Source organism: Microcebus murinus, chromosome 4 (assembly GCF_040939455.1).
Source record: "Microcebus murinus isolate Inina chromosome 4, M.murinus_Inina_mat1.0, whole genome shotgun sequence".
NCBI lineage: Eukaryota > Metazoa > Chordata > Mammalia > Primates > Cheirogaleidae > Microcebus > Microcebus murinus.
The window spans coordinates 97,881,056-98,022,025 of record NC_134107.1 but is presented as its reverse complement, the minus strand read 5'-3'; the positions used below and the strand labels follow the sequence as shown (position 1 = coordinate 98,022,025).

At 49.7% G+C, this 140,970-nt stretch overlaps 5 protein-coding genes, 1 long non-coding RNA gene and 1 pseudogene across 10 annotated transcripts; 5 read left to right on the top strand and 2 right to left on the bottom strand.

Moving 5' to 3' along the window:
• The first annotated feature begins 55,193 nt into the window (after positions 1-55,193).
• On the top strand, positions 55,194-60,216 carry THY1 (Thy-1 cell surface antigen). Its single transcript, XM_012773530.3, has 4 exons — positions 55,194-55,259; positions 57,391-57,451; positions 57,920-58,255; positions 58,768-60,216. The coding sequence occupies exons 2-4, from the start codon at positions 57,415-57,417 to the stop codon at positions 58,878-58,880; spliced, it is 486 nt and encodes a 161-aa protein (XP_012628984.1). The 5' UTR covers positions 55,194-55,259; positions 57,391-57,414; the 3' UTR covers positions 58,881-60,216.
• Positions 60,217-64,955: 4,739 nt separating this feature from the next.
• On the bottom strand, positions 64,956-112,046 carry LOC142870645 (uncharacterized). Its single transcript, XR_012919003.1, has 4 exons — positions 111,887-112,046; positions 72,344-72,590; positions 71,638-71,817; positions 64,956-65,190 (listed from the first exon to the last, which is right to left on the bottom strand). It is a non-coding gene; the product is annotated as an uncharacterized LOC142870645 (long non-coding RNA).
• LOC142870644 (small ribosomal subunit protein eS17-like) lies at positions 83,239-83,642 on the top strand (annotated as a pseudogene).
• USP2 (ubiquitin specific peptidase 2) lies at positions 95,569-120,623 on the top strand. 3 transcript variants are annotated; one of them, XM_012773524.2, is made up of 13 exons: positions 95,569-95,666; positions 103,476-104,290; positions 115,898-115,948; positions 116,449-116,572; positions 116,720-116,831; positions 116,927-117,037; positions 117,224-117,288; positions 117,490-117,593; positions 117,681-117,761; positions 117,911-117,989; positions 118,215-118,322; positions 118,498-118,618; positions 118,870-120,623. In XM_012773524.2, the coding sequence occupies exons 2-13, from the start codon at positions 103,517-103,519 to the stop codon at positions 118,955-118,957; spliced, it is 1,818 nt and encodes a 605-aa protein (XP_012628978.1). In that variant the 5' UTR covers positions 95,569-95,666; positions 103,476-103,516; the 3' UTR covers positions 118,958-120,623. The 3 variants fall into 3 exon arrangements, with proteins under 3 accessions (XP_012628978.1, XP_012628979.1, XP_012628981.1); XM_012773525.2 differs by lacking the exon at positions 95,569-95,666 and adding an exon at positions 97,777-97,844; XM_012773527.3 differs by lacking the exons at positions 95,569-95,666; positions 103,476-104,290 and adding an exon at positions 112,224-112,552.
• Positions 120,624-128,834: 8,211 nt separating this feature from the next.
• MFRP (membrane frizzled-related protein) lies at positions 128,835-133,843 on the top strand. Its single transcript, XM_012773531.3, has 13 exons — positions 128,835-129,040; positions 129,127-129,229; positions 129,341-129,454; positions 129,557-129,703; positions 129,822-130,035; positions 130,449-130,579; positions 130,707-130,832; positions 131,088-131,164; positions 131,532-131,680; positions 132,171-132,301; positions 132,444-132,572; positions 133,170-133,297; positions 133,398-133,843. The coding sequence occupies exons 1-13, from the start codon at positions 128,987-128,989 to the stop codon at positions 133,620-133,622; spliced, it is 1,728 nt and encodes a 575-aa protein (XP_012628985.2). The 5' UTR covers positions 128,835-128,986; the 3' UTR covers positions 133,623-133,843.
• Positions 133,844-134,298: 455 nt separating this feature from the next.
• On the top strand, positions 134,299-136,274 carry C1QTNF5 (C1q and TNF related 5). Of its 3 annotated transcripts, none has more exons than XM_020286744.2 (3): positions 134,299-134,507; positions 134,761-135,034; positions 135,373-136,274. In XM_020286744.2, exons 2-3 carry the CDS (start codon positions 134,821-134,823, stop codon positions 135,888-135,890), a joined length of 732 nt encoding a protein of 243 aa, XP_020142333.2. In that variant the 5' UTR covers positions 134,299-134,507; positions 134,761-134,820; the 3' UTR covers positions 135,891-136,274. The 3 variants fall into 3 exon arrangements, with proteins under 3 accessions (XP_020142333.2, XP_012628986.2, XP_075858700.1); XM_012773532.3 differs by having other exon boundaries at positions 134,300-134,507; positions 134,771-135,034; XM_076002585.1 differs by lacking the exon at positions 134,299-134,507 and having other exon boundaries at positions 134,578-135,034.
• Positions 136,275-137,952: 1,678 nt separating this feature from the next.
• RNF26 (ring finger protein 26) lies at positions 137,953-140,747 on the bottom strand. Its single transcript, XM_012773536.2, has one exon. The coding sequence runs from the start codon at positions 140,161-140,163 to the stop codon at positions 138,862-138,864; it is 1,302 nt and encodes a 433-aa protein (XP_012628990.2). The 5' UTR covers positions 140,164-140,747; the 3' UTR covers positions 137,953-138,861.
• Positions 140,748-140,970: the final 223 nt, after the last annotated feature.

Here is a 140,970-nt window from a genome sequence, read left to right as displayed (position 1 = left end):
GTGTTTAGGTTATTAAAATATTTAAAAGATCTGGAAAGGATGCAATTTAAATTATTAATGGTGTTTAATCTCGGGAAGCAGGTTTCGCAGGCAGGGTTGAGGGGGGCTAACGAGGTAGCAGGGGTTTCAGAGGGGGACTTCCAGCGTGTGTTTTATGTTCCTGTGTTCTTTGAATTTGTAACATGGAGCAATATCTGCTTTTGTAATTGAAAAAAGCAAGAGCCAGCTGTGCCTTCCTGGGGTCCATCCCTCCCCTGGGCCAGGGGACCCTGGGTGACCAGCGTCCTCCAGAGTTGGAGTCCAGTCAATGTGTCCCTGGAGATGGTGACAGGGAATTAGGCTCAAAAAAAGCAGGCAACACCTCCAGCCCCCAACCCCCCGCTCCTCCCCTGCCCTGCCCAGCTGCTCCCCTCCAGCCACTGCCCTGGGGAGGAGGCATCTGACCAGTCCTGGGGCCAGAGGTGAGGGGACACTCACCTGGCTCTCACTCTCACCAGGGACCATTCTTAACAGCCCTCGTGTACAAGCTCACCCCAGCTCTGGCTTCCACACTGTTACTACCCTCACTGCATAGCAGAGTATTAAAAACACAAACAAACAGGAGACACAAAAAAGGCCAAGTAATTTGCCCACGGTGGCCCCGCCAAGGCTGTGGGATGGGCACGCCGACCTCTGCCACCCACTGCCCCACGAAGCCACAGTCCAGGAGCCTCCTCTGCCCTCTTCGCGCCCCCCCCTTCCCACCCCATCCCCCTCCTCTGCAGCCCCGGGTCGCAGGATGTCTGATAGGTTCAGTTGTCCTCCAGGACAAGCCTGCGGTGTCCTCAACACGGGGTCCCAGCTTCCGGCATATGCCTGGCACCCGGGAGGCGCTCAGCACACGTCTGTTGAATTAACTGTTCTGCCACCTGTGTCCCCTCCAGCACTGTCCCCTTGGGCTGGGCCCTGGTTTCCACATCGATAACATGAGGGGTGCATGTCCCAGCTGACAACCATTTCAGGAACAAAATTAAGGCATTGCTAAGAGAGGCCACTGCTCACCCCCCCCCCAGCTGGGACAGGAGGGCCAGAGAGGGAGCTGGGAGCGCCCCTCCTGGGATTCGGGCTGCACTCACCTGCAGGGCAGGCAGGTGCCTCGCCTGGCACATTCCAACCCACAAGCTCCTCAGGAACAGTTTCCTGGACCATGCACTGCTCCCTGGGCTCTGCAGGGGACACGCCTACCCAGCTGGGTGTCAGGGGGACCAAGGAGGCTGGCTGCTTCTGTCCCCAGATCCAAAGTGTTGGCATGGAAGTGGCCACTGGTTGAGATGAGTTCACAGCCATGTGGGCAGCAGGCGGCATCCCCATGGTGGCTCTGTGTGGTGTGGCTGCCAGGTGAGCCTGTCTGTGGGCAAGGGGAGGGGAGGGGATGCTGGCCAGCATGGCTGGCCAGCCAGAGGCGAGTCCTCCCACAGCCCCCTTTGCCCAGCCTGGACAGTGCCAGGACAGTCTCTTAGTGAATAAAGGGCTTGAAAAGGAAACTGCCTGTCCACAGTTTGTTGCTTCTTAATGTATATCAACAAAGAGCAGTGGGAGGAGGGAGGAAGGAGGCAGGAAAGAGGGAGGAGGGAGGAGAGAGGGAAGAGGGAGGAGGGGGCAGAAAAGGGAAGGGAAGAAAAGGAGGAGGAGGGGAGGGAGGAGAGAGGAAGAGGGAGATGGGAGGGAGGAGGGAGCGGGGAAGGAAGGAGGAGAGAGAGAAGAGGGAGGGAGGAGGAAGGGAACTAATTTTTCCAGACCAGGCACTTTCACCCAGGGCTTCACTCAATCCCCAGAACAACCCCACAAGCTACTGTCACTTCATGCTTCACAGTTAAGGAGACTGAGGCTCAGAGAGGCCAGTGACAGGGCTAAGGCCACTGGCTGGGACCTGGCTTCACTCCGCAAGTCCAAAGCCCCACCTTCCGACACCTCTTGGAGAACCGGAGAGACGGTGAGCTCAGACTCGGTGAGCTCAGACTCAGTGTCCCGGCCTTGTGCCCCCACTCCTGGGCTTCCCAGGCGGCAGCCCCAGAGCCCACCCTCAGTTTTGAGGCAGCGGCCTAAGGCCTGTGGCCCAAGGGGGCCTGGGCTAGACTCTGCAGGAGGGTTCACATAGGGGGAGCTTCTCTGCCCCCACCCCCCAGCAGCCCCATCCTCCAGGGCCACACGGCCAGCCCAGGGGTCTGTCTTCACAGGAGGTACAGGTGACCCACACAGCAAAGAGGTACTCGGCCTCTTCCCCGCCATGCCAGAGGTTACCCTTCACGTTCTCCAGCCCCCTCCCCTGGGATGTACTTGGAGCTCTGTGTGTGAGTGCAGGGGGCCCCCCTAGCGAAGTGTTGGGGAGATCTGTGGTCCCTGGAACAGCTCCGGGCTGCCAGCAGAGCCACAATCCTGAGGAGCTCCAGAAAGCTGCGCCATCCCTCACCCTACACCCCGCTCTCCCCACCCCACACAGCCACGCTGAGACACACCATGCCCCAAAAGAGGGCTCAGGCTACAAGTGTCCCCAGCCCCACCCCCCAGCCCTGGGCTGCTAGGACAGGACAGGACAGACGATGACAAGCAGACAGCAGACAGCCCTTCCCTGGGCCAGAGGCCAGGCAGGAAAATTCCTGGGAACGTCTGGGGCCTCGTGCACAAAGATGCTGACAAAGCAGGCTGGGGGAAAGCAGGATGGGAAGGGTGGGGCTAGTGGGGTGCAGAGAGGAGGTTATCTGACCTGTGGGAACCACTCCCCACTGTCCCCGCACCGAACTCCCACCCACCCAGCCTGCAATGCACCTGAGCCCCAAGGCCTGATTCACCTCTGCCCCTCAGAGGTCCCTGCAGCGGCCTCCTCTAATCCCCGAGGCACCCCTGGACAGGAGAGCCCACTGTCCTGGGCGGAGCTGGCTCTTGCTCTAGGTGAGGGCCAGACTGGGTGCGGGATCCCCTCCTGTCCTGTCTCCACTCCCACCCTGTCAAACAAAGTCACAGACTGTCCAGGGAGCACTCAGCGCCAGTGAAGACTTTCCGGGGAAGCTGTGCGTGCATCTGTGTACGTGAGTGTGTGCCTGGGGGTGCACCTGAGTGTGAGCACGTGTGTGTTTGTGCAAATGCAAGTGCGTGTGTGGTGGGCCTGACCACCTGATCCCCTCACGGCAGTCCAGACAAGGCCAGACGCTTGCCCAGGAGCCCTCTGGGGTACTGAGTGGGGAGCAGGCCCTGGGGACAGAACGGAGGTGCCACTGAGCTCCTGCTCCTGCTCCTGCTGGCTCAGGCCCCTGTCCCTACCCTGGCCACCCTGGCTGTCCCGGCCCAGCTGCTGCTAACCATCTGTGTAGGGGAGGGGTGGTTCCTTCCAGGCCTGCCTCGACTCCTGTCTGCCCTGGGCTGGGATGGACTTGGGCCTCACAGCTGCTCCATCCCTGTCCCAGTGCCCTGGCCCCCTCTTGGGGCTCAAGTCTTGGGCCCCTCCATCCATTCAGCCAGATAGCCATTCATATCCATCCATCCATATATTTATCCATCCATTTATCCATATATCTATCCACCCATTCATCTATATATCCATCAATCCATCCATTCTGGCTCCCCCTCCCCCAGTTATTCACTGCCTGCCACCGTGGCTACTTCCACCCTACAACGCAGCTTGGGTGCTCACTCTGAAATATGAGGTCTCCAAGCCTAGCCCTTCAGTCCCTCACCTTAGTGCAAGAACCCCCAAGTTCTTGTAGCCCAGAGTCCCCTGATGGTCATTCATAAGTTCAAGTTTTCAGGTTGAGGGTCATCAAAGGCCCTCTTCTCATTTGCAAAACCTGGACCAGAGTAACGTCACAGACCAGCAAGAGGGTTCACCTGGCCAGTTCAGAGGCAGCTCTGCCCCCTTCCTGGGTCCCCCAGGGACTCCTGTGGCATAGGAGTTTTGAAAATGCATCCATCCATCCATATATCCATCCATCTATCTATCCATATATCCATTCATTCGTATATTCATCCATCCACCCATCCATTTATCCATATATCCATCCATCCATCAATATATTTATCCATCCATCCATTCCTCTATATATCCATCCATCCATTTGTATATCCATCCACCCATCCATTCATCCATATATCCATCCATCCATCCATTTGTATATCCATCCACCCATCCATTCATCCATACATCCATACATCCATCCATTCGTGTATCCATCCGTACCTCTATCTATCTATCCATCCATTCATATATCCATCCACCCATCCTTTACCCATATATCCAGCCAGCCAACAAGTGCATATCACCTGACACGCTGGCCCTAGGGATCCTGAGATGGACACGTCATGGCCCTACCTTCCCTCTGAGGGTAGGAAAGTATCTGAGGAAAGGGGTGTTTTCCAAAGATTGTTCTGGAACAGAGCTGACTAATGGAACTTTCTGGATGCTGCTAACATTCTCTATCTGTACTGTCCAATTTGGTCAGTAGCCACTTGCCACACATGCACATTGAGCATCTGATATGCAGTTAGTGTGACTGAGGGGCTGAGTTTTTCATTTTATTTAATTTTAATCAATTTCACTGTAAACCATCGCATGTGACCAGCGGCTACTGTATTGGACACCAGAGTCCTAAGAGCTGTGGGACACGGAACAGGAAGGGGAGGCTTCCGGGAGGAGGCGGCATTAGGCGGGACCAGGGAGACTCCAGCCAGCTCCTCATTCTTCTTCCCTGACGCCTGCTGGAGCACGCCCAGCCCTGGCTGGGCCTATAAGCATGTTTTGGAAAAATCTCTTGTCACAGTTCCCAGCTCAGCCAAGGACTCCTCTGACCTTGTGTACCCTATCTGAGGTCACTGCTGGGTGTGGCCTGAGCCCTGGTCCCTCCAGGAGCTCCTGACGCGTTGTGGAAAAAGCAGGGAAGCCCCAGTGTCTTTCAAGAACCAGCTTTGATGTTAGGGAGAGGCAGGCGTGACCCCAGCTCAAGGACACAGGGATGGGGGCAGGGAGCGAGTCAGAGACAGACAGACAAGCAAAACAGAGAGCCAGGGCCAGGCAGAGCGTGAGGCAGAGAGGGATGGAAAGAGAGACAGAGCCAGGAGAGGCTGGCCATGGACGCAGAGGAAGAGACAGCCCGAGCCAGCAGGACAGACAGAGAGAGAGAGGTACACCAGGGAGCCACGGCTACCACAAGCCAGAAACAAAGGGACACGCAGCTGGAGGCAGACTGACAGACAGCCAAAGGCAGGACCAATTCGCCCAAGGACCAGGAAACAGGCTGAACAAAACGCAGCCTACACCCTGAGCAATAGAGAGACCCCTTCTCTACAAAAAATAGAAAAGTTAGCTGGGGGCATGGTGGCACACACCTGTAGTCCCGCTACTCAGGAGGCTGAAGCAGGAGGATCACCTGACCCCAGAAGCCAGGATGACAGAATAAGACTCTGTCTCAAAAAAAAAAAAAAAGAAAAGAAAAAGAAAGAAAGAAAAGGCAGCCTGTGGCCCAGGAGAGGAGAGGTGGGGTCCCCCAGGCAGGCTCTGAGCTCTCTGGCACAGCCACTGACTGCACTTGCAGAGAAGACCACTAGAGGGCGGCCTTGCTCCAGCCACTACCCACTAGCCAGAAGTCCTGCTTCCAAGATGGTCACAGCCAGACTCCTCCTCTCAGGGGCAGCAGACATGGCTTCACCGAAAGATATAAGAGGCTTGGATAAGGGGGTTCAGAGCATGCACACCCTAGCCTGGAGAGTCCCCTCTCCTCATCTCAGGATCTTCTCAACTGACCCCTTCCCTCGACACTCCCAGTCCCCAGCTTTGTTGTCCCTTTTCTGACACCCCCTGGGGATCCCAGAGCACTTCAACATCTGGGGATGCTGTCAACTTTCCTGCCTTTGCTGGAAAGGGCACTTGCAGATCTTGGGTCTGGGAATTGCCCTGGGTTCCTGCCGAGGGCCCCGGCCCCCTCCTCATAGGCTCTTAGGTCAAAGCGCACTTTCGCGTAGATCCCGAGGTCCTAGTGGACCCCATGCTCAGCAGCAGCTGCAGGGCTAAAAATGCAAGTTCAGGCTTGGGCTGCATTAACAGAAGTAAACATCTAGACTGCATTCAGCAACGAGGCCCAGTTCTCTGGTCACATCTTAGGAACGGTTGTTAATAAACCAATGTTAACTCAGGAGGAAGAGCAATGAGGAAACACGTCATAGCTACAAATACAGACATCTGCCACACACTGACATTTCGGTGAGCTCACATATAGTTGTAATGCCATATTTTTACTGTACTTTTCACGTGTTTAGATATGTTTAGATACACACATACTTACCATTGTGTTACAATTGCCTGCAGTATTCAGCGCAGTAACATGCTGTGCAGGTGTGCAGCCTAGGAGCAGCAGGCTGTACCACCTAGCCTAGGTGTGTATAGGCTGTAAGGGCACTCTGTGATGTTCCCTCAGTGACAAAACTGCCTAACGATGCATTTCTCAGAAAACGGCCCTGTCGTTAAGCAACACGTGACTGTACCAGCAGCGGAGCACCAACACTTTATGTACTTCTCCTTCTCGATCCTTACACCAGCGAACACAGTTATGCCCATTGCACGGATGAGAACATTCAGAGAGGCGCCTCCTCTAATGACTATCTTATAAGTGTGGATATTTCTCAAGGTTTCATTTCAGGCCTCTTCTCTTCTTCCTCTGCACATATTCCCTAAGCCACGTCTGTTCCCATGGCCTACCCTTAATTTCCAGATTAAGTCTCTTGCCCAGATCTGTCTCCTGGGTTCCGGACTAGTCCATCCCCTGCCTTCAATGGCCCTCCGCCAGCCTCATCCTGTGACCCCAGCAGCCCCTACCCCGGACTCAGATCCCAGCATGCTCTCCAGCCCCGTCCCCCCTCCCAGGCTGTGCTTCACCTCCACCTGTCACAGCTCCCAGCTGCTCCCTGCTGCCACTCGTGCCCTTACCACCGCAGCCAGGCTGGTCTTTCCAAAACATAAACCTCATCGCACCACTCCCTGCCAGCAGCTTCGTGTTGCTCTCAGGACAGTTCAAGGCCCTCGCTGTGGCAATGAGCCCTCACGACCCTCCCCCCTCTCCACTGCACTTGGTGTCAGGCCTGCCGGCCACCACCCCTGCTCCCTCCAGCTGGCCACGCTGCCCCCACGCACGCTTTCTCCCTCCGTCTACCCACTCTGCCCTGCCCTCAGCCCTTCCTGCAGCCCCAGCCTGGCTAGATGCTCTCAGCGCCCTCCGAACCTCTCCCTGGCAATTGTGACGCGCTGAATGACGGTGCAGTTATGTCCTTGGTGTCCGCCACCTTCAGCAGAGGGCAAGCCCCCAGAGGGTCAGGGTCACCTCTGTCTTGGCCACTATGGCTCCTAGCCCTGGACCTGAGCCTGGGAGAGGTGGGTGCCGAGTAAATATCTGTTGAGTGAATGCGTAACTACACGCCTCCCCGCCTCCCGAGGGAGCCCGCCTGAACCTGGACAGATCTGACCGTTGGTCACTTCTTCCTCCTGTTGAACTCAGTCCTCTCCCTTTAACCTTCCATTAGGGCAGCTCAGAGGTCCTGGGGAGGGCGGAGCAGCCCCCCCTTGGCAGTGTCCTGCCTTTCCTCCACCCATGCTCCCTTTAGCCACCAGAGGGCGCCCGTGCCACGGCCGGCCCCTCCCAGGTCGGGAACCATCACAGACACCAGGGTCACGCTCAACCGTGTGTTGGGGTGGGGGGGGGCAGGCAGTGCTTCTTCCCTGCCTCCCGCCCCACACGCATGCACATGTTGGCACTCAGAAGCAAAACTCCTCTGACCTCCTGTCCTCCGGTCTCTCAGTCCCATTCTGCCCCAAGGCGGGTCTTAGAAACCAGAGCCCTTTCCTGCAGAGCTGCCATAACCCCTAAAACTATTCTGCATAAAAACTGGCCATATGGCCGGGCGCAGTGGCTCACGCCTGTAATCCTAGCACTCTGGGAGGCCAAGGCGGGCGGATTGCTTGAGGTCAGGAGTTCGAAACCACCCTGAGCAAGAGCGAGACCCCCGTCTCTACTATAAATAGAAATAAAATTAATTGGCCAACTAATATATATAGAAAAAATTAGCCGGGCATGGTGGGGCATGCCTGTAGTCCCAGCTACTTGGGAGGCTGAGGCAGGAGAATTGCTTGAGCCCAGGAGTTTGAGGTTGCTGTGAGCTAAGCTGACTCCATGGCACTCACTCTAGCCTGGGCAACAAACCGAGACTCTCTCAAAACAAAACAAAACAAAAAAAAACCTGGCCATAAAGAAGTTATCACACCCACCTTGTTTGACGGTAGCCACCAGACCCTCGTTGCAGAGAGGGCCCTGCCCCACGCCCAGAAGGAAGGAATGCTCCCCGGAGAGGCCGAGAAGAATCCAGACAGACAGGCCTTGCTGGGCTCCCCCTCAGTCTGTCAGCATTAGGTCATGCCCTTTTTGTCCAATCATGTGTCTACACGGCTGTCCGTACTTTGTTGAACCTAAGCATAAAAATCGACAATTTCCCCTCTATCTTTGGGTCTTCGTTCCGAAGGCTCCTGTGTACGCATGTTAAATAAATTTGTGTGCCTTTTCTCCAACTCATCTGCCTCTCATCAGCGATTTTTCAGCGAAGGCTCAGACTGCACCCTCTCGGGCTTCTCCTGCTCTGCGCACGCCGTGCTCTCCCTGCCCCAAGAGGGGCGACTCCCTTCTCCCCGACCTAGGTGCCCCTCCCATGTCCTCCCGCCCAGGCAGCCCTGGCCTGGGAGCCGGTCTCTGGCACTTCCTCTTGCTCCTCATCTCCCCTTCAGTGAAAGGAAGCAGGTGGATCAGGAGATGATTTCTGAGGTCCCTTCCAGCTGACAGATCCTGTAGTCCTTTGCCGACGCTGCCGTACAAGTACCACTGGCTGTGTGGCTTAAACAACAAACTTGTATTTTCTCAGGGTTCTGGAGGCTAGAAATCCAAGATCAAGGTGTGGACTTGGTTGGTTTCTTCTGAGGCCTCTCCCCTCGGCCTGCAGACGGCCGCCCTCTCCCTGTGCCTTGACCGGCCTTTCCTCTATGCATATCTGCCTCCCAATTTCCTCTTCTTTAAGGACACAGTCACATAGGCTTAGGGCCCACCCATAGGCCCTCCCATTAACTTGGTTGCCCCTCTAAGGGCCCTGTGTGCAAATACGGTTGACCAGTGCAGTTCAAACACGGATTTGAATCGCACTGTCTGCCCATATGCAGATTTTCTTTTGCCTCTGCCACCCCTGATGCAGCAAGACCCACCCCTCCTCTTCCTCTTCCTCCTCAGCCTGCTCTATGTCTTCACAGAGGATGAAGATCTTTATGATGATCCACTTATACTTAATGAATATGAAATATATTTTAGCTTACTTTAAGAACGCAGTATATAACACACAAAACATACAAAATGTATGTTAACCAGCTGTGTGTTACGGGTAACAGTTGGCAGGCAGTTTAGCAGTTAAGTTTTTGGGAAGTCAAAAGTTATACACGACTTGTCAACGGCAAGGGGGTCATCACACCTCACCCCTGCATTGTTCAAGGTCAACTGTACAGTCACATTCTGATGTGCTGGGTGGTAGCTGGGACTTTAACACATGAATTTTGTGGGGACACAATTCAGCCCAAGGCACTGGGGAGACGAAATCTACACTGGATCATTGCTGAGTGCTACCGAGTACTGGTAAGTACGGCTGAGTACCCTGAGTACTGCTGAGCACAGCTGAGTCCTCTTCCCTTTCAGAGTCTCTTCCTTCCTCCCGATCCCCCTGCTGCCTTTTCCACTGAGACCCTTTTCCACAGTGCCACTGTCCTTGGGCAATGGGAGGCAGCCCTGGGAGGAAGGGGAGGGGGCTCTGGAGCACAGGCGGGAGGGGGAGGGAAATGCAGGGGGACAACCAGACTGGGTGCAGGAGAGGACACCCCCAGGAGGCCACCTAGGGCAGGGTTTGCTCTGTAGGAGCAGCAAAGGGCGGGGGGAAGAGAGTGCAGGGTCCTGAAGACACAAATAGAAACAATGTAACCAAGGACGCTAACTAGACAGGAGCACAAAGCCGGGAGAGGACTGAGGGGGAAAGGAGGCGCTCAGGACACTGGAGGGCAGCAAGCCGGGTGGGATGTGGGATGACAGGGTTGATCACAGACAGGGAAGGGGGAGGCGGGGCTGGCTGTGCCCTTAGCAGGGCAGGGGTAGTTCCAGCAGGACATCCTGGATCCTCCGGATCTTCCCTGGCAGCTCCCAGAGGCAGCAGAGCCAGGGAGAGGCAGGAAGAGCAACGCCGGCTGCTGGGGGGCGGCCTCTGGCGTTGCCGCAGCCCTTGAGGCTCAGGGAGCAGGAGCCTGAGTCAGGAGAAGGGGCAGCCTGACTGCGGCTGTGGGCACAGGAGAGAGGCAGAGCCCGGTCAGGAGACGCCCAGGTGAGGCCAGGTCTCTCCTCAGCAGGCATCAGAGCCTGGAGGGACAGGGACCAGGCTGGGTGGGAGCCTACCAGGCGGGCTAGGGGAGAGGACCCGGGACACTCTACATGGAGCTGGGTGGCGCCGTGTATGTGTTTTCTAAAGGAAGTGCTTCCCCAAGCATTTCAAAGACCTGTGTGGCCTCAGATAGGTTAGGAGCCAGTGGCTGAATGACACTTGGGACACCAAGTCCAAACTCAGGCCAGGGGCAGCATTCCAAAGCTTGTGGGAGGGGTGTGGCACCGTTTTCCTGGAACACCCGCCAGGCGGGAGGGAAGGTGCTGGCAGGAAGGGGTGCAGCAAAGTTTCCCAGGCAAACCACACCCCCAGGCACTGAGCGCTCCCCTTAAAGCTGCCCTCAGTCCAGAAACATCTGTGAGCCCTACTGTGTGCCTGACAGGAGCCTCGCCCTGGAGATGCGCATGGTCCTGGGGGGACGCGTTTCCGTCTCCTCAGCTGGCACGCACAGGGCGGGGCACAGATGGGGCCCCGGGCCTTGGCACATGCTCTTCCCGCAGCCCTCCCCAGCCCCGGGCTTGACAAGGCAAAGAGCAAGCTCATGTCTTTGGGGGAGGGGACGGGGTGTCCTGGAAGTGACGCCCTTGGGACCATTTGGATGTTCCCATTTCCCTGTAAGGACTGTGGGGGAGGGAAATGCACAGTGCACTCTGCACTATCTTTGCAGAAAAGTAATTCATTTTTCACTAACTTCATGGGAACGTGATCTCTTGTTTTATAACTGAATTATGTGGGACGTGCTCAGAACGCGATGGCAGGGATTGGATCCTAGTGCACCTGCCTGTACGAGCGCCTGCATCTCCTGCTGCCCTGCAGGGTGTGAGTTTCCCGGGGAGGGAGGCTGGTCTGGGCTGTTCAGCGCTGTATCCCCAAGATAGTCGGTGCTCCCTGGGGCTGGCAGCTTAACTTGAGAAAATAAATAAGACCTTCCAAAACCAGGAACCAACGCATGAATGTCCAGGCCTGGCCAGGTGGCCATGTCTCCTCATCCTCAGCTCAAGGGAGACCCAGAGGCCAGAAAAAACCACTGTGATCACAGCCTCTTGAAAAGCCCAAAGGGAAAGACCACGTCCGTGTTCTAGAACTTGCATCTGTCCCGTCCTCCCTCAGCCCTGGGGGGGCTGGCTCACTCCCCAGGGAGGCAGCTCGCTCTCCACATGCCCAGCGGGGCAGGGGCGGGCCCAGCGTGGAGGGCTCGACCTCCTTACTGTGATTTTTGGAGACAGCAACCCCAGGAAGGAAGCCTCCATCAGGGACCTGCCAAGAAACTTTAAAAAAAAAAATTGTCATTGAAAAGCACCGTCATGAATTAAGCTCCATTTTTTGGCTGGTTTTGGGTTTTTTTTTTTCCTCTGTCACATTTGGATCTTGCATTTCTAGTGGTGTCTCTGGTGAGGCCCCCAGTGAATCACAGCTTGTCTGGTTTCCGAAACAATTTGAGAAATAAAATAGTAAAAGAAAAAACACCAAGATGCAGCAACAGGGACCTAACACGTGAGGTCCCAACACGTGACCTCACGCCCCCGTTCTGCGGTTGACGCCAGGGAAGCGCGGGCACCCCCAAGTCCAGGAAACAGCTGGAAGGTCACAAGACCGACTAGTGCCACTGTCCCTGTTTCTCTCTCACGCGGGTTCATTTCGTGCTGTCTGAGAAGGCTGTCCTCTAGGGGAGGAGAGGGGAGGTGGAGAGATGTGACCACTGTCACAACGTGGAGGGCGAGGGGCCAGGGACAGAGCCCTGAGCAGGAGGGGGACCCTCAAGCTGAAGAAGCTGTCCTTGGACCCAGCACGCATTCTGGTTTCATGTTACTTTCTATTTATTTCCCCTTTGTCGTTCCTGAACCGTGAACAATATTTTGTTAAATACCCCAATCTTGACTCAGCAGTGTTTAGGGAAATTGAGGCAATGATCCCAGTTCAGGCCCACATATAGCCAGCAGGGAGTGGCCGCGGAGCTGTTTATCGGCAAAGCGAAGGGAGGCAGAAAGAATCCTGGAAGACAAATGAGGTTGCAGAATCCAGTCCTGGGTCCCGAGTGCCAGCCCTGGGGGATTGGGAATGGATTTTGTTCGGAGGCAGTTCCTGTACAGAGAGTCTCCCGGCAGCTCCGAGCTGCTCCCTGGCTGTTCTCCAACGGGAGGTCTCCAAAAGGGCGAGTCACTCAGAGGGCTTCCATTCCACACAGAGTGAGGCAGGCGGGGCCTTTTCCATTGTTGGGAAAATCTTGTCTTTATTTACAGCCCAACTCTGCTGCGCCCAGGAGCAAGCCCGAGGTCATCCCAGCATGACCATAAATCCATTCCTGTCCCTGAAGCTCTCCCACCCTGGAACGGGTCTGTGCCAACAAGGTTATACGATCAGCGCCCCATCTCCATGGGCTCTGCCATCTGTGGCTTCCACCAGCCACGGACTGAAAATATTTGCAAAAAACAAGTGTCTGTACTGAACATGGACAGACTTCTTTTGTCACTATTCCCCAGGTGATACAGTATGAATTATTTATTATACATTATATTAGGTGTCATAAGTAATCTGGAGCTGATTTAAAGTATATGGGAGGATGTGCATTGGTTATATGCAAATATTACACCATTTTCTATCAGAGACTTGTGCATCTGTGGATTTGGGGACCCGCAAGGGGCCTGGAACTGGTCCCCCACAGATACTGAGAGCCGACTGCATATGGAACGTGAACAGGGTTTTCCCACTGACTTCCATGAGGCAAGCAGAGATGTGTTTCTCTCCAAGAAAGGAGGGCAGAGCAGGGCCGAGAATGGGAAAGGAAGAAGCGGGGCTATGTGGAGCTCTGATTACTGCAGGATGTGGTTTTAATTCCATTCTTCTCTTGCAGCCTGTATTCCATGCCCAGTTTATTAAGGGTTCCAAATTAAGTACAGAAGATGTAATTGCAACATGGAGATGCTGAATTGGTCTCCAAAGACTGTCAGGCGGTAAAAACAAAACAAACAGACCCCAAATCCAGGAGAGAGAAAGCAGATGTCGGTGCCCATTGGATCATCTTCAATGAGGGGCCATGACCAGCCCTCATGAGCACTGGGGTGGGGGTGGGGGACTTGGGCCCACGGAGCCACCTCAAGCCCTCCAGGGTCCAGGCCCTGCGGGAGTGACCAGATCTGGCCATCCATGCACTCCCTCCTTGCCCCGGGACGTGAGCATGTCCTGCGCTGTCAGGCCACCTCTCTGCAGTCCAGCTCTGCAGAGTCCAGCTTTGACCTCCGGCCAAAGGTTTTCCACCTCCACGTCTCATCCCTACTTTTCCAGAATGCCCTTTGGCCCATCCATTTGATGCTTTCCCCTCCTTCAAGCTGCAGAGACGACCAAGACCCCACGGGCAGTCGCCACTAACTCCCCGCACAACCCCCCACACACACTCTGCCTCTGCCTCCCTGCCTTGTCCCCTCCCTACATCAGAGCCACTCCCTGCCCCGGCACAAATAAAATAAAATTTATTTTATTTTTAAAGCACCCTCTCCCTGACCTTGCACCTTCTCAACAACCTGCCCCGCCCCCTCTGGGCCCTCCTTTCCCCGCTGCGCCTTGGAGAGCACCTTGACCTTCTGGTGCCTGGCCCAGCGGCTGCCCACCGTCCTAATGACCGCTCTGCGACACGCCGCGCTAGTCATCGCCATGCCCTGGGCTTGCGTGACGTGGCTTCCCCTGCCTCCTTCCTGCTTCTCTCCACATCCCTTTTCCAACTTTTCAGATCCTTCTTGGACAGCTCTTCAAATGCGTTGTTCTCCAGAATTTTGTCCTAGACCCTCTTCTCTTCTCATGCCACCGTCTTCCAGAAGGACCTTGAACCCATCCCCTGCCCCCACCATCACCTAGATGAAGAGGGTGCCCCAGACCTCCACATCCATTTATTTGCCTGTTGGGACAGTCCTCCTCCCACAGTGCCCCCAATCCTCCATCCACCCCCCCATTCCCTCTCTCCAGGCCTGGAAAGCCAGCCTCCCACCAGCTCCTGCCCAGAGACCCTCACCCAGACCCCTCTCCCTGTCCACCAGCTGCCACAGTCATACAGCTAGGGAATGAAGGAACCTTACTGTATTGAGGGCCACTAGGTGCCAGGCACTGTGCCAAGAGCTTTCTCATATGCCATCCCATTTAAGCTTCCAACGCCCCTGTATGTTAGATACTGCTACACTTACTTTCGCTCATGTGGAAACTGAGGCTCAGAGATGTAAGCAACTTGCCCAGGTCTTAAAGCCACTAGGGGCAGAGCCGAGTGCATGTGGAGCCAGGGCTGGCCTGAGTTCCACACCCCACCCCAATTTATTTCCTACCTGCTCCCCAAAATGCAAATCTGGTTACACCACCCATTACCTCCTCATTGCTCTCCAGGCAAAATGCAAACTCCTCAGCCTGGCATGGAAGGCTGTCCCCAAGCTGTCCCAGCCCACCTCCTACCCCAGCTGGACAGAACAGCCGTGCTTGCCTGCGCCAGCTGAGATCTTCCCCACCCCATGCAGCCTCCTCTGCCTGGAACAGTTTCTGCCAGTGAACTTCTCGCTCGTTCAGAACAGCCAATAGCTGCCTCCTCTGGGAGGCCTCCTGGTCTCTCTAGAGTTCCCAGGACACTGTGCATTAGCTGGGTGCTGGCACTTACCACCCTGCCTTGTAATCACTTGTTCAATCTTCCAGTGTCATTTTCACCTTTGTACCTGCAGGGCTCAGCACAGGTCCCGGGTGCATCAGAAAGTACCCCAGTAAAAGCAGGAAGAAAGATGGAAAGAGCCCCTCTGTCGGATCTTCTCAAATTGGGGTCCCCAAGACCAGCAGTGGCAGAAAATAGCTCCACCCCACTTCAGACTCTTAGAATCAGACTCTTAGGGGCCAGCATCTGAGGATGTGTGGATTTTTTTTTTGAGACAGAGTCTCACTTTGTTGCCCAGGCTAGAGTGAGTGCTGTGGCGTCAGCCTCGCTCACAGCAACCTCAATCTCCTGGGCTCAAGCGATCCTCCTGCCTCAGCCTCCCGAGTAACTGGGACTACAGGCATGCACCACCATGCCCGGCTGATTTTTTGTATATATATTTTTAGTTTGCCAATTAATTTCTTTCCATTTTTTAGTAGAGACGGGGTCTCACTCTTGCTCAGGCTGGTTTCAAACTCCTGACCTCAAGCAATCCACCCGCCTCAGCCTCCCAGAGAGCTAGGATTACAGGCGTGAGCCACCGCGCCCGGCCAGGATGTGTGTTTTAAATGAGCTCCCCAAGAGATTCTCCTACACGATAAAACTTGAGAATTTCTGATCTAGACCAGTGCTTGGTCCCGAGCTTTTCTAGGCCAGCCTCGAAATACCAATGAGACACTCAGCGACTGTCTGATTATAGACCACCAGGACAATGTCCTCCAAACGTTTTAGTATCAGAACATGCATAGAGAACAACACTTTTGGGGCAGTCTGCAGGAAACAGACAAAACCACTCAGAGCTGGAGGTGAAAAGCCTGGGACACCACGCTGCCCCGAGCTCCACCGAGCGTAGGCGATCAATACCTCGGCAGGTCTGGAACCCGTTCCCAGCACCCCACTTGGGAAGCTCTGATTGCCGAGAACTAACCGCAGGCACAGGAAGCCAGACACTGCGGCTGCCTGGCACTCATGGCACGCTGGTGCTAACGAGCTTGGAGGAATCTTTGGTGAGGCCTGGGCTGAAACAGCACCATGGCCCTCCAAAGCTTGGAACCATTCCCACCACAGGACACTGGTTTAGGGTCTCCCAGCCCTGGGAACCACACAGGGAGGAAAGAAAATGTGACAGCTCTGAGTGTCCCCTGCTGGGTTTGAGATCATCATATCCGAGGCAACCCCTGGGGTCCTTCCCTCAGACCTCACCCTTCCCTTACCCTCCCTGGAGGTGGGACAGGTAGCCAGTGAGAGGTGACGAGAGGTGACTCGTGAGTAGGCACTAAGTTTTCCCCTGCCAGAGGAGGGCTGCTGCAGTGCTGGGACAAAACCTCCTGGATCAGTGAATTGCTTAGTGGAATGAATGGAGGGCGGGGCTGGAGGTAAAAAACAACTTGCAGCGGCTGTGAGCTCTAAAATCATCCTCCAAAGCACTGCTCCTACCAGATAGAGTGTAGCCTCTATAGGCCCCACACTCACCTGCTGACCTTTCTGGAAGGCCTAAAAATATAGAAAATTTACAAAACATTAAGGAGGATCTGCAAGCTGAAAGGGCCCTTAAGTCACTGAATCTTTTTAGATAAGGAGCTGGTACCCTGCACGATCCTGGGAGTTCTCAGTGCCTGATTGGGAGATGCAGCCTGGCCGTTAACAAAAGACCTATGATGACGTGCCACGTTGGAAAAATTCCTTTCTCCCCAGGATTTACACAGTGAGCAGGAGAATTTGTATTCTGTGAAGAGCCTGGGAGCTCTGAGTAAAGGGGCCATCACTGGCGAGGCCCCTGGTGCCTAGCAGTATGAAACATAAATGGGCATTCAGCAATTTGTAAACCAGTGGTTGGACGGATGGTTGGATGGGTGGATGGATACCTGGATGGCTGGATGCATGTATGCATGGATAGATGGATGGATGGATGGATGGATGGATGGATGGATGGATGGATGGATGGATGGATGATGATGGATGGATGAAGGTGAAAGGGTTTCTCTTTTTGGGAATTCCTCCTGCATATCCCAAGAAGGGTCAAATCACTGTTGTGATGTTATATACATGTTTTTGTCCATGGTTGCTGGCTCATAACTCCTACAGCCCTTGTTATAATGTTAGGTAACTTTGGGCCTCAGAAGCAGGCCCCAGGAAACAGAATCTCTCTCTGATCTTCTGCCTTCCTTTCACCTGCTCCTTTTTCTCCCCAAGGCAGGAACCTTCCACACACTTTTCTGTCTTGCAGTTGGCCATAAAGAAATACTCTGACCTACCTTGCCTGACTGTAGGTCTTAATACGCCCATTTCACAAGGGGCTCTGCACCATACCCTGGAGGAAGGGACGCTGCACAGAGAGGCCAAGATGACTCTGAATAGACAGGCCTTGCTGGGTTCCCCACTCAGTCTATTAGCACTAGATCACACCCTTTTTGTCCTGCCAACCTGAAATCATGGAAAGGAGTTTATTAAACAAAAAGCTGGGAGTGACCATTTGGGGAAAGACAGACTCCAGAGAAATGGGGTCAGTGCCCTGAAGTTAAAAGTTAAGGTCTTGCATATATAGGCAGAAGACAAATTTAGTAGGCTTATAACATTTTCTGTGCAAGGCTGGTTTATGAGTTACAAAAATTTGATTAGTTACAGTTTGTTTTCTTTTCCCTTCAGCTCTTTTTCCTTTCCAATTTAAAAGGATGTATTTAACATTCCGTCGAATGTCTTTGTGTGAGAAAGAGTGAAGTTAATCTGTAATGAAGATCAACAGCAAGAGGGAAGGGGGTCTTCTCTGGCACCGCTTAGCAGTTTATATCATTTTACAAAACAATGTATGTTTTATATAATGTAATCTATAATCAGGGAAACAAAGGTTACAGCCACCTAAGTTACAGCTGCCTGTCACATGACTCAGGGGCCATAATCACATTCCTTTATGGCTCAAAATAATTTAAAGTTCCAACAGCCTGATTTGGAATTACTTATGTTCACAGTCCAATCACATTTCTGCATGGTTGTGTGTGCTTCAGTCACGCCTATCCAATGAAGTCTTCACAAAAGCCACAAGCGGACAGCTTCCTGAGAGCTTCTGGACAGTGGAACCCATGGAGGCTTCCAGGAAGATGAACAAGAACTCGTCCTCACGCTGGGAGGGGGGCACACCCCAGCTCCATGGGAACAGAGCTCCTGTGCTCTGGACCCCTGCCAGATTTCACCTTATGTATTTCTTCACCAGGCTGTTCATTTGTATGCTTTAAAATACCTTTATTAAGCCAGGTGCAATGTCTGTAATCCTAGGGCTTTGAGAGGCCGAGGCAGCAGGATCATTTGAGCCCAGGTGTTCGAGACCAGCCTGGGCAATATAGCAAGACCCCAGTTCTACAAAAACTAAAAAAATATATATATATATTAGCCAGGTGTGGTGACACACACCTATAGTCCTAGCTACTTGGGAGGCTGAAGTGGGAGGATCACTTGAGCCCAGGAATTTGAGGTTATAGTGAGGTATGATCACGTACTCCAGCCTGGGTGACAGAGCAAGACCCCATCTGAAATAAATAAATAAATAACCCTTTATAATAAACTGGTAAACATAAGTAAATGTTTCCCTGAGTTTTGTGAGCTACCCTAGCAAATTAATCCAGCCTAAAAAGGGGTTCATGGGAACTCCAACTTGAAGCAGGTCTGTCATGAGAACTAAAAATAAAATCTTAAGCCCCTCAACCAACTGAAAAGACCCCCTCATGGCCAAGAGGAGCCAGAGAAACCTTAAAAACTCAGTTCCAGGCCACGACAGGATGGTAGGTCAAACACACCTCATTATACTCTCTCCCTTTTACAGTTTAGACACAACTGACCAGCTTTTATGTTAAAATAGGGTCATAAGACTGATGAAACAGACACTTTGTGGCAGTAAGATACCAAATTATAAACAGGACCTAAGGCCATGCCAGGCAAGGGTTAAGTCATGCACCCCTACATTTAAAGAATAAACTATGTTCTTAACTGCCACAAGGCTTTTCTTTTTCTCTAGCAGCTAAGCAAGCACTGGCTTCTAGATAAGCAATATTGAAGCAATTGCTGCTCATCCACCTCCAGACTCTAACTGACTCCCACTGTTCCACAAGCCATAACTACAGCTTTGATGATTGGACAAGAGCCTGATTTCAGTAACTTTCTCCTGATAAGAGACCACTGATTACAGACTGGTTCTGTCCAGTTTACAAGGGCCACACGCAGACTCTTCTCGTGTCCTGAAAAGACCTTTAGACATATAAGGCCTAATTATAATACATTTAAATGATGAGTCTCCACCCCCAAAGTGAACATGGGACACATGTAACATGCATGTTTGCTCATCACACCTGCATGCATTCCCCCTTCATGAATATTCATAGCTCCTCCCATAACCTGTTGAATATGTATACTTAGCCAACCTGTTTAGCATAAATTCCTGCCTTCTGCTCCCTCCTCCAAAGTGCCTGCCTTTCAACCTCTGCTGGAGGCTACATTTCCCAACCTGTCAGGATGGCCATCCTGCCGTTTGTAACCTTCTATAAGAAATAAAGTTCTCTTTTTCTAGATTTAGTGATCTCATCATTTTTCAGTTGACAGTCAGAAGTTCCAGAGGCTCAGACTTGTCACGGATGTCTAACGTAGGAGCAGTCTTGTAGGACTGAGCCCTCAGCCTGTGGGATCTGACACTACCTCCGGATAAATAGTGTCGGAAGTGAATTGGATTGCAGGACACCCGGCTGATGTCCACTGCAACACTGAGCACTTGCTTGCCGGTGGTGAGAAACCCACACGCATCTGGTCACAGAATTCTTCCAGTTGGTTGTTGTGCCTTGAGAGCAGAGGGAAAACTTGCTTTTTCTACACTCTTTTGGACACCCCTCCCCACCACTTTGGCACAGACACAGATTGGTTGAGCAGAATGGAGACCAAGCAGCCTGTCGGGGGATGTGAGGGAAATTAGGGGGACATAGGCAGTCTCCAGAGCACATGGAAAGGAGGAGCCTGTTGCCAGATTAACCCACCTCTCTGTGTATCATGCGTTCGAGTTTTTTTTTTTTTTTTCTTTTTTACCACCATGTTTTCCCTACCACCTACCTCCCTTTGCTAGGGGCCACAAGAGACTAATGAAGCCAGAAAGACCTTACAGACCACCTAGTCAGAGGGAGCACACTGTCCCTTAAACATGTTTTATTTGGCCACGATAGACATTTAAAACTTTGCATTGGGCTGGGCGAGGTGGCTCACGCCTGTAATCCTAGCTCTCTGGGAGGCCGAGGCGGGCGGATCGCTCGAGGTCAGGAGTTCGAAACCAGCCTGAGCAAGAGTGAGACCCCGTCTCTACTATAAATAGAAAGAAATTAATTGGCCAACTAATATATATAGAAAAAAATTAGCCGGGCATGGTGGCGCATGCCTGTAGTCCCAGCTACTCGGGAGGCTGAGGCAGGAGGATTGCTTGAGCCCAGGAGATTGAGGTTGCTGTGAGCTAGGCTGATGCTACGGCACTCACTCTAGCCTGGGCAACAAAGCGAGACTCTGTCTCAAAAAAAAAATAAAATAAAAAATAAAACTTTGCAATAGATATTAGCATGTAAAAATCAGATCTTATTTAAAAAAAAATACAGGTTTTTGTTTTACTAGGAAAAAAAAAAACAAAAAAACAGAAGACCTGGCAATATTTCCCTGGCACTTTCTCCTGATAAAATTTGACTGGCACTGGGCCAAAGGTTGCCCAGTCAGGTGGGGTGTACATTCTCTAGTTTGCCACAGTCCCCACGTTGCCCTATTGTGCCCCCCTGCCTGCTTCACTCGTTTAACAGTTGCTGTCCATTTGGTTCTCAAAGTGTGTGAGTGCTTTGCACAAATCCAATTCTATTGAATAAATGAATGCATTGTGAATTCAATAATTAAATGTCTATTTCTTTCCCAACTCATCTTGAAGTTTGTACCATCTGTGCTATTCAAGCTCTATCCTCCATGACAACTCAAAACACCCACCCAAGGCGAGTACTCCTGGGCTTGCCTTCCCTGGACCAGAACTCGCTTGCCAATCTCCATGCCCTGAGCCTTGCTGCTGAGCACACAGATCAGCCCAGAGCTGGGAGATCCCAGCTGGAGCAGGGCAGGAAGGCTGGATCCAGGTGCTGGGGCAGCAAGCCAGAGACTGCACCGTAACCAAGGAGGACGGCCAAGGTCGTGCCTGCACTGTGGGGCTGAGAGCTGGGTGTGGGGGTTTGATGTCACCAAATACGGGGCTGAGGGCTGAGGGCTATGCTTGTCACAGCTGCCCTCACCACTCCGCTTCCCTTCCTCGCCTAACTTCTCCCACCTCCCCCTCAACTCTCGGCAGTCTTCTGCCCCATCCACATGCTAAAATGGCCCTGCTGGGTTCACCAGTGACCTCCCAGCTCCCAAACCCAGGAATTTGACCACCTCAGCCGGATGGCACGCTGCCCACCACCCCTCTTTCTCCCTTGGTGACCTTAACATAACCCCACCCCCTGCTCTTCCCTTTCTGATTTCTCCCATCTCCCACCTTCGCCCACCCAGCATCTCCCACATGACTTGCAAGTGTACTAAACCAGTCCCCGGGAGGGACTGGATTATTTGGCCTGGCCTCTGACCCGTGCCTTGCAAAGGGTGGCAACCCCCCCCCCGCGCCCCGCCCCTAGTGACTTGTGCACGATGCTCCTCAGAGATCTTCTTGCCAGGTTCCTGAGACTGTAGGACAGCCGCAGCCTTCTCACATCCCTGAGAAGATATTGGTGACTCATTACGGCCAGGAACTGCAAGGTAAACACAGTGGAGTTGTTACATGCGCACTCCACTTACGTGAGTTTAAATCTTTGCGCTCAGAGAGAAGGGAAAGGGCCAGCTGAAGTAGTGTGGGCAATTATGCTCCCCTCTGACACAGTGAGTGTTTGTCCCACAGCAAGTCTCGGAGCCCAGAGACCAGAATTTGCTCTCCCCATGTGCCTCCCATCATGCGGGCATCTTGCTGAGCTAAGCGTCATTCTAGTGTTTAACAGTCAACGTTTTTCAAACATGGCACCTATTAATGCCAATTCCCCTACTCAGTAAGAAGTATTCTTCTTACTCAGCTGAAGAATAAGCAATCTGCTCCACACTGGGGGGACGTTGGCTGCGTTGTTGATGGACATGAGTTATTTCCACCTTTTGGCTATCGTGAATAACGCTGCCACGAACATTGGAGTGCAGGCATCTGTTTGAGTGCCTGGTTTTTATTCTCTTGAGTATATACCTAGGGATGGAATTGCTGGGTCATATGGTAACTCAATATTTAACTTTTTGAGAAACAAACTGTTTTTCATAGTGGCTGCATCATTTTACATTCCCACCAACAATGTACAAGTGTCCCAATTTTTCCAAATGCTGCCTGATACTTGTTATTTTCCATTTTTAAAATTATAACCATCCTAATGTGTATGAATTTGTGTCTCATCATGGTTTTGATTTGCATTTGTTAGTGACTAAGGATGTTGTGCAAGTTTCCTGTGTTTATTGGCCATTTGTATATCTTCTTTGGAGAAGTAAATGTCTGTTCAGGTCCTTTGTTCATTTTTAATGGGGTTGTTTGTCTTTTTGTTGTTGAATTGTAGGAGTTCTTTATATACTATGGATATTAAACCCTTATCACATATATGAAATTTGTAAATATTTTCTGCCATTCTGTAGGTTGTCTTTTCATTTTTTGATATATATCACTTGATGTTCAAAAGTTTTAAATTTTGTTGAAGTCCATTTTATTCATTTGTTGCTTGTGCTTCTGATGTAATATCTAAGAATCCATTGCCCCATGTATTTACAGATCTTATACATCTTCATTAGATTTATTCTTAGATTGTTCAATTTTTTTGTTATTGTTACTATATTAACAAAATTTATCAATTGTTCTTCCTAATTGTTGCTAAGATCTAGACACACAATTGACTTCTATTTATTATGGATCTTATATCTTTGCCAAATTCTCCTGTTATTTCAAAAAATTTATATTTTCTTCTTTTTTCTTTTCTGAGACAGGGTCTCATTATGTTGCTCTGGGTAGAATGCAGTGGCATCATGATAGCTTACAACAACCTCAAACTCCTGGGCTCAACTGATCCTTGTGCCTCAGCCTCCTGAGTAGCTGGGACTATAGGCACGCACCACCACACCTGGCTAATTTTTCTTTTTTCTTTTTTTGCTTGTAGCGATGAGGTGTGTTCTTGCTTAGGCTGGTCTCAAACTCCTGGCCTCAAGCGATCCTCCCACCTCAGCCTCCCAAGGTACTATAATATATTTTCTTTTGGATTTTCTATATAGAAACTATACCATTTGTAAATAATAACAGTTTTGCTTCTTCCCATCTGATCCTCTGTGTGTATGCATGTGTGTGCTTGTGTGTGTGTGTGTGTGTGTGTGTGTGTGTGTGTCTTAACATGCTGGAAAGAGCCTCCAATACAATGCAGAACAGGAGTGGGATAGTAGATGTCGTTGTCTTCTTTATGATTTTATAAGGAATGCATCTAACATTTCCCCATTTAGAATGAAGCTTATTGTAGAGTTTTCATCAATTCCCTTTTGAGAAATCCCAGTCTATTTGTATTTACTGTGTTTTTATCAATAGGTGTTTAATTTTATGAAATGCTTTTTTCTATATTTATTAAGAAGATCAAGGCTGGGCATGGTGGCTCGCCTACAATCCTAGCACTCTGGGAGGCCTAAGGAGGAGGATCATTTGAACTCAGGAGTTCCAGACCAGCCTGAGCAAGAACAAGACCCTGTCTCTACTATAAATAGAAAGAAATTAATTGGCCAACTAATATATATAGAAAAAATTAGCCGGGCATGGTGGCACATGCCTGTAGTCCCAGCTACCTGGAAGGCTGAGGCAGGAAGATCGCTTAAGCCCAGGAGTTTGAGGTTGCTGTGAGCTAGGCTGACACCATGCCCAGGCAACAGAGCGAGATTCTGTCTCCAAAGAATAAGAAAATAAAAATAAAAGAAGATCAAAAAGTTTTTCTATTTTATTTGTTTAAAAAACATCTTGGTTTTAGAATTTTATCTTTTTACCACTATTTTACTCAATTTGCTAACATTCGGGTTGATTGTTTGTTTGAGACAGAGTCTCACTCTGTTGCCTGAGCTAGAGTGCAGTGGTGTCAGCCTAGCTCACAGCAACCTCAGACTCCTGGGCTCAAGGGATCCGCCTGCCACAGCCTCCCAAGAAGCTGGGATTCCAGGCCCACACCACCCCACCTAGCTAATTTTTTCTATTTTTAGTAGAGACAGGGTCTCACTCTTGCTCAGGCTGGTCTCAAACTACTGAGCTCAAGCAATCCTCCCACCTCGGCCTCCCAGAGTGCTGGGATTGCAGGTGAGCCATTGCACATGGGCTGAACATTTGGTTTTGTATTTCGCATATATATTTATTATTTAAACGAGTATGTAATTTTCATAAGCCATCTGCTCTTATCTTTGGTATCATGTTATACCAGTTTCATAAAATGAAATGGGGAATGTGCTCTCTTTTTCTTTCTTTTTTTCTTTTTTTTTAAATTATTATATCTCACCTCCAGCTGGGACCTCTTTTTCTACTATCTGAATGATTTGCATAAAATTGCAATTATAACTTATTTGGTAGAACTCTCTTGTAAAAACACATGAAACTGTCATTTCAGTGTTACAGAGCCATTCAGAATTTTTACTTTATTCTGATACAGTTTTAGTAAGTTATACATTTTCTAGGAACTTGTCCGTTTTTCCTAATACCTAATTTATTGATGATATCATTTGTTGGCAATATTATATTACCTTTTTAAACATTGTTATGTCTGCAGTTACATCCCTTTTTATTTTTTACTCATACTGTTAATGTTTTCTCTCTCTTCCTTTCTCCCTCCCCACTCTTCTAGTTATACCAGAAGTTTGTGTTTATTAATTTTTTTTTAAAAAAAAACCCACATTTAGCTCCATTGTCTCTATTGTATCAATGTTTTCTATTTTATGATTTCTGCTCATGTTTTTACTATGGCTTTCCTTCTACTTTCTTTGGACCTATTCTGTTTTTTTTTTCCCCAACCATTTGGGTTGCACACTTAACATATTAATGTTCATCAGCCTTTTTTCTTTTCTAATATAAAAATCTAAGACTTTAAATTTCTCTTGAAACATTTTTTGCTGCATTGTTTAACTTTTTATATGTTGTATTTCCATTATCGTTCAGTTTGGGCTACTTTAATATTTAGGCTATGGTTTCTTCTTGATTCATGAGAGATTTAGAAGTTGTTTTTTTTCCAAATACAGTCATGCATCACTTAATGACAGGGACTTCCGAGAAAAGCATTGTTAGGCGATTTCGTCATTGTGCAAACATCGTAGAGTGTATTTACAAAAACCTACCTGGTATAGATGTAGGCTACATAGAATAGCTTATTGCTCATAAGCTATAAACCTGTACAGCATGTTACTTGTACTGAATATTGTACACAATTGTAACACAATGGTAAGTACTTGTATATTTAAACATATCTACACATAGAAAAGGTACGGTAAAAATACAGTATTATAATCTCATTGGGCCACTGTCGTATATTTGGTCCATCGTTGATTGACTGAAACATTGTTATGCAACATATGACTGTGTGGAAAAAATGTTTGAAATTGTCTTTTTGTTATAAACTTCTAATAGAATTATTTGTGAACAGAGATTCTATATATAACATATGTACATACATATCTCTACTTATTCTTTGAAATGTGGGAGTAAACTTTATGATTAATATTTATAAATGTACCCTGTGTGCTTGGAAAAAATATGTGTTCTCTAATCGCTGGATGCCAAATTTTATATAGGTCCATTAGAACGAACTTGTTATTTGTGCTTTTTAATTCATTATATTTTTTCTGATACATTTTTGTCTACTTGACTTATCAATAATCAAGACAGATGTATTTAAATCTTCCACTATGATGGAAGATTTGTTAATTTTTCCTTATTGTACTATTAACAATAAGTGTAACTTCAATATCTCTTTGGATATTGCCTGTCCTTCACCCTTTCTCTTCTCTTCTCCTGGCTTTTAAGTAGATGTATATTAGACCATCTCGTTCTATCTTCTATGTCCCTTAACTTCTCATATTTTTCCAGCTCTTTTTCTCTCATTGCTGCATTCCATATAAATTTTTCAAATCTATCTTCCATTTAATAATTTTGACTTCAACTGTGTCTAAACTGCTTTTCAACCTATCCATTGAGTTTTAATTTCAGCAATTACATTTTTCTTTTCTAGATGTTCTTTTTTTAATATAGGTGACATTTGCATAATATAAAATTAATCTCTTTTTAATTTTTTAATTTTAATTATTATACATATATAATAGTTATATATATTTACAAGGTACATGTGATGTTTTGATATAGGCATACAATGTATATTAATCAAATCAGAGCAATTGGGGTATTCATCACCTCAGGCATTTATCATTTCTTTGTGTTAGGAACATTCCAATTCCACTCTTTTGGTTATTTTAAAGTATAACTTGTTGTTGATTATAGTCACTTTGTTGTGCTATCGAATATTGTTCATTCTATCTAACTATCTAACTATATTTTTGGACCCATTAAACATCTCCACTTTATCCTTCCTACCTCACTACCCTTCCCAGCCTATAGTAACCATCATTCTACTCTCTGGCTCTGTGAGATCAATTGTTTTAATATTTAGCTCCCAAATATGCTCAAGAACACAAGAGATTTGTCTTTCTATGCTTGGCTTATTTCACTTAACATAATGTTCTCCAGTTCCATCTTGCTATAAAAATGGCAAGATTTCATTCTTTTTATGGTTATGTAATATTCCATTGTATAAATGTACCACAATTAGGTCACTTCCAAATCTTGGCTATTGTGAATAGTGCTGCAATAAACATGGGCATGCACATATCTTTTCAATATACTTATTTCCTTTCTTTTGGATAGATACCAAGCAGTGGGATTGCTGGGTCATGTGGTAATTCTATTTTTAGTTTTTTGAGGAACCTCCATACTTTTCTCCATAGTAGCTGCCCTAATTTACATTCCCACCATCAGTATATGAGAGTTCCCCTTTCTCCACATCCTCACCTGCATTCATTATTGCCTTTTTGATAAAAGCCATTTTAACTGGGGTGAGATGATATCTCATAATAGCTTTGATTTTCATTTCTCTGATAACTAATGATGTTGAGCATTTTTTATATGCTATTGTCCATTTGTATGTCTTCTTTTGAGAAATGCCTATCCAGATCTTTTGCCCATTTTTAATCAGATTATTTTATTTTTTCCTATTGAGTTGTTGAAGCTCCTTATATATTCTGGTTATTAATCCCTTGTCATATGGGCAATTTCAAATATTCTTTACCATTCTGTAGGTTGTCTCTACATTTTGATTGTTCCCTTTTCTGTGTAGAAGCTTTTTAGCTTGATGTGATCCCTTCTGTCCAATTTTGCTTTGGATGACTGAGATTTAGAGATATTACTCAAGAAATCCTTGTCCAGACCAATGTCCTGAAAGGTTTCCCCAATGCTTTCTTTTAGTAGTTTCATAGTTTCAGATCTTAGATTTAAGTCTTTAATCCATTTTTATTTGATTTTTGTATATGGTGAGAGAGAAGAGTCTAGTTTCATTCTTCTGCATATGGATATTTAGTTTTATCAGCACCATGTATTGAAGAGACTGTCCTTTCCCCACTGTATGTTCTTGGCAACTTTGTTGAAGATAAATTCACTACAGATGTGTGGATTTATTTCTGGGTTCTCTATTCTGTTCCATTGGTCTACGTGTCTGCTTTTATGCCAATATCATGCTGTTTTGGTTACTATAGCTCTATAGTATAATTCAAAGTCAGGTAATATGATTCCTCCAGTTTTGTTCTTTTTGTTCAGGATGGCTTTGGCTGTTCTAAAAATTAACCATTTTAAAGTGAACAATTCAGTGGCAATTAGTGCATTCACAATGTAGTGCAACCACCCATTGTCTTTTTATTTAAATCTGTTTGTTCCTGATAATTTCCTGTTGTACACTTCTCTTTTGAATTACATTTCTTTAAACATTGCATTTTATACATTAATTTCTTTAAATATCTCCTATGCAATTATTCTATATTTAATATCTTACAGTTCACTAAAATTACCATAATAACCAGCACCAGGGTTACATAACCAGCTCCACAGACACAGGAAAAGTGGAAAATAAACTCTTCACTTAGGTCATGGGTTTTCTGCTTGGGCAATGGTTTGGAGACACAATGACAGCCAGTTACTCAAGTGCAATTTCATTTGATATCCTTGGATATGTACTACAATGAAATACTACTCAGATAAAGCTCTTGAGCTATAGTCCCCAAAGGGTTGACTTATGGGTTTGTTATTTTGAGCCTAAGTGACCTCTCTTCTCTCCTCATCCCTTGATTAGGTGCACCCCACTATTTGAATTCACTTCTTTATGGGAGAAGACAGAAGTTGCAATTTAGTCCTGCTGAATGGAAGAAGTGAAACTTTTTGGCATTTTTAACTGCAACTCATAGTAAAATACACAATTTACACAGTAACCCAGTACAAATATATACACACAGGAAACAGTTTTCACAAAATAATCCCTACTTCACTATATATAAAGCACTTTCATATTTTCAGTTCTATTCTATTCTATGTTACAATAGTCTGTTTTGTTTCTTAAATTATGGGCACAATCTGCTAAACTGATCTGCACCTTGAAAAACACAGAAGTAACAAAGGGAGGGGCATGTCTGCCTTCCTCAAGATCCTGAAGAAAGAGATAGGCTTCTCCCCTCATCTGTCTATATAGGTTAGACAAAGTGCAGTTTAACCCAGAGCCAAGGAATGAGCAGGGTGTTGCCTCATAGACAAAGATTTATCTTTCTCTATGAGGCAATGCCTGCGTCCCTTCCTTTCTTCCTTGCTTCAAAAAATATGTATTGAGCACCTACTATTTGCCAGGCACTGTGCTAGGTGCTGGAAATACCAAGATAAACAGGAACAGCTCCTCAGAGAGGACAGACACCCTTGGCTGACTGAAGACTTAATGGTTGAGCCCCACCGGTTAATAGAAGAAACCTGGGCCAGGCTACTTCCCCACCCTTGATGCTCCTTCCATGTGAGACGGGTCCCACAACATTACTCTCATCACCCCTCTCCACCCTCCCACACACCCCACCCCAAGAGGTGAAGGAACTTGTCTGACTGGGGACTTTGGAAGGATATCTTGAATGTGACCCTGGCTTTTCCTCTTCCCTTTCACCTACATCTAACTGCCTTCACAGGGCACATGTCTTACTCTGTCCTCCATGCTGAAAGTTGTACCAAAGACCTGCCCCAGTGCTGCCTGGGTCAAGGTGGGTAAATCTATCTCATTCTGGAATTTAATGTTATGAAGCCCATATTAAAAAGTCACAATCTCTAATAACAACCCCTTCATAACATGGATAGTTCATCTCCATGTGCCCTGACACCTTGTCTTAATTTTCAGTTGTTCTGGGATTTAAGCAAGGAAGAGGTGCACTATTTAGAGGGCCTCCTTATATGCCTGGACATCTCCCATGGGTGGGTCTCAGCCCTTCCCAATGCTTGTCCCATCCTGGCTTCTCTCTGTCTCTTTCAACCCCTTTTGTTAGGTCTGGTGGTGGATAAACAGGTAGCAAAGAGGTGGCTGGGGTGGAGAGCAGGAACCAAATTGTAGCTAGGAACCAAATTGCAGCTAGGACCTGTTCCTTGGTGGGAACATACATGGTAAAAGTTCCTAGTAGCCTTTAACTGACTTAGAGCTCATTACCATCTAATTAGCATGACATGGGTGGGGCTTCATGGAAAATTCTAGAAAACACACATGTGCAGAAAGGGAAACTGTTATATAACCTACCCTGTTATATAACCTGTCATGTGATCTGTTATATAACACTGTCAGTCACCCCCATAGGTGGGAAATGGCAACCAATCCTGCCAGGGGAAAGGCAGGACAAACTAGTGGGCCTATGAAAGGCAGCATGTTCTCAGCCTCCAGTGTCCTTCTCCACTCGGGGAAAATGACCTGTTCCACTCTCTCTGGAACGTACTTTCCTTTTGTGTAGTTTCCTTTACTTTCATTCTTTCTTTTATGTGATAAACTGCTTGTATTGAGTTGCTCTGTGTTTGTGCTCACTCTGACATTGGCTGGTCTTGGTACCAGTCCTTGTTTTTGACGCTGGGAACCAGGGGAACCAGGGAGCATTCACACAGATGAACCTAACACTTTTCACCAATTTTTTCTTCACAAAAGCCCAGGAGCCGAGCTGGTGAAAAGTCATCCCCCAGAGACAGGATGGGGAGAAGAACTTCAGAAAGTGAAAGGAGGAGACAAAGTGTGAACATTCACATCCAAAAATTTTAATCCTCGACACATTCTTAAAGACCAGATCCAGTCATGTTAAAGCCCAAGCTTCCCGTCATTGGAAGCTTAAAACCTTCCAATGCAATGTATCAAAACCTCTTTCCTTGGCTGGGGCATCCTCTCTGCTCCTGGTGGCTAACATCTCCTCCTCCTGGCAGTCCTAAGTGTCACTTCCTCTGTAACACCTTCTCCCACTCCCGTGGGAGAGGGCAAGGTGCTCTGGAAGTCTATTTCACTGGTTTCTGCAACAATGGTTGCAATCCAGGTAATGGCTAAAATACTTTGCTCTTTCTGAGATTCAATGAAATTGGCTAAAATCTCATTCCCAACTCTGTCTCTGGAATTCTAAAGCCACGTTAGCTAATGGCTTCTCTAGTTATCTCTGCTTCAGTCCTGCTTTTGCCTAGTTTATTCAATAAACAGTTGCATCATCATTTCATAATGCTGCCCCATTCTGCCCTAGAATGACCCAGATGTGAAATTCACACATACACAAAGTTCTTTACATATTCAGTAGATTTGACTGAAGGTCTGTAGGGAAGAGCTACATTACAAAGCCCACATAATTTAAAATTGACTATGAGGCATGCCGTTCCAAGAATTCTGCCAGTTCACTCTCTGCCTTCCCACCTATGATTTGGCCTTGTCTTCTGCCCACCACGATGTCCGATTCCTGTGTGTTTCTGATACAGATTCGGTTGGGATATCACACTCCTTTCTCGGAATCCTGCCCATCCTCGTTCCCAAGGCATTACTGTCTATCGCCACACAGATAACCTAGAAACTTTTCCCAACAGACACCGTTTCTTCCTAAGAGCAATTCCAGTGAAAGTTGTAAATGTAAGAATTTTCACTCCATCCTATATTGTCATATTCTGTTATAATTGCTTGTTTTTAAGTATTTTTCTCTAGAAATGGTGAGAACTTGGCAACCACTTAAGAGTACTTTTCTTCATCTTCATCCATGCAGGTAACTTTTGAGATGTTAATGTATGATATTCTCCTTGCCACCTTCCCTCTTCCCTTTCCTGCATTCCAGCAAATCAACAATTTCTGTTCTTCCTTGCTTCTGAGAGAGCAGAGACTGTTGGCTGTCCCCCAGGAGTCATCATCCTCTGATTCTTGGAGTATTTGAACCCCTACATTTTAGCTGGGCACATAGACACCCAGAATAAAGACTGCATTTCCCAGCCTCCCTTGTGGTTAGATATGGCGATGGGGCCAAATTCAGCCCATTAATATGTGAGCAGAATGACATGCACGCCTTCCAGCTCTTGCCCTTAAAAGAAAGGGGCACTCCCTGTCCTCCTTCTCTTTTCCCTTCCTGCTGCCAGGTGTGGACCCGGGAGCATGATGGGGGGTCTCTGGGATCGTGAGGGTAAGAGTGACGTCCAGGGACGGCAGAGTGGCAAGCCAGATGTGTGGCTCCCTGGCCCATGTCAGTCCTGGTGCTTGTGTTCACACTGGCTCATGAGATAAAAATTACCTTCCATTTGGTTTAAGCCACTGCGTTTTGGGCCTCTGTTACAGCAGCCAAACCCAAATCCTAACTGTTTTCATTTGCTAGCATAACCATAACAAAACGCTCCAGACTGGGCGGCTTAAACAACAGAAATTCATTGTCTCACGGTGTTGGAAGCTGCAGGGTTGGTTGCTTCTGTAGCCTCTCTCCTTGGCTTGCACGTGGCCATCTTCTCCCGGCATTTTCACACGGTCTTCCCTCTGTGCGCACACACATCTGGGTCCAAATCTCCTCTTCTTATAAAGACACCAGTCATATGGGATCAGGGCCCACCCATATTAACCTAATTACATCCTTAAAGCCCCTGTCTCCAAATACAGTTACATTCTGGGTATTGGGGGTTAGGACTTCAACACCCGAATCCGGGTTGGGCGGACACAATCCAGGCCCTAACACTGACACCCTTTCCTTCCTGGCTTCTGCCTTGCCCTGAGCGAATGTGCTGGTGTCCTTGAGGGAGAGGACACCTGCTTGGAAACATGGGGAAAGAGAGATTCTCCTGGACTGAGAAGAGACTCCCCCGAGCCAGAGGGGCAGGAGGAGGCACCGCCAGCTCAGGGCCCACGGCCTGCTCCCTGTAGCTCCCCAGCGGACGACCAGGTTCACGGAGAAATGGCTGTGTCTTCCTAGCCCGTGATTCCCGTGCCCTGAGCCTGAGCCCTGAGGAGCCCTCAGAGCCAGCCCAAGGGCCATCCGGTGGCACAGATGGCAAACTAGTGGCTGCCAACCCAAGCCTTGACTTGACCGTGACCTGGGACTTTTGCACTACCTTGGGCCTGGAGGTCTAAGGGGACAAAGATGCATTTGCCACCAGCCCAGCAGAAGGTGGCTTGGAGTCTAAATTCAGTTGCCTTAAAGAAAATAAAGAAATGCACCTTTTCTTGCACGTCTGAGTTAATTAACTAAAACCAGTGCATTGGTACCAGTGCATTTATGCCATCTGGGCCTGATAGAGACTCTAATACAGAATGGCTTGAATGTTTGAGAAAGACCAATGAGGGGAAGGGAAATGGAAACAAAAGAAGGTAGACGTGGAAAGCCCCGGGCCATCACTTCCTCCTCGGGCCTCCCGCCCTCTTCCCAGTGGTGCCATGTTTCCCCCTTCTGAGCTCCGCTGGCATTCATCTCCCCACAGGCAAATCACTTCCCTCCGCATGTGTGTTCTGGCCCTGAAATCCCCGAGATGAGATTAGCAACCGAAGGTGAAGAACTCCACCCAGTCAGCCTCTGCCTCCACCCACGCCGCCCAGGCAGGGACTCAATTGGTGTTTTTAAAAAACTGAATGAAGTGAGCACTGGGTCAAGACACTCAGAGGCAGAGGCAGGTGAAGGCAGGTGGAGAAGCTCCTGGGGGAGGGACACCGGGGCTGGCTCGGGCAGAGGAGGAAGACGCCAGGCAACGCCCCAGCCTTCTCAGGAACTGGCTCCGGGCCTTCCGAGGAGCCTGTCATAGTGCCGTCCCTTCCTGGTCATGATTTATTCAACTAAGCTGTGTCTAAAAATATCCTAGGCAGGAGGTTGATTCTCTGAGGACCCAGCGTGTGGGAGGACCCGAGCGCAGCTTCCTGAGCTACACTGGAAGCTCGAACCAGCCCTGTGAGGCAGGCAGAGCGGACATCAGCCCATTTCCCAGAGGACAACACTGAGGCCAGACGATGACAGTGCTCGCCCAGGTTCACACAGGGGCGGGAGTTGCTGGAGGAGAAAAGAGGGGAACAGAGGCACTGCCCTAGAGGAAAGAAAGCATCTGTCGTCTGGTCTGAGGGGGACACAGAGGGTGCAGTGGCCTATGCCCCAAGACCCCCCACCTCCACGCCCCATTCCCCCAATGCAGCTGTTGAAGGGCTGCCACACGCTGAGCAAGGATGCCCGGGCCGAGCTGGAAGGAAGCACGAGCTGGATGAACGGGAGGAGGAGCACGAAGAACCCACAGCTCTGGGGTTCCCTTCCTCCCTCTGCCAGGGAACAAACCCAGGTCATTGGGACCATCTGTGCCACCGGGTCTGCCACTCGTAGGGCAGCACAGTATCTCAGCTGTGTTTCTGCTATGTGAAGTGAACTTGGTCTTCTGGCCCTGGGGTCAGAAGCCAGCAGAGGACATGGGTTCAAATCCCTGCCCCACCCCATGTGGCTTTGGCAAAGCCTTTGGACTCCCTGAGGCCCGGTCTCCTCGTCTGCGAAATGGGGATGCTTTCTCTACTTGCAGGGCTGCTGGAAGGATCAGAGGAGATACTGACATGGAGACACACAGAGACGTGAGCATCCTGGGCTTTTTGGTCTTTTGAAACTTCACTCTTGCCTCACCCCATGGCACAGCCCTTCCCACCCATGGTCCCCACCCCATTCCAGGCCCTCAGCCTTTCAATAAAAGGACAGTCTTGCTGGGGAGACAGAAGCATAAATCATAGATAAAGAACAAGAATAGAACCCTAAACACACTTGTACCTGCCAGAGACACTGGTCTAAAGCGCACTGTTGAAAGCGCTTTGGGGGCAAAGCTGTGCCCAGAAAAGAATGCGACAGGGAAGCCTTCGCTGTGGACCAGACCCTTGAGAGCTTGTGGGACTTCACCAGGCAGAGGAAGAGAAGGAAGGGTGAGCCTGCGGGGAGAGAGCGACAAAGGCACTATGCCTGGAAGAACGCGAGGACTAGAGAACCAGTGTCGCCGGAGCGGGGGCAGGGTGGGCACAGAGCCCAGTCACACGGGGCCTGGCACCTAGAGGAGTTTGTACTTTATCTGGAAGGCCAGGGGCTTGCCAACATTTTTTAATATAAGAATCCCTTTTTTACAAAAAATTAATAGAATTTATTTTACAGAGCAGTTTTTAGGTTCAGAGCAAAATTGACCAGAAAGTACAGACAGTTCCCATATACCACCCACAACACACACACACACACACACACACACACACACACACACACGTGCACACAGACGGCCTCCCCACTGCCAGCAAATCCCCCACCGGAGTGGTCCATTTCTTGCAACTGATGAGCCGACACTGACACATCGTCACCGCCCAAAGTCCATAGTTTACGTTAGGGTTCACTGTGGCTGTTGTACATCCCATGGGTTTTGACCCAGGCATAGAGCCCTCTATCCACCGTTACAGCATCATACGAAATAGCTTCACTGCCTTAAAAGTCCTTTGTACCCTGCCTATCCATGCTCCTCTCCCCCTTAACCCCTGGCAATCACAATGGATCTTTCACTGTCTTCATAGTTTTGCCTTTTCCAGAATGCCATACAGTTGGAATCCACCAACGTGGAGCCTTTTCTGGTTGACTTCTTTCACTAAACAATATGCATTTAAAATTCTCCATGTCTTTTCATGACTTGAGAGCTCATTACTTTCTTTGCTGAATAATATTCCATTGTCTGAATAAGAATCCCCTTTTTAATGTATAAATATTTTAAATATCCCCCTGACATTACCAATCCCTTTTTTTGAGTCCACAGATTGAAATATATAACAACAAAAGTGATGATAAATCCAGCAAGCTTAGTGTGTATCATTAGCCATAATGAGCTCATGCATCATTCACATCCCATGTCTTTGGTGCTAAATAAAGGCCAAAATGACAGTGCTCGGTGCACACAGGGATCCACACATCCCAGGGATTGGTGGCCTAAAGTTAGGGGTGCTGTAGGTATGGGACAGCTGTCTAGGGATCTTCCATGGGCACAAGACTAGTCAGATTTGCATTTTTAAAAGGTCACTGTGAGGGAGGGGCTTCAAGAAAGCTGACTAGAGGCATTTCATACTCACCTCCTCCACTATTTCGAAGAACCAAAATAGTGCGTAGATAATCGCACTTCAAATAGATCACTCAAGAGAACACTGCAATCCAACAGAAAAGTGACAGGAGATACCTAAAGCAAGGAAGGAGAAGGAAGCGAGGCAGCCTGCTCAGCCAGGATGGGCTGGGAGCCAAGAGAGACTCCCCAGAATGGGGAAAGAGTAAGCGAGAGACGCTCAGGGGTCCACATTCCCATATGGACTCCTGCAATCCTAGCCGTGGGAGAACCCGTCAACCCTCACGCCCCGGAACCCACACGGGGAGATGCGGGAGACCGTGCGGCAGCGCGGCTCTAGGGAGGGAGCTCACGCTGGGCCCCACACACGCCCTGAGAGCCAAGGAGCCACAGCAAAGCACCATTTTAGAACCCCTCCCACAACAGACCGCACACCGTCCCGGGGCCCAGTGGCTCTGCAGGAACTGAGGCACAGAAACTGCACGGGCTGCTGCAGGATACCATACCCAAGGCGTAAGTGCAACTGAGGCATGGACTGTCGCCATCAGGGGTGAGGTGCAAGCGAAGGGCCAGCTACCACAGCTGGGGCTGAGGCACTAGTGGCATGTGTGTTCCCCACCTGCTGACCTACACTGTTGGCTCTGAAGGTGGCACCACCCTCCCCAGAGGCAGGGCAGCAGCAAGGCCACTACCACCCCCCACCTAAGCATTCCACTGGTGGCCTGGGGATCACTTTGTCCTTGCCCTACCATGAGTGGCACCTCCACACCCCATCAGAGGTCCTGAGGACAAGCCCACCCAGCTTCACCTCTCACCCCCTTGTACCAGAGCACATAGTCCTGAGGCCAGCAAACTGCCCAGCCCACTCCACCACTATTGGCACCTCAACAATCCTCCTGGGTGACTGAGGCCGTGCCTACCCACCTGGCTGCTACCATCACATCTGCCACCTTCCTGCAGTACCTATGAAACTGGAGATTGGCCTGCCAAACTCATTGCAGCCACCACCTACACACACCACTCAGGACCCAGAGGGTCACCCCACCACTTCCACTGCCATTGCCCATGCTATACCTGCTGCCCAGGGGCCCAACAACTCACACACCTGTGTAGCCCACAGCTGCCACTAACTGGCATTCAAGTAAGCCACCTGGAGGCCCAAGAATTGGCCCACCTAAATGCACTAATACTGGTGCCAGCATATACCACCCTGGGGCCCAAGGATGGGTACATTCAGACTACTGCTGCCAGTACTGGGGCCCGGAAGATTGGCCTACCTGGCATCCTAGTCCCCAGCAAAACTTCACCACAGTCTCTACTCAAAACTGCACCCACCAAGGAAATCACAGAAACCACAGACACTATTTACAGCTGAAGAAATCATACAAAGACTACATTACTGCATGCACCCAGATTCAAAGTCAGAGTGCCCCACCCAACCAGCACTATAAATACATCTTCAAGAAAAAGTCCTCCCCTCCAAAACCAGATTCAAAAAATTGGAAGAAGCAACTGTTACAACATATGCACAGATATTAATGTAAGAACACAGGAAACATTTAAAAAGCAAAGAAATATGACACTTCCAAAGGAACACAATAATTCTCCAGCAGCAGATCCCAATTAAAAAGAAATTCGCAAAATCCCAGAAAAAGAATTCAAATTCTTGATTCTACAGAAGCTCAATGACATACAAAAGAATTATGAAAAAGAATACAAAGAAATCAGAAAAATAATTTAGGATATGAATGAGAAATTTACCAAAGAAAGAGATATCATAAAAAAAAAAATTAAAAAAAAAAAAACAGAAACTCTGGAACTAGAGGATTCATTGAGTGAAATACAAAATACATTCAAAAGCTTCAGTAATAGGCTAGATCAAGCAAAAGAAAGAATTTCAGAACTTGAAGAGAAAGCTTTCCAAATACCCCAGTCAGACAAAAAAGAAAAAGAAAGAAAAAAATAAGAATTTTTAAAATGAGCAAAGACTTTGTGACATATGAGACACCATAAAGCAACCAAGTATTCAAATTATTGGGGTCCCACAAGGCAAAGAGAGAGTGAAAGGCTTAGAAAACCTATTTAACAAAATAATAGATAAAAACTTTTCAAGCCTAGCAAGAGGTTTAGACGTCCAGATACAGGAGGCTCTGAGATCTCCCAGATACAGTGAAAAAGGTCTTATGTATGGCAAATTATAGTCAAACTGTCTGTAGTCAAAGACAGAGAAAATTGTAAAAATAGCAGGAGAAAAGCATTTAGTCACCTATAAATGTACCCCCATCAGACTAGCAGCAGATATCTCAACAGAAACCTTACAGGCCAGGAGAGAAGGGGATGATATATTCAAAGTGCTGAAAGAAAATAACTGTCAGTATATTATATCCAGCAAAATTATCCTTCATAAATGAAGGAGAACTAAAATCTTTCCCAGACCAGCAAAAGCTGAGGAAGTTCATCACTACTTGACCATCCCTACAAGTAATACTCAAGGAAGCCCTAAACCTAGAAATGAAAGGATGATATTTACCATCATGAAAACATGTGAAAGTGTAAAACTCACTGGTAAAGGCTGGGCGAGGTGGCTCACGCCTGTAGTCCTAGCTCTCTGGGAGGCTGAGGCGGGCGGATTGCTCGAGGTCAGGAGTTCGAAACCAGCCTGAGCAAGAGCGAAACCCCGTCTCTACTATAAAATAGAAAGAAATTAATTGGCCAACTAATATATGTAGAAAAAATTAGCCAGGCATGGTGGCGCATGCCTGTAGTCCCAGCTACCTGGGAGGCTGAGGCAGTAGGATCATCAGCTCAGGAGTTTGAGGTTGCTGTGAGCTAGGCTGACGCCACGGCACTCACTCTAGCCTGAGCAACAAAGCGAGACTCTGTCTCAAAAAAAAAAAAAAAAAAAAAAAAAACAAAACTCACTGGTAAGGCAAACACACAAATGATGAAGAGAAAGGATTCAAATGGTACTACTACAGAAAACCACCAAACCACAATGAGAGAAGAAAAACAAAGAATGTACAAAACAACCAGAAAATAATTAACAATGTGACAAGAATAAAATCTCACATATCAGTAATAACCTTGAATGTAAATATATTAAATTTTCTACTTAAAAGATATAGACTGGCCGGGCGCAGTGGCTCACGCCTGTAATCCTAGCACTCTGGAAGGCTGAAGAAGCAGGAGGATCGCTCGAGGTCAGGAGTTTGAGACCAGCCTGAGCAAGAGCAAGACCCCATCTCTACTAAAAATAGAAAGAAATTAGCGGGACAACTAAAAATATATAGAAAAAATTAGCTGGGCATGGAGGAGCATGCCTGTAGTCCCAGCTACTTGGGAGGCTGAGGCAGAAGGATTGCTTGAGCCCAGGAGTTTGAGGTTGCTGTGAGCTAGGCTGATGCCATGGCACTCTAGCCCAGGCAATAGAGTGAGACTCTGTCTCAAAAAAATAAATAAATAAAAATAAATATATATATATATATATCTTAGCTTAGTTATTCGGGTTTTTCGCATCTTCTTTGCTATAGTCTGAATGTTTGTGTCCCTACAAAATTCATATGTTGAAACCTAACCCTGAAGGTGATAGTATTAAGAGGTGGGGGCCTTTGAGAGGTAATTAGGTCGTGAGATCTCTGCTGTCACAGATAGGATTAGTGACTTTAGAACAGAGTCCTGAGAGAGCTTGTTTGCCCCTTTCACCACAGGAGTACAGAGCAAGAAGACGCCATTTCTGGCCAGGCGTGGTGGCTCACGCCTGTAATCCTAGCACTCTGAGAGGCTGAGGCGGGCGGATTGCTCAAGGTCAGGAGTTCGAAACCACCCTGAGCAAGAGCGAGACCCCGTCTCTACTATAAATAGAAGGAAATTAATTGGCCAACTAATATATATAGAAAAAAATTATCCGGGCATGGTGGTGCATGCCTGTAGTCCCAGCTACTTGGGAGGCTGAGGCAGCAGGATTGCTTGAGCCCAGGAGTTTGAGGTTGCTGTGAGCTAGGCTGATGCCATGGCACTCACTCTACCCTGGGCAACAAAGTGAGACTCTGTCTCAAAAAAAAAAAAAAAAAGAAGACACCATTTCTGACGAGCAGACGCTCATCAGACACCAAATCAGTGAGTGCTTTGATCTTGGACTTCCCAGCCTCTTAGAACTATGAGAAATAAATTGTTTATAAATTACCCAGTTTAAGGTATTTTGCTATAACAGCCCAAATAGACTAAGACATCCCTCAATTTTGCACCCTAGATAAGTGCCTCACTTACCTCCCCAAATTCCTGCCCCTAAATTTCAACACAGCACCACTGGGAAACCAGCACAAATGCCATCAGAATAGCCATCAAGGGGGAGTCTGCTCTCATCTTCCCCTCATTGGCCCCAACTCCAGAGCACACTCAGAAACACAAATTTAAGGGGGTACCTCCTGCAGAGCAAGGGGCTTCCTGAAGTGCCTACCTCAGCCTCGGGTGGCATAAACCAGACCCTGGCCCCTTCTCCCTGATGTTCCACTCAGTCTCCAGAACCCTGTAGCATCCTGGGCCCCTGAGTGAAGCGATATCACTTAGTGGGCAGAGACCCAGGGCCCCACATTACCTGCACTAGATAAAGGGTAGTAGCCAGTGCTCGGAAAGGGGGTTCTCAGGGGGACCCAAACAGATGGGCTTACCTCATTCCCATAATCCTTAATAACACTCATTTCTGGAAGGGTCTTTTTGGCTTTTGTGTTTTGAGTAGCCAAAGGTAAGTGCAGGGTCTCAAACAGGCATTTCAAAAGAAGACAAAATAGAGCACATGGCATTATTTCTCCCATACACTCTCTGTCTTGCACTCCTTGAGGATTAGTTTGTGGAATCGGACTCACTCATCATGAAGAAAAGCTTTAAGACTGTGTCACTGTCCCTTGGATGAAATCTGAACTCTTTAAAAATATACAGTCATGAGTCACATAGTGACAGGAATACGTCTGGGAAAGCATTGTTAGGCAGTTTTGTCATTTTGCGATCACAGAGTGCACTTACACAAACCTAGATGGTACAGCCCCCTACACACCTAGCATGTATGGTACCGCCTATTGCTCCTAGGCTACACACGTATACAGCATGTTACTGTGTTGAATACTGTAGGTAAATGTAACACAATGGCAAGCATTTGTGCATCTAAGCATAGAAAAGGTACAGTATGGAAAGCAATATGGAGATATCTTAAAGTGATACAAGTGAATCTACCATTTGATCCAGTAATCCCATTACTGGGTATCTACCCAAAAGATCCAATGACACTCTACAAAAAAGACACCTGCACTCGAATGTTTATAGCAGCACAATTCATAATTGCAAGGCTGTGGAAACAGCTCAAGTGCCCATCGATCCAAGAATGGATTAATAAATGTGATATATGTATACCATGGACTACTATTCAGCTCTAAGAAACAATGGTGATATAGCACATCTTATATTTTCCTGGTTAGAGCTGGAACCCATACTACTAAGTGAAGTATCCCAAGAATGGAAAAACAAGCACCACATATACTCACCAGCAAACTGGTATTAACTGAGTAGCACCTAAGTGGACACATAGGTACTACAGTAATAGGGTATTGGGCAGGGGTTGGGGACATACATACATAATGAGTGAGATGCGCACCATCTGGGGGATGGTCATGCTGGAAACTCAGACTTGTGGGGGGAGTGGGGAAAGGGCATTTATTGAAACCTTAAAATCTGTATCCCCATAATATGCTGAAATAAAAAGAAAAGAAAAGATACAGTAAAAATATGCTGTTACAATCTTATAGAACCATCATTGTATAATATATGTGGTCCATCCTTCACCAGAATATTGTTATGCAATACATGACTGTATTTTATGAAGCAGCATTTTTTTAATATAGCAATGTAGGAATTTTTCCAAAGAATGTGGTCGTTTTCAATATTTAATAATTTAATATTTCCTATCCAATTAACAGAGATACATTTACAAAGAGAAAAATAAATTTTAAAAATTTCATATTATTATAGCAGATTAAAAAACCTATAAAAATTATATATATCTATATCTATATGAACATATATGTGATATATTTACTTTATTTTAAAATGAGACCATATTCTAGAATAGCACAGTCCAATAGAAATTTGTGCAATGATTCGAAATGTTTTCTATCTTCACTGTTCAATATGGTAGCCATTAGCCACAATTGGCTACTGAGCACTTGAAATGTATTAATAGCTTCTGTGACTGAGGAACTGAATTTCTTATTTTATTTAATTTTAATTAGTATAAGTTTAAACTTATTTAAATAACCACATGTGGTTAATGGCTACTGTTTTAAACAGTACAGATCTAGATAGCATTTTGCAAACACTCAATTCACTCAACATTTTTCCAATTCAATAAATGTGCTTCTCAAACACTGGGACCTATTTCCATGACAACACAAATAGGTTAGAAAGTATCATGTAGAACTAGATCCCATTCACAGTAGAACCAAAAATACATATATTAGGATGAATTTTTAAAGACTGTACATGACCTAAATAAAGAAACCTAGACTATCTCACTAAGAGTTTTTTTTGGCCTAAGTACTGAACCCAGGAAACTAGAAAGAAAAAAATAAAATAAAGAAAAAGTACCAATAATTTGGAAAATTATAGAGATAGCCTGGGTGGGGCTTGAGGCACCTCTCCTTTAAATAAGAGAGTTGGGGAGACCCTTCTGGGGAGGTGATATGATATTTTCAGCCAACACCTCTTATATGAAAATGAATGAATCATGTAAAGATACAGGGAAGTGATTTGTAGACCAGAGTTTATCAACTTTTTCTTTTTTCTTTTTTTTTTTTTTTTTGAGATAGCATCTGACTCTGTTGCCCGGGCTAGAGTGAGTGCCGTGGCGTTAGCCTAGCTCACAGCAACTCAAACTCCTGAGCTCAAACGATCTTTCTGCCTCAGCCTCCCGAGTAGCTGGGACTACAGGCGTGTGCCACCACACTGGGTTAACTTTTTCTATTTTTCAGTAGAGACGAGGTCTCACACTTGCTCAGGCTGGTCTCAAACTCCTGAGCTAAGCTATCCTCCCGCCTCAACCTCCCAGAGTGCTAGGATTACAGGCGTGAGCCACCATGCCTGGCTGGTTTGTCAACTATTGATTGACATTTTAGGCCAGATAATTATTTGCTGTGGGGACTGTCCTGTGCATTGTAGGATGTTAGCAGCAGCCATGGCCTCTACCCACCAGATGCCAATACCACCCCCCAACTCACCCTAGTTGTCACTACCAAAAATGTCTCCAGACATGGCTAAATGTCCCCGGTGGAGCGGTGGGGAGAGGCAGGAGAGAGAGTAGCCCCAGGAGACAGCCACTGTTCCAGACAAACGAAGAGTATGTTCTAGGGTCTTGAAGTGGAAAGGGTCAAAATATCCAGAGACCAAGACAAAGACTGTCAAGTGTGACACTGGTGACGAAGATGGGGTGGTAAAGCAGACAGGGCCACATAGCCCACGTGGCAACCCCTGTGGGGATCTGAGTTTCACTCTAGGAGAGACAGAAAAACGTAGAGCCACCGAAGGGCTTCCAGAGGGGCTGGCCACGATCTGCTGGAGCTGGACAACGGCCGTGAGAGCAAGATGGAGGCAGGGCACCATGTAGGGAGCTCCAGGGACGGCAGCGGAGAGTGCTGAAAAGCTCAGCCCCTTAACAGCCTAGGAACTCCCCTGTGCCTTAGCGTCCTCCTCTGTTAAGTGCAGACAGTGGCAGGACACCTACCCCTAGAAGCCATTTGCTCGTATTATGATGGCATTAGTCCTGATGGGAGATGATGGTGATGACGTCAACTCTGGGTGGTGGCAGTGAAGTGGCTCCTGTGGAGTTGAAAGGTTCACTGACGATGGAAGAGTCGAGAGAAGTGGGCAAAAGGAGCTGACGGGAGGCGGCACGCACAGGAACCTGCTAGGCATGTGGGCGCCGAGGGAAATGAAGAAATCACCAACAACTTCAGGGGTTCTGGCTTACGCAGTGGCGTGGATGCGGGTCCCACTTATGTCATGGGAAAGGCCAGAGGTCAACGTAGGACATATTAGATTTAAGATGCCCACGTGGATATATTAAGTAACGGCTGATCAATGGGTCAGAGCTCAGGGAAGGGTTGGGGACTGCAGATGGAAACCTGCTCTTGATCTTTTGCAAAGAAAACATTTAATAATTTAGTTTGAATTAAATATTTAGTCAGACTATTTAAAGGCACTCAAATTCTAAGGAAGCTGTCCTACAGACAGATTAAAAACATATAAAATCATATTCACATAAATCATTCATTGAAGCATTGTTTGTAATAGCATAGTTTATAAATCACCTAAATAACCGTTGATAGGAGAGCGGTTAAACATATTGTTATATGGCCATAAAATTGGATATTATTTTTTCTTAAATTTATTTTTTATTTGTACATATTCATGTGGTCCCAGTGCGATTTTGCTATATTGCACCGTGGTGAAGCCAGAGACTTTAGTGCATGTCCACCCATGGAGCCAAACATAGCGCCCACCAAGCAGCCTCCCATCCCCCACCCCATCCTCACCTTCCACTCCTCCATGCCTCCCTCCTCTGTCATTCCACACTCTCCTTCCACGTGTACACATTATTTAGGTCCCACTAATAAGTGACAACATGCGGTATTCATCTTTCTGGGTCTGAGTCATTTCACTTAAGCTAATGGCCTCCAGTTTCAGCCACGTTGCTGCAAAGGAGATGCTTTCATTATTTTATAGCTGAAGAGTATTTCATTGTGTACATAGACCACATTTTCTTTACCCAGGCATCTGTTGATGGATGCTTAGTTTGATTCTACATCTTTGCTATTGTGAATAGTGCTGTGATAAACATAAAAATGCCGATATCTTTTTTATATATTGATTTATTTTCCTTTGGATAGATACCTAGACGTGGGATTGCTAGATCATATGGCAGTTCTATTTTTAGTTCTTTGAGAAATCCCCATACTGTTTTCCATTGAGGTAAAATGGAATATTATACAACTGATAAAAAACAAGTCAACTTCATATGTCCCGATACAGAATGACCCACAAAAGATATTGTTCAATGAAAAAAAAGCAAAATACACAACTTAATGTATAACAGACTACATTTGTGTGCTCCCCATACCCACCACAAAAAAAGAAAAGATTTACTAAGATTGTTACATATATGGAATATTTCTGGAAGGTTACACAATTGCTAATAACTATTGCAATGGCTAGAGGACAGGAGTTAATGAAAGATTTACTTTTTACTCTATGTTCTTTCTACCATTGTATATGGAACCACAAGCATTTAGTTATTACAATTTTTTAAGTTATTCATTTGTTTGTTTGTTTGTTTGTTGATTTATACACAGGGTCTTGCTCTGTCACCCAAGCTGTAGTGCAGTGGCATAATCATAGCTCACTGCAACCTTGAACTCCTGGGCTCAAGGATCCTCCTGCCTCAGCCTCTCAAGTAACAGGGACTACAAGTGCTCACCACCATGCCCAGCTAATTTTTAAGAATTTTTTTCTAGAGATGGGGGTCTCACTACGTTGCCTGGGCTGGTCTCAAATGCCTGGCCTCAAGCAATCCTCCTGCCTCAGCCTCCCAAAGTGCTGGGATTGTAGGCATGAGCCACTGTACCCAGCCATAATTTTTTTAAAAACAAAGCAAACATGTTCTGGGAGGAAAATCACTCTGGTAGCAATGTGGAGGAAGAGACTGCAGATAGGATGCCAGCTAGCAGGCTACTGCAGTAGTCCAAGCGAGAGAGAAGATGAGGACTAAGGCTAGGGCTTGTGTCAGTGAGGATGGAGAGGAAGACTGGGCTCCAAGGAGCATTTTGCAGAAAAGGTCCAATCTTGCATGAATGACTGGATACGGGTATGAGGGTGAGAGAGGATGACTCCCTGCACTTGGCTGAGAAAGATTTTACGCTCCATGTCACTTGCTTCAGGTCTGCCCCTTCCTCCAGCACCTGCTGGGAGGCTCAAAGGTTAGGAGATCTGCCTGGGCGAGCTGAAGAGAGGGGTGTCCAGGGCTGAGGGGGTACCAGGGTGAGCAGAGAGCTGCAACTGCCCACCATGCACACACATACCCAGTCACCGTCATGTGGACTCTTGGGCCTCTTCCCATGCTCTCACCCAGAGAAGCTGAAACTTGCATACTTTCCTGCACAGTGCACTTTGGAAAAATGAACACCACAACATTCTTCTCCTTTCCTTCCTGCCAACAAGCAGCAGCAATGTCTCTAACATAAAGAAAGTATTTCTGACTCTTTTCCTCTTCCCCACGAGAGAGCTGAATTTCCCCTCACTTTGGAACAGCCTGGCCAGAGCAACGGCAGCTGCAAGGGCTGTTGGGTAACTGTCAGCCTCTTCATAAGGAGTCAGGGATCTTAGAAGCCTGTAAATCAGGAGGCAGCAGCTAACTCACAACACAGTCTTGCCAGAGATGTGTCCTGACTGTGGGAAGCTGAGGTGGAAGTGGCCTCAGACAACCGTGGGATCTCTGCCTGCATTTTCCCCCCTAAAGCCAACTTTAAAAAAAAGAAAAAGGAGTGAATTCCGCTCACGTTGCACAAGGATGAGTCTTATGAGTCTGTTTATTCCTGAGCACAACTACCCCTGCCAAAAACATGCTAATTCATTTTCTCTTTACTGGAGAGACTGAGTCAGCACCCAAGGGGCTATTCTCACCTCCCAGACAGCCCTTTCTGGCCCTCCCCACGCTCGGTGCAGACAGAAGTGCTGAGCTCAGCCAAGCCACAGCCCTGAAGTCGAGGCTGACAGTCCCAGCAGCCCCACAGCCCAGGCCCTGGAGCATCCTTGCCAGGCGCTGCAGCCCAGCAGACAGGCATGAGGAAGAGCTCGCCAGCGGGCAGGTCCTGGCCGCCGCAGATGACTGTGGCTGTGTCTCGGCCACCCTGCACCATGGAAGCCTGCAGCCCACCCCCTGACCCTAGCTGCCCTTGAGAAAAGGGCGCTGTGGGCCTCCAGCAACAGCCCTCCCTTACGAGGCTCCTCTTTGCTCTGCAGCCTCAATCTTATCTTTCCCTTCCTCAGCCCAAGACTGTATCAGCCATGTCTGTTATTTTCTGTGTTTTGACGCTTTGACATCTGGGAGACTGGTAACCCACCCAGGCTTAGCCAGTTCCTAGAAAAAAGAGACAACTCCCCCACCCAACCAATCCAGAGCCCACACCCTCTACCTTGTTTATTGGCTCTCACACTCTAGGCCATTAGCCACCTGCCCTAACCAAGGCCAGGCACCACACAACTAGGGACAGCCCCTACACCCCGGAGCCTGCTGAAATTATTCAATTAGCCAGTCCTAAACCTGCTCACCCTGCCTTGCCATTCATTCCCTCAGAAACTATAATAGAGGCTCTTGCCCGCTACCGCCCCTCCCCCATGTCTCCCCCGAGTGCCCCCACCCCCACCCCCCATGTGGCATGCCCTTCTCTTGGGATCTTTGAATAGAACAAGCCATCTTTTCAGTGGTGGCCACCTCCTGGCCTATTGGCCTTGCCATACCCAATAATAAAAGCTGTATTTGGAAACGATGACCTCAGGCTTCAGTTCCCACTCTCTTCTGAGACTGTCCTCACCAGGTAACCTCCTTGCCGAATCTAATGGATACAGTTCGGTCCTTACTCCACACCACCAACCACACCCTCGCTGCGACTTGCCTGTTCCCATGCTTCACTCTCTCCTCGTTCTCCATCCTTCTGGCCGATACTCAGATGCCGCGGCTGCAGCTGCTCCCTTAAATATCGGCACTCTTGGGGCCCTGTCCTGAGCTCTGTTTTCTTCTAGGTCTACACTGCCCCCAGGGTGCTCATCACCACCTATTTGCCAACGTCCACCAGTAACCTTTCCTCTGTGCCAACCTCACTGCCCAGCTCCAGCCTGGACCTCTCCCTGTGATGTCCCAGGGGCACCTCAAGCTCAACACAGCCATTGCTAAACCTGCGATCTTTTGCCCCGAAGCTGCCTCTTCTCTGCTTACCCTTCAGAGCAGCCACACCAGAAACCTAGGAGTCCTGTGACATGTCACAAACACATTCAGGAAGGGCCTAAGTACTGGACACTCTCTGACTTGGGTCTCTCCCATTGGCCCCACCTGCCCCACCTCCACTGATCCTGCCCCATCGCAGACCCTCGTCCCCATGGACAGAACTCCTGCCCCATGCTCCCGGATTGCTCTCCATCTACACCCATGCATCCTTCCAGTCCCACCCCATGGCCCCAGCCCTCACTAATCCATCCGAAATGCAAGTCTCGTCATCCTTCCCTGCACTAGAGGCTTCCATGGCTCCCCACTCCTCACTGGATAGTCTAAAACCTACACCCTGACCTATCCAGTCTTTTGTGGTCTGGCTCCTTCTCCCTCCCCAACCACATCTCGGGCCCCGTCCCTCCCCTACTCCACACTCCAGACACACACAACCTCAGAATGCACAGCCCAGATGCACGTCACACACACACACACACACACACACATACACACACACACACACACACACACACACACACACACACACACGTGCTCCTGAGGCTCCCTCTGTCGGAAATGCCTTTCTTCCTCCTTTCAGAAAATAACTACTGCTTTTCCCTAAACCCTCCTTTGAATTCCTTCCCTTTTGCCTCATAGGCAGCACCTACAATATTTGATTGCTCTTATTTCTTTTTATGTTTATTCAAAAACATTTATTAAGAATCTCCTTTGTGCCAGGACCTGGAGGCCCCAGAGACACAGCAGCCAACAAGACAGACATGGACCCCGACCCCAAGGAGGTGTCTACCGCACCAGCCTGCTCCCCAGCCTGCCGCCTCCCCACCCCTGCTCTGAGCATGCTACAAGAGCAAAGAACCACTGGGAGCAGAGGGTCCATGTGGCCCTCTGGCCACCCACACTGCCCCCAGAGTAATCTTTCTAAAAAATACATCTGTCTGGCCACTTCACTCCCTTCCTATAAACCTTTCATGACTCCGCATTACCCAAGTCCCAAGAGGCGAGGGAGGGCCTCTTCCGCTGGCTCTTCCCCAGGTCTCTGTTGTCCCCCGTCAACAGTGACTGCCACAGGCAACCCGAACTGCCTGCATTTTCCCGCCTCCGCTTTGCTGCACTTTGTCTCTGTGCCTTGGCTCATGCTGTCTCCGCTGTCTTAAGTCCTCTCCCCTCTCCTGGCCTGGTTTGTGAGTTAGCTATTGCTAACTAGTAACTAAAAGGGTTTGGTCAGGGACAAGCCCCACATGAGGCTGGCTGGGCTCACTCATGTACGTGTGGTCAGTTGACAGGTGGGCTGGATGTTGGGTGATCCTGGAGGGGCTCACTCAGTGGCAGGCATCTGGGTGGGGCTGTCGGCCACAGCACTCAGTTCCAGTCTCTCCCCATGGCTTCCTCACATGGCAGCTGGGTTCTAAGAGGCAGGTCCAAATGGGCAAGCACTTATGAAATCTCTGCGCCACGTTTGCTAAAGCCCTGTTGGCCAGAACATGTCCAGTGGCCAAACCCAGAGTCAATGTGAAGGAGGCGTGACTCACTGGGGGACATTAACATGGTGACCTACTGCAGTCTGCCCTCTGCTCCTAAAGAGTAAGGAAACTGCACATTCTTCCCACACGTGAAATATACCCACCCCTAAGCACCCAAAGTACCATCCAATGGTGACATTGGGCTCAGAGCCTATGATCTCAACTGTGCAGCAGGTCTGCATGTGGCTAAGTTTCCTTGGGCACAATTCCTCAGGTGTGGCCTCTCTTGATTCAGAGACCTGTGAAGTAAAGAGACAAAGATACCTGTCCCCACACAGCCAGTGTACAATGGTGAAGCAAGGATGGGATACGCTCAACAGATGCTCTCATTACAAAGGGGAGAAAGGGGGAGCAGGTGGTTCAAAGCATTCTGAGGTCCAGCCTGGCACATGGATCAGGACGCTGACTCCAGAGGCAGGGAATGTTACCTGAATAGGGCTCAGCTCTCCTTGGCTCTTCGTTACACCCTCTGGGCTCTTGGTTCTGGCCTCTGAGAGGCCCTTCTTTCTTTCCCTAAGAAAAGGCTCATGTGTAAATGGGCCACCTTCCTGCCCACAGAAAGTTGGGGGCTCAGAGGCTTCTTTTCATTTTGTTTCAGTTCCTTTTAGTCCAAATTGGTGGAGCCTTTTCCAAAACAATACTCCTTAAAACTTTATGGCTTTTCTGTAAATATTACTGAGGTCTGCTTCATGTACTCAAAGCCACATGCATAATTGATTTCAAGAAGACTCTACTTCAGCTATGGGACAACATCCTTAATAGTCTTAGAAACCCTTTTGTTTAGCTGAGATGGTCTATTAGACACCACTTAAATCTTATTGGGGTCTTAGAAGTTGTTCAGTCATTTGATCTGATCTTTAGTTTTAGGCCAGTTCTTATTTTGAGAACCCATTACCTGCTACTGGGCCTAGAAATGAGAACTAGTTTTCTTGTCCAGCACAATAAACTGGAGAGGCCCTTATCTGGCTGAACTGTCTTATATTAATACTATTAACACTTTATCATGCCAGCTAGAAACACTCAAATGACACTTTCAACACTCCATCTCTAGATCCCTTTAGCCAAATCCACAAATTCATCAGGCACATTTTCTATCATCTAAGAAACATTTTTGCCAATTGTTCCACCACTAACTCTACCACATAATACGAGTTATCCTTGTTCCGCCACCAGGCAGACTTGAAACTGCTTGGAGCCATGCAAGGTAGCCACAGGGTAGTCAGACTTTTTCCATGCTGGCTCCAAGAGTGAATGTTCCAGAAAACAAGGTAGAAGCTATACAGCCTTCTAAGGCCTAAATGCAGAAGCCTCTTATGATCACTTCTGCCATACCCTATTGGTTGAAGCAGTCACAAGCCCCTTGAGATTCAAGATGAAGAGACATAGGCTTCACCTCTTGATGAAGGAATGTCAAAGAATTTATGCCCAAGTTTTAGAATCACCACAGTAGACTTATCTGGAGTGGTTCATTTCTGTTCTGTGTGGTGTCACTTGGAATTCCTCATGGTTTTGTGGTCATGTGGCCGGTCAACTAGGGGCTGACAGATCCCAAATGGTGATTGTTATACACTAGGACACCTCAGTTCTCTGCATGGCCAGCTCAGACTTCCTCACGTGGCAGCTGAACTCCAGGAAGGCAAAGCCCAACATACAAAGCTGCTTACATCACATTTGCTGACAGCCTTTTGGCCAAAGCAAGACACATGGCCAAGCCCAGAATCCGTGTGGAAGGCAAGGATGCTGGCAGGCATGACTCACTGGAGTAACCAATGTAACAACCTACCATACATGGGCAGCTCCCACTCATCTTTAAAGGCTCAATCCATGCCTCACCTGCAAGAAGCCCTCCCTGGCTGACTGGTCGTCAGTTGTCGTCCTTTAGACTCCTGCAATAACCTACACACATCTCTACCTCTGCACTAACCCTATCGCTTTCTACTTATCTACATACCATTTGTTTCCCCCATTGGAACAAGCCTTGGAGGGTAGAGATGGTGTTTTATTTATCTTTGTATTCCAAAGATCTAGCCCTGTGCCTGGAATGTTACTAGTGCTAATAATGTCTTTTAATTATTTGATGAATTAAACATCCATGAATAGCTTTTAAAATAAATAACTATTGAAGATTAAATTATATTTCCATTGGTGCTTTCGCCTCTCAACCTCTGCCCTGCATTCTAAGAAATAATCTTGATTTTTTATTTGTCATATTCTCCAAGCAAATATGCAGTTCTTCAGGGAGCTGAACTCACTCTGGGAGTTGACCTCAACTAGAGATTTAGAGACACAGCAGAGTCTAGAGCAATTGGTTCCAAGATTAATTTCATAGACTTAGTCATATTTCCAAAGAGGTTTGAGAATTAACAAAAAGTGGCCAATTCTTTTTTTCTTTTCTTTCTTTCTTTTTTTTTTTTTTTTGCCAAGTAGGACATTAAAAACACACATATACACATACCATCTACTGTCACCACTTTTAAAAAGTGAAAAGGTACAACCTTAGAATGAAAACAGAAGGAAAGCGAGTATGTGACCTCAATTAGCCAAACAATAGGGCTCATTATTGTGTGCTACCTTGACATCTGCTAAAGTCAGGAGGACCTCAAATGGCCTAACCACAAGCTCACTCTCCATTCAGCTGATAAATTCCCCCAGCATGGGACCAGGCCTGGGCTTCAGTCCTCAGCCAGGCTGCAAAAGTATTCAAATAGCCAATCACACCCTCTTGTAGGACACAGGTGGCCTCCCATGGTTTTGATGCTACAAAGCCCGCCTCCCTCACCTCCTGGTGTTCACTCTGTTCCTGAGTGCAGCTCCCATGTAGCAACTCATGGCATGTGGTGTCATCCTCTGGGATATGAGTGTGTGTGACTAATGATGGCATCTGTACAGTGTTGGGTGTCATGTGGTCAGCCATCTCCATAACCCTAGTGGGTCATGATAGCGCCTTCATCAATAGCATAAAGAACAAGCAATCAAAACAAGGTGACAGCCATGTTCAGAGTACCCAACACTATCCTTGTTTTTCTTATTTCACCGTGGACCAGGGAAATTGGTCAAGCATTGGTCTGAGGATCCACCCTGGGAGCATCGGAGAGCACCGTACATGGAGTCCAGAGACCTGAGATCCAACTAGTCCTGGCCATGCTCCAAAATATTTGTCTGACCTTTGACAAATTATTCTTCTTCTTGGGCCTCAAGTCCTAGCTATAAAATGATGGGGCAGCTTCTGCCATCCCTGTGAGTCTACAAAGACAATGTTATGAAACCAATGAATATAAAGAGCCCATAGGTGTTTTGTGTGTTTGTAGGAGAGTTTTATCCCCATGTGTCTACAGCTGGAGCAACAGGAGGTGGTGGGAGATGAGAGGTCTAACGGACCGGAAGGGCAGCCATAGTCTGGCAGGAAATCTTGCTTTGGCTAGATTCCTCTAACACTTGCTGCTTTCAGCACTCCCATCCTGTCCATGAGTAAATGGGACTTTTAAAATCTCCCTTCACCATTCCAGCCCCCAGATGTCTCATTTGAGCCATTCATTCCTTCCACCCAGAAACCTTGCTTTAGTAGACTCACAATTGCCACACCCTCTACAGTCCACACTCCCCTCCCCTCCTTGAAGGTAAAGTGCTTGGGGACCCAGAAATTAGGCCAAGTCCTCATAACCTTATCAAAATAGCACTGCCAGGCCTTCCACACAGCAACACTCAGGGACTGGGCTGCAGACTGGGACATGGGACATACAGGGCCCTGGCCAGCCAGACCCCAGATACTTTCTGCTGTTAGGGGTCTCTGAGTGTCCCCATGTCCCACCAAAAAAAAAAAAGGAACTATCTCCAACCTCTACCCCTGCCCCTGTGTGTGTGTGTGTGTGTGTGTGTGTGTGTGTGTGTGTGTGTGTGTGTGTGTGTAGAGAAAGACAGAGACAGAGGAGGGAGGGTTAGGCCCCAAGCTAAAGCAATTGTGTTTTGATAGGAAAGATCCCTGGACTGAGAATCAGAAAGCTGCTAAGCAGAAAGGAGCACGCTGCCACGGAGTGACAGAGAGAAGGCTGGTGTGTCTGGAATGCAGCAGGAAGGCGGACGGGAAGACAGGGTTGTGGAGTTCAGCAGCCAGGACATCCAGGGCCTTGAAAATCAGCCTGTGAGCAATGAGAGGCCAGGTTAGCTCATCTGTGAAGAGGGATGGTCTTAGCAGATCAGTGTGCTAGAATGCCCAGGCCCCAGGGAGCTTGTGGAAAGTGCAGACCCAGTTGGCTCTAGTGCTAGATTAAGGAGGCCCTGGGTGGGCGGAGCCAGCTGCGTTTCTCATACCATGCCCCAGCAGCTTCTGTGGGTTACCAAAGTGAATAGCTCCTTTCGGCCTGACCATCTGCAAAGCTCATTCCAGTTAGAATGTTCCATCACACAAAGTGCTGGGAGACCAGCTAACCCTCCAAGGGAGGGAGAGGAGAGCGAGCTCCCACTTGCAGGCCCAGAGATGGCTTCCAACAGTGCCACTGCAGTATGGGAAACTGCAAAGGTGCCAGGGCTGACTTCCATGAAGAAATAGGAGAATAGGCAGGCAGACAGCCAGGAGGCAGGGCCAGCCCACAGAACATTGGGACCAGAATTCACAAAGAGGCCAGGAGGATGCAAATCAATCAAACAGTTGTAGGTTCAAAAAAATTCACCCCGTTGTGAGTGAGAGACAAGTCATCAGCACTGCCTGTAAAAAAAAAAAAAAAAAGACCGCAGGTCTTCTAGTGACATCAAATTGATGGACTAGAAGGGGTGCCCCAGGGCATCAGGAGCTGGGCTCAGCCTATTCCTTTCCCAGAGCTCCACTCTCTCCTCTCCTGGGCTGGGGTGGGCTGAGAGGGGTGGCTCAGCCCTGAGCATGTGGGGTTCTACAGCCCAGGTCAGTTGGCCTGCTCTCCTGCTTTCTCACCAAGAAATGGGATGGGGGATGGGATGGGATGAGCCCAGCAGGTCCTTGGGAGGTAAGGACTATCTTGGGTTGGCCATGGATGGCATGCTTCCAGCACAGTGCTTGGTAAAAGGCAAGACTCCTTCTCAGGTCTGAAGATCAAACAAGCAGACAGTACTCATGAAAGCCAGAAGAACTTTCTAGCTGTGTGGGTAGGAAGGTGCCAGCCCAGGAGCCGAGGGAGACACGAGTGCCCCGGAGCAGAAAGCACCTGCAGGTGTCCCTAAAGGGCTGGGTGCTCCGGAGCAGACGGGGGCGGGGGAGTCGGGCATGGCTGGGAGGCAGGGAAGGACGGGGTGCAGCGCCAGCCTTGCTTCTGAAGGACTGCTCCAATATGTAAAAACACCCCGCCAGCTTCCTGTCAGAGAGACTGGAATATTCCGACACCAAAACCTCTCCCTGGAGGCTCCGGAGGAGGTGGGCTCCGGCTGAAAAGGAAACGCGGAAGCGTGGGCCCTGCCCAAGCGGCCGGGTGCCGGCCTCCATCCCGCACCCCTAACACTTTGGTTTCCCACAGATTTCTGAGGAGCAGATCCTAAGAAAGGGTCACGGCCATAAAAGGGGAGCAAGCATTTCGGGGCTGGGGACGTAGCTAATGTTCTTTGGGCTGCCCCACCCTGACCTCCAGGCTTTCGAATCCTCCCGAAGCCTCCAGTCCCAGGCCAGGGCTCCCAGCCTCAGGGTGAGGTCCCCCTGCTGCGACAACCCCCCACCCTCCCGCACCAACGCGGAACCGCCTCTCCTCCCTCCGCCCTCCATCCTCTCTCCCCGCTCCGCCTGTGATTGGCTGAGCCCCCAGCCCTCCCGCTCCCCTCTCCTCCACCCCTGGTGAAAACTGCAGGCAGCGAGCAGGGTGCAGCAACTGGAGGCGGCCGCGCGTCGGGAGGAGGCAGCAGCAGCAGAGGACCCGAGTCCAGGTGGGAGCTGGAGCCAGGGCGGGACCCCGGATGCAAGGATAGCCACCAGGCACCGCTGCAAGCCCTCCCAACCCGGGGCTTTGGGAAACCGTCTGGGGCGCCCTGGGAAGGAGCGGCGCAGCGCTTGGGGAGGGGCCCGCCTCGCAGGCAGGGGCGGGGGTGGGACCCTACTGCTGGGCAGGGGCCGCCGCACCTAGCCTTCGGGGAAAGGGGCTCCCGGGCTTTCGCCCGCTGGCGCACGCTTGTCTGAGGCTGCCTCCCTGGAGGAGGACCGGGAGGAAGGGCGCCAAAGTCAGCCTTCGGTTCTGATCTCCATCCAGACGCCCCCGAACCCAGCTTGCAAAGGTTGGGGGTGAGGGCTGCAGGTGATGATGAGGGAGATGACGGAGGATGGAGAGCTGGAGGGACCTCTGCCCGGTGACCTCACGGCGGGCTGGGTGCGGGGCACGGAAGGAAAAGGAAACCGCAGTGCCACGGGCGGGGGCTGGGTGGAAGGCGGGCAGGCGGGGGAGGGGAGAACTGGAAAAGGATATGCGAGGGGGAAGGGGGCCTCCATAGGGAAAGGGGAGGATTGGAATATGGAAATGGTAAGGGTGGGGCCTGCCGGGCGGAGCTGGAGCGGGGGTGGGGGTGGGGGTGGGAGGGCAGAGCTTCTCTGGGTCTGGGCCGTGAGGACACAAGGAAGAGTAATGAATGCAGACTACAGCTTCCCAACTGCTTTCTACCCCCGCCCCCCGTTTGGCTCTGCTACCCTCTCCAGCCTCAGACCTATCTCCTCCCTTTCTTGCTGTGGCCACCGCTCTCCCTTCCCCTCCTAGATCCCAATCCTACACTTCTCCTCCGTAGGCCCGTGTCCTCGAACGGAAAGCCAGACACGAACCCCCTTTCCTCCGCAACAGCGCCGCAGGATCTGGTTCGCGGTGGCAGCTCTGCCCCGGGACCGACAGGTCATTTATAGCGGCCGCAGCCGTGGGACCTTAGCCTCAACTGCCCAGTGGCTGAGCGCCAGGGACCCTGAACTTGGCCAGTGGTGCGCGCTGCGCCCCCCGGGCGCGCGCCACCGAAGCAGGGCCCTGCGCGCACTGGCAGGCGCAGGCCGCCCCTGTGGCCTGTGTCAGGCGAGCACTGCTGCTGACAGGCTAGACTGCCTGCTCCGTCACCTCGCGCCAGGGTGTTGGTCCAGCCCAAGCTACAAAGAAAGACAAGGCAGAGAGCCTAGGCAGGGAGGCTATTGGAAATGGACTGGAAAACTGCAGCCCCAGGAACTCCAGAGAGATGACATTTGGAAGCATCCTTGGCTCACATGCAATCGGAGAGCACTGTCACTTCCCTCTCACACATCCAGGCACACCCTTAGCTTATGCCAAATAGACGCCTGAGAGCATCCTTACCCACCATCCCTAGCCGTTCACATTTGTGGATCACTGACTGTGCAGCAGCCAGTGCCAGAGGTTTGTTGTTTCTCTTAATCTCCATCGTAGCCCTGTGGGTGTGTAAGGTTCAGAAAGACCCATTCATTCACAATACTTCTGAGCATATTTTCTATGCCAGGGACTGTTCTGGGCATTGGGGATTTTCTTCTGAACACGAAATAGGAAGCCCCTGGATGGGGAGTTTTTGTTTAATGGCATAAAGTTTTTGTTTTGAAAGATAAAAAGAGTTCTAGAGATTGGTTGCACAGCAATGTGAACGTACTTTACACTGCTGACCATACTGAGTTTATTAATGGTTAAGATAGTAAATGTTATGTTATTTATATTTTACCACAATTAAAAAAAAATTTTTTTTAAGACAAGAAGTTCCTGCCCTCATGGGTCTTACATTCCTAAGCAGAGGAGAAAGAGTGGTAAAGATAAAGTCACTTAAGTCACCTAGCTAGTAAGTGCTTCACAGCTAAGCACAGAAACTCACCACTACAGGGCGTGTTCTTCCTCCTCCCTTGCTCTCCCCGACAGGAAAAACCAGTGGCAATGTCCAGTTCCGTGAGAAGTGGGGAGGAGAGGGGGGATAGAGAGAGGCTGAGATGTCCATCATGGCCATGTGGCACGTTCCCGAGGCTCCCAGCCCTGGAAGTAAGTGTGGGGACACCTGTGCTGTCTCTTAGCTGGTTTCCATCCTATTCCCACCCCAGGTCCAGGACTGAGCTGTTGGCACCATGCACCCAGCCATTGGCATCGCTCTCCTGCTGACAGGTACTAGGCAAGGGGCGGGACTGGGATCCGGGCACCCTGGCTTCCTTCCTCATGACCTCAGAAAAGTAAAGGTGACTGAGGGAAAGGGGGGTCTTTTTCATCCCAAAGTCAGCATATCCACCTAGCGGATCTGATGGCCCAAGGTGGTTTCTGGAAACACAATTCGCTGAGCCCTGCCCCACACTGCTGAATTGAACTCTCCAAATGGGAAGCAGACACCTGCGTCAGCTCCCTAAGATCTCCTGCCCTCGAAACACACTGGCAGGGCCCAGGGCTCCAGCACACTAGGGAGGGAGGCTGGAGTCTGCAGGGGTGCTAGACTGGCCCTCTAGGATCCCAGGGACAGGAAAAGGCACTCAGACAGCTGACCCCTGTGTCCTTACCAGCCCATCTCTACTGTGTGTGGGTGGGGGAGGCCCCCTGCTCTGTAGACCTCCTCCAACTCGGAAGGGGCACTGCTGGTGCCAGTCTTGCAGGTGTCCCGAGGGCAGAAGGTGACCAGCCTAACGGCCTGCCTGGCAGACCAGAGCCTCCGTCTGGACTGCCGCTATGAGAACACCACCACCTTGCCCATCCAGTACGAGTTCAGCCTGACCCGTGAGACAAAGAAGCACGTGCTCTATGGCACTGTGGGGGTGCCTGAGCACACATACCGCTCCCGAACCAACTTAACCAGCAAGCACAACCTCAAGGTCCTCTTCTTATCTGCCTTCACCACTAAGGACGAGGGGACCTACACATGTGAACTCCGCCTCTCTGGCCAGCCTTCCTCCGTCTCCTCCCAAAACGTCTCTGTGCTCAGAGGTGAGGCAAGCCCCCAACAAGGCCACGTGTGCTGGGACACCCAGCCTGGGGAGGGTGACAGGCAGCTCACTTGGCTGGGCCAGAGAGGAGAGTGGCCCCATAAGCCCCTCGCCATCTCCCACCTGCTCCCCGGTACCCCTGGGAACCACTGCCTTCAGTGTGAATGGGGCAGGGGCTCAGCGCCAGTCGCCTGGCAGGGTGGCGTAGCAGATGCTCCCACCGTGACTGCCGCAAGTCACTGGGCCTCCTCAGTCCTCCTTCTCCCCACCTGGAAAACAGGGATGCCAGCACCCCCCTCACCCACAGTGTTCTCGCGATGATGTTCAGTGAGCTTTTCATAGGATGATGTGTGTTCAAGGGGTCGGTAATCTGCGAATGGGGAAGACCAGGCTGGTCCTGGTTCCAACTAAGACACCCCAAGGGGAGCACGCCCTTGCTCTGGGTCTGGGCCTGTCTGAGTCCTGGTCCCCCTTCATCCCCGCCTTGTCCCCCACCCCATTCTCTCTCCACAGACAAACTGGTCAAGTGTGAGGGCATAAGCCTGCTGGCCCAGAACACCTCGTGGCTGCTGCTGCTCCTGATGTCCCTGTCCCTCCTCCAGGCCACGGACTTCATTTCCCTGTGACTGCTGGGGCCCATGGGGGATACAGGAAGCCATGAGTCCCAGTGCAGAGATCTGACTTCTCTGAGTCAGCTGACTACCCCCATCCCTCACTCACCTCGGGGAGAAATGGGGACCCCACTCCTTATCAGGAGCCCCAGTGCTGCATGCCATGATCTACTCCCCCACCCCGGCCCCCCGCCACTGCCACCTCACCCTCCCTGCACACCTCTGGCTGTCCTTTTGTACTCTTTGTTCCAGAGCTGCTTCCGTCTGGTTTATTTAGGGTTTCTCCTTCCTTTCCTTTGGGAGTTCGTGAAAAGGGAAGCCAGAGTTGGGGACCTGATGGAGCTTGAAAGCGTGTGAGGGGTAGTGGGCTGCAGGGGTACCAGCCAGTGGGGGCTCATCCTTGCCCACTGGGACCAGAAGCCTGATGTGCATGGGGAGGGTGTGGGGTGTGTCAAGCCTAGTGCCCCACTCGGCAGGCAGGGCTGGCACCAGAAGACCACAGGCGTGAGAACACCACCATGCATCTGCAGGGGCATCCTCAGCCACAGCAGAAAAAGCCCTGTCTTACCACTGCGGGAGCCCCCTGGGGACCCTGGGCCAGGGGCACACCCCAGTGAAGATCCGCATTCTGCCAAGGGAGCTGCACTAATGGGGGGTTGGAGAAGAGGCTGGGGGGTGAGGGCCCCTCACTCCTCCCTTCCTAAGGAAGCTGAAAGTGTTAGCCTTCCTGCCCCCACCAGCAGTGAGAGGGCTGCAGAGGCGGCCAAGCCCCTCCCAGGCTGTCCCAGGCCCCCAGGAGCTTCCAGAAGTCAGGTAGGATAGAGTCCGAGAGCCACAGGGAGTTTGGCCCCTGCTGGCTGGTGTCTGAGCCCCTCGGCAGCCCCCTGGCCCACAGGCCTGCCTTCTCAGGGACCTCTGGGGCGCCTGAGGCAGGCTGCAGCGAGAGACCCGGGAGCGGGACACTCCTGGGAAGATGGCTTTTCCCAACCCCCGCTCCCTGCCCGGCAACTCTGCCTGTCCTGTGACCTTGTGTAGTGCCACCACAGCTTATGGCATCTTATTGAGGAAAAAGAAAACTACACAATAAAACCAAAGCCTCTGGAATCTGTCCTCGTGTCCATCCCTGCTTCACTCCCCTGGCAGTCCCCAGGCTTAGCCAGGTATTTCCATGGACGGGAGGTCCAACACGCCGCCCTGATGCTGGGGGGCACCACCTCCCCTCTTCCCTGCCTCCTCCTGCCCTCCTGCTTGTGGCCACCCTACCCCCAGGGGCAAACCACTGCATGCTGGCCTTCTTTTCAGAATGAGCCTGATGTGACACATTTGCCCAAATAAATGAATATTCCATGTCTGCTGACTCACCTCGCTGGAATGACAGACTCACCTGCCAGCACGTCGGGCGCGCCACCTGGCCCTGGCTCTGGAACGCGCACGTGTCTTTGTGACCAAGCGCTGAGGTGCGCGCTCTGCTTTTTCTTATCAGCTCTGGTTGTTCAGAAATGCCCCCTCAAGTCACACCTGCTTTTGAGAGGACAGGAGCAGGAGGAAGGTTCGGTGGGAGATGTCCATGTCACCAGGACATTATTTCTTAAGTCCAAAAGCATCAGCCAAAGAAAGAACTGAGGACAGATTCTGTCCCCTCGGGAGTAGGGAGGGAACCCTGAGCCCCTTCCCTGGCTCCTCCCCCTAAAGGTAAAATGTGAACACACGTCGGGGGTCACCCTGGGAGTGGAGGCTGGAACAGGGTCACAGGGAAGCTGTGGGTTTCAGCTGCTGCCAGTTAGCGAGGCAGCCCGAGCCAGCCTCCTCTGCCTCGCCAGGGAATCTGGGGGAGAAGGGTGATGACCGTCCAGAGGCTGACTCATTTGGTATTTAGTGCCGGGTGGGATGATTCTTCTGAGCATTTTTCTTAAAGGCCCCAGATCTAAATTTATGCCACCGGCTCCCACTCTCCTGCTGCCTCCCGGCGACCCCGCTGCCTTGCCAGCAGCCCCTGTGGCTACCGTGCCCAGCGAGGGCAGGAGAAGCTGCCCGTGGCCCAGACTGCGAGGCTGACGGCCGTTGGGCACAGTGCAGCCCGCACAGAGCTCTCCAGAGGGAGAGACGGGCCCCTTCTTGCTCAGCCCTGCTTGCGCTGCAAGCCCGTGCCAAGGAGAGGAGTCTTGGCGAGAAGAGCCGTTGTGGGGGAAGGGAAATCAAATGCCAGGGAAGTCCGGGGAGTCCCATTCTCCGGGGAGTCCATGTGAACTAAAATAAAATTTTAAGGCTCACCCCCCACCACCATCGGCTGACTAAATGGACCCCCTCGTGGCCAAAGGAATATCCTAAAACTAAACTGCCTGCCAGGAGGAAAAAAGTCAGACATGCCTTATCATGCCCCTCACCCTTCTTAAAAACATCCTTTGTAACCCATTAACAGGGTATACAAGACAAACCTACAGGTCCTCAGTTTACACGACAAATCTATGTCTGATGGCTTATCTCTGATAACAACTCCTTACCTTAAAACATTCCAAGCCTTTAGACAAAGCTTCAAGTCTTTAACTGATTACAAGCCAAAAATCTTTAAACCCACCTATAAGCCCCCCTCCTTCGAGATACCCGACCTTTTGGGGCCAAACCAATGTATGCCTCCCACGTATTGATTTATGACTTTACCTATAACCCCTGTCTCCCTGAAATGTATAAAACCAAACTGTAACCCAGCCACATGAGTCCACTGCTCAAGGCTTCTTGAGCGTGGCTCTGGGTCATGATCCTCAAATTTGGCTCAGAATAAATCTCTTTAAAATTATTTTACAGAGGCCGGGCCCGGTGGCTCACGCCTGTAATCCTAGCACTCTGGGAGGCTGAGGCAGGAGGATGGCTCAAGGTCAGGAGTTTGAAAATTATTTTACAGACTTTGGCTTTTTTTCCATTGACATCCAGTTAAAACTTGGAGGTCTTTCTGGAAGGAACTGGGAGGCCATGTGTGAAGCCTCAACTGAGAGGACAGTGTGAGGCCCTGGCCCTTGTGTGACACCTCCCGTGGGGTCTTTGTCACACCCTGGCACTGTTCCCCTGAAGAGTTTAGCAGCCACAGTCTTAGAAGGGTGCTGGAGAGGTGTTGTCTTCTGCAGCCATAAGGCCCAGCGTGGGGAGGGTTAGCTTAAGAAGCCACAGAGGCCACCAGAGGACCACAGACTTCAGGAAAGGAGAAGAGGGGGACAGGCCATCAGGCCTCACAACATAAATCACCCAAAAAGGCCATGCTGTGGGCTGGGGGTGCTACAGGCTTTCAGCAGCAGGCAGCGGCAGCCAGCAGCCCCTCGGGTCGAGCTGGCAGGTCTAGCAGAGACTGTGCAATGTCTGTCGTGATGTGCCTAGTGGCAGAGGGCTGAGCCAGCCCCGGTCCCTGTCCACTCCCCAGATCTTACCCCATCCACCCCCTTGCCAGTCCTCACCCCTCTCCTGGGTCACCCTCAGCCATCTAAGGCGCGCATTCTTCTTGCTCAAGAACAGACACCTCTCTCTCCCTGCCCTGTCCCCTGTTTCTGGATCAGATTGTCCACTGCGACAGACAGACGACAGATGTTATCTGCATCTCTGACACCCAGGGCATCCCTGGGGAAGCACAAGGGGGTCTCCATGGGGAGGTGTGGGGACTTGAACTGGCCAACCAAGACATGCATACAGTGTCGGGGACCTGTGACACACAGCATCCGCCTCCTCGCATCACGCCCCCCGCCCCAAGCGGCAGCTTTTGTGCTGTGAGGGCGTGTCTGTATTCACACGCACAAGAAACAAATCCCACGGCAAGAGTCAACTGCTTCCTCATTTACTGGCGAGAACATGTTGAAGCCGGAGTCCTTCAGAGAGTCCCGGCAAGACGTGAGGACACCAGCTCTCCTCTGCTCAATCTGGAAGGGCTTCAGGACAAAGGTGGGACAGCCTTCCTGCCTGGGGGCTCAGCCTCAGGACACTCTCGAGTCCAGAATGTCCCCCACTCCTCAGGAGGAAACATGTCCTGTGCAGACTCTTGGAGGCTTCTTTGCCTGGTACAGGGGAGGTTCAGGGGCGGGGGGCGCCGTGGCAGTGCACACATCACGTGGAGGGCGGTGCAGGACCAACAGGAGAGGTCCATGGAAGCCGTGTGGGCCCCGGCACCAGGAAGGGGCCCTGATAGCTGGAGCTGCCCAGCTGTGCCAGTGGTGAGGGCCTGGCAGTAGGTGTGGCCAGTTGGAGGCCACCTGCTGGGTTTGCGGTGAAGCAGTGAGTTTGGTGGGAACCTGGACTAGACGACTCTAGTCTCTACCCCTTCAGGGCTTCACTAAAACAGTTCTTAAAAAGGCTGGCTGGGCTAAAATTGTTTATTTGTACAACAAACATTAAGCATCTAAATACACCTGGCTCTGTGCTAAGTTGCAAAATGTAAATGGCACAGCCCCTGGCTGCAGGAGCCCACAGTCTGGTAAATGGAGGAATTGATTTCAATGCAGAGATCAGTGATATGAGGCAGGGAAGCCATTTCAGAAACCACTGGGGATCCCCAACATGCATTCTCCTCTTCTTTCTCAGAATGAAACTCACAGATTAGAATTAGAATACATAGCCCAGAATAAAGACTACATTTCCCAGTTCCCTTGCAGTGAGATGAGCCTATGTGGCTAAGTTCTGTTCACTGGGATAAAAGCACAAAATAATGTGTCATTTCTAGGAAGTGTTCTATAAGAGGGAAAGTGAGCCTTTCTCCCCCTTTCCCCATATGCTGGCTAGAATCTGAAGTTGATGGCCAGAACTGGTGCAGTCATTTTGGACTATGAGACAGACATTGCATTACAAATGACAAAGCATAAGAGCCTGCATCCTTGGTGATGGAACAGCCATGGCAGCCAGGGATCACCTTATTTAAGCTACTGTTATTTGGGGTTTTCTGCATTCACAGCTAAACCTAAAACTACCTTCTTAAAAAGCTGCTACTTAACACTACTGAACTGTACACTTAAAAATGGTTAAGATGACAAATTTTACGATTCTTTTTAACCACAATTTTTAAAAAGAAAAGTCAAATCCATAGAGACAGGAAGTAGAATAGTGATTGCCAGGGTCAACCAATGGGGAGAGGAAATGGGGAGCTATTGCTTAATGCTGCGGTCCCCAACCCCTCCCCACCTTCCATGAAACTTAGGAAGGGGGTGCACAGCAGGAGGTGAGCAGGGAGGGCGAGCAAGCCAAGATTCATCTGTGAGTACAGCTGCTCCCCTCCCCATAGTTTGCATCATGCCTGAGCTCCACCTCCCCCACCCCACCACATCCATGGAAAAATTGTCTCCCATGAAATCAGTGCCAAAAAGGTTGGGGGCTGCTGGTAAGGAGTACAGAATTTCAGTTTTGCAAGATGAAAACAGTTCTGTGGCTGGGTGGCTGTGACGGTAGCACAATGGTGTGAGTGTACATAACACCACTGAACTGTACACTTCAAGACAGTTGAGATGACACATTTATGTTATGTGTATTTTACCACAGTTTTAAAGAAGCAGAAAAAGCCAAGGCACAAAGTAATTGTCTGGGGTGGTTACATGAGCACATACATACCTTCGTCAAAACTCATCAAACTAGGCCGGGCGCGGTGGCTCACGCCTATAATCCTAGCACTCTGGGAGGCCAAAGCGGGTGGATAGCTCGAGGTCAGGAGTTCGAAAACAGCCTGAGCAAGAGCAAGACCCCCGTCTCTACTATAAATAGAAAGAAATTAATTGGCCAACTAATATATATAGAAAACATTATCTGGGCATGATGGCGTATCAGCTGTAGTACCAGCTACTTGGGACCCAGCTGTAGTCCCAGCTACTTGGGAGGCTGAGGCAGGAGGATTGCTCGAGCCCAGGAGTTTGAGGTTACTGTGAGCTACGCTGACACCACGGCACTCACTCTAGCATGGGCAACAAAGCGAGACTCTGTCTCAAAAAAAAAAACAACTCATCAAACTATTGACTTCAAATAGGTGGATTTCACTGAATATAAACCACAACTCGTGCTATAGGAATACATATGTGGGGTCTCTTTGCTGGGCTAAGAGGCTTCCCAGAGGGAAAATAAGAGCACAAAAAGTTTTACTATTTTATAAGCGCATTACTAAAAAAAAAAGAAATTTTATTTTTATTTCTTCTATATTCTGCAAAACTTGGGGAAAGGGAGAAGAAGCCGTTGAGGGTTCAGTCTCTAGGTTGGCTCACAACTGCTGGTTGGCGTAACAGCTCTCAGAGCACACGGGTCCATCAACAGCATCCCTGACCCAGGCGATATTTCTTCCAGCATTTATTAAGTGCACACTCCATGCCAGGCCCTGTGCAGGGTAATGACAATAGAGCAGTAAATGGTACAGACAAGTTCCTGTCCCCATAAAATTTATATTCTAGTACAGGACATGGACATTAACCATGTAAACCAATTAATAAATCAGATAATTGTAGATTGGGATCATTCATACACATATGATAGAAAAATAATGGGTGGTGCCCTAGTTAGGATTCTCGGGGAGAGTCTGAGAGAGTGTCCTTTCAGCTGAGGCCTGAGAGGTAAGACAATTCACCTGCTGGAAGAACTGCAGGAAGCGCAACCAGGCAGGGGAACAGGAAGGGTCCACAAGGAGTGGTCTCGGATGTCACTGAAGAGGTAGGCAAGAGCCAGATTCAACAAGGGCCTTGCAGGGCATGGCGGAGAGTATGAATTTTATTCCAAGGGCAAATGGGACGTGCTTCAAAGATGTGATCTGATCATGTTTTCAGAAGATCCCTCTTGCTGCTCTGTGGGAACAGGATCCAGAATAACAACAGAAGCAGGAAATCAGGAGGATATTGCACTTGTCCTAAAATAGATGATGGCAACGTGGACAAAAGTTGTAGCGGTAAAATAGAGAGAAGTGGTGAGTTTAAGATCTATTTAGAGTTAAAACAGATGACTGGTAACATCTGAATAAGGTCTGTGGATTTTACCAATATGAACTTCCCAGTTTTGATATTGTACTACAGTTACATAAAATGTCACCACTAGAGGAAATGAGTGAAAGATACATTGGACCTCTAACCTCTGTACCTTAAGGGTACAGACAGGATCCCTCTGTATAATGTTTTCAATTTCTTATAATTCTATAATTTATTTTAAAATTTAAAAAATGTTTTTTACAGCTGACTGTCAGTCAAAAAATAAATAAAATAAAATAAAATAAAAAATGTTTTTAATCCTCAACACAACCAAAAAAAAAACATGGCAAATATTAATTCTAGGAGGAGGAAAAAAAATTATAATCAACATGTTATATGGATTAGCTATGAATAATATTTATATAGTCATACTAATATAAATACTTGCTATGGTATGAATGTTCGTATCCCCCAAATTCATATGTTGAAATCCTACCCCACAAAGTGATGGTATTTGGAGGTGGGGTCTTTAGGAGGTGATCAGGTAATGAGAATAGAGCCTGAGATCCCACAGAGATCCCTTGCCCCTTCCACCAAGTGAGAACTCAGCAAGAAGACGCTGTTTCTGAACCAGAGAGTGGGCCCTCATGATATACTGAAACGACCAACACCTTGATCTTGGATATTCTAGCCTCTAGAATTGTGAGAAATAAATCCCTGTTGTTTATAAGCCACCCAGTCTATGGTATTTTGTTGTAGCAGCCTGACTGGACTAAAGCAACACTGAATAGTGATTTTCACAAAAAAATTATGATAAAGTTATATAGGAAGGCCAGGTGTGCGGGCTCATGCCTATAATCCCAGCAATTTAGGAGGCTGAAGCGGGAGGATCACTTGAGGCCAAGAGCTCAGAATCACCCTAGGCAACATAGTGAGACCCCATCTCTACAAAAAATTTAAAAAGTTAGCTGGGAGTATGTGGTGCACACCTGTAGTCCCAGCTACTCAGGAGGTTGAGGCAGGAGGATCACTTCAGCCCAGGAGTTCGAAGTTGTGATCCTCCTATAATCATGCTGCTACATTACAGCCTAGGTGACAGAGTAAGACCCTGCCTCAAAAAAACAAAAGTTGTATAGGAGGATGGGAAAAGGATAAGTGTATGTATTTGGTGATGGAGGATATGGACATATAAGAGAGCTAAAACCACATTTTCCATGGTATTATCAACAGATAATACTAAACAATGAAAAATCAAGGAATACCTATATATATACATGCATATATATAAAAGAAATTTTAAAATACAGAAGTAAATAACAGAAGAAATATTTAAATAGTTAAGAATGGCTTCTTTGGGCAGTAAGAATTTAGCATGGGGTAACAGACTGCTTTTACATTATAAACCTAGTAATACTTTTTATCTCTATAAATGTATTAGTGTGCTAAACAATATAAATCAAATATATTCAAAAAATATATTCATGCCTGGCCAACAACAAAAAAAAGCAAAAAACAGAGAGGACTTGCTTACTGGTGGTGGTTTAGATGTTGGGGGGTAGGGGCTGAGGGGAAGTGAAAAGGAATCTGGGATGACCTTTGGGTTTTTGCTTAAACAATGAGTGGATGATGATGCCATCTGTTGAGGCAGAAAAGGCTGGGGAAGCAAGTATTGGGGTGGGGCAGCAACTATATTAAATCTGTGATGCCGATTAGACATCCAAGTGGAAGTAACAGAAAACAGCTGGATATCCCAGTCCTGAGCACAGGTAAGAAGTCAAGGTTAGAAATACAAATTTGACAGGAATCAGCATTTGGATGGTAGACATCACCCATGAGACAAGTAAGATCATGCAGGGAGAAAATAATGGAGAAATAATTCTATAATTTTGGGGCCAAACTAGAATCTCAGGCAGTCCAATATTTAGGTTTATGTGGGGAAGAAAAGGAGATCAAAGAGCAGTGAGTGAGGAAAGAGGAAGGCCAGGGTTTTGTAGACCCAGAGAAGGGAGAGTTTTGAAAAAGAGTGATCAACTAGGTCAACTCCTATTAAGAAGTCAAGATGGGCCGGGCGCTGTGGCTCACGCCTGTAATCCTAGCTCTTGGGAGGCCGAGGCGGGCGGATTGCTCAAGGTCAGGAGTTCAAAACCAGCCTGAGCAAGAGCGAGACCCCGTCTCTACTATAAATAGAAAGAAATCAATTGGCCAACTGATATATATATAAAAAAAATTAGCCGGGCATGGTGGCACATGCCTGTAGTCCCAGCTACCAGGGAGGCTGAGGCAGAAGGATTGCTCGAGCCCAGGAGTTTGAGGTTGCTGTGAGCTAGGCTGACGCCACGGCACTCACTCTAGCCTGGGCAACAAAGCGAGACTCTGTCTCAAAAAAAAAAAAAAAAAAAAAAAAGAAGTCAAGATGAAGACCAAGTTGTTGGTGACTGTGGTAGCTAACCTCCAAAGATGGCCCCCTACGCAAACTGTGCCCCTGTGTCATCCCTTCCTGTTGAATCTATCATGACCCTGGGTCAACAGTAGATGGTAGAAGTCATGCTGCATGACTTCTAAAGTTGGATCTTGGAAGCGTACAGCTTCCACCTGATTCTCCTGGAATGCTCACTCCTGGGACACTCCCTCTTGGAACTCAGCTGCCATTCTAAGAAGCCCAAGCCACACAGAATGGCCACGTGTAGGCACTCCAGTCACCAGCACCAGCTAATCTCCTGGCCAACAGCCACCATCACCTGCCAACCGTGTGAGTGAGCCATCTTCAGTGTCTAGCTCAGCTCATGCTTTAGATGACTCCAGTCCCAACTACTGACTGCAACCTCACGAGAAAAAGACCCCAAGTGAGAACTTCCCATCTGAGCCCAGAAGCATGAGACATAGTAATAAATTGTTGTTTGAAGCCACTAAATTTGGGGTGGTTTCCTATGCAGCGATAGATAACCAGAATAGTGACTTTGACGAGAGCAGTTCATGGAGTCGTAGTAACAGAAGCCAGACTGGAGTGGGTGAGTGAGTGTGAATGGGAGAGTGCAGCCTTCCTGCTCAGAAGTGTGGCTGTGACAGATGTGGGAGGTGGAGTCCCAGAAAGTTTATTTATGTTTAAGACGGGCAGTACTAGAGCATGGTTGTATGATGATGGTGGTGATGCCTGGAGATAGGGAAAGACTGACGAAGAAAAGCAAGAAGAAAGTGAAGAATTAAAGTCTTTGGGAAGGCAAGAAGGGACAGCTCCAGAGCTAGAAATACAGACAAAGAAGATGCGCGTGGAAGTAGGAGGTTTGTGAACTCAAAATTTCAGGGCTTTTCACGCCCTCTATTGCGGGCAAGGTCATCAGCTGAACAAGAGGGTAGGGAGATGGAGGGGAGTTGCAGCAGGTTGGAAAAAAATGAGATAATATAAAATAGTCATATCAGACAGTGGGCGTGATAGCAGAATCTAAAAATAGCCTTCTGACATTCCACACTCCCTAATCCCTGGAAACTGCCAACAGGATGAGCTCTTACTCCCATGATTGTGTTGTCTTATATGGCATAGTTGTTGGTCTTAAAAGAGGGAGATTGTCCAGGTAGGCATAATCTAATCACATGAGCTCTTAAAAGCAGAGAGTTTTCTCTGGCTAATGGCAGAGATGGACCCCCAGGTGCATCAAGGAACCGGGTAAAAGGTACCCACTGCGTCCACTGTGCTCACTGCTTTTTCAATGATTCTGGAGTCCTGGACAAATCCCTCTCAGATTTCTAGCTCCACAGTTTGCATCCTTATGTCTCCAAGTCTGAGTAATTTTATTTCTGATTGAATCCAGAAGTCAAACTTGGTGTTTTGACAGGAAGTGGACGAGGTCCAGTCTAGTGCACTAGCTTCCAGACTGGGTCTGGAATCCAGAGTGGGACCCGGAGTTGGAACTGGGTGTTTGACAGGAACTGGACTGGGTTCCAGTTGGAGGCCTCAGGTAAGTAAACCTTTAGCACGACAAGGTATTATGAGTTTGTCAGAATCTAAGGAATCTAGGACTCCTCAGTCTGGAACTCCAGCTAATTTTTTTTTTTTTTTTTTTTTTTTTTTTTGAGACAGAGTCTCACTTTGTTGTCCAGGCTAGAGTGAGTACCTTGGCGTCAGCCTAGCTCAGAGCAACCTCAAACTCCTGGGCTCAAGCGATCCTACTGCCTCAGCCTCCCGAGTAGCTGGGACTACAGGCATGTGCCACCATGCCCAGCTAATTTTATATATATATATATCAGTTGGCCAATTAATTTCTTTCTATTTATAGTAGAGATGGGGTTTCGCTCTTGCTCAGGCTGGTTTTGAACTCCTGACCTCGAGCAATCCGCCCGCCTCGGCCTCCCAGAGAGCTAGGATTACAGTCGTGAGCCACCGTGCCCGGCCTCCAGCTAATTTTATGCTGAGAAATTATGGACCCAGAATCTGTGCCTTTCTAGAGAAACAGGTGCACCTCAGGAAAATTAACAGAGTTATAGCAGCCACATAGGGAAGTTTTATCTAGATGAAATTATGCATCTATGGTCGAATTAGGAGGGAAAGGGGATCCTGAAAGTCTCAGAAACAATGAGATACATTGGTATGTAGAGCCTTCTAAAAAGACAAAATCACTCAAAAAATAGGCTCCCTAAAGGAATCTCTACAGCACACTAATGAAAAATTATCCTGAATCCACTAAACTTTTTGATCTCTTGCTTTTTCTGAACCTTTTCAACACCAACTTCTTTTTAAAAAATTAGATTCCCAAATGAGCCAGGAGTATCTGTAAAAACTAAGTGTAATTCTTAGTCTTACACACAACTCAGAGATATTATAAAGGCAACTGCCTAAGGCTAAAAAGGATAAAGACTAATTGGAAACAGACTGGCTGTCTTCTCAATGGCTCACCTAAAATTCAGGTCACAGTCTCAAGAAGATTAACTCCTGATCACAGGTGACTATGACCCAAAACTCCTCCTTGAAGAAAACTTAACATCCTTTCCTTGTGCCGTTGAAATGTCTAAATCTGTAAAACGCAAGCTTCAGGAGATCGAGATCTGAGCTCCAAGATGGCGGACCAGAGACCACACCAGCCAGAGTGTCTCTGTAAGGAGAAGTTTTAGATGAACGAGAAAAAACAAATAGGCAGACAAACACAGATTGGATGAGGGTCTGAAGGAAGGGTGCTGGAACCTTCAGGAGACTACAGGAAGAGGATGCAGAGCAGAACTAGAAGGAGAAAGGTATTGGAGGTTATCAATCCCCAAGAGGCTTGGAAACCAGCCAGAAGGGAAGGTGGAGTGGTTAGCTGCTCCCTCCCTCGCATCCATCTTGGGTTGGCTCCCAAGCTGCTGGAGAGACCTTCTGCCCACATGAGCCCAGAGACTGCTGCCACCAATAAGCTAGGAGCTGCTTGCAGACAGGCTCCCAGTCCCTCCACAGCACCTCCTGCTCTACAGATCCAAGCTGGATGGCAGGCACCATATTGCTTCTCTACCCACCATGTGCCTTTGTCTTCCCCAGGGGGCTTCAACTCCTCAGGTTTTGTCTTGCTTGTCCCCACACAGACATTTCCCAACTCCAGCCCAGACTGCAGGAGCCACAGCAGTCCAGTGGTCCCAGGAGATCTTTGTGACTCCAGAGCCTGGTCATTCTGGGTGGACAGCCTTCTGGAGAGAGGGTCAGAGATGACCAGAGTGCTGTGTTTCCTTCACCTAGACTCATTCTTCCCTTCCCCTGCCCCACCATAGCTGCTAAGACAGACAATTGAGCTGCCACACAGAGGCTTGCACAGCAGGGCTCAGACCTTTCCTTTTGGGGTCCTTCAGCAGACTGAGGGGTGCTCAGAGTGTGAGCTTTCTGCCAGCCAGCCCTCCCTGGTGCTGCTTACCTAGTAGCCCGATCAGAGCAAGACACACCCCAAGGTGGAGGGACATTGAACCAGCTTGGGCATCCCATGGTGACTCGGGACCAGCATGCTTCTCCCTGGCATGGTCAGAGATTGATCTACGGGGCCTCGAGGACAGGCCTGCAGGCCAGATCCCATACACCCAGGTCTTGATAGTGTTGACTGGAAGAGACAGAGGGGATAGTTGTGAATTAGTCTCATGAGGTGTGGTTGCCTACAGGGGCAGAGTAGGGAGGAGAGTACAGTGCATGTGGGTCCTAGCTGCAGCATGCTTGCAGGGCACCCCTCCTCCATGGGAGGGCCCATGCTCTAGCCGGGATCTTGATCAGGGAACTTCCCAGCCTGCATCACAGAAGTGGGAGAGCTTGGATGGCTTGAGGTCCTGCCTGCTGGCAGAGGCCCAGGGGAAAACCCTAGAATAGGGAGGATGGAAAGGAGCAACGCTTGCTCCAGACTGCCGAACTGAGGGTCTCAGACAGTCACACTTCCACACCCATACTTTCTGGTTGAGCAGGGCTACTTCAGCCCTCCCTGGCAGCTTTGCCCAGAGTGGGAAGGGACCTTTGACCCCTAATGAAGCCAACCCCTTGCCAGCATTTGTGGAGTTTGAGAGCAGGCTCACCCAACCCAGCCCTGCCCAGCCTCACTTCCCCACCCACCCCTGCTGAGATGGAGAAAAAGGACTCACCTGGAAGTTCCAGGGCCCCACCCATCACCTGGGACATTTGAGTGCTTCTCCTCAGGAATTCAAGCTGGTCACAAGACCCAAAAACAACACTGCAGCTTGTTCCTTCTGGCAAGTACCACCTACTGACCAGGATGTCAAGGTTCATGCTCTTTTACTGCATTTACTGACTCTATCATGCACGGTGTGGTTGATTCTCACCCACAAGCACCACCGACTGGCTCAGAGACTAAACTGGGCATGTCATTACCTAAACAAAAGAAAATCCAAAGGTAAGAAGCAACAGCTGCTCCACATAAGAATGAATCAGTGAAATAACTCCAAAAGTATGAAGAATCAAAGTGAAAGGACAGCCCCAAAAAGAAGCACCAGTTCTTTAACAATGGATACCAACCAAAATCAGAATATTGAAATGACAGGTGAAGAAATTCAAACATGGTTTGTAAGGAAGCTCAATGAAATGCAAGATAACATGGAAACCAACACAAAGAAACCACAAAAGCAATGCAGGAAATAAATGAAAATTCAATTGAATTGTTAAACAAAAATCAAACAGAACTTCTAGAAATAAAAATTTTATTCAAGGAAATACAAAACACAGTGGAAATCCTTAAGAATAGATTAGATAAGGCAGAAGAAAGAAGCTCAGAGCTTAAAAACAACACCTTTGAATTAAACAAGTCAGTCAAAGAGACAGAGTAGGGAAATATGAGGAATAAATAAAGCCTATAAGAAATATGGGATTATGTGAAGAGGCCTAACATAAGAATCATAGGTAGACATCAATGAGGACAAAGAAGAAAATACACAAGGGTTAGAAAACTTATTTGAGGGAATAATTGAGGAAAATTTCCCTTGCCTTGATAGAAATCTAGATATCCAGGTACAAGAAGCTCAAAGAACTCCTGGGAGATTCATTGCAAAGAGGCAAACACCATGACACATATTCACCAGACTGGCCAAAAAAAAAAAAAAAAACACAAAAGAGGCACTCCTATGAGCCAGAAGGCAAAAGTATCAGATAACTTACAAAGGAAAACCCATCAGACTATCTACAGACTTCTCAACTGAAGCCGTACAAGCCAGAAGGGATTGGGCTCCCATTCTCAGTCTTCTCAAACAGAATAATGGCTAGCCTAGCATTCTGTATCCGGCAAAACTAGGTTTCATATATGAAGGGGAAATAAAGTCTTTCTCAGACAAGCAAACAGTGAGGAAATTTGTCAAGACAAGACCTGCCCTTCAGGAAGTACTCAGAACTGCATTATATGCAGATCAGCACAATAGACACCCACCAGTATAAAATCACCCAAAAGCTAAAGGTCAAAGGCCAGATACCACAATTGCTCAGGAGATAAAACAAAGCAACAAAGTTCTACTCAACAGGATGAATGGAAATCCACCCCACTTATCAATTCTTTCAGTAAATGTGGATGGCTCAAACTCCCCAGTGAAAAGACATAGGCTGGCTGAATGGATAAAAAAAAATACAAGCCAAGTATCTGCTATCTCCAGGAAACACATCTACCCAACAAGGACCCATTCAGACTCAAAGTGAAGGGATGGAAAACAATATTACATGCAAATGGAAACCAAAAGTAAGCTAGTGTAGCAGTTCTCATATCAGATAACATGGACTTCAAATCAACAAAAGTAAAGACAAAGATGATCATTATATGATATTAATGGGAAAAATTCAACAAGAAGACATAATAATTTTAAATATTTACACACTTAACACAGGTATACCCAGATTCATAAAGCAAATCCTACGCAATCTAAACAAAATGAGAAACAGCAGCACCATAATAGCCAGGGACTTCAACAACCCTCTGACAGAACAGCAGATCCTTCCAACAGAAAATAAAGAAACAATGGACTTAAACAGAACTATAGAACCAATGGGCCTAACAGACATTTACATAACATTCTACCCAAAAACCACTGAGTATACATTCTTCTCATCAGCTCATGAACATTCTCTAAGATTTATCACACTCCAGGCCACAAAACATGTCTCAACAAATTCAAAAAAAATAGCAATTATATTATGCATGTTCTCAGACCACAGTGGAATAAAATTAGAAATAAATTCCAATAGAAACACTCATCTCTACACAAAGTCATGAAAACTACTGCTGAATGATAGCTGGGTCAAAGAGAAAATTCTGATGGAAATCAAAAGATTCCTTGAACTAAATGATAAAGGGGACACAAGTTATCAAAAATCTGTGGGATACAGCTAAAGCAGTCCTGAGGGGAAAATTCATAGCCATAAATGCCTCCATCCATAAGACAGAAAGATCACGAATCAACAATCTAATGATCATCTCAAGGAACTGGAAAAGGATCAGCAAACTAATCCCAAACCCAGAAGAAGAAAAGAAATAAACAGATCAGCGCATAACTAAATGAAATCGATAACAAAAGAAATATACAGGCCGGGCGTGGTGGCTCACGCCTGTAATCCTAGCACTTTGGGAGGCCGAGGCAGGCAGATTGCTCAAGGTCAGGAGTTCGAAACCAGCCTGAGCGAGACCCCGTCTCTACCAAAAATGGAAATAAATTAATTGACCAACTAAAAATATATATACAAAAAATTAGCCGGGCATGGTGGTGCATGCCTGTAGTCCCAGCTACTCGGGAGGCTGAGGCAGTAGGATCGCTGAGCCCCGGAGACTGAGGTTGCTGTGAGCCAGGCTGACGCCACGGCACTCACTCTAGCCTGGGCAACAAAGTGAGACTCTGTGTCAAAAAAAAAAAAAGAAAAAAAGAAAAAAGAAATACACAGAAGATTAATGAAACAAAAATTTTGTTCCTTGAAAAGATAAACAACATTGACAGGCCTCTCTCTAGATTAACCAGAAGCAGAAAACAAAGGACTCTGATAAGCTCAATCAGGAATGAAAAAGGAGAAATTACAACTGATACCACGGAAATACAAAATATCATCTCTGAATACTATAAAGATCTCTATGCACATAAACTTGAAAACATGAAAGAAATGGACAAACTCTTAGAAACACATAGCTTCCCTGGGCTCAATCAGGAAGAAATAGAATTCTGAACAGACCCATATCAAGTAATGAAATTGAAGCAACAATACAAAATCTCCCAACAAAAAAAAAAGTCCTGGACCAGATGGTTTCGCACCCAAATTTTACCAGACCTATGAAGAATAACTGGACCCTATCCTGCAGAAGTTATTCCATAACAATGAGAAGGAAGAAATCCTTCCCAACATCATCTTGATACCAAAACCAGGAAAGGACTCAACAAAAAAAAGAAAACTACAGACTGATATCCCTTATGAATATAGATGTAAAAATTCTCAATAGAATCCTAGCAAACTGAATTCAGCTGCTCATCAAAAAAATAATCCATCATGACTAAGTTGGCTTCATCCCAGAGATGCAGGCATGGTTCAACATATGCACATCTATAAATGTAATTCACCACATATATAGAAGGAAAAACGAAGACCATATGATCCTCTCAATAGATGCAGAAAAAGCATTTGACAAAATTTAGCACCATTTTATGATGAGACCGCTTAGCAATATAGGCATAGATACAACGTATCTCAAAATTATAAAAGCCATATATGCCAAACCCACAGCTAACATCATACTGAATGGGGAAAAATTGAAAGCACTCCCAGTTAGACCTAGAACCAAACAAGGTTGTCCACTATTACCACTTCTACTCAACATAGTGCTGGAAGTCCTAGCCAGAGCAATCAGACAAGAGAAGGAAATCAAGGGTATCCAAATGGGGGCAAGAGAGGTCAAACTATCGCTCTTCAATGACAATATGATCTTATACCTAGAAAACCCCAAAGTTTCTGAGGTTCTGGAATGATTATTCAGTGGTTTTCCAAAGATTACTGGAATTGATAAATAAATTCAGCAAAGTCTCAGGTTATATAATCAATGTACACAAATCAGTAGCATTCATATATGGCAACAACAGTCAAGCTGAGAAATAAATCAAAGACTCAACACCTTCACAATAGCAATAAAGAATACCTAGGAATATATTTAACTAAGGAAGTGAAAGACTTCTACAGGGAGAACTACAAAATGCTGATGAAAGAAACAGCAGAGGACATAAACAGATGGAAAAATATACCATGCTCATGGATTGGCAAATTTAACATTTAACATTATTAAAATGTCTATACTACCCAAAGTGATCTACAGATTCAATGAAATCCCTATAAAAATAGCAACATCATTTTTCACAGATCTAGAAAAAATAATTTTATGCTTCATATGGAACCAGAGAACACCCTGTGTAGTCAAAGTAACCTTAAGCAAAAAGAACAAATTGGGGCCGGGTGCGGTGGCTCACGCCTGTAATCCTAGCACTCTGGGAGGCTGAGGCAGGCGGATTGCTCGAGGTCAGGAGTTCGAAACCAGCCTGAGCAAGAGCGAGACCACTGTCTCTACTATAAATAAAAAGAAATTAATTGGACAACTAATATATATAGAAAAAATTAGCTGGGCATGGTGGCACATGCCTGTAGTCCCAGCTACTCAGAAGGCTGAAGCAGCAGGACTGCTTGAGCCCAGGAGTTTGAGGTTGCTGTGAGCTAGGCTGATGCCACAGCACTCACTCTATCCCAGGCAACAAAGCAAGACTCTGTCTCAAAAAAAAAAAAAAAAAAAAATTGGGAGGCATCAGTTTACCAGACTTTGAGTTATACTATAAGCCTAAGCCTATAGTAACTAAAACAGCATTTTATTGGCACAAGAACAGACACATAGACCTATGGATTTAAAAAAAGAACCAATATATAAAGCCACCCTCATATTTGCTATCTGATCTTTGACAACACAGACAAAAACATACACTGGAGAAAAGAATCCCTATTCAATAGATGGTGCTTGGAAAATTGGATTGCGACATGTAGAAGACTTTGAAGCAAGATCTGCACTTCTCATCACTCACAAAAATCAACTCACAATGGATAACAGACTTAAATGTAAGGTATGAAACTATGAGAATTCTATTAATAGAAGAAAATGTTGGAAAAACTCTTATAGACATCAGCATATGCAAAGAATTTATGAAGAAGACCCCAAAAGCAATCATAACATCAACAAAAATAAATAAATGGGGCCTGATAAAATTAAAAAGCTTCTGTGCAGCCAAAGAAACAATCATTAGAGCGAGTAGACAACCTACAGAATGGGAGAAAATATTTGCATGCTATATATTCGAGAAACGACTGATAAACTAGAATCTATAAAGAACTCATCAAAGCAATAAGAAAAAAATCAAACAACCCTATAAAAAGTGGGCAAAAGACATGAACAGAAACTTTGCAAAAGAAGATAGACTAATGTCCAACAAACACATGAAAAAATGCTCAACATGTCTAATCATCAGGGAAATGCAAATCAAAACCACAATGAGATATCACTTAACTCCAGTGAGAATGGCTTCTATCAAAAAACGTTGCGTGGATGCGGAAAGACAGGAACACTCGTACACTGTTGGTGGGACTGCAAACTAGCACAACCTCTAGGGAAAGTAGTATGGAGATATCTCAAAGAACTAAAAGTAAAACTACTATTCGACGCAGCAATCCCACAACTGGGTATTTACCCAAAGGAAAAAAAGACATTCTATAAAAAAGACACCTGCACTCGAATTTTATAGCAGCACAATTCACAATTGCAAAGATATGGAAACAATCCAAGTGCCCATCAATACATAAATGGATTAATAAAATGGGGTATATGTATACCATGGAGTACTACTCAGCCATAAAAAAGTGAACTGATACCTCTTGTATTAACCTGGATGAAACTGGAGACCATTCTTCTAAGTGAAGTATCACAAGAATGGAAAAACAAACATCATATGTACTCACCATTAAATTGGAGTTAATTGATCAACACTTATGTGCACATATGGAAACAACATTCACTGGAAATCAAGCAGATGGGAGGGGGGAGAAGGGGATGGATAAATTCATACCTGACAGGGACAGTGCACACTATCTGGTGAATGGGCACACTTATAACTTTGACTCTAACTCCTGACCTCAAGCAATCCTCCCGCCTCAGCCTCCCAGAGTGCTAGAATTACAGGCGTGAGCCACCGCACCAAGCCCTGAACATGAGTTTAAGCTTATGTAATTTTGGCTTCTTATTAAAGAGGAATTAGAGATATCTGAGTCTGCTGGTAAGCACATCCTATGCTCTAAAGAAGCATATGCTATTTTAAAAAGGTAAAAAAGGAATTTTTTTTATTTCAGGATATTAAGGGGGTATTAATACAAACACTTTGGTTACATAAATTGCCTTTGCACCACTGCACCACCCAAGTCGGAGCTACAAGCATGCCCAAGCCGCAGACAGCATGCACCGCATCCATTAGGTGTGAATTTACTTATATCCCCTCTCCCCCCCTCACCTGCCTGACACACTATGAATGTTACTTCCCATATGTGCACATTAGTGTTGATTGATTAGTACCAATTTAATGGTGAGTACATGTGGTGTTTGTTTTTCCATTCTTGTGCAAAAAGAATTTATGTAACCATAATGTTTGTACCCCTGTAATATCCTGAAATTTTTAAAATATTAAATGTAGGCTTCAGTGCAATGACTCACCAGAAGGAAGGGAGGGAAAGGAACTTGTTAGAAATAAACTGGCAAAAGAAAAATCTTAAAAGTCTTTTTCACAAATATTAATTAAAGGCTTTAGCCATCTGAACAGGTAACTTTAACTGCCAAGAACACAATGTGCATCCAACTAGTGAGTTTTCTATTATTGTGCCTGATACATGACTAAAATTTCAGAAGTCATCAGTCTCTGTGTTTGTCTATATGTTTGTGCATGTCTACGGGATTTATATGTAATATATTTCTACCTTCAGATGATATTATTAAAAGTAATATTCAGGCCGGGCGCTGTGGCTCACGCCTGTAATCCTAGCTCTTGGGAGGCCGAGGCGGGCGGATTGCTCAAGGTCAGGAGTTCAAAACCAGCCTGAGCAAGAGCGAGACCCCGTCTCTACTATAAATAGAAAGAAATTAATTGGCCAACTGATATATATATAAAAAAAAAAATTAGCCGGGCATGGTGGCGCATGCCTGTAGTCCCAGCTACCCGGGAGGCTGAGGCAGAAGGATCACTCCAGCCAAGGAGTTTGAGGTTGCTGTGAGCTAGGCTGACGCCACGGCACTCACTCTAGCCTGGGCAACAAAGCGAGACTCTGTCTCAAAAAAAAAAAAAAAAAAGTAATATTCAAAGATCTCTACTTAAATGGCCTAGAGAAAAATAAATACTTGTACAAATTAAGTATTTTCTCAGAAAAGAAAGGAACTAACCTTTTTAAATGCTTTCCAAGCTCATATGACTTTAATAACCTTTAATAAATAAGAATATTGATGATTTAGTAAAAATAGATACTTTACCTAGCTTCACTAGTCAAACAGGCTCATGTTATCTGTTAAAAAATTTGTCAACAAGAAAACTAACCTGAGATGACAAATAGTTTTGTTTACATGTCTACCTAAAAAGTTTCCAAAGTTATTTTGACAACTTGAAACCTTAAAATTATAAGTTAAATTAAATGATATATATTCACTAAATATCTAGACCATGTCCAAATAAGATAAACTACTAAAACATTAATTCCTGAACAAGCTTTTTTTTGTTTTGTTCTATTTTGTTTGGTTTTTTTGTTTTTGTTTTGAGACAGGGTCTCACTCTGTTGCCATGGGTAGAGCACTGTGGCGTCAGCCTAGCTCACAGCAACCTTAAACTCTAGGACTCAAGTGATCCTCCTACCTCAGCCTCCCAAGTAGCTGGGACTATAGCTGTGCACCATGATGCCCAGCTACTTTTTCTATTTTTAGTAGAGACAGGGTCTCACTCTTGCTCAGGCTAGTTTCAAACTGCTGACCTCAAGCGATCCTCCCACCTGGGCCTCCCAGAATGCTAGGATTACAAGCCTGAGCCACTGCGCACAGCCCTGAACATGAGTTTAAGCTTATCTATTTTTGGCTTCTTATTAAAGAAGAATTAGAGATATCTGGGCCTGCTGGTAAGCATATCCTGTGCTATGAGGAAGCATATGCTATTTAAAAATTGTGAAATCAAAGAGATACCCATCCTTACCTGTGTATCGCAGCACTATTCACAATAGCCAAGATATGGAACCAATCTAAGTGTACATCAACAGATGAATGGATAAAGAAATATGCACAATGGAAGACTAGCCATAAAAAAAAGAACGAAATCCTGCCATTTGCAGCAACATGGATGATCTTGGAGGATATTATGTTAAGTGAAATAAGCCAGGCACAGAACAATAACCACTACATGTTATCTCTCATATGTGGAAGCTAAAAAATGTTGATCTCATTCAAGTAGACAATAGAATACTTGTTACCAGAGGCTGGGAAGGGTAGGGGTGATGGGGGAGTAGCCAAAGGCTGGTTAACAGATACGAAAGTACAGCTAGATAGGAGACTATGTTCTAGTGCTCTTTAGCACTACAGGGTGACTATAATTAACAATGTATATAGCAAAACCTCTTGTTTTTTAAAAAAAAAAAAAAAAAAAAAACAATGTATGGTGTCTTTTCAAATAGCTAGAAGAGCAGATTTTGAATGTTCCCAACACAAAGAAATGATAAATATTTGAGGTGATGTATATGCTAATCATCATGATGTTATCATTACACATTGTATGCATGCATTTAAATATCACACTGTACCCCACAAACGTGTACAATTATTATGAGCCAATTAAAAATAATAAAGCAAAAATTTAAATATAAAACAAATAAATGAAAATGTTTTTAAAAATTATAAAATCACATACTTCCTAACTTTCACCAGATATTAAGTTTACTAAGGGTTAAGAATTTTAATTAATACATATGTAACTAAAACTACGAGAAATAGTAAGCATGGAAAGAAACAACTTTAAATGAAAAATGTACAAAGAAATAGTTTCTTTGTGGTTTCAATAAGGAAAAGTATATAAGGTTTGTGTTTTCATCAAGGGAAAAAAGGAGTTATTTTGTCCTAAAGCAAGATTACTGATTGTTCCAGAATGAAAAAGAAAAAAATGAGTAAGACAAAAACTGAAGAGACATAGAAAGTTGTAGAAAGTCTGAGAAACAAATTTTATGTATGGTCAAACTACTAAGATAAGAAAGATTTTATTCATAAGGTTTTTCAAAAACTATATAACCTCAATAATGTGCTGATGTAAAGTTAGAATTTGGTTTTCTCTCTCTTAAAAGGACAAAGTTTTCTTATTTTTTTCAGACTGTTCTTAATTAGGAAAGTTTTCTTTACCTTTTAAGTAATTGGCCTAGAAAACAAAGATTTTGTGTTTTATCAGAATAATTTCTTATACTTCATATGTTGTCTTTTATTAGGTCTTCAGTTTTTGCTTTTTTTTTTTTTTTTAAAGAGACAGGGTCTTGTTATGTTGCCCAGGCTGGACTCAAACTCCTGGGCTTAAGCAATTCCCCCACCTTGGCCTCCCAAGTAGCTAGGACTACATGTGCATACCACCATACCTGGCTTTAGGTCTTTGATTATTTTAAAAGTGAATTCTGGCCAGGCCCAGTGGCTCATGCCTGTAATCCTAGCACTCTGGGAGGCTGAGGCAAGTGAATTGCTCGAGGTCAGGAGTTCGAAACCAGCCTGAGCAAGAGCAAGACCCCCCCATCTCTACTATAAATGGAAAGAAATTAATTGGCCAACTAATATATATAGAAAAAAATTAGCTGGGCATGATGGCGCATGCCTGTAGTCCCAGCCACTCGAGGAGGCTGAGGCAGTAGAATTGCTTGAGCCCAGGAGTTTGAGGTTGCTGTGAGCTAGGCTGACACCATGCCACTCACTCTAGCCTGGGCAACAAAGCAAGACTCTGTCTCAAAAAAATAAAATATAAATTAAATAAATAATCTAGTCTCCTTGTAACAGAACATAATTGGGCAAGTCCTTGGCTTGGCTTCTTAGCCTAGAGAGATTTTTAAAGGTCTAATCTGAAATTTCTTATTACCAACTAAGGTTGGGCCGGGCGCAGTGGCTCACACCTGCATTCCTAGCACTTTGGGAGGCCAAGGCGAGAGGATCGCTTGAGGCGAGGAGTTGGAGGCTACGATGAGCTTTGACAGCACCACCACATTCCAGGCTGGGCAACATAGTGAGACTCCCCATCTCTGCAGAAAATGAAAAAAATAATTAGCTGGGCATGGTGACGTGCATCTGTAATCCCAGCTACTTGGGAGACTAAGGCAGGAAGATTGCCTGAGCCCAGGAATTGGAGGTTGCAATGAGCTATGATGACACCACTGCATTCCAGCCTAAGCAACAGAGCAAGACCCTCTCTCAAAAAAAAAAAAAAAAAAAGGTGACTGATACAAAGTTAATAAGTTAATAAAACCTCTGGGATACTACTAAAGCTCAAACTAAAATATCACATTTTAAAATATACATAGAATGAATATTCTTGTACTTATATAAATAATCAGGTCAAAGTTTAATGAAACTAGACTTATTTTGTAAAAAAAAAAAAAATAATAATAGGCCAGGCCCAGTGGCTCACGCCTCTAATCCGAGCACTCTGGGAGGCCGAGGGTGGCGGATCGTTTGAGCTCAGGAGTTCGAGACCAGCCTGAGCAAAAGCAAGACCCCCTCTCTACCAAAAATAGAAAAATTAGCTGGGCATGGTGGCGCATGCCTGTAGTCCCAGCTACTCGGGAGGCTGAGGCAGAAGGATTGCTGGAGCCCAGGAGTTTGAGGTTGCTGTGAACTAGGCTGACGCCACAGCACTCTAGCTGGGGCAACAGAATGAGACTCTGTCTCAAAAAAAAAAAAAAAAATTAACTCCTCTTTTACTGAGGACCCACCAACATGGGCAGTATTCACACCAAAACCATGAAGAAGGCGGCCCCAGGTCATTATTGAGAAGACTACACATGTCAGGGCAATGACCTCCACACTAACAAGCTCAAGTACAAGGAGATCACCATTATTCCCACCAAGGCACTCTGCAACAAGATAGCAGGCTATGTCACACACCTGATGAAGTGGATTCAAAGAGGCCCAGTGAGAGGTGTCTCCATCAAGCTGAGGAGGAGGAGAGAGAAAGGAGAGACAACTATGTCCCAGGTCTCAGCCCTGGATCACGAGATCATTGAAGTAGATCCTGACCTCAAAGAAATGTTGAAACTTTTGGACTTTGGCAGTCCGTCTGTCTGCAGGTCACTCAGCCTACAACTGGGATAAATCTCAAAGCACCACGTGGATCCATTTGAATCTTTCTGCTCTGCTGTAATATTGTAATAAACCTGGGACAACAACAACAAAAATTAACTGTGGTTTTTTTGGGTAAAAATGAGAATGACTATAAAAAAGATTTATTTTAACAGAAAACTATCGTGCACCCATTATCAACTAGTCTTATTCATTTTCATTTGAGGTTCTGTTATCCTTCTGTAAACTGAATCCTGAAATTTCCTAGTTTCACTAAAAACTAAAACTGCCCTTTCCCCCAGCCATGAAATCTGAAACTAGATGACTTTAAACAGATCGTGTATGGACAACCTTCACTCCTGCTGCTATGTGGGTCACTCAGAGAGTTGCCCGCAACACCACCTGAGACACAACCAGAGACATCCAACTGCCACCTTCACTCCACCACCCGAAGTAAAGACGCTTCAGACTCAAATCTAGAAATCTCAGCTAGCTGCCCTCCAGACTCAGACTAAGATCATAATTTGCTCCAAATATTAGCCTTTTTCTTTTGTTTGCATAGAATAATACCTTGAATTCCCGTTAAGCAATATAATCCAAAATAAACAATTTAGCCTCAATAGTACTCCAAAACAGTAGTTCTTGATATTTTAACAGTTTAACAAAGAACAGTTTGTGCTCTTGTTGATAAAAAACGTTGTTTCCATATTAATAAATTAGAAATTGTTGCCCAAAATTTAAAAGACCTTGAGAAACAAATATAAGTCTCTCAAATAGTTGCTGAATCCTCCACTGATTTATTTAGTTGGTTAACTCTTGGCTCCTCAGAATCTCTGCTTCAGGGAATTTTTCAATTCTTGGCTCTTATTCATTCTCCTTATATTCATTGTCTTCACCTCCCTAGTGCATTGTATCCTCTCCAGGGTTTTAAATGCTTTCCAGCAGCCACTCACGCATCAGATGATTGCCACTAGGATTAGACAACTTGAAGAACTCAACAACGGGACCACTCAAGCCTACGATGACTATGCAGCTTTACGTAATGATGACAGCCTGACCTTACATTTCAGTGTAACTGATAATAACATTTATTCATGCATGATTCTTCATTCCAGTGGCTTCATCAATAGTAGTAACCAAAGTAATGCTATACTGTTTGGTCACTGAGAGAATGACCAAAAGGGCTGAATTGTTAAAGTAAATTAAAATGGAGACCAGGCCTGAAGAATCCCTGAGCAGACAAAGACAATTAGGCCTCATAAATGACCTAAACCTTGCTTGATTCGCAAACATAAGCAAAACTTAACTTGAGCTATTTCTTGTAAATGCCTGTATTAAAGGCAAACAGAATGTAAACTCAACCAATCTGACATAGCCAACAAACTTATAACCATATACCTAGGGACTTTCCGGCAGGACAGGCCAAATAAGGCTCCTGTATAACTACAACTAATCAAATGCCTTCTTTATTTTACTTCCACATTTACCCCATAAATATTAATACCTGCCCCTAATGATCTGTCATCAGAACAAGCCACTTTGGTTTGGTGTTTCCCGATTTATCAACTGCTTCTTACTCAAATAACCACTTAAAATTTTTATTGTGCCTCAGATTTTTCTTTTAACACAAAGAAACAGAAACCTCACACCGATAGCCATGCCGAAGGAGATTTTACCAACAAAACAAATGAGCTTGAAAGTGAATTCTTGCCCCACGCCTCCAGATATGAGCCCAGCTCAGTCGACACCTTGATTTTGACCTTGTGAGCCCCTGACCAGGGAACCAGCTGAGCCCACCAGGACTTCTGACCTACAGGCTGTGAGATAAAAAATGAGTATTGCTTTTAGCCACTAAATTTCTGGGCATGTGTTATACAGCAATAGACAACACAGTGGGGAAATAAATGTACCAGGGAAACATAATAGAAATGCCAGGGCGTGCTGAGTGTCTCCATCTGTGGTCTGGGGTCATGAATAATAAGTGGATCTAATCGGTGATCTTCTCCCGTATCATGCAGCTGTGTGGGTGCAGGCACAGGGCGGTGGGGAAGATGGCCTCAGCTAGGGTCCAGGTGTCTCCGGGCAAGAGCGGCAGAGGAGAAGATGGACAACAGAATTGGGAAGTTGGCAGAGGTGAGAGTAAAATGAGATCATAGAGTCTAAACTGGGTAAGTCTGCGAAGATGGTGGGTGGGCAGATGACAAATAATGGGAAAGTGGGGCTCGACAAGGGGTCCAAAGCTGACAGGCCAGAGAGTTGGCGGGATCGTCCACAAGGCTGCTGAAATCACCGAGAACAATGAAGGAGAAGGGCAGAAGGGAAGACAATGGGCCCGGAGCTAGGTGTGAAGGAGATGAAGTGCCCTGGAGCCAGCAGCCGCCAGCAGCAAAACGGACTCCGGGAGCTCCAGAGAGCAGGGGCACCCACAGGAGAGGCGAGAAGAACACTTATCCCCGCTACCTGTCAACTCGACCTTACTTGGAAATAGGGTCTTTGCAAATGTAATCAGGGTAAGATGAGGTCATTCTGGATTAGGGTGGGCCCTAATCTAATGAGTACTGTCCTTAACAAGGGACACTTGGCCACAGGGAGACAGGAGACACAGAGGGAAGACAGCCATGTGAAGATGGAGGCAGAGATTCGAATCATGCTGCCCCAAGCCAAAGAACACCTGGGACTACCAGAAGCTGGAAGAGGCAGGGAAGGATCCTCCTCTAGCGATTCAGAGGGAGTGTGGCCCTTCTGACACCTTGACTTCAGACTTCTAGTCTCCAGAACTGTGAGACCGTAAATTTTTGTTGTTTTAAGCCACCTGGTCATGGTAATTTGTTGTGGCAGCCTGTGCAAACTAACCCCGAGCTATGTGAGGATAAAAAATAATAGTTTCTACTTAAGAGGGCTTCAGGGGAAATGGCATCTTCAGGAGATAGTGAATTTCACTTTAGGCAAGGAGATCAAGAGAAGCTTTGGACAAGGGTTGAGGACAAAGAGAAGCTTGCTCAGCCCAGAGCAGTGCCAGGACCATGAGAGGGAAGGGGAGGACAGGGAGGGTGGGGCGCTGGCTCAGATGAGAAGATGCAACAGGAGGGATGTGGTGGTAATGGATTATCTGCACCAGGGGTCCTCAAACTACGGCACGGGGGCCACATGCGGCCCGCCGAGGACATTTATCCTGCTGGTCAGGTGTTTTTGCTGCCGATGCCTGTCCTGCTTAGCAGCCAATTCGACTCAGGCCCACAGTGCGCATGTGTGGAATGTGCGCCGCGCTCTCCAACGGTCTGAGGGACAGTGAACTGGCCCCCTGTTTAAAAAGTTTGAGGACCCCTGGTGCACTTTCTGGGCTTGTGGTGACTGAGATGGACCAGGAAGGGGGCGGCATGACAGGGTCAGGCTAGATAGTCACTGAGGGGACGGGTAACCCATTTGTAGTTCGTGCCTGATACTCACCCACTGTCTGGCACCCATGCGCCCTTCCATGGTGCAGTCACCGCAGGGAGACTGTGCTCTCCTGATGTGGAGCCTTCTGGGGTGGCTCTGCCACTCACCCTCTCTGAGGCCCTGTGATCTCTGATGATGACAGCTCTGGGTCCAGACTTGGGAACTTTACAGCTTTATAGTTTCCTATAATCCATACTGCTGTCCAATATGGTAGCCACTCGCCATGGGTGGCTATTTAGATTTAAATGTAAACTAACTACATTTACATAAATTAAAAATTCAGTTTCTCAGTCACACCAGCCACATTTCAAGCACTCAATAGCCACACGTGACTAGTGGCTGACATACTGGAGCAGAAATCATCTCCATGATCCCAGAAAATTCTACTGGACAGAGCCAGCCTAGACCAAGGATATTGGTTATTTGAACCACTGCCCTTACAAGGTGGAGCTGTTCAGTAGCAGCTGGGCTCATGAAGGGGAGGCAGAACAAGAGGGTCCTTATAGAAACACCTCTCAGCCCAGCTCCCAGAGATAAGGACCAGCTTACCTCCAGCCCAGGAAGGCTCTGGATGCACCAACACCTCCGAGTCCAGAACACAGTGCCACGAGGCCCAGAGAGGGCAAGTTTCTCTCTATAGGTAGTCCAAGCCCCCTCCTACCCCACCCCCCAAGCTTTATTTCCTGCCTCAGCCCACACAGACACACCCCATCCACAGGGCTGGGCTATGCCTCTAGCCCTAATAAGCCAGTCACAGGCTCACAGCAAACATCAAATCAGTACCTCCAAAAATGTCCGTCTTAGCCAGCTACGTGGGACACCAATAGACCTCTAGGACATCTATAGTCTGTCCAGTTCCTTCTCACCTCTGTCCCTCTGATGAGGAAAGCTTCACCTCCTGCCCTCCCCCATCCTCTTCGTCTCACTCCTCAGCAACCCAAGGCCTGCTGGGCCAAGACCCAGCCCTGGTGTTCTGCACAGAACACTGGAAACCCAGAGCTAAGAAATGCCTTTCTCCCCCACTGCCTGCGAGAAAGCAAGAAGTCTAAAAAACAATTCCCACTCAAAGATGTTTAACATTCCTCTCAGGTCAATGATAGACACTTGCTTCACATTTAGGAAAAGCCCTTTGTAGTGATTTTCCCAAAGCAAAAAAGTCAGTCGGCCCTGAGATGAATTGAAGTCTCTTTCCCTCTCTCTCTAGAAATTAGAAACTGCATATAACTTTTAGATGATAGTTTTTCCTTCTTCTGATCATTGGCATAGGCAAAGTATTTATGACTAAGACCTCCAAAGCATATACAGCAACAACAAAAATAAGTAAATGGGACTTAATTAAACTAAAAAGTTTCTGCACAGCAAAGGAAATAATTAGCAGAGTAAACAGACACCCTATAGAATGGGAGAAAATATTCACCAACTATACATCTGACAAAGGGCTAATATCCAGAATCTATAAAGAATTTAAACAAATAAGCAAGAAAAAAAACAAATAACCCCATCAAAAAGTAGGCAAAAGACATGAAGATTTTTTTCAAAAGAAGATGGACAAATGGCCAACAAATACATGAAAATATGCTCAACATCACTAATCATCAGGGAAATGCAAATTAAAACCACAATGAGATATCACCTTACCCCAGTCAGAATAGCCATTATTAAAAAGTCAAAATACAATAGATGTTAGTGTGAATGCAGTGAAAAGGGAATATTTAAACACTGTTGGTAGGAATGTAAACTTAGTACAACCTCTATGGAAAACAGTAATGGCAATTCCTCAAAGAACTAAAAGTAGACCTACTGTTCAATGCAGCAATCCCACCACTGGACATCTGATACCCAAAGGAAAAGAAGTCATTTTATATAAATGAAATCTACACCCCAAATGTTTATCACAGCATAATTCACAATTGCAAGGTTACAGAACCAGCCTAAGTACCCATCAACTGACAAATGGATAAAGAAAATGTGGAGGACTACTCAGCCATAAAAAGGAATCAATGAATGTCTTTTGCAGCAACTTGGATGGAACTGGAGACCATTATCCTAAGTGCAATATCTCTGGAATGGAAAAACAAATACCACGTGTTCTCATTTATAAGTGGAAGCTAAACAAGGGGCATATACAGTCATAAACTGGTGTAATGGACAGTGGAAACTAAGAAGGGGGGAGGTTAGCAGAGAACGAGGGATAAAAATCTACCTATCAGGTACAGTGTACACTGTTCTGGTGACAAGTACACTAAAAGCCCTGACTTCAGCATCATACAATTCATCCATATAACAAAAAACCCTTGTATCCCTTAAATCTACAGAAATTTTTAAAAACTTCAAAAAAATAAAAAATTCAAAAAAGTAAAATAAATGACAGTTTTTCCTGCTTCTTCTTCCCAAGGTTTCAAAACTCATGGAATCTAATCTCAAGCCAGGTTCCCCAAAACCGGCTTGCAGATCACAAATAGCCCAGTGACGGCAATACCAACTGGAAATCCTAAAATCAGGAAGGCATTTGGTGTCTGGGTAAAGAACCTGACACGAAGAAAACATCTAACTACACATCATCTGTAGCAAAACGAACTGGATTTGCCACTCACTTGTTGAAGCTGCAGAGAAATCCCAAAAATGTTAAATCACCCAGGGATGATACATGAAAATTAAACAATACACATTACTGCTAATTTGAGATCTGTGAAGGACCACAGATATTTCCCTTATTTGGGGTGCTAAATTTTAGCGTTTGATTTTAGTGAAAGTAAAATATGTACCAGGCATTTCATAGATCATTCAGTTTTCCTCATCTTATCTTTTGTCAAGGATCTACATCTGCAAAATGTTCCCCTGCTTCAGCAACCTAACCCTCATAGTTAGGAAGGAAATATTGCCAAAGCAGAAGAAATTTAAGAACAAAACCCCACACTAAGACAGGAGCAATGGGATGGAAAGGGGGAAATTTAGAGATGGGGGCTAAAAAGGCAGAATCAAAAGGTATGGTCCCCCACTGGAAGTAGGGGCTATGGTGAGATGCCAGTTTTAAATATTCTTTGTGGTTTCTTCCCTTTCTCCCCTACAGCCCCACTTTGAGCAGCCAAGTTTTTGTGCTTATGCCTCATTGAAAGGATGTGAAAACAAAAAACAAGGGGGAAAATGGGAAGCCACTTCTGTCTTTTGAATTTCAATTACCTAGACCCTTAAGAAAACAGGATTCCTGGTCTGGACAGGAGAAAATATCTTGGGTAAAGCAAGGCCTGGCATCATCTCCAGCTCCACAGCATGAATACCACCAGCACCACCAGCGAACAAGAGCCAGTGGTAAGGTGACATGAGCACAGACAACTGTGGGTTCTGTCCTCAGGCACCTGAGCACAGACAGACAGGAAAACCTCCAAGTAGGTTCCCAAGATGTGATGGCAGTGGGGCCCCAGATCTATATCCTAAGTAGAGCCTCTGGAAGGAGACAATTCCCCAGAAAGTAGAAATGACAGCAGAGTGCAGCCTATTTTGGAGGCAGCTTGAACCATGGATGGTGTCACACTTTCTTGTGCTACTCCAGGGCACGGGAGCAGCAGAATGATCCCTGTTTGTCCAAGAGGAACCTAGAGGTAGCAGAGAGACACAAGACCTGAGGAGGCCACCCAAGTGGGAACCAGACAGGGGACATCTCAGCAGACACCAGGTGGCCACTTAATAACAGGAGCCACTTCCTCCAGCACTTCCTCTAGTGCTTTGGCTTATTGAGACACCTTCCCAGAATGCAGGTAATCCCTGGAGAGAGGGGAGGAGAGGAGATTCACCAATCCACTAAAAATAAATATCAACCACTCCAGTAAAATAGGGCCTGGCTCAAAATAGAAATGTAGTTATGTTACAGAAAAACAATGTTACGTTTCCTGCACATCTGAGTTTGTAAAATAAGATAATACCTCTGTAAGAATTAAGAGACGGAGAGAAGCTAGAAACTAACAAACTTCTGGCTAGGAAACTGGAGGATGGGGCGCCATTCATGGATGTGGGGAGTGAAGGAAGGAGGGTAAATGGAATAGAAAATGCTGAGTTTAAGGTCTGGACATATTGCAGTTGAGATGCTGATGGGACATCCAAGGACTGTCAGGAGGCAGTTGGCTAATTACAACTGGTGCTCAGGAATGAGGCCTACCTGAAAATAAAGATTTTGGCATCACCAGCCCATACAAGTGGTGGCTGACAGATGAGTAATGGATTGGGGTGGTAACCTTACGTATTCACTATGTGCCAGGCATTGTTTTTATACATACTGACTCACTGAATCCTCAAATCAACCCTGTAAGGCAGGTACCACTACTATACTCATTTTCCTTTTTTATTTTTTAGAGACAGAATCTCACTATGTTGCTTAGGCTAGACTCAAACTCCTGGGCTGAAGCAATCCTCCCACCTCAGCCTCCCAAGTAGCTAGGACCACAAATGCATGCCACCACACGTGGCCCCATTTGTTGTTGTTGTTGTTGTTGTTTTGAGACAGAGTCTCACTCTGTTGCCTGGGCAAGAGTGCTGTGGCGTCAGCCTAGCTCACAGCAACCTCAAACTCCTGTAATCCTAGCACTCTGGGAGGCTGAGGCAGGCAGATCCTTTGAGCTCAGGAGTTCAAGACCAGCCTAAGCAAGAGCAAGACTCCGTCCTACTAAAAAAAATACAAAGAAATTAACTGGACAACTAAAAATATATATACAAAAATTAGCCAGGCATGGTGGCCCATGCCAGTAGTCCCAGCTACTCGGGAGGCTGAGGCAGGAGGATTGCTTGAACTCAGGAGTTTGAGGTGTGAGCTAGGCTGACGCCATGGCACTCTAACCCGGGCAACAGAGTGAGACTCTGTCTCAAATTAAAAGAAAAAAAAGTTTCCATTGGATTGAGCATCTAGGAGATAAGTGACAACTGTGTAAGAGAAGTTTCCTGAGGTTTGCAGATGTTGCATTGATTAGGAGGCAGGGAAATACAGTATGCACAACTCTGCCAAGAGAACTGTGAACAGGAGGGAGCTAGAACCTAAGTTAAAGATTTTTTTTTTTTTTAAAGAGAAAGGATGTAAAGCCTATTATATGTCAAAGAAAAAGTCAGTAGAAAAATGGAAGTTTTAAAGACATAAGACCTTGAGCCATACAAATGATTGTGAATGGGATAACAACACTGACTGAAGATACTTTCAGGTCATTCCTGATCTCAAATGGGCCCTTGGCGCTGCCTGACAACCACACCGCGTTTCCGCAGCCCAGGCACTTTCCCGCTCTCTAGCACAGTAGTTCTCAAAGGGTCATCCTGTGCCAGCGGCTGCAGCATCACCCAGACCTTGTTAGAAATTCACATTCTCAGATCTGCTGAATCAGAAAGCCTGGGGGGTGGGAGGGTTTTAACAGGCTCACTACGTGATTATGATACACACTCAAGTTTGAGGAGCACTGCTCTCCATGACTATTTTATAATTCCTCCTCTCTCAAAAATATTCCAACCCTGCCTCTTTCATCACTCTCCGCTGACATTGCTCCCTAATTCACTCAGGAAAAAGAAAAAGGTCATCAGGAGAGAATATCCGCTAGTTTCTTCTGCCTCCCTGCATCTGTGCCTGAATAGCATTCTCTCTCTCCCTCTCTCTCTCTCTCTCTCTCTCTCTCTCTTTCTCTTTCTCTCTCTCTCTCACCTTTACCTCTACCTTGGATGAAGCTTCCGTGCCTCTCACCAAAGCCAGGCCCCACTGCTGCACTCCATCCCATCCCTTCCCACCGAATCCCCCTGCATCATCAATTTGTACTCTTTCCCGGCTCGTTCCCATCAGCATATAACGTACAGCTATTTTTTCCTCTTAAACAATTTTCTTGACCTCACTTCTTTTAGCTCCCACTCAATTTCTCTCCTTCCTTTACAACAAAACCCCAAAGAGTGGCCTACACTGTCTCCACCTCTCTCATTCTTTCTTGAACATCCACAGTCAGACTTTCACCCCCACCACTCTACCAAAACTGTTCTTGTCAAGGTCACCAACAACCTTCTAAATCAATACTCAAACTCATCTTACTCGGCCTGTGGACAGCAATCGACCCAATAGATCTTTCCCTCCTCCTTGGTAAGTTTCCTTCTCTTGACTTGTAGCATACTACCATCTCCTGTGGGGAGTCCTCACTACACTGGCCATTCCTCAGTCTCTCTAATCATTCCAACCAATCTCCAGAACCATTTAGTGTTAGCACCAGGATTCAGTCCTTGCACATCTTTGCTATCTACATTTGCTCCCTCAGTAATTCTTCTAATCTCATGGTCTTAAATAATATGCACATGCTACTGACTCTCAATTTTATACTGCCAGCCCAGACCACACCAAATTTGCACATCCAGCTGCTTTTTTGACATCTCCTATAGACATCTCAAAGTTATGATGTATTAAACCAAGGCTCCTGATCTACCTCCCACTCCCCACCACCCCACCCAAACCTCCTTCCTCTCCTCAGTTAAAGTTCAGGAAAAAAATTCCAGCCTTGCCCTTACACTACCTAATCTGTTGGCTCTATGTTCTAAATACACCCAGAATCCGACCACTTGGCTTTGCTTCTCCTGCTCCCCTGCTAACCCCCAAGCCAGCATCATCTCTCACCAGATGCTTGCAGTGACTTCCTACATAATCTCCTGCTTCTGCTCAGGCTCTCTTTGGATCTGTTCTCCATACAGTAGCTAAAGGGACTGGGATCCTGTTAAAACAAAAGTCAGGCCGGGCACAGTGGCTCACGCCTGTAATCCTAGCACTCTGGGAGGCCGAGGCAGGCGGATCGCTCGAGGTCAGGAGTTTGAAACCAGCCTGAGCAAGAACAAGATCTCATCTCTACTATAACTAGAAAGAAATTAATTGGCCAACTAAATATATATATATATAAATTAGCTGGGCATGGTGGTGCATGCCTGTAGTCCCAGCTGCTTGAGAGGCTGAGACAGAAGGATCGCTTAAGCTCAGGAGTTTGAGGTTGCTGTGAGATAGGCTGACACCAGGGCACTCTAACTCCGGCAACAGAGTGAGGCTTTGTCTCAAAATAAATAAATAAATAAGTCAGATCCATGTCCCTCCTCTGTTTAAAACCTTCCAATGGTTCCCATCTCAGCGAGTCCTTCAGAATTGCCTTGAGGCTCTATAAGCTGGGTGCCTCCCTTATCTCTTTGACTTCATCTCCCACTCCCTCCCTATCTCTCTCTCTCTTCACTCCAGCCACAGGGACCTTGTTCTTCCTCAAAAGTGGCAAGCAGCTCCCACTTCAGGACCTTTACATTAACTGTTCCCTCTGCCTAGAATATTCTTTCCCCAGATATGCACATGGCTGGCTCCTGGCCTCCTTCAGTTTACTCAGATGTTACCTTCCCTGACCACACCTGAAATACTCCGTAGCCCCTCCCTGCGTGACGTACTCCACAGCTCTCAGTGCCATCTAAAATACTATATGTTCTACTTATTCAGTTATTGTCCTGCTTCCGCTAGAATGTAAGCTCCTTGTTGTTCACTGCTATATCTCCAGCTCCTAGAACAGTGCCTGGCTTGTTCAATACCTACCTGTAAAATGAAGTGATGGAATGAGGACCCTAAGGAAACATAATGGGTTGGGATTCAGAAGGGACTGGTCCTAGACAGGAAGAGGGACACCTCTTTCACTGCTCCTGGAGCAGAGGCAAGAATGAATCAGATATGTTTGTAGGTAGAAGTTTAAGCGTTCCCCTCCTGACTGCCTCTAATTTCTCTGGGAAATAGAAGAGAAGGAGGGACTCGAGGAGAGGGTTAGTGGAGAGAGGTACCCATGGTGGAGAGTGGAAGGAACTAAGGACACCTGGTCCAGGTGAAGCTGAAAACCTGGATTTGCCTTGGCACCAATCCACTGGTTATGTGGTTTTCTACATCAGCATGGGGGGACAGGGAGGAGAAGGTTATATACAAGGAAGGGGAGCTTTTTCTTGAAAGACCAAAGAGAATTCCTTCCACTGACTCAATGCCTCTGCTTACCCACTCAGGCAGTCATCACTAACCACTGGTCCCATGGAAGTAAAATGAGCAGAGAGCGCCTTTAAGAGTAAGAAAAGGGAAAGAGGACCAGGACCCGGCCGGGTGGGAAGGCGCGGGAACTTTTAGCCTTCCCTGGAAACAGAAAGTGGATATGCCCCGGGGCTCAAGTTCCGAGTCTTCTCCCATGACCCCTCCTCTTTCTCAATACCTTACAGCTGCCCCGCCGTGTCACATTCCAGTCCGCCTCTTTTGGCGCTCCACCCCCTCCAAGCTCGCGTGCTTTTCCTCCACGTGGTTCTCTGTGTATACAGGTTGCCAGGGAGACCCTAGCCTGGGCGGGGCTCTGATGACGCCACAATAGGAACAAGCCAATAGCCGTGACGCGTCTCAGTGACGCGAGACGCGGGGTGTGGCTCTGCCGGCCGGGGCGCAATGAGGCGGCTGCCCGCTGGGTGGCGCCGATTTCCCGGGGAGGTCCTTTCTGGGCCCCCGGCGGAGGTGGGGGAGAGGCGGGCAGGAGCCGAGGCCAGGGAGCCCTCTGCGTCAGCTGCTGCTCGTTGCGCCGCGCCAGTGCCAGCCAGGACTCACCCGCGGCTCCATGCTTGTACCCGGTTCGACTCGTCCATCCTCCGAGAAGAGGCAGGTATGTGCCACCTGTCGGAGATCGGGGACTGGGGGATGCCGAGGTCAGCGCCGGTTTGAGGCTCAGAAAGTGGGGTGTCAACGACACCCTGGGCAGAATGGGCACTAGAAATGTAGGGCGAGGGCCGGCAGTGCAGGGACTCCAGCTGTGGGTGCCAGTTGTGTGAGGGCTGCCAGCTGACAGCCCAGGGTGCCAGAAAGAGCCATCTGTGTGCTGATCAGTGTGTTCTAAGGAAATGCTGCTTCGGCTGGTCCACGTCGCTGTGCCCTGTGTGGTATGTGACCTGAGAGTGACGCCTGGACACTGACAACCCCCTCCGCACGTGCGCGTGCAGCTCACTTACTCCCCGCTCTTAAAGCTCCCGGGGCTGTCTCTGGTCAGTTTCCACAGGGGGGTGGGGGTGGGGAGGGCAGCAGTTAAACGGAAGGGGAGATTTTCCACCAATCCCAAACTAGAAAGAAGCATCTTTGAAATTCTCACCAATCCCAAACCCTAAGTAGGCACGCGGTGCTCCCAGGCAAGCAACTTACTCTTCACAGCCAAGGGAAGCCCTGGCCGACCCATTCGAGCTCTCCCCTGAGAAGTGAACACCCCACCTCCTGACCTGGCTGCTTTTAGAATGGGGCTGAGCTGGAGACAGTGGTAGGGGCTGCTCACCTCCCCTGGCACGGGCATGGGAACATCCCCCAAATGGATCTTGTAGAGTGGAGGAAAGGAGAGCTGGTTGGGCTAGGGTTGGGGCATCCCCCGCTCCTCTGATGCTGTAGCTGCATGCCAGACTGCTGGAGTCGGAATGAGGACTGGAATGAGGGCGTTCTCTGAGGTGCATCACCAGGACCCAGGCTGAGTCAGTAGCCTGTGCTGAGACAGGGTGGAGGCACCAGCCCGGGGTACTCCCAGTCCTGAGGGAGAGCCATCGAGAAACAGGAGAAACATCCTGGGAGCGGACAAGTGCACCAAGGCCAGAGAGGCTAAGAACCCTGTTCCTTCCTGTGACCCTGCCCAGCCCACCTCTGAGGCCCTGGAATCGTGACCTCTTGCACAGGTAGAGTGGAACCACCCAGAGGGGGCCTGGCATTCTCCTGGTGGCCTAGGGAAACCATGCTTGCCATATTTTCCTCGGCAAAGGGGGAAGCAACCCAAATAGGCTCGACCTTTCTCTGCTTGGTGGACTGGACATCTAGGAAGATGGCAGGCCTTATTTGCCCTTCCCAGCTATGGGACATGGCCTAGTTCAAATACCATGCGGCTGTTCTCTGGCATTAGAAAGGGGCATTCCCTGAGGGGAAGACTGCGGGCCCTTTTCTCCCTAGAAGGTTCACCTGGTGAGGGGCCACTACTACCACTAATTATAATAATAAGTAGAAGTATTCAATATCTTCATCACTTATTGAACTCTTACTATATGCCAGGAAATTTACAAATATTATTTTATTTAAACCTCACAACTGTGAGATATACCACTATTATTATTATTATTCCTGTTTTACATTTTAAATGACTAAGGTTCCAAGAACTTAAGTGACTTGCCCATTGTTTCAGAGCCAGTAAGGGAAAGAACTAGAATCCAAGGCCTTAGAAGTCCACTATAAGAGTATCGGACTGAAACCTGAGTGCTGTCTGCCTCTCACTGTCTATACAGCCTTGAGCAATCTGCTTTCTTTCTGGAGGTCTACTCTATCTCAAAATTAAAGGAGTTGGACTAGCAGTATGTCTTCTTCCTGTTCTCCAATTCTGCAACTGGCAGCTCCAGAGAATCTGCCTTCTCCATAGTTTTGCGTCAAGGTCCACTGTCACCCTTCTACCTTCTTTCCTGTCCTCTGTTTCCCCTTAAATCCCCCTACTATTCCACTTCAAAATGCCCCTTTTCCGAGAGGGGCATTTTGAAGGAGAGAGGGCTCTCCTCGGCTAGCTTTGGCCAAACAGGGCAGCCCCTCTAGGGTGGGCACGCCACTGCCCCTTTAATTCTCCCAGGGCTTGGAATGCGAGTGAGTTGCGCTAGCCATCTCTGCAAGTCTGCGAGGTCAGATAAGATACTATATATATCGGAGTCAGTAACCTGAGCTCCGGATTACCCAGCCCCAAGTCAGACTCCAGCTTCTGGGCTCTCCACTGCGTTCCCTGCCCTGCTGGGGAAGGAGAGGCCCCCAGGTCCCATCCAGTGCCCCCCGGACACAGGTCAGTAGCTGCCCCTTTGGCATCTGAGCTTCACTGGGCCCCTGTCTAGAGGACAGACGTCAGTGAGTTTGGGGGAGCATGCGAAGCCACCCCAAGGGGGCCTGGTAGGTGCCGTGGGCAAGACCAAAGGCTCCTCCAGAGAAGGACAGAGGGAAAATGAAGCCCTAGAGGAGAGGGAGGGAGACTGGGACTCTCCTGGGGAGGGGGCACCAAGAAAGTGCCTTGGCAGAGGTGGTTGTAAGAGACAATTTAAGGACACTAATACTCCCTGGAGGTCCATTTCTTTGCCTTTCCTTAGAAGTGTAGAGATGTCCAGCCACCCCCTCCCAATCCCAAATCAAGAAGCACCCTATAGAGACACTGCCCTGGGCCCACCCACTTCTCCACCAGTCAGGATTCTTGCTTTAATCTCCAATCTCTTTATCTTACCTCCTTCCCACCCCACCCCCAGCCCTTGGGCAACTACTGGGAGCAAGAAAGAGAGAAATGGACCCAAATTCCCTCAGATGACCCCCTGCTGAGGGAGGCAAGAGGATTAGACACTAAGCTCATGGGTTACTGGGCACTAGCCCCAGATAGATAGAGCTGGTGACAGGCTGGAGGGGAGGGGGCCGGCTGAGGCTCCTGGGGCCTCAGGAGTAGACAGAGTTCCCAGACTGTTCAGGTATAAATATGTCCTGCCCTAATCCTCTACCCACATCCTCCACACCTGCCAGGACATCCCTCATCCCATCCTCCAGGATTGGATGCTTGTGTCCAGGCAGTGTAGCAGGTGACCCAAGCAGCCAGGAGTAAGGGTCAGAGAGTGCAGATGGAGGGAGATAGGATCCCTCTCTCACCCTCACTACCCTTCAGGGTCAGCACATTCTGATGCTATTAGCAAGTGGCTTTGGGAAGCTCTGAGGTCACCACTGTGGAGGTTCCCAAGCACCTGGCGGAACTGGCTGGGACTTCCCACTCACCTGTACTAGCACCTGGGCAGGAGGGAAGGGACTGAACCCTGTTTAGTTGTTCCTCTGAAACCCAACTAAAGACTCTATCCAAGGCCATAGAAGCAACACATGCCTTCACCCCAGAAAGCCAAGTGGGTCTGGGCAAAGAGGAGCCATGAAGGTTGCTGGGATATAGGACATCACCCATTGCCTGCCCCCAGGGCCAGGAGTGCCTGGGATTCCTGGGGAGCAAGTCCCTCCCCTGGCTGGGCAGGTTAGGGAGCCCTGCACGTGAGCAACAGGAAATGACAGTGGCTGATGAAAGGGGGTTCATTTTAACCCCTGGCTCACCTAGCCTGGGTACCTTGGGGAGTGGGCTGAGCTACAGCCAGGGTAGGAGGCTAGGTGACATGTTCAGAACCAGGCCTGGGGCCCAGGGCCCGGAGCTGGGGTAGATGCCGTGACAGGGGACATGCAGGAGCTTGGCACAGCAGGTGAAATGGAGGCCTCCTGGACCATCTCATGACTGAGCAATATTGTTCTGGGGCTCAGGTTGCACCTGGCTTCACTTTCATTCACCTGCAGTGGAAAATCCAGAGGGCCACTCCTCCAGGAGTCTGTACCCTCCACACTGTTGCTGGACTGCGGACACCTGGATCCTGTCTCGGTCCTTCCCTCCAGCCCCAGCTTGCAGGTCCCCAGCCCTGTCCCAGCCCTTGGAGAGTCCAGGGAAGTGTGAAGCAGGGGGGTTGGCTTCAGGCTGGCTGTAGGGGACAGGGCACAGGTCCCAGCCTACTGCTGCCACTGCTCCCAGAGTGACTTTGGGAAATCCCCACCACTCCCAGGATCCCCAGTGTCCTCCCCTGCTAATGGGCATCATAATAGCAACTACTGCTTAGAGTGGCTGGGAGGATTAAGTCAGTTAATACACATGTCCCAAGCCTCACTGGGGTTTTAAGCTTTAATAACTTCAGAAATACGTACACCATAAACTTCTTTTGAAAGTGTCACTATTTAAGCCAGGCCTGGCAGTGAATGCCTATAATCTCAGCTACTCAGGAGGCTGAGGCAGGAGGATTGCTTGAGCCCAGGAGTTCAAGACCAGCCTAGGCAACATAGTGAGACCCCATCTCAAAAAAAAAAAAGTTTCACTATTTAAATTTCTTATATGTTTTTTTGAATTGTGAATAATTTTCTTAAACTTTAAATAATTCAATCCTTCCAATGGTGTTTGTAAGCTTGCGGCATTTATATGCCTGAGAGAACTCAAGCCAAAACCTGCGCTAATACTTTTGGGACACTCTGTGCATGAAGCCCACTGAGAACGCCAGACACATGGCCAGGCCATGTGAGCGCTGGTCTGAGGCTGCTGAGAAGATGCAGTCAGAAGCTGCATGTGACGTTCTCGCTTGGTGCCTGGTCCAGAGGTGCTCAGCACCAGCTGGCTGGGGTGACGGCTGGTGGCTCAGATGTCCTGACAGGAAGCAGAGTGCCTGAGTGGAGGATTGCTGCTGCACCTGGCAAGACGGGGGAACTGAGCAAAGCAATGCAGAATTTCTGACATAGAAGGGAAGAGTTGGGGCAGCGCGGTGAAGATGGCATGGAGGAGGAGCTTGGCAGGAGACTGACCCTGTTGTCCAAGGTGGCAGGCACCTGGGAAGGTGCTGCCTGGAGCCGCATGCCCGTACTTGCCAGCTCTGGGTAAACAGTGAAAGGAGCTGGGCAGCAGGGGCCCCACACTGGGCAGGGAGGGGTACGGGGGATCCCAGCCAATCGGCTCGCCTCCCACTGCCCCATGAAAGGGCCATTCAGTTCAGGCCGTTCCTGTGGCAACAGGGAGACTCGCAGCCATGTGAGTGCCCGTCCTGTCCCTGTCTTGCGCAGCGAGGCTACAGCCCGGGCCCCAGCCCACTCTCCCACCCAGGGTGCATTCTGCAGCCTCCAGGGACAGCTGTGCCAGGTAATGCCAAGGGTCACCAACCCAGCCTGTCTTCTCACCCAAAAGATGCTGGGGTCTTCAAGAGTGAAACTGGGGGTTGGGGGAGGAGAGAGATATGTGAGAGGCCTCAGCCCCAATAGGGACCCTCTCCCCAGACATGGGCACTATAAGCCCGATGTCAGAGCTTCCAGGGGGTGTTAGGGAGGGCATGACTGCCAGGGCTGTGGGGGGCAGAGGGAGATCTGGCAGTGCCAGATTGGAGCAGACAGGAGAGTGGGGATCTGGGAGCCCTCTTGGGATTCTGTGGGCCAGAGATGTGGCTGCACCTCTACCCCCAAGCCTTCCAGGACTGTCTATCCATGTCTGCTGTACTTGTTTGGACCCAGCACTTCTGCGTCATCATTGGGGCCAGAGGAGGTCACAGGCTTGGGGCACTGCCGGCAGAATACCAATTCCCTGGGAGCCTTAGTGTGGGGGAGGGGAAGGGACTGCCATGAGGAGGAGCCATGAGCTCATACTCTTGGGGGGGAGGGGTCATATCTGATTGGCTGCTGGGTGTCCCAGAGCCCAGCTCCTCAGACCTGGAGTCTCTTTGACTTTGCATTATTGATGCAGTTCTCCAAAGCGGAAACAGAGCAGGACCTGGCTCCTCCACCCCCACCTGTGCCTCTGTCTGTCTCTCCCCATGTGGTTTCCCTCTAACCCTGTATGAGGTTGTCCCCCAGTTATTTTTTCTTAGGAAGCAGTGAAAGTTGTGAGGTGGGAGCCCAGTGGGCAAAGCAGTATACACAAAGGGTAGGCTGGCCCCTGCACCAACGTGGGGTCCAGTAAGCTGGACCAGGCCTTCCTGATGCCAACCTGGACTGAGAATTGCTGGAGGTCTGGTAGGATCAAGGAGTGCTGTTCTGGGGCCTATATGGAAGTTGCCACCTGCTCATCTGTCACCTCTGCACCTATTCCAAGCCTTGCCTTGACTGGGAGTCTAGAGCTTTTTCCCAAGTCCTCAGTATTTGGGGCTTGGCACCAGCTTCTCTTTGCCCTGGTGGGGTGGGCTGTTAGCCTAGGGCAGGCTGTGGGCTGCCCAAGCCAGTGTCTGCCCAATGGCTAGATGTCTGCCCGCTGCCTGCTTACCTCGATGGGGGCTGCAGGGGGAAGCCTGGCACCCCGGCTGAGGTCAGAGACCCTGCAAGCAGGAGACAGACAGCCCTGACGTTATTATAGACCAACAAAGGGAGGTGCCGGGCTGCTGGGTGGGGGCCAGAGGAGGAGATAATAACCACTGTCATTGTAGAGCCCTTTCACGTGTTATTATCTCATTTACTCCTCACAACAAGCCCACGAGGTAGGAATCATGTGATTATTATACTCATTTACAGGTGAGGAAGTTGGGGCTCAGAAAGGTTAAACAATTAGTGTAAAAGTGCCCAGCTAGTCTGTCACAGGCGAATCACACTGCTCAGAGAGTCCTGGGTGGCTCTGCCTCCATCCCCCTAGGGAGCCCCCCAAGAACCCCTGTTGCATTTGAGGAAAGGGGCCTGATCCTACTTGGTCCTCTCTCCAAGTCACCTTTGCCACTAGATAAAGCCTGCATGTTTAGGGGGACAGAGGGACATGTGATGGGGGATAGTGCATCAAGGTTAAGTGGAAAGAGCATCAGGCAGGATTCTGAAAGAGCTGGATCCCAACCCCAGCTCTCCTAGTGTGTGACCATGTGCAAATCAGCGCCACTACAACAAAGAGGTTAAAATGCATGATTCTCTAGGGTCCTCCACAGTGCCACATCCAGCAAGCTCTGTGTTCCTTCACCAGCCCTGAGCCAGCTGCACGAACTTGGAGGGCCTGGGAATGCCACCTGCAGTGCAGGATTTTGGACTCCAGGGGGCCCCCTTTACACAGTGAAGTATTGCCAAGAACAAATTTGGGATCCCTATTGGGAGAGGGACTCCTGGGAAGCCACAGGGCCCTAACTCCACTTAGAGCAGAAAGATTAGCTTGGTGAAGAGGATGGGTTCTACCACTCGAGGGTCCCCCTCCCCCCAGACCATGCAGCCGGTGCCTGTGTCCAGGAAAGAGCACTGGGATAGAGTCTGGAGACCAAGTTCCAGCCCCCTCTCTGCCACACTCGCTGCCTCGCCTGCCCATCAACCTGCCCATTACTTCCTCCCATGAGCCTCCTCTTCTTCATGAAGGCTCTGACCAAATGATCTTCAAGCCACTCCAGGCAGACAGTCTGTGATTCCCAAAAGACTCCTGCTCGTCACATCAGTCAGAAGGGAGGGAAGTGGTCTTACACTTCTGAAACATCCAGCGGTCTCAATGCTGGGGCTGGGGGCGGCAGCATCCCCCAACTCAAGGGTTTCTGCCTGCGCTGAGGGGAGGACCCAGATGGGATTTGGGCTGGAAGACAGAGCATGGCTTGGAGGGCTGCAGAGCTCAGGCAGCCCCTGTTTGCATGTTCGGGTCTTTGAGGGGAGTACTCGGAGTAGCCAGGAGGTGCTGAGACTGATTTCTCTGGGTGGCTCATAAAAGCCAGGTGATCTATTGTACTCTCACTGAGGTACGAAGCACAGGTGCGTGCAAGCCCGTGTGCAAACCTGCATGCATGTGTGTGTTTCTCAGTAGCCACTCAGCATCTTGTGAAAACAGACTGGGTGGCCCCTGGTCAGCTCTGAGGTTCTGGCCCAGCTGGGATGGGGAACGGGCATGTGGGAGCCTGACACCTGGCAGAGCCCTTTGACAACTGCTTTCCTTATCTTTCAGCCCATGAGGCTCCCAGTCCCCACTGAGTGCCGCCCTGAAGGATGTCCCAGCTCTCCTCCACCCTGAAGCGCTACACGGAATCAGCCCGCTACACAGATACCCCTTACGCCAAATCAGGCTATGGCACCTACACCCCCTCCTATGGGGCCAACCTGGCCGCCTCCTTCCTGGAGAAGGAGAAGCTTGGTTTCAAGCCAGCCCCCCCAACCAACTTCCTCACCCGTCCCCGCACCTATGGCCCTTCTTCCATCCTGGACTATGAGCGAGGCCGCCCCCTGCTCAGACCCGACATCATGGTGGGTGGTAAGCGGGCAGAGAGCCAGACCCGGAGCACTGAGCGGCCTTCAGGCAGCGGCCTCAGTGGGGGCAGTGGATTCCCTTATGGCATGACCAACAACTGCCTCAGCTACCTGCCCATGAGTGCCCGGGACCAGGGGGTGACCCTGACCCAGAAGAAGTCGGACAGCCAATCAGACCTGGCCCGGGATTTCTCCAGCCTCCGGACCTCAGACAGCTACCGGATAGACCCTGGGAACCTGGGCCGCAGCCCCATGCTGGCACGCACACGCAAAGAGCTCTGCACCCTGCAAGGGCTCTACCAGGCAGCCAACCGCCCCGAGTACCTGGCCGACTACCTGGAGAACTATGGTCGCAAGGGCAGTGCACCTCAGGTGCCCACCCAGGCTCCTCCCTCACGAGTCCCTGAAGTCCTCAGCCCCACCTACCGACCCACTGGCCGCTACACGCTGTGGGAGAAGGGCAAGGGCCAGGCCCCTGGGCCCAGCCGCTCCAGCTCCCCAGGGCGAGACACCATGGTGAGTTTACCCTTGGGGACTGGCGATGGGCTGGGGAGGCAGCCACTGATGTCAGAGAGCCAGGCTGAGGGCAGGATTCCCAACCTGATGATGGATGGCAACAGCGGCTGCTCCTGCAGCCCTGGAGGAAACAGGCGAGAGAAGCCACGTCTGGCATGTCTGGTGCCCTTGTGGCTCCATGCCGAGGAGAGGTGCTTTCCCGCTGTCCCTAGGAAGCCCACTCAGGACCTGTGCACTCGGCGGTCCAGCAGTGCTCTCAGGAATGCTCGGCTAGCCCCACATATGCTGCCGGACCCACCCTCTCCTTTGCTATCCAAAAAACCAGGGTGTCCTGGAGGCCCTGCCCCATCCTGGGCTGGAGGCTGGGGCCCCAGACCACTGGTGCTCCTTGAGACAAGAGGGGCCTCTTTGCTCTCATTGCATCTCTTCTCCTGCTCAGGCTTTATTCCCCAGCCCCAAGGCCTGGCTTTGCATTTGAGCATAAGATATCAGGGGAAGAGGGACTCTCCTCTGAATGACACTGGTGTGCTGATGACCAGGGTGATTGTGTCTTTGGAGAAAATAGTGGAGACACATTTATCCAGGGCTTGAGACAATCCATCACTTCTGTATTCCAGCCCTGCCATGGCTGGAATGAGGGAAGAGGCTCTGCTGGAAATTGACCAAGGACTGGCATGGCCTTAGCTTGCATCTAATCCCTGAACACACCTCTCCTGGAGAACACTCCTCTCCTCCTAACTACATTCTGCCTTTTCCGTAGTCATGAGTGTACCTGTGAGGTGGAAAGCTCTCAGAGGATGAGAAAGAAATCCTACCTCTAGATCCCACACCATGTGTCTCGCACAGCATGGAGCTCAGATGACCTGCAGTTTGCTTGGATGGAGAGAGGGGTGGGTGGGTGGATGGATGAGTAGATGGATGGGTAGATGACCAGGTGGCTGGATGGACATCCAACTGGGTGCTACATCTCCTCCATTACCGTATGCATCTCTCCCTACTCCTAGGGACATGTGCCTTTTGGAAACAACAGCTGTGCAACAGCAAAAAAAAAAAAAAAAAAAAATGCTGCTTAGAGAGCTTATGCAGACAAATGAAGCAGAGGTTCAGGACTAGGGGCAGGGCATTGAGTCATAGACCTTGAAGCTTGTTATAACTAAAGGTCTTGAAAGGATAACTTTGATAACACAGAGTCTCAGGCTTGCTGGGCTATCTGTGAAGTGCCATGGGAGATTAAAAAGCTGGTGCCTCCCAGAACATTCAGATCCTGACAAGGCAGGGTTGGCTGCACTGGACAGCTAGTATAGAAAGGAGTGGGAGAGTAGACATGTGTCCCAACAGAGCTGGCCTGGGAGAGAAATATGTGTTTTCAAGGGGCTGTGTGCCATGCTTAGGATGCAGCAGGATTTACTCGGTGTTGTTCATCCTGGGGGCAATTAGAAAGCTGCTCTCCATGGGGGACTTGGGTCCTAGAAGCCAAGGCTCCCTCCCTTTTCTGAGAAAAGAAGGTCTCTTTAGGACAAGCTGTGCCCCTCATCCTGGGGTCTGTAGACTGCCTGTATCAGAGCCACCTGCAGGGCTGAGCGATTCACCCAGACCTGCAGAATCAGACTCTCTCAGGATAGTGCTTGGGAATCTGTCCTTTCCACAAGCTCTTTGGGTGATCTTTAAGCATGCTGAGGTTTGAAAACCACCTCACCACAGACTAAACTACAGACTCACCCTCAACCCCAATCATAACAGCAGGGTCCCTCTTTACTGGGGTCAGATTTCACTGGGAGCCTGCCTCCTTCCCAACAGGCATAGCCCAACCCTCCCTGGAGTCTGGTGCTGTCCACCCCTCCAAAGGGGACACCCCGGCCCCACCCCTACCTCCAGGGCCAGGGCGAGGGGACACTTGAGAGAGGACCTCAGAGAACTGGCAGATTGCTGCTCTCATCCAAAGGCAACTCACCATACACTTACGTAGGCAGGAATGCCCTGCACTCGAGCTAGTGTTTCATTCTGAGCTCGCGCACAAGAAGATAGTGCCAACCAGAAAAGGACTCTCGGGGTCAATGGCGTAAGACCTTTATTTAACCTTATCCCTGTCTCCTCACCTCTCTCACCCTTACTTCCTGGAGTTCACCACATCTTGCTGAGGTGAGAACAACCCTACTCAAGGGGCCCGGCCCATTCTTTCTAAACCCAGGTCCAGTTTCTTTTCAGATCTCCATGTGAGGATCTTACCTTCTAATTCATTCATTCGCAATGCTCAGCTTACTAGCAGCGTAACAGCAAATAAGTTACTTAACTTCAGAACCTGTTTGCCCCTCTGTAAAATGAGTGAGCATAGTTCCCTCTTCACAGACTCCTGTGAAGAAATGGAAGGGAATTGTGTGGCAGCGCCCAGCAAATTGCAGGTGCATTCACAATTCACTTGGGGAAAATAAGTTCTTAAATAGTTGCAATAGGAAACAGCCTGGCATGCTCTGAAGTGTCATAGGTGGTGCAAAAGGGAGGAGGTCATCTGAGGCTAGGACAGGCTGCTCATGACCAGTGGGACACAGTTTGCTTCTTTAACCTTGGACACCTACCAGCTGGGCTGTAGTTCCTCGGCTATAAAAGGGAACGGTCACACCTGCCCTGCCCTGCCCACCTCACGCGGATGCCATGAGGCTCAAAGCAAATAATGAATGTGGAGGAGTCTGAAACCAGTAAAATGCTACAGATGAGGTCATTCAAACTTAAGTGGGGCACTTTGGACTTTGGGAGGCCACGGTGGGAGGATTGCTCTGAGGTCAGAAGTTCAAGAACAGCCTGAGCAAGAGCAAGACCCCATCTCTACAAAAAAATAGAAAAATTAGCCAGGCATGGTGGCACATGCCTGTAGTCCCAGCTTCTTGGGAAGCTGAGGCAGGAGGATCACTTGAGCCCAGGAGTTTGAGGTTGCTGTGAGCTATAATGACACCACTGCACTCTAGCCCAGGTGACAGAGTGAGACCCTGTCTCGAAAAAAAAAAAAAACAAACTTGAGGGAGGGAAAATTGATAGAAAGGGGGCACTTGGCAACTGACTGGGGGGGGGGGGTGGGAGGAACAGAGGTGAGAAAGTGCATCGCGTGGCCCAGGGGGCTCTCAGGGTACCTGACTTGAGCCACAGGAGGCATCATTCATAAAGGGAAGTCAAAAGCAGGCCCTGACCAGAGTGAAGAACAGTTCTAACCAGTCTCATTTCCCTTATTAACAGTAACAGCCGACATGAACTTGGAATCTCACAGACTCAGCTGAGCATGAGGGAAGACCTGGCAGGGCGGGGGAGGGGGCCACATGAATTCTGAATAACCCATCCCATGCTTGTGTAAGCACCAGCAAAACACTGTGCCATGGGAGTGCAGCTCAGCACTCAGATAATGAGGGCTGCCCTAAGGCTCCAGCTTCTGCTTAAAATGCAGACAGTCCAAGAGAAGGGACAGTTACAGTGGGAGAAAAGGCTTTCACTACCCCCAGTGGGGACTCCAAGCCAGCCAGGTGGCTCAGCCCTGCAGAAAGCCAGGAGCCTGAGTACCCAACCCTGTTATCTCCCCCTCCGCCCCACCGCCCCACCCCTCCTGTTCCCGGGCCTATGGAAGGACAAGCTGTTCCCACTGAGCCCTGCCAGGGCTGTGCTTTAACCCCTACAATCCTTCCTAATCCTCCTCCGCTCCACCCCTCCAGCTGCTCCCTCCCCAGCCCTGGCATTCTGCCCACTGGCCTCAGCCCAGCCCTCACTCTGCCCTGCCCAGGCCACCCTCTCCTCTCCCCAGGAACAGCCAGGGTTGGCCCAGAGCCCTCCAGATCACAGCAAGCTGGGCACCTGCACTTCGGAGGGAGAGCCAGGGACCCGGCCCAGAGTCTAGCCCAGCCTATTCTTCCCCTCCCGGCTCTTCCACACCCTTGCTCTCTGCTCTAGGATCTACCAGGCTTCTAGGAGCCGAGAGTCTGGGAACCTGAGTATCTGGGTCCTACTTGCCACTGGGGCTGCTGACTCATCTTCTGAAGCCTTGGGTTCCAGCTGTTCAGTGACAGGGAGATTACATAAGCCGAGGTCACGTGATTTTTCTCTCAGGTGGGACTTTGGACTTGAAAGCTGCCCTGCAGTGAGCAGAGATTACTCTAAAGAGAACAAGTTGAGGATGTAGAGGCTGCCCTAGCGCTTCTGGCTGAGAAGTGTGACCTTCCTCTCTTGTCTCTTGCCTTCTCATTCTGTTTACTCAGCCACGCTGGACTACATCTCTGCTGTCTTGTTTGTCCAGCTTGGCAGCCTGGGACCCTGAGGCCTGTCCTCACCCACTCCCACTCCAGGCTCACTCAGCCACCCTGAGGAGGCTAAACTTCCTGAGGGCTTGAATCTGTGTTGACAGCCTAAGAAGGTCACTCAGAGACCTTAAGCCAGAGGGTTCCCATGGCCAGGAGCAGTAATAGCAGCTAAGAAGGAAGAGGCAGTTTGTGGTATGTGATTAGAATCAGCAAGACAGTCTCCCTCCCTTGAAGACCGGCTGAGAGCTGCGACTTGGCTGGTACCCTTGGTGCTGCCTTACCCAGGCTCTGTTTCTCACTTGGTGCCCGTCCTCCCTGCCTCCTCCTCCGCCCCCGCTCCAGGATGTCTCCATGAGTTAATGTGGTGCTGGCGTGGGGCTCAGCAATGCAGAAGTTAATCCAAGCCTGGCAAAATGTTCCTTGCCCCTGGGGGAGCCGCTCCACTGACCACCAGCTTCAGAGATGAACATCATGTTCAGAGCCCAGAACTAAACACGTGGCCCCTTGCACCCTCTTACCTCAATGCATACATAAAACCAGCACCTCAGACAGAGTGCATATGCAAGACAGGGAAATGTGTGGGCCTCTGTGATCCAGCTGGTTCAGGCCAAGACCGCCTGGGGCTCAAAGAAGTACTGAGATTTTGACCTCCTGGAAACCAAGCCATGCAGGGAAGGTTATTACAGTCAGTCGGGAGGATGGACAGACCCTTTCTCCCCAAGGTGCACTGTGGGCCAAAAGCCCACACCCTAACAAGGACTCAGAGCCCCTACCCTTTCCTCCATCACTCAGGCCACTGATCTGTCCCTGTGCGGTGGTAATAGCAGGCACATTCTGGGAGCTGAGCCTTGCAACATCTGCCTGAGCAGTGTCCCCAAACTCTGGACCAAGCTGCTCACTCAGATGTGAGGGAGGCAGGACCCTCTCAGTCCCTGCCCTCATCGAGCTAGCCCTGACTTTATTCTACTCCATGTCATGGCAGGAACGATGTAAGGTGAAGAAAACGGCTTACACTACATGGGAGGCAGGCCGAGCCCAGGCTCTGAGAAATGGCAGTCACAGGCTGCAGGAAGGAGCCCCGCTCAGATTAGCTCAGTGTATCTGAGGCACAGACAATCAGGGAGCCAGAGCCAGACTGAGATCCCAGAAGACTCTATCCTTTGTACCCATCCTACTTCAAGACATGGCACCGAGAAGAAGGGGTCTCATAGAGACCTGGCTCAGTGTGAAATGAGCCACAGTTCTTTGTGGGCCATGTCCTGCAGCAGGCAGCCCTGCTGGACAGGACTGGACCCTGTGTGAACTCTTTCCCTCACCCCAGATTTCTCAACGTACACCCATGCTAGAGCTTTCCCAGTCAGAGACTCCCTGCCCCCAGCAACACCCCTAAGCTCCCACATCCCAGGAAAGAGAGAGAGAGCTGGCAGCATGCCAAGATGTCAGGGGTGGAGGACAGGGTAGTGCTCACATCACTGGGGCTAAGTGATGCGAGCTCTGTCCTCCCACAGGGAGGGAGACGGGCCAAATGCTACAGTGGGTGAGCACTTCTTGGGCTGTGTCCACCCCGCCCCCCAAAACCCTGCCCTTGAGGAGGTTTCAGTGTGCTGACACAACCAAGACAAACCACACACAATCTAAGACCATTTACAAAAGTCTTAGAGATACTTATAAAACAAAGATAAACATATTAAGATAAATTAATACTATACAGGCTGAACGCACAGTAGACTGAAGATATGCAGTAATGGGTTGTTTAGAGCTGGGTGGAGTTAATTAGGAAAGGCTTTGTGGAAGATGCAAGTTTTGAGCACAATTTACAAGCAGGTAATTGGCAGAGAGCAGGAAGGGCATCCCAGAATTTCCTAGTAGTAGTTAAAAAGCATAGGTTTTGCTGTAAGATAAAACCCTACATTGTCATTTATTAGCAGTCCTGGAAAGTCATTTGACCTCTCTGGTCTTAAGGTCCCTCATCTATAAAAAAAAAGAGGTAATAGTACATCATGGTGTTATTATAGAAATTAATTGAGATAATATACATTTAAAGCCCTTAGCCCAGTGCCTGGCATCTAATAAGTACTTAATGAGTGGCAGTTTTGTTTGTTAAGCAGAGGCTAAGAGCAGGGGTCAGAGGAGAGTGAGTGGTGACAATGGAAGTAGCCTGTGGACAGACAGGCTACCTGAGGCTTCTGGACTGCATGCAAGAGGCATGTTCTCTAGTTGTTTCAGGGCAGAAGGATGATGTGATCAGATGACACATTGCTGCAAATAGTGCAGGGCTGGCTTCAAAGGGTGTGGCTGGAAAGAAGGATGCTTGGAGAAAAAGGCTATTACAGTTTATCCAGGGTCTAGGTTCGGTCAGAGTCTGGGTGAGGACAGTGACTATAGAGAGGGCCCCTCCTAACATGCCCACCCTCACTGATCACCAAATAAAATGCCCTGCTGCTCCTGCCCCCGCCCCCTCTCATCTCCACTGCTGGTTCGTGGAGGGGGAGGAGGCGACCTTCCACACTCCCCTCTCATTAGCAGGAGATTTCTGCTTTGTGGGTGGCCTAGGGTACAGTCCATACCTGTGTCCCAGACACAGTCCCCATTTGGCTGCGGTCATGTGTGCAGTGCGCGTGTACATGTGGGGATGAGCGCACCATAAGGAACAGAAGGAGCCCACAGATGAGTAACAGCATACACTGCTGCCTCTCAGGGTATTTTTAAATGCTAAAAATACTGGCTAAAAATAGCCAGCAAGCTCCAAACAAGACACTTTCTCTAGGCAGATTCGTGTGCTGCTTCCCTGTTAGGTGGAGGGGTAGAGCATCAGAAATAAAACCCAAAGACCCCTGACCTTCAGGCATTGCTGCACTTAGGGTCTGAATAGAACATTCACCCCCACAGCAGCTGAGTGCCTATTTCCCCGCCAGTATGTTACTTTCTCCCCACCTCCCAAACGCAAGTCAAATTTGAGATTCTGTGAAAGATGGAGCTGGGTAATTGGTTGGTTAGAAGAAGCCATTAAAGGTTCTTTCCTGGGGCCAAAAGGGACAGTGACCTATTGTACCTTATAAAATATGAGCACTGCCTCTCTTAATAATGGTTGCAACTAGGACTGGAGGGAGGAGAAGAGCTCAGTCCCGAGGCCAGGGAAATCTATCTTCTTACCCTGGGCCCATCCATCCCCACCACGGACTGTGTGCATGTTAAGCTTCAGGAGGGCGCTGAATGCTGGACAAAAGTTTGTGCATATGCGCATTTTTCCTGAAAAGAATACAGAGCTTTCACCAGGTTCTCAAAAAGTTAGGAATTGCATGCTGGCCTGGGGGAAGCTCACCCGGCTGACACTTGGTCTCGGGGAGGTGTCCTCCGCGGGCCCCAAGGATCATTTCTCCTGAGCCCCAACCCTGTGGCCGACCCGGGCCTCCGGGCTCTGGTCCTGCCTCCCCCGCGGGCTGCGGGAGGACGGACTGGAGGCGCGGGGGAGCTGTCCTTGCAGCCTCGCTCCGGTCCGCGTGCCTGGGCCGGGGGCGGGGCGGAGGCGGGGCAGGGCGGGGCTGCGGCCCTGGCCCCGCCTCCGCGCTGACGTCGCGGGGCCCGAGGCGCCGGCGGGGCCGCCAGTCTGCCGGAGCGTGAGAGTCTGGCCCGGGCGGTTGGCTGCGCACGCCGGGGAGGTTGAGGCCGAGGAGCGCGCGGTCGGGCCCCGCCGTAACGGTTACCGCTGAGCGCCGCTGAGGGTGTCCTTCGGCGGCCTCGCTGGCCTCGGCGTCCGGGCTGTGGCACCGCGCGGGGACTCCCCCCGTGCCCCCGTTGCCAACGTTGGGCGTGGAGCTGAGCCCGCCGCCCGACCCCCAGCATGCGCACCTCGTACACCGTGACCCTGCCCGAGGAGCCCCCCGCCGCCCCCTTTCCCGCCCTCGCCAAGGAGCTGCGGCAGCGCTCCCCTCTTTCCCCGTCCCTGCTGATCTCCACCTTCGTGGGGCTTCTGCTCAACAAAGCCAAGGTACGCGGGCCCTTTTCCGGGACCCCCCACGCTGAGGGCCTGGGGTCCCGCCTCCTTCCTGGACCCCGCCCGCCCAGCACGCGCCCCTCGGCGCGGGGGACGGATTCTTCCCAGCCCCCACCCCTCATTTCCCTTCCCAGGTCTCCCGGCAAGGAATGCCCCCTCCCCAGGTGATCGCACGCTTATTTGCAGTCCCCTCCCCTGTTGAGGTGGTCCCAATCCCTGGGTCCCCCTGCCCCCCTTCTCGGTGACCCCAGCACCAGGTGACTCTTGGCCTCTTAATTACTGGTACCTATCAGGACAGGTGCAAGAAAGCGTAACCTTGACTAGGTCTCCGTCGGTCGCTGTGTGAGGACAGTACGCTGGACTCTGCGGGGTGACTCCTCCAAGGCCAAACCCCAGCAAGAAAGGCTGGTCAGAAAGGGGCTGCCTCCCCCTCACTGTTTCCCAAAGGGCTGTCTCCCAAGGGTTGGTGACGGGGGTCTTTTGACCCTGTGAAGGGCAGAGCAGTTGCAGACAGGTGGAAGAGGGCAACTTTCCTTTTCTTTCCCCCGCTCTCCAGCTCTGTGAAGTGGGCAGTGGATCCCTCAGTGGAAGTAGCCACCCCGGGGTTATGCTGGGGCTAGGGCTGGGTGCTGGCCCCATGGGGAAGGGAGAAGGGACCCGAGCTTGACAGGTCTTATGTAACAGGCACTAGCTCCCATGTTGGCAGTGCGTGCCCTGCCCCGTGCCAGGGCCACACCAGGCTTCTTGGCTGCAGCCAGGACTCGTGGCTGACCCTCACCGCACAGGTGAAGTAAGCAGGGAAACCTTGTCTTGAGTGCAAAGACACAAACCTCTATGGGTCTTTCTTATGGCCCAAGTGCTACCTCTGCATTAACACAGGGAGGGCTCTCCTGAGCCCCCGCTTCCCCATGTAAGGTGAACGCTGTCTGTTTACTGATGCTGGAGGTGGCATCTGCTCTCTAGAACAGTGCTTGCCACTGAGTCAAAACTAGGTTTGCTGATGGCTGAATGTAAGGAAGCCCTGGGTCCAAACTTTCTCAACTCTTTGCACATGTGTTCCAGTGTGACAGCTAGAGTCATTTCCTTCTTTCGATTTAGGGGCAAGAAGCTGGCTGTGCAGGGTCTCCTACCTTCTCCAGTTCTAGCCTCTCTTTCCCTGTCAGCCCTGTAGGATTGTTTGCCCTGTAAGAAAGGTCACTCTGGGGACATTTTGTTCTTCTCTGGAATGGAAAGTGCTGACTTTCCCTGGAGCTCCTGATTTCCTATTCCTGGCAGAAGACTGGCTGGCTGGGCATAGAGCAGCCTTGCTCTCCCCTCCACTGCCGCCCCCCGACTCCCATCACCCACCACCTTCTACATAGAGCACTTAGAAGTTGGCCCATGATTTTGAGCTCAGGAAATTTTAGACAAAAGCACCCCCACACACACCCTACAAAAAAAAATTTAAAAAGAGGTCCTAATGATGCCTTAAAGGAGCCTCTCCATCTCCCCAAGCCTCAAGCCAATAGAAGGGTTAGATCCTCAAGAATAGTAACTAGTGACCATGGGTGATGAAATGTTCTTGACCCTAAATCTGCTGGGTCAGAGTTAGGTGTCAACATCTTTAAAACACCACAGGAGTGCTTCTGTAGACAGATGACTGCAGTTTCCCATCCCCCCCCCCTCCCGTGATAGGTGACTGTTGTGTCAGCTGGAGCCTGCTTTGGTGGACATTTACATGGGCATCAGTGGTAGAATGCTTTGTGTCTACAGCCTGTTTAGACAGATGTCGTCTAAGGCACAGGGGGTAAGAACTAATAAAGCACTGCCAAAAATAGGTGTAAGTGGGCATCCTGTTGTGAACAAGCTTTCAGATTTAATTCTGAATGGGCAACATGGGATTTCTGCAGCAGTTTTTTTGTTGGGCCCTAGAGGAGTCCTTTATCAGTTTTATCAGAAAATGCTGATAAGGCCTTTGTCCCAGGTCTCTGTTGTGACCTCTTGCTGGAACATCAGGGGTTAGACTGTCAGGAAGCTAAGATTCAGGTGTTATTTGGGGCTGTATACTGTTAGCCCTGGCAGAGTTCTTCAAGGATGCTTATGCCCTATCTGACGATAGGCTTTTCTCCCTAGCTGCAAGTTTAAACCGGGTCTCTTTTCTGGTTATATTTTCTTCCCTACCTGTTAGTGCTAGACCTGACAACTGGCCACAGAAGGGATCCTCTTACTTGTGGGATCAGCAAGGCAGTTCTTGAGAAAAGCCCTCCTTCAGCCTGCTCCTCCCCACCCCACCCCCCCTTGAGCTGACAACCTCATGGGCTTTGAGCTGCTGACAGCCTCATAGGCTGTCAGCACACGGCATGAGTAATTTTAGCTGAGTTATTTCAGGCTCCTGTTCTGATCAGGGTTGAGCTGGCCCCACGCATGCCCCAGCCAGTGTTGTTCCAGAGTTACATGCTCCCAGGTCCCCTCCCTGAGAGAGGGGGTGGCAGACTCATCTGCACACTGTTTCTTTAACCCTTTGAGCCTGCAGGTTTTCTGACTCCTTGGAGGTATGCCCAGAATTAGCCAAGAGACCTTGACAAACAATGCATAGAGTCCTCGATCTAGCACCTGTTCTGTCTCCAGCCCCCTCACCAGCCTCCACAACAGGGACAAAAGCAAGAGTGGCACCTTCAGCCAGCTGCTTACCTCTGTTGGCCCATCTGCTGTCACAAGGATTCCCAGCCAGTGGCTGGTCAGGATGTTGAAACCTGAGCCAGGCAGGGAGGATTCTCCCAGCCTTTAATCAGCCCTTAGGAGCTGAGCTCAGCTGGAAGGAATTCCACCTGTCTCTGACAGTTCAGAATGGCAGGCCAACTAGAGTTTTTCCCAGCTGAAGATCGAAACTCAGGGTGTTTTGTCCTTTAATATTTCAGAACCTCCCAAAGTGCCTATTATGATAGCTACTTTATATACTGGACATCTAGGAGTACAAATATAGGTCATTTGAGATAGCATCTGGATTTGGAACTTGAAATTTCTTGTAACCAGGAGTCAAATATGTACGCAAACATATGAATTCCTACAGCCTCCACTGTAGCAGGAGAATGAATAATAACGTAAAGATGGGGGAAATACTCAGTCAATATGTAGTCAATGAAAGAAAGCAAAGCCCTGAAGAATACTTACGTTGTATGTTGAAAATAACAGGCATTTCTCAATCCTCTTTCCTACAAGCTACATGGACTAAGATTGAAGAGAGAGTAACGTGTGGCCTGCTGCTCGTGGCTCTAGCTGGAGGAGGGCTGCATGAGAGAACCTAGCACGGGCCCAGCCTCTTCGCCCATGGCTCACTTGTCATGTGTTCTTTGCTTACAGAATTCTAAGAGCGCCCAGGGTCTGGCTGGTCTTCGAAACCTTGGTAACACGGTGAGTTCTTCCCAGTCCACTTCTTTCCCAGGGCCACCCCTTACTATCCTGACCCCGACAATCTAACCAGAGTCCCCTGCTGACTCCCCACCCTCTAAGCCAGTCAGTACCTGCCCTTCCCGGCTGGTGTTTCACAGAACTGCTGGGCTCTGCCTTACCCACCCACAGCAGGAAGCACCACTCAAGGGGAGTTGCCCCTTTTAACTGTCAGCTTGCTACTGTCCTGGCTCCTTCTCGTCAGGGACACCCATCAGTTCCCACCCACTTCTGTCCATTGTGTCCGCACTCTTTTGCACACCTCTGCAGTAAATAACCAGTTACGTCACCTGTACCTGTAGTAGGGGTTTGCCTCACTTCAGCCCTTTCACTTATGAAAAGAGGAACTTGAGGCTGTGAGAAGATTCATTTCTGGGCAGATGCCCCAGAAGGCCTTTGGTACTAAGTAACGGAGATGCCAGGCAGGGCTCTGTTCTCCTCACTGATCGGACCCTCTCTTGCAGTGCTTCATGAACTCGATTCTGCAGTGCCTGAGCAACACCCGGGAGTTGAGAGATTATTGCCTCCAGAGACTCTATATGCGGGACCTCAGCCACAGCAGCAATGCGCACACAGCCCTCATGGAAGGTGAGGGACCTTTGACAGGCCCCTGCTTCCCCTCTGGACTAGGAGTTGGGTTTTAGAAATACTGTCCTGTTTTTCTTTGCTTATGTTTTGTTGGGATTCTGGTTTCAGAGTTTCTTACAGAAAATATCTCACTTGTCCTTCTAATAGAGTTTGCAAAACTAATCCAGACCATATGGACTTCATCCCCCAATGATGTGGTGAGCCCGTCTGAGTTCAAGACCCAGATCCAGAGATATGCACCTCGCTTCGTTGGCTATAAGTAAGGGCCTTGCAGACACGTCCTCCCCGGAGTAGGCAACAAGAGCAGGTTCTTGGCACAAGAGCTGTTGCTCACTCTCTTTTCTTTGCGTTCAGTCAGCAGGATGCTCAGGAGTTCCTTCGCTTTCTTCTGGATGGGCTCCACAATGAGGTGAACCGAGTGACGCCAAGGCCTAAGTCCAATCCTGAGAACCTCGATCATCTTCCGTAAGTAAGAGGAGAATACTGTGGGGAAGTAAAACTTTTGGGAACTTGAGTTTTTTACTTCTTTAAGGGTGATGATTTGGGAATAATATGATTTACTTTTGAAGATTAAAGATCTAGATTGATAGACCCTTAAACATACCATGGTTTGCACTTGGATCCAATTATCTCCCTCTCTCTGGTTGCCAGGGATGATGAGAAAGGGCGACAGATGTGGAGAAAATATCTAGAACGGGAAGACAGTCGGATTGGGGGTAAGTGCTTGGATGAGAAGAATGCTTACCTTCACTGTTACCTGCATTTGCCTGAGCAGAGCATGAAAAACCCTAAGAATCATTCTCCCAGGGAAGCCTGTTTCTGCCCAGTCTCCAAAAAACTGAGGCAGGTGCAGTGAAAAAGAAAACCATGTGCTCACTTCCCTGGATTTCAGCATCTCATGGCCTTCTTTTCCCCAGATCTCTTTGTTGGGCAGCTGAAGAGCTCCCTGACGTGTACTGATTGTGGTTACTGTTCTACAGTCTTTGATCCCTTCTGGGACCTGTCATTGCCCATTGCTAAGGTATGCACCCCAGTTGCCCCTGCTTTGGAACTCCGTGTCCTATCCTTTCTTGTCATGACCTTTGACCTTTGCTTTTTTCTCTCCCAGCGAGGTTATCCTGAGGTGACATTAATGGACTGCATGAGGCTCTTCACCAAAGAGGATGTGCTTGATGGCGATGAAAAGCCAGTAAGTCACCCTTGGGTAACAGCTAGAACAAATTTCCATGAGACCTGTCTGGGGAGATGCTGATACCAGCAGATTCAGCTGAGCAGTTAGTGAACTCGGGCCCACTGACCTCTCCCACGAGTTCTTTCTCACTCTGTCTTGTCTTGCAGACATGCTGTCGCTGCCGAGCCAGAAAACGATGCATAAAGAAGTTCTCTATCCAGAGGTTCCCAAAGATCTTGGTGCTCCGTATCCTTAAGATCCATCAGGGCAGGGACTTGACTTTTCAGGTCATCTAATGACAGGGGCCAAAGGGTTGGGGGAACAGAGTAGGAAAAAATAGAACTTGTAGGCTTTCCTTTTGTAGTTTGGTTTTCTACTTCCTGAGAAAAGTGTCATTGCCCAGTTAGAACTCGGTCTCCTTTAGTTTGACTCTATGCCTGCTCCACTGTCCTTGACTCTCGTCAATACCAGATCTGAAGCGGTTCTCAGAATCCAGGATACGAACCAGCAAGCTCACAACATTTGTGAATTTCCCACTAAGAGACCTGGACTTGAGAGAATTCGCCTCAGAAAACACCAGTGAGTGTCAAGAGGAAGGGAGAGTCAAGGCACAGGGCGTAAGGTACAGATGGGAGGTGAGGGGTGCAGGGAAGCCACTGGCGTGAGCTATGAAAAGGTTGGAAATAAGAGGCTGGAGGGAGAGAATGGGGAGGGAGGATGCTTCTGCGGCTTGACACCTGCATTTCCTCCTCAGACCATGCTGTTTACAACCTGTATGCTGTGTCCAATCACTCCGGAACCACCATGGGCGGCCACTATACAGCCTACTGTCGAAGTCCAGTGACAGGCGAATGGCACACTTTCAATGACTCCAGGTGAGAGAGAGGTCTCAGACAGGGCTCCTAGCTGTCAGACACCAGTACCTCCCGCGTTGGCATGGCTTCCACTTTGCATGGACAGAAAAGGTCAGAGCCACAAAGCTCCATTACTTTGAGGCTCTCTGAAAGAGGAGGGTGGCTTCAGGGGTTAGTAGGGAGGTTAGAGTCCCGGCCTCACGCCGTCTCAGCCCCTCAGCCCTGGGTCCTGCGGCCTCCTCGCCAGAGCTGACGTTCCCCTCTCTCCACAGTGTCACACCCATGTCTTCCAGCCAAGTGCGCACCAGCGACGCCTATCTCCTCTTCTACGAATTGGCCAGTCCACCCTCCCGTATGTAGCAGCGAGGAGCTACGTCCTTTATCCCTTACCCGTGGTGGCCCCACACCCTAAGTTTTTTAAAAAGGCAAAAAAAAAAAAAAAAAACCTGAAAGGAAAAAAAAAAAAAACCTGACAAATAAGAGAAAAATAAACTAACATAAAGCTGCCGAGCAGGAGTTGATGCAGCCTGGTCAGGGTCTGGAGCCAGGAGCCCGGCGCTCCCGGGCCGTGGCCCGGCGGGGAAGATCGACTGGACGCGGAGGCCGGAGTCAGCCCAGCGCTCCCTCGGCTTCTCTTGTTTGCATTTTCAAGCTTGTGGTTTTTTCCTGTGTGTAATCAACAACGGCGGTCTGTGGGGAGAAGATCCTCGTCGCCCGCGGCCCCGCGCCTTCTGGGAGGACAGCGCCCCCTGGAGCCTGCTGGGAGCGTCGCTGCCGGGACGCGCCGCGCCGAGGAGGAGCCGGCGCCGGTGCAGCCGCGAGAACACCCCTGAGCCAAGAGCCCTCGTAACGCTGCTAACTCCAGGGGGACTGTGAGGGGACATCTTTGGAAAAAGCCGGTTTTGGTTTTTAAAAGCCCAACTTTTTTTTTTAATTCCCACACCTGAAGTTTTCAGACTGAAGATGTTCTCCTTCAGACCTCGTCACAGCTGGGACATTGTACTGGTCCTTTTTGGTTTTTTTTTTTTTAATTCTTCAAGTACAACTTTTCTAATGCTAGCCCTGTGGTGCTAGGTGGGTGTTGGCCAGGCCCCAAGCACAGCCACAGTAGACCTGGGATATAAAACAAGTTTTTGTTTTTTGTTTTTTTGTTTTAATATTTTGGATGGAATCTAGTTGCCTCCAAGAATTGTGCCTTATAGCATTTGGGGACCAGGGGGTAACTGCCCCTCCCTGAAGTATCCCTCAGCCTCTTCTCCTTTCCCCAGTGCCATGCCCCAGCCTGCTGAGGGACGGGTCCTGCCCTTAGCCCCTGGCCGGTGCATGGCACTGAGGCGAGGAGGAAAGTAGGCGAAAGGATATTTCCAACGATAGTGTCTCGAGTTCTTCCTGCCCACTTCCTCTGACCCACCCCTGGTCTGCTTCCCAGCTGTTTGAAGGATAGCACAAGCCCTTATCCCTAGAGCTTCTCACCTTTTATTTATTCTCTTAAGGTCCCTTCCCTCTGGCCTTCCTGACACCCTTCCCCCCTTCTCAGAGCCTCCTAGACATAGGCCCTTTGGACCGAGTTTCTCAGGGACGCCCATGATGCCCTCAGCTCCTCCTGGCATTGGTCTTTTGTCCTGCCCTGGGAGCTGGAGCCCCTGGGTATTTGGGGACATCTTGCCTCAGTTGTATGGTTCTTTCCCATGGGCTTGATTTTGCCCTAAGTAGTTGGACAAAACTGTGCTGTCCCCAGAATAAAGCTGTTCAGCACAGGTGTGGAGCACTGTGCACCTTTGCACACCCACACAGCCGGGCGTGGCTTGTGCCCCCCTCGGAGCCTGGAGCGGACCAGTGCTCCCAGGAGGAGGCATCAGAGAACGATACCCTGAGTTTAACTGGCCTGACACCCTTCTCCAGGGAAGACCTGTGAACCTGAGCCCAAGGGCAGGTGTACACTTGTTTACTGTGTAAGCAAGAGTAGAAGAATGTCTAATGTACAGTGGAACCTTGTACAGAATAAATAATAGCTTTGAGAAATCAACTGGTAAATGATGGAGTCTTGATTTGAGAGCGGTTTGAACCCAGGAAAGGCTGCCTGAGTCTTAGTTACCGCCTATTTCATTGCTTTAGCAGTTGGTAAATTCCAAGTTGTGGAAAAAGTAAACCACCCTTACATTCTAGTTTAAACTTCCCAATTCTTTAAAGCTGAAACAGTACACATCCTGGACACTATATTTATCCGGATTCCCTGTTAGCTTTTTGCTATGTTTGTTTATATATACAGTCATCCATAGGTATATTCAGGGCTTCCAGGACACCCTCCTGTACCCCCCACATATACCAAAATCTGAAGTCAGCTCTCCTTATACCAGGTTTTGCAACCTGCAGATACACTGTATCTTTTTTTTTTTTTTTTTTTTTTTTGAGATAGAGTCTCACTTTGTTGCCCAAGCTAGAGTGAGTGCCGTGGCATCAGCCTAGCTCACAGAAACCTCAAACTCCTGGACTCAAGCAATCCTGCTGCCTCAGCCTCCTGAGCAGCTGGGATTACAGGCATGCGCCACCAGCTCTTGCTCAGGCTGGTTTCGAACTCCTGACCTTGAGCAATCCACCTGGCTTGGCCTCCCAGAGTGCTAGGATTACAGGTGGGAGCCACTGAGCCTGGCCTACACTGTATCTTTGATTCACGTTTGTTTCTTGAAAGGCAAAGATCCAGCCTTTACATGGATCTTCGCAATTCTAGCCCATGTTGTTCAAGAGTCAACTGTACTTTATTCTTTCGGCCAAAACATTTACAAATGAGATGTTATATCACCTCAACATACATCTCCTAAGAATCAGGACATTCTACATAACACTTTTTACACCTAGGAAAATTAGTGTATTTAATACATATCTCTTGAACTGTCTCCTTTTGAAATGCTGGCATGGGTTACCCTCTTGGTACTTTGTCAAGACACTTGGTACCGTACAGACCGGTGATGAGCTAAAACACATGTCTCCTGCAAATGGTGAATGCTGCAAAACTAGCTCTTAGAGCAGACGGGATTTACCTGGATGTGAAGTGATCTGGGCTTGATTTCTTTTTCTTTTTATTTTCTTTTTTTTGAGACAGAGTCCCACTCTATTGCCCAGGCTAGAGTGCCGTGGTGTCAGCCTAGCTCACAGCAACCTCAAACTCCTGGGCTCAAGCAATCCTCCTGCCTCAGCCTCCCAAGTAGCTGGGACTACAGGCATGTGCCACCATGCCTGGCTAATTTTTTCTATATATAATTTTAGTTAGCCAATCAATTTCTTTCCATTTATAGTAGAGACAGGGTCTCGCTCTTGCTCAGGCTGGTTTTGAACTCCTGACCTTGAGCCATCCACCCGCCTTCCAGAGAGCTAGGATTACAGGCATGAGCCACTGCACCCAGCCTGGGCTTAATCTTTGATAAACCAAAGATCTCAACACTCCCCCTAATAATTTGAAACAGTTCCCTTTGTGTTAAAGGTTTTATTCCCTGAAGTGCTTTTTTCTAAGACTTTAGATTTAACCTCTTAAAAAGATTACCTTTTTGGTGCACTCAGGGATGGTGTCTCCTTTGGTTTTATCTCATCATTAGTACTGTTCAGCTCTTCCGTTTCTGCCGCTGGTCTTAGAACTAGGGAGGGTGATGGCTCCACCAGCTGGCCTAGAGTGTCCCTCGGGACACTTCCTCACTGCCTTCCCTGCTCTGACACTGAGAAATCAAGGCCCAGCTATCTATCCTTGTTGAGACAGAGCACCTGCTGTCCTTTGAGGCCTGTGTGCTGCTGTCAAGCCCCCTCATGGAGGAGGACAGAAGTGGGGGCATTTTTCTGGGCATTTCCCAAGAGTGGAGAAGAGAGATTGAAAACAACAATGATTCGAATCCTGGAATTTCTCCCTAAGGGACTCAAACTTCCCTGGCTTGCACTGAGCGTGGCTCAACCCAAGGTAAGATTTTAAATGTGGATGATTGCCCCCCAAGCCACAGGTGAGCAGGATCCTCTTCAAAATGGAAATATTAGGCTTGTAGCAAGTGAATGGGTGATCCCCAGATCAATGTAAGTTGTCACACCTCTCCTTTGACTAGCTTTTCAGTGGAGGTAGAAGCCACTGTGCACTTTTGCTGTCTTCCACCAGGGAACAGGGAACAGGGCAACTGTAGATAACATCCAGGGCAGGGGCTCAGCTCAGGCCCTCCACCCTCGCTCCCGCCTCTTACAGACCTACCCCGTGGTGCTTCCTCATCCCCATGGCAACAGCCCCAGTGCCACACAGACCACAAACACAGGTCTGTCCCCAGGTGTCTTTGCCCTCAGCTTTGGCTCCTAGCAACTTGGCTTTCTTTCCCCATTCTTTGCTCCTGCTCCAGCAGGCCTCTCTCTGGGGGAGGCGCCTCCCTGCAGCTGCTCTGGTGTGACCTTGAACAAGAACCTCCCTCCTCTGGGCCATAATGCCTGTCTGTGAATTAAGGGGATTGGGCTAGTGGCTCTTAAAGGTCACCACTCAAGTGTTAGTAATCATTCTAAGTCATTTTTCCTCTAAATGCCTGAGTCCCAAGCTAGGGGACTTACATATCTCTGATTACCTGGTTGCAGTTTATAGAGTTAATTTTTTTTAAGTGACCACTGCTCAGAAAATGCTTATTTCTTTCTATAAAGCTATAGAGTTCAGGTCATAGAGGTCACCTTGTCCACACTTATTTCGGCAGTGAGGATACAGAACCTTAGAGAAGGCCTGCTCAGGGCCACGTAGCCTGTCATGGCAGAGACAGGTATAGAACCCAGATAGAACCCAGGTATCTCAACTGCCCACCTAGTTCTCTTTCCATCTGAGTATTCTGCCTTTTGGTTGAGTAATTGACAGCATTTTGCAGGACTTTCTGCAATAAATTTTCCAACCCTGCATCTATTAGGAATGAAGCTGAAAAGCAATGTAACATTCCCACATGTCCAACAGTAAAATCAGCATGACCTCCCTCCCACCTGGGCCCTAGTAGGTCTCTCTGAGCTAGGCACCTCTGGGATCCCCATCCTTCATAGCTCTAAGGACAGAAACGAACACCTGTGCAGGATGCAGGACACAGCAGAATGAAACTAGCATTCACAGCCCCCCAAAATTACTTTAGCTCTCTGAGCTTCAGTTTCCCCCTCTGTAATCTGAGAATAACAATACCTACTCAGAGTTGTGCATGCCAGTTAAGAAAAATAGTGTGCCTGGCACATGGTGGGTACTCCACAAGTGTGTACTTCCCCCAGCCCTCCCTCATTTCCGGGACGACACTACCCAGGCTCCTTTGAAATTCTCATGGTGGGTGATCCTCAGCAAATGTTTAATTCCCCTGGCCTTTCTGGATGTTTCTGACTTCTTTTTCCTGAAAAACACATTTGATCAAGGCTTAGGAATGCAAAGTAAGTATAGCATTGCCCAGACTAAACAGAATTAGTGAGGTAGACCCACTAAACGGGTATTCCAAAGCCAAGGAATGATTGCCTGATACTTGGGTGACCTGCCTCTTGGAGATAGTGATGGGACTGAGCTGCTGTCTTCCAAGCTCCTAGAGACAAGAGAAGACCAGGGAGTGACAGTGAGCCAGGAGAGGGAAAAGGAGCACATTTGAAAGATTTGGTGGCTTGGTGTGGTGGCTCATGCCTGTAATCCCAGCACTCACTTTGAGAGGCCCAGATGGGAGAATTGCCTAAGGCCAGGAGTTCAAGACCAGCCTGAGCAACACAGCAAGACCCTGCCTCTATGCAAAATTAGCCAGGTGTGATGGTTCATACCTGTAGTCCCAGCCACTCAGGAGGCTGAGGCAGGAGAATCCCTTGGGACCAGGAATTCAAGGCTACAGTGTGCTATGGTCATACCACTGCACTCCAGCCTGGGCGACAGTCTTTTTTGGTAGGAAAGAGGCGTAATGCACACCTATAATGCTGGCCCTGGGTGCAAGGAGGAGGGCGTTCCAGATCGGAGGAAGATGGAGAGACAGGGTGAGCACAGCGTGTTCCCGGGACAATGAAGAGGCCAGTCTGACTGAAGGGGAAGATTTGACCTGGAGAACCCTCTAGAGAGCTGGAGTCCTAGAACGTTATCACTGGCCTCAGGCTGGCCTTGCCCTACATGCTGGCAGGAGGGTAGCAGAGCAAACTGTGGACAGGCCGGCGCAGGGGAGCCACAGCGCTCCATGTTTTCAGGAAGAAAAGCAAAAGCCACTGGAGGAGCTTCCAGGGAGTCAGGGTCACTCGAGCAGGAGTCCAGTCAGCACGTAACTTTCCTTTGCTGGCATTTATCCACGGCAATCAGCAGGGAATTCCATGGAAACACATCTGTGGCAGCAGGGCCAGGGAGTGCAGTAGAGATCATGTTCACTGCAGAGCCAAGTGGGGGCTGGGGGACCCCACGGAAGGAAGAGGCACGAAGGCTAAGGCCCCAGGCCTGTGGGAGGAAGGAAAGGAAGCCCAGGAGCCCGGCTGCTGGTAGGTCTCAGCCTCCCGGCCTCTCGCACAGGGCTCCACTTCTAACCGGTGCCCTTGCCCACAGGCCCTCGTGACCCTAATCCCTTCTACAGGTTTATAGAAAGAGCGTGGAAAATGTAAAAGAAAAGGTGAAAAAGAAAGGAAGGGAGGAAAAAAGAATAAGAGTGAAAACCAAGACTCCGACAGACCCAGCTCTGAAATCCAGCCTGCTCCTAGCCAGCTGTGCCGCTGGGGGCAAAGGCTCCGAACTCCCAGGAGTCCCAGTGACATCAGGGAATGGGAGCAAGAATTCCTCCCTGACCTTGCCTCCCAGGGCTGGGATGAGGGTGAAATGAGATGGTGAGTTGCGGGGTCTTATGATCAATGTCACTGAGTGTTATTTATGCCACCAACACCCCCAGCCCTGACCTGGCCCTTTGAGGGATAGCTACCACCTTTCCCTGGAACCCTTTCGTAAGGCAGGCAGGGGCAGGAGAGCCTGTGTCTCGGAGCCCGGGGTGTAGACGCGGAGCCCAGGGTGTAGTCGCGGATGGCTGTGGACAACAGCAAAGCAGAGCCACTCCCTGGTCGCCCCGCCTCCCCTTGGCCTCCCTTCTGCAGTCTCCCAACTCACAGGGACAGTTCTAAGACCCAGTTCTGACCAAGCCACTCCCTGCTCCGGAGGGAGTAAGGCTAAACCTCTCCTCCTTCCTGGAATGCCCCACCCAACTCCGAATTCTGCCTATTAAAATCCTTGCAACCCTCAAACTTTAGCCCAAAGGCCCACCACTCCAGGAAGTCCTCCTGCATGCCCCATCAGACGACGTCATCGCTTCTCCAGTTTATACAGCACTCGCTCTCTGGCCTTTAACCCAGTAAATCGTCTTCATGTCTGTCTGCTAACCCATAGTTCTCAAAGGACACTTTTCCATTGTTAACCACTTTGGGACCAGCATCGACTATAGTCGACAGCCACAGATGAACGCGCACAGCGACTTTAGCCGACAGCCGTGATGTGAAGGCGCACAGCCGAGCGTCAACTTAGCCGACAGCCGTGATAGGACGTTTCTAATTTTTCATTTATCAAAATAAAATTGTGAACATTTAAAAATAACGTAATGAAAACATATATGTATATGTTAGCTATTCTGATTTCCATTACAAGTGAAGCTGCCTGTAAAGTAAAACAAGCTTTCAGTGCTTTAAAGCTTTCCTCATCACACAAGAGCAAAATAGATTCGTTGTCAATGCCCAGCACAGACTACCGTGCAGACTGTGAGTGCCAGCTGTGGGCAAGGGTTCCTGGCCTGTGGGCACCGCACCGAAGTGGTTAATAATGAGGGAGAACCCTAAACAACTTTTGCTTATGCAGGTTACATCTATCAATATTTAGCAGATTAAAATTAAAACTGAGAGAAATTTAAATATTTTCCTTTTTTTTAAATTTATTCTTTTTAAAAATTTTTAAATTGTACTTTTTCTTTTCTTTTTTTTTCTTTACCTATGGCAGAGAGTATTGCTATATGAAAAATATTTTCTTATTAATCTTAAACACTACATTTTTAAAAAGTAATAAACCCTTTACATGCTAACATAAATGTCTTTATTTTTTTTTAAAGCCATATTTTTCAAAGCAAAAATAAATTAGTAAGAAGGGCACTGTTGGCTGGGCACGGTGGCTCACACCTGTAATCCTAGCACTCTGGGAGGCCAAGGCAGGAGGATTGCTGGAGGTCAGGAATTGAAGACCAGGCTGAGCAAGAGTGAGATCTCGTCTCTACTAAAAATAGAAAAATTAGCTGGGCATCATGGCGCATGCCTGTAGTCCCAGCTACTTGGGAAGGCTGAGGCAGGAGGATCGCTTGAGCCCGGGAGTTTATAGTGAGCTATGATGAGTGCCACTGCACTTCACCCGGGGCGACAGAACAAGAATCTGTCTCAAAAAAAAGAGACAGTGTTGTTTTACATTCTTGCAAATCTCTCTAACGTCTGGCTTAATAGAAGACAGCTGGACTCACATCTCCTTCGGCATTCAGCCCGACGCCATGTCATACGTCATAGGGCGTCTGGAAAATATGAATGAGCGTGAAAAAGGCACATAAGGTCTTAGTGTTGTTATGAAAACAGTTCCAACCTCTCAAGCCCGCTGAAAGAAGTCCCCGGGCCCCACTTTAAGAACTGCCGCACTAGACCAGAGCCTCCTTCAGTCAAGGGCACCTGTCTTGGTCGGCTCGGGGAGCCCAGCGCTCAGCCAGACCTGGCACCGCAGCCTCCAAGTGATCACAGTGAACGAGCCAGTCCGGAGCAGAGCACAAGGCCACTCTCCATGGAGCTGTCCCCCCTAGCCCAGGCTCTTAGCACACAGTGTGGCAGGGAATCCTGCTCCATCCTTGTCCGACCAGAATGAGAGGTACTTGTGGTCAGGGACTGTCTCATCCTCTTCAGGAACGCTTGTCCCTACAACTAGTGCCCTCCCTAAAGACGAAGCATGGTTAGACATCCAAGGGGCCAGAACAAGGCTTGCCACCCTAGACAAAAGCAGCCCAAGGCCCTCCAGGGGTGAATGGAGAAGAACTTACGGGCAGGGGAGTCTCCTCTCTTGAGTGCAAGGGTAGCACCCTAGGATCACAGAATCTGCCCCCTTTGAGTCTCCCATTCCCGTTGGGTTTCTCGCTTTGCTCTGTCCCTCTGACCCCTCTGCCCTCCCAACATGCCTGGTGCAGGGTAAGAGAAGTATGTCACAGAAAATGAGAGTTTAGGATTTATCTGGTCCTAGGTTCAAATCTCATCTCTGCATCTTACCCCATGTGACTTGGGGGAGTTACTGAACATTTTAGCCTTTGTACCATCATCTGTAAAATGGTTACACCTCCAGACTTACGAAGGAGAGAAACTGCAGGCAAGACCTCTTGCCCAGACATTCATAATAAGCATCCTACAAACAGCAGCCAGAAATATCAGGCTGCGTCCCTACCTCTTGCCCTGCCCGACGCTCAGCCTGAGCATGGCTAACCCAAGACGGATCACCAAGCCCTTTCTCTCTGAGGACAGCTGAGCCAGACTGGGATTTGCCAAGAGAACTTCACTCATGGAGAAAAAGGCATGTAAAGAAACAAGAAATAAGTAACCTGGTTTGCAGAGTGCAGGTTTCCGACCCTGCGGCCCGGACTCCACACCCCACCCCGCCCAAGCCCTGGGGCCCCTTCTGCTCCTTCCATCCTTTCTCCTGTGGGCTTGGAGCCCCCAGGGACAAGCAGTCAGCCCTCCAGCTCACACCATGTTCTTCCAGTAATGGTTTCTCTCCTTGTCCTGGTCACGCAGGTGATCTAACAGGGAACTTCCAAACACCCAGACGTGCCTGAAGCCGCCGTCACGCTGACGGGGAGGAATGGTGGGCAGCTGGCTTTGTCCTCAGGACTCACAGGCCCTGACGCTGCCACGCCCTACACCCAGCTTCTCTCTCTTCCTCAGACCACCTGAGGTTTCCTTATGCCTGCAAGTTCTCCCTCTTCCCAGCACCCCCAGGAGCTCACTCAATATCAGGTGAGGTGGAGAAGGGGGTGGCCAGCTCCCCTAGTCACACCCCCACCAAGCACCTAGCTTCCTCTGCTGGGTGCTCTCAGCCACTGCCTGTGCCTTTAAGAGCTGCCACCCTGTGCCAGGGTCTTGACCTCAGCGTCCTCAGCTGAGTCGGATTAAGGGACCCTTTGGTGCCTTTTCGAATTCCTCCTGGCTGCCAGACCCTTCCCCCACACAGCAACAGAGTAGCCTGTAGCCCAAACCAGTCTGCCAAGGGCGGCCCGAGAGCTGGTGTAGCCTGGCAGCCTTTTCCCTCAGGGAGTAGAGGCTGGCCCTTTGGTGGGGGGTTTGTGGTCAGAGAGTGGGCCCTTGGGATCTTGGGCTGTCACAGGGACCCCAGAAAGCCATGCAGAGCCTTGGGCCATGAAGGACTACTCTGATGTCATCCTCTGTGTGGAGGCGACAGGACTGAGCAAGGTAAGGGCCACACGGATCCACTCTCCCAAGACCCAGCAGCCCCAATGGACGCAGCTGCCCTCAGTCCTCAAGTCTCGCCCTTCCAGACTGAGTTCTGCAATCCTGCTTTTGAGCCTGAGTCGGGGCTGCCTTGCCCTCCGCCAGCCTTCCAGGAGGATGGCAGCTGCAGCATCCGAGCTCCCTGGCACGGTAACTGTCCCACAGGGTTCCAGGTGGGAGGACAGAGAGGCCCAGGCGCCGAGGGCAGTGTGAGGGAGGCCTGAGCGGGGGGCTCTCAAAATCCCACATGCCGGCCTGCAGGTCGGCGTCCCCGAGTGCTGCAGCCAGACTGCCACTTCTCCTGGCTATGTGTCCTCCTGCTCGCCAGCCTGCTGCTCCTGCTGCTCGGGCTGCTGGTGGCCGTCATCCTGGCTCGTGAGTACCCGGGGCCTGCTGGGAGAAGGGCTTTAGAGTGAGACCCGTGAGCCCCTCTACTTGCCCCCCTGGGGTCCAGCTCCTCCATCTTCCTGCTTCCAGAGCTGCAGGCTGCACCCCCTCCCAGGCCCTCCTACAGCCCCCTGCCTGCCCGAGGCCTCACCACCACCGGCACCACCACCACCTCTCAGGCAACTGCGACCCCTAAAAGGCAGCAGGAGGCAGGCATGAGCCCCACAGTCCAGTCCAGTGAGTACTCAGGGCAGCTTTGCCTGGAAGAGAACCCAAGATGGCAGGCGGAGGGGAGGCCAGGGAGAGGCACCTTGGGGAAAAAGGGCCTCTCTCCTTCTGACCTCCATCTCTGCAGCCTGTGGAGGCCTCCTCTCTGGCCCAAGGGGCTTCTTCAGCAGCCCCAACTACCCAGACCCCTACCCCACCAATGCCCACTGCGTGTGGCACATCCAGGTGGCCACAGACCACACAATCCAGCTCAAGATTGAAGCCCTCAGCATGGAGAGTGTGGCCTCCTGTCTTTTCGATCGCTTGGAAATCTCCCCTGAGCCTGAAGGCCCCCTTCTCAGGTGGGTCCCTCTGACCCTAGGAGATCCCACGTCTGTCCTAAACCACTGTCTGGAGGGCAGAACCAGGGAGCTGCAGTGGGAAAGGCTGGACTGAGAGGAAATTGAGAGAGTTGGCATCTGGGCCCAGCTCTGCACCACCTAGCTAGCTGTGTGACCTGAGGAAGATCACTTCCCCTCTCTGATCTGTTTCCTAATCTGTAAAATGGAGCTCCTATCTTTCCCATGAGTAAATGCTATGCTACAAGGATGGGTGTGCAGGTGCTGGGAAGGTCAGCGTTCCCTGGGAAATTCAAGGATGCTTTTCGGCCACCAGTTCAGGGGTTGAGGAAACAGGACTGCAGGGCCCAGGCAAGCTCCACTCTGGCTGGCCCTGAGCTCGGAGCCTCCATTACCCCCAACCTGGCTTCTTGCAGAGTGTGTGGGAGGGTACCACCCCCCACACTCAACACCAATGCCAGCCGCCTCCGGGTGGCCTTCGTCTCCGACAGCAGCGTGGAAGGATTTGGTTTCCATGCCTGGTACCAGGCTGTGGCCCCTGGCCATGGTGAGTGTCTTCCCACCGTGTCCCCAGCTGCCCATTGAGTGTCCACTTCCTTCCCCTCCAGCCACTCCCAGCACTGGCAAAAGGGGTGGGGACTCTGGGGTTCCTGACTCCAGATGCCCACTCCCAGGGAGCTGTGCCCATGATGAGTTCCCTTGTGACCAACTCGTCTGCCTGCTACCTGACTCCGTGTGCGATGGTTTCGCCAACTGTGCTGATGGCAGTGATGAGACCAATTGCAGTGCCAAGTCCTCAGGTACAGGCCCCACCAGGCACAGGGTGGGTACTCTCTTCAGGCATCGGGTCCAGGTTCAGGCTGGGCTCCCCAGATCTGCCCAGCCTCACACCAGGACCCCCCACCCAGCACTCCCTGCCTGGTCACTCTTCTGGCCCAGAACCTGCTTCCTTCCCCACCGGCATGGCCAACACCCTTGCTCTGCAGCCTCTGCCAGCCCTATCGGTTGGAGGCACAGATCCTGACAAACTCATGAGCCCTTCTGCCTCTCTGCAGGGTGTGGGGGGAATCTGACTGGGCTCCAGGGCACTTTCTCTGCTCCCAGCTACCTGCAGCAGTACCCTCACCAACAGGTAAGCGCAGGGCTCCATGGGGAGGGGAGAGGCACACATGGGAACGGCACCCAGGTTAGTGTGATGGGGACAGCATGGTAGACACTGCCTTGTACTTGGGAAGAGATCAAGCAAGCAGGAGGGGAATATTATTAAGTGCTTATTGTATACCTAGATGTTCCCATGCTGGGTAATCTCATCTCTGAGACCAGATAAGTTAAAAGGCCCTTCTCAGCTTAAGAACTACCAATGATGGGAGCTGGGTGGGCAGTGCCCCCTCCCTGCCTAGCCTGCACTGGGAGAAGAAGCCCCTTCTGGAGCTCAGCCTGGATGCCCACATTGGGACAGGAGGAGGTACGTGAACTACTCCATCTGTGCCCTCCCGCAGCTTTGCACCTGGCATATCTCAGTGCCTGCTGGATACGGCATAGAACTGCAGTTCCACAACTTCAGCCTGGAAGCTCAGGACGAGTGCAAGTTTGACTACGTGGAGGTGTATGAGACCAGTGGCTCTGGGGCCCTCAGCCTCCTGGGCAGGTACAGGAGCCATGGAAGGGGCCGTGGGTAGCCTCCTGCAGCCTGGCGCTCCCTCCCCACCAGCCCCACTCCTCCCAGCTTCATTTTCTTCCACTACTCCAAGCCGGAAGTCTCTTCACTGTCCCCCAACACAGGCTGTGCTTCTCATCTCCGAGACTTCACTCCACAGTCACCCCGTCCCCAGGAGGCCCTTTCCCAAACCCTCCCTACCCCAGTTCTTCCCACCCTATGGGGGCATTTCCACCTCTCCTACAAACCCTCAACTGACTATTCCCATCTCGAAGTGGCTTGAGCGTGAACAGTTTGCCTAATACTCTGTCTACTAAATATGCATGTCTTCCTCATCAGACCCTAACCTCCCTGCGTCCGCAACTGTCTCCACCTCTGGCATCGCCCAGAGCTCCTGGCTCAGAGCCAGGCCTGTGGGAGGCTGCAGTGGAGCCGGGTGAGCTGGGGGCCCGTGCCCAGCACTGTTCTCTGCTTTGGGCAGGTTCTGTGGAGCAGAGCCACCCCCGCCCCTCATCTCCTCGCACCACGAATTGGCCGTGCTCTTAAGGACAGATCATGGCATCAGCAGCGGGGGCTTCTCAGCCACCTATTGGGCCTTCAATGCCACAGAGAGTAGGTGCCCCTGGGCAAGGGGGGTGTGGGCAGCAGAGGTGCCTCCACAGGTCAGAGAAGGGCTCTGAACCCTGGTCAGGCACCAGGAGGGTAGTGGGGCTGTAAGCGTGTCCCTGGGTACTGCCATGCCCTGTACCTACAGACCCCTGTGGGCCCAGAGAGTTTTGCCAGGACGGAGGGTGTAAGGGTCTGCAGTGGATGTGTGACCTGTGGAGAGACTGCCCAGACAGCAGCAATGACAACTGCAGCAGCCCCTTGTTCCCACCCCCAGGTGAGAATCTTCCCGGGCACCCTGGGCAGGGCCGGCAGGCCAGGGCAGCCTGGGTGCCACCTTACAGAAACCTACTGGCAGACTTCACAGCACTCCATCCTGTCCCCACTGACAGGGGCAAGGGTGGCTGGCCTCACTATCTGGACTCTAAGGCTGCTTCACAGAGACCTGGAATGACTCTCAGCTGGTGGTGGCAGTGGTACTTAGTGTCACCCCAAGGGAAATGGGACTATGGGGATCAATGAGGGTTCGGGAACCAGTCCCGCTGTCACACAGAGTCCCTCTTCATAGCCCACCCCAAAGGTGAAGGTCAGATCTTACACAGAACAGGGGAGTTTCCAAGTGGCCCCTGCAAATGTGGGTGCCCCGTGTCCCCTGAGATGGCAGAGGTACCTGCACGATGCCCAGGGCGGGTGAGTGTTGCTTGGAGCAGGCTCCTGGATGGCGGAGCTTCTCGGTGTGTGTGAAGCATCGCTCCCTGTTACCTCCTTGGATTCTTGCAGCAGCCTCCAGCTGACCCATGTAGAGCAATTAGGTGACTCGCCCCAGGCCACACAGCAAGTGTCCCCACGGTGACTCTCCCCTCCCACCCCGCAGAGCTGGCCTGTGAGCCTGTCCAGGTGGAGATGTGCATCGGTCTGAGCTACAACACCACGGCCTTCCCTAACATCTGGGTGGGCATGGCCACCCAGCAGGAGGTGGTAGAGGTCCTCAGCGGTTACAAGGTGCTCTGGGCAGAGATAAGGAGGGCGTCCTGGGACAGGGTGGGAGCCTGGGGAGCCCTGGGGAGCAGGGTGCCTGAAAGCTGGTCTCCTCCTTCCACAGAGCCTGACAAGTCTGCCCTGCTACCAGAATTTCCGGAGGCTCCTTTGTGGGCTGCTCGTGCCCCGCTGCACCCCACTAGGCAGCGTCCTTCCCCCTTGCCGCTCTGTCTGCCAGGAGGCAGAGCACCAGTGCCAGTCTGGCCTGGCACTACTGGGCACCCCCTGGCCCTTCAACTGCAACAGGCTGCCTGAGGCAGCTGGCCTGGAAGCTTGTGCCCAGCCCTGACCCTGAAGCCGGCCCCTGCCCTCCGCCCTCTGCCTGCCCACCCTCCTTTGCCAATCAGGGTGGGCAGGCAGGGGAGCCAAGGAAGGGGACCTTAGGCACTCTGCCCATCCTCTCAGGGGCCTCCTAGGGAGGGGAAGGAGGAGTCACCCGCTAATGGGACCCTCCTCCCTGCTCCTTCCTTGTCCCCTATTTGCCCCAGCTGCTCAGGCTGCTGACCTACCCCCCCCACCCCCCTACCACTGGACAATCCCATCCAGGTCTCCTTCCCATCCAGGTCTCTCACAGAGATTTCCCATCTTCTGCCTTCCCCCTTTTCAACTGCTTTTTCACATTCTTTGTCACCTGCCTTCTGACTTTTTCACTCATACAACAAAAATGTCCTGAGTGCCTGCTAAGGTGGCAGGCCCTGTTCTAAGCCCTGGGGATCCTGTTGACTATCTGCCTCTAGAACTCTCCACCGCAGTTCTCTGCGTGTATTTCTTCCTAGACTAGGTTCTGGTCCTTGGTCTCTGTCACTGCAATGTGTCTCCTCCGGCTCCTGGGAACAGGAGGTGCCCTGAGTGTATGTCTCTCACAGTCTGCCTCTCTGAGCCCGGCTCAAGTCTCTCTCCCCCTCCTCTCCCCGCAAACTTTGGCCGCCCGCCGGGCGACACCACGAGTTATTTCCCAGCTATTTCCCGGTCCAGAGCTCTTGGCCCCCGAACAACTGGTTTCCTCTTGAAGTCTGGGAGGAGCAGAGCGGAGCCGGCAGGGAGCGAACCAGGACGGGGGACGGCGAGGGCAGGGGGCGCCTGGCTGGGTAAAGCGCAGGGGCGGGAGCACGGCCGACTGGAGGGTCCGGAGTAGCGAGCGCCCAGAAGGAGGCCACCGGGGAGCCGCGAGGGGGTGAGCGTGGGGGAGGAGGGGAAGCGGGGATGGGGAGGAGACTGTGGGAAAGCCTGGGCGCGGGCCGGGCGCTGGGGATTGGGAGGGCCGGTCTCTCCTCTCGCCCTCGCCTGTGCTCTCCGGGTGCTCGGATCTGGGGGAGGCCCCTTTCTGCATCCCCTGCCTCAGGGGCGTGGCAGTGGGGTGGGGACCGACCGGGCCGCGCCTGGGTGAGCAGCGAGGCAGGTCCCAGAATCCTGGGTCCCGACTCCAGCCCTGCCTAGCCCACAGACCACGAGAGGACCCCAGCGTTCGGGCTCCGGGTGCCAGTGCCATGAGGCTGCTCCTCGCCCTACTGCTCCTGGGCCTGGCGGCCGGCTCTCCCCCGCTGGACGACAACAAGATCCCCAGCCTGTGCCCGGGGCACCCTGGCCTTCCAGGAACGCCGGGCCACCATGGCAGCCAGGGCCTGCCAGGCCGCGACGGCCGTGACGGTCGCGACGGCGCGCCCGGGGCTCCGGGCGAGAAAGGCGAGAGCGGGCAGCCGGGTAAGAAGGCAGCTTCGCTGCTGTCCACGGGGACGTCCGAGCAGCGCCGCGCGGCTCCGCTCTCCGGGGCTCCCCGGGGTCGCGGCTCACGCGAGGGGGCGCTGCTGCGCGCGGGGGAGGGGCTGGGTCCGCCGGCGGGAGCCAGAGCTCCGGGACCCTCCTTGACCTGCCCCTCGGATCTGCCCTAAACGCCGCAGGAGGGGGTGGGGGGACTGGTGCAGGCGGCTCTACCAAAGCTTAGCGAGGACCGGGCGGGGTGTCCCCGGAGTCGACCTCAGGCACCCCGCTGCGGGCTGACCCGGCCGCTACTCTCACCCTAACTGCTCTCTTACGCGCAGGGCTGCCGGGGCCGCGAGGAGACCCCGGGCCGCGAGGAGAGGCGGGACCCGCGGGGGCGACCGGGCCTGCGGGGGAGTGCTCCGTGCCCCCACGCTCCGCCTTCAGCGCCAAGCGCTCCGAGAGCCGGGTGCCTCCGCTGTCCGACGCGCCCCTGCCCTTCGACCGCGTGCTGGTGAACGAGCAGGGACATTACGACGCCACCACCGGCAAGTTCACCTGCCAGGTGCCCGGGGTCTACTATTTCGCGGTCCACGCCACCGTCTACCGGGCCAGCCTGCAGTTCGATCTGATCAAGAATGGCGAATCCATCGCCTCTTTCTTCCAGTTTTTTGGGGGGTGGCCCAAGCCAGCCTCGCTCTCCGGGGGCGCCATGGTGAGGCTGGAGCCCGAGGACCAGGTGTGGGTGCAGGTGGGCGTGGGTGACTACATTGGCATCTATGCCAGCATCAAGACAGACAGCACCTTCTCTGGATTTCTGGTGTACTCTGACTGGCACAACTCCCCCGTCTTCGCTTAGTGCCCACTGGAAAGTGAGCTCGCCCTCTCTCACTCCTAGAGGAGGGTGCGACACTGACAGCCACAGCACCCAGGAGGGCTGGCTCCCCTGGAATATTGTGAATGACTAGGGAGGTGGGATAGGGGCCTCTCAGTCCTGCTGCAAGGAATGGGGACAGAGGCTGTCTGAGATCAGTTCTGACAGCATGGGGCAGTGGCTGGATTTCTGCCCAAGACCAAAGAATGTGCAGTGCTGGCAAGTGTGGGTTCTCCAGTTGCTCTGGCCCAGGACCCCATGGTGGGGTGCTCTCTTCCTGGTCCTCTGCCTTTCTGGGTCCTCCCCCATCCCTCCTACTCCTGGAGCCGGCCTTTTCTCAGAGACCACTCAATAAATCTAAAAACCCTCCTACTGGCTTCAGCCTTTCTTTAGTGGTGGGGATGCCCTGTATCTGAGGACCACGGTGTGGAGGGGTGTGCTCAGGCAGAAGGGAGGGTTCTCAGGTGGGATGGAGATCTGGGGCAAGAGATACAGGAAGCAGGCCCAGGTGAGTGACAGGCTGCTCCACAGAGCTGCCACCTAGGTCTTACATTATGAACAGGAGTGTCTGACTGAGGGGGATGCCCTCCTAGTACAGGGCTCTGGCCATCCACAGAAAGGGGCACCTTTTCTAATTCAAAGATACCGAATGAACCGGGTGGGGGCTGCCTTCACCACATATACCCTTACCCTGATCCAACAAAAAAGAGCCCAGGATTTTCATTCATGGCTGTTCTGGCTGTTTGGTCTCTAGATGACTGGAAAGCTATTTATTGCTCTCACTGGTGGAGTGTTCCTGGGTGTCCAGAGATAGGTCGTTTCTGAGCTTACCACAAGGGGGCGCCACGTCTCCAGGATGCAGCAGTGACCCTGGGTAGCTTGAGCTCAAGACTGCTCCGGTGGTTAGGGGGAGGGCCGGTATTGAGGTAGGCCAAAGGAATGCCAGTGGGGGTGGAAGAAAAGGGGGTCCTTCGCTCCCAGCTCAGGAAGTTTATCTTCTTCTCATAAAATGTTTATCCCCACATTAAACAGAGACTGGAAGGAGCCAAGCTTCCCCTTGCTCAGCTCCCCCTCCAGGGTTGGGGGAAGGGAGGAGAAAGTGCCAAGCCTTGCCTTGGGCCTCCCAACTCTGAGGTGGAGATGAAGAACTCTCCCCCACTGTGCCGGGCATAGCCTGGGTGGGCCGAGCCACTGAGTCTGAGGCTGGCCACAAAGCCCCTTCAAGGCTCCCCTCCCCTGACCCTCAGAACCCAGCCTGGGCCCCACCCCCAATCCGATGACTAACAAACCAGGCCTTGCCAGGCCCACAGCCTGCTCAGCCTCTCAACCCCAGGGAAAGTGGAGGGGCCTCTCCTCAGAGTTGCTTCAGGACCTATTCACTCCCGGCCACCACCCCCCTAGAAGGCAGTCCCAGGCATTATGCTCCTAGATGAAACATACAATTATGGGGGGGGGGCACCCCTCCTCTCTTCCTGGTCACATGAGAGCAAATATAACCACTGGGGCCTGGGCCCCAAATGTGAGCTAGAGACAGGCCTCAGGCATCCTGGGCTTCAGCTACCAGGCCTCCACCAGGAAGTCCTGCAGCCCTGCTCCAGCCCATCGCGATACAGACCCTATACCAAGAGAAACAAAGCCCAGCACCAACTCCTCTGGGGATCAGAGGGTAGATTAGACTCCAGGCAGTAGGAACCCCAAGTTCCCTCCTGGGAAGAGTGGCACCAGAGGAAAAGCTGGGAAGGTTGACTCAAGAGGTGAGACAGTTCACATTCCTCTCTACAAGGGCTAATGGAAAAGATAGGGAAGGCTTTTCAAGAGCCATGTGTGAGAGGGCACAGATCAAGGGAGGGAGAGCTAATCCAGCCACGCCTGGCTGGGCTGTCCCCATGGCACAGTCTTCCCACCCTATCTTACCTCTTCCCCATCCTCTAGTTTAAGCCCAGGTCCCCCCAAGATATTTCTGGCTCCAGCAGGACAGAAGGACCCTGATGTAGCATCAGTTACCTTAACCAACGGCTCCCCCTTGCAGGGATGCACACAGACGCGGTCAGAGCTGTCAACAGAACTTTATTCATTGGAAACTGGGCCAGATGGACACCTCAGGCAGCTGCAAGCCCCTAGGCCCCTGGGCCCCAGCCCCTGTGTTTGGACCCTAGTGAAATGTGCAATCTGCCCACCCCAGTGCTAGGGAGAGGCAGAAGAACACCATTTTTATATGTGATGTGGGGAGTGAAGGGAATGAGTAGAAATCTGGTTATCCCTCCTGAGGCTCCCAGTGAGCTGGGGTGCCAGAGGGCACATGGTCCCAAAGCCAGGTGTAGCTGCGCCTTCGCAGGGAAAAACTCCTGATCCCAGCTTTTGGATCAGGTTGAGAGGGAGCCTCATAAAATCATGACAGGCAGAAGTGGCTCTAAGGGCACCTGAGAGATATCACCCCCAAAGCCTACCGGAACACAGGGGCTCTGGCTGAATTTGTGTTCAAAATCATTCCAAGGCCCTTGAGTTGCCAAAACACCCAAACAACACTCATGTGTTGTAGCTGCAGAAACTGGGGAACAAGTGGGAAGGAGGCAGGAAAAGAACCTACAAATCCCCAACAGAAAAACCAGCAGAGAGGGATAGCCCCAGAGGCAGGCATCTGGATGGGCCCTGGGCAGGCTGAAGGAGAGCCCACAGTGAACAGTCTCAGGGCCCTTGCATAGTGACATACTCACCACCTTCAGCATCAAAGGGACCCACTGGGTAAGGAGAAGCTATGTTACCCTGCCCCCACCCAGATCATAGTCTTCCAGAGTATCCCATCTCAAAGTCCTGGATGTATGGCTTGGAGGCTTGGCGTGACAGCCACAGGGGCAGGAGGGGATTCGGGCCAGGGCCCAGAGATGAGGTGGTAATGCTGTCCAAGCGTGGGTGCCTGCGTGGAGCGTGGAGGGGTGGGCAGGCAGGGAGGGAGTCTTCAGAGGTAGACATTGAGGGTCTGCAGGATGCCCCGGCGGCAGAGCGGACAGTTGCGATGGTAGATGGGGTGGCGCATCAGGATTTCAGTGCAGGCCTGGCACAGGCACAGGTGCCGGCAGGGTAGGAGCAGCACCGTCTTGCTCTGGTCCTGGCAGATGACACATTTCTTCCGCTCCTCTTGCTCCTTCAGCAACTTCCATGGGTCTTGCCCACCTGTAGGCTCCTCCTCATTGAGCCTCTCCCGACCCCTGGCAGGTGTTGCTCTGAAGGTCCTGACCTCCTCCTCCTCTGCCTCTGATCTGTGCCCTGCTTCAAGGAGCGTGTCCTGTCTCCGGGTCCTGGCTGAAAACACTCTTCTAGGGTCACCCTGGGGGGCTCCAGGTGCTCCTCCCTGGTTCGGCCAGCTTGCCAGTTGCAGGCTTCGGCTCCAGACTCGGCGCCAGGTCTCAAGGCCCAGTGCTAAGCGAGACAGACGTATGACATCCTCTCGGAGACGGTGGTAGGATGGCCGGGCATGGAGTTGACTGAGTGCCCGGGTGGCCAGCCTCACAGTGAAGTCGGGGTGCAACACAGTCACTGTCACTGCCAGCACACAAGCTAGCAACACGAGGCCAGTGAGATTGACCAGCACAAAGCTGGCCAGTAGGCGGGCAGCTGAGGCCAGTAGCTCCAGTGCTAGTTGGCAGGGGGTCCAAAGCAGGATGGCCATGGCCACAGCACTGCTGGAAATATGGGCTAGGAAGGCAGCCACAACATCTGTCATCCTCCACACAGGCCCCATCACTGCATCCCACAGGGCCAGCACCAGGGAGAAGAGGTTCTGTGTGCCAATAAGGCAGATGTTGACCAGGCTATTGATCACATAAGCCACCAGGCTCATGGCAATGGCACAGATGTCACAAACCTGGCGCAGCAAAGTATGGCCACTGGAGACCACATTGAGGATGCCCCGGTGCAGTATTTCACGACTCCGCAGTGCCCCATGAGAGGCCAGGTGCCCCAGGAGCTTTAGGCTCTCCAGGCCAGAGCAGCAGCTATAAAGCAGGGTACACAAGGCCTGCAAACCCCCAAAGGTGAACCGGATCAAGGCTTCCATCAAGGCCAGCAGTGAAAGCAGGACTCCTCGGCCCAAGTGCAGAAGACTAGTCAGTACCGTGTGCGGCAGGTTGTAGATGAAGGCCAGAAGCCAGGCCACGGAAGCCAGGAGGGATGACACCAGCAGGAAGTTGAGGTCCAACACCAAGGTCAGCACATCCAGCACCAGGCCCACCCCATTCACTACCAGGTACACTGCCTCCATGATAGGAGGATGCAGGTTAGTCCAAAAGGAAGTTTGACTCCTTGGTTGAGGGGACAGTCAAGGTTGTCAATATTTTAGGGGAGGTCAGGGATCAATTTGGAAGGGAAGTGAGCAGTCTCCAATCCAGGGGGAAGCAAGAGTCTGAGGAAGAAGTGGGTCAGGTCAGAGGGAAGTGAAGTCTTAGCAGAGGGAAAGAGGGTCAGGCGCCAGTCCAAGAGTCCTGGTTTTAAAGGCGAGCTGTTTGGGAGGGAAGAGGCCAAACATATCTAAAGTGAAGGCAAGCCCGGGCTGGAGGAGCGACCTCGGCTTTGGAGACCGGTGTGGCGTACCACGGCCAGGCAATGGGTCAGACCCGGAGGAGACCAGGAACAGATGGGATGGGATCGGGCCGGGGCCGGGGCCGGGTGGGGGAGGCGCAGGCTGGGCGCGGGCTCGCGGTCCAGCTACGCAGGTGCCCCTGTCCCCGCCCGGCCCCCGTCCTCCCGCCCGCAGCGCTTTGCGCCCAAAGGGGCAGTAAGAGGGGGAGTCAGCCTCTGCAAACCACAGGCGCGGCCTCTGCTCCGCTGGGCGCCGCCATCTTGTGTGCAAAGGGGTGGGGCAAGAGGCGTGACAAGAAGGGAGGGATGACAAACTCTGGCCAATCAATGAAGGGCAACCACAGGAAAGTCGAGCACTCATTGGTCCGTTTGAATTGCGCCCAAACATGTATTTTCCAAAGGGAGGGGGAGGAGACAGACGTCAATCCACGCCCCCTTGAAGCGGTGATTGGCCTGTTGACAGGAGCGTCGAAATACAACCTGCTAGCCC

Excerpts from the sequence above, each read along its gene's own strand:
- USP2 (XM_012773524.2), top strand. The coding sequence starts at position 103,517 with ATGTCCCAGCTCTCCTCCACCCTGAAGCGCTACACGGAATCAGCCCGC. Across the intron at positions 116,832-116,926 it reads CCTCGCTTCGTTGGCTATAA|TCAGCAGGATGCTCAGGAGT; the intron begins GTAAGGGCCTTG and ends CTTTGCGTTCAG. Across the intron at positions 118,323-118,497 it reads ATTCGCCTCAGAAAACACCA|ACCATGCTGTTTACAACCTG; the intron begins GTGAGTGTCAAG and ends TTTCCTCCTCAG.
- RNF26 (XM_012773536.2), bottom strand. The coding sequence starts at position 140,163 with ATGGAGGCAGTGTACCTGGTAGTGAATGGGGTGGGCCTGGTGCTGGAT.
- MFRP (XM_012773531.3), top strand. The coding sequence starts at position 128,987 with ATGAAGGACTACTCTGATGTCATCCTCTGTGTGGAGGCGACAGGACTG. Across the intron at positions 129,230-129,340 it reads CATCCGAGCTCCCTGGCACG|GTCGGCGTCCCCGAGTGCTG; the intron begins GTAACTGTCCCA and ends GCCGGCCTGCAG. Across the intron at positions 131,165-131,531 it reads AGCAGTACCCTCACCAACAG|CTTTGCACCTGGCATATCTC; the intron begins GTAAGCGCAGGG and ends GCCCTCCCGCAG.
- C1QTNF5 (XM_020286744.2), top strand. The coding sequence starts at position 134,821 with ATGAGGCTGCTCCTCGCCCTACTGCTCCTGGGCCTGGCGGCCGGCTCT. Across the intron at positions 135,035-135,372 it reads AGGCGAGAGCGGGCAGCCGG|GGCTGCCGGGGCCGCGAGGA; the intron begins GTAAGAAGGCAG and ends TCTTACGCGCAG.
- THY1 (XM_012773530.3), top strand. The coding sequence starts at position 57,415 with ATGCACCCAGCCATTGGCATCGCTCTCCTGCTGACAG. Across the intron at positions 57,452-57,919 it reads CATCGCTCTCCTGCTGACAG|TCTTGCAGGTGTCCCGAGGG; the intron begins GTACTAGGCAAG and ends TGCTGGTGCCAG. Across the intron at positions 58,256-58,767 it reads AAACGTCTCTGTGCTCAGAG|ACAAACTGGTCAAGTGTGAG; the intron begins GTGAGGCAAGCC and ends CTCTCTCCACAG.